This window comes from Rhinolophus hipposideros (genome assembly GCF_964194185.1).
Source record: "Rhinolophus hipposideros genome assembly, chromosome: 16".
NCBI lineage: Eukaryota > Metazoa > Chordata > Mammalia > Chiroptera > Rhinolophidae > Rhinolophus > Rhinolophus hipposideros.
In genome coordinates this window covers 60,362,175-60,495,394 of record NC_138062.1, presented here as the reverse complement: position 1 = coordinate 60,495,394, position 133,220 = coordinate 60,362,175, and the positions used below count along the sequence as shown (strand labels likewise).

General features: G+C 55.8%; 5 protein-coding genes across 27 annotated transcripts; 1 reads left to right on the top strand and 4 right to left on the bottom strand.

Annotated features, from left to right (window-relative positions):
• The first annotated feature begins 6,498 nt into the window (after positions 1 to 6,498).
• PLK5 (polo like kinase 5 (inactive)) lies at positions 6,499 to 14,644 on the top strand. Of its 5 annotated transcripts, none has more exons than XM_081076451.1 (13): positions 6,499 to 6,718; positions 7,332 to 7,445; positions 7,570 to 7,704; positions 8,067 to 8,196; positions 8,307 to 8,394; positions 8,495 to 8,590; positions 9,228 to 9,426; positions 9,570 to 9,696; positions 9,888 to 9,961; positions 10,160 to 10,244; positions 10,498 to 10,575; positions 12,921 to 13,031; positions 13,424 to 14,644. In XM_081076451.1, the coding sequence occupies exons 1-12, from the start codon at positions 6,611 to 6,613 to the stop codon at positions 13,016 to 13,018; spliced, it is 1,332 nt and encodes a 443-aa protein (XP_080932577.1). In that variant the 5' UTR covers positions 6,499 to 6,610; the 3' UTR covers positions 13,019 to 13,031; positions 13,424 to 14,644. The 5 variants fall into 5 exon arrangements, with proteins under 5 accessions (XP_080932577.1, XP_080932581.1, XP_080932578.1 ...); XM_081076455.1 differs by having other exon boundaries at positions 6,538 to 6,785; positions 7,588 to 7,704; XM_081076452.1 differs by having other exon boundaries at positions 6,541 to 6,718; positions 7,588 to 7,704.
• Positions 14,645 to 26,332: 11,688 nt separating this feature from the next.
• Positions 26,333 to 34,766, bottom strand: MEX3D (mex-3 RNA binding family member D; the record flags this gene model as incomplete). The annotated part of the gene is made up of 2 exons (XM_081077251.1): positions 26,333 to 28,536; positions 34,250 to 34,766. The coding sequence occupies 2 exons, from the start codon at positions 34,764 to 34,766 to the stop codon at positions 27,185 to 27,187; spliced, it is 1,869 nt and encodes a 622-aa protein (XP_080933377.1). The 3' UTR covers positions 26,333 to 27,184.
• A 4,014-nt stretch (positions 34,767 to 38,780) lies between these two features.
• On the bottom strand, positions 38,781 to 48,216 carry MBD3 (methyl-CpG binding domain protein 3). 2 transcript variants are annotated; one of them, XM_081077116.1, is made up of 6 exons: positions 48,037 to 48,216; positions 43,003 to 43,162; positions 42,412 to 42,549; positions 41,614 to 41,704; positions 41,075 to 41,252; positions 38,781 to 39,658 (listed from the first exon to the last, which is right to left on the bottom strand). In XM_081077116.1, the coding sequence occupies exons 1-6, from the start codon at positions 48,048 to 48,050 to the stop codon at positions 39,463 to 39,465; spliced, it is 777 nt and encodes a 258-aa protein (XP_080933242.1). In that variant the 5' UTR covers positions 48,051 to 48,216; the 3' UTR covers positions 38,781 to 39,462. The 2 variants fall into 2 exon arrangements, with proteins under 2 accessions (XP_080933242.1, XP_080933241.1); XM_081077115.1 differs by having other exon boundaries at positions 47,941 to 48,195.
• A 1,904-nt stretch (positions 48,217 to 50,120) lies between these two features.
• UQCR11 (ubiquinol-cytochrome c reductase, complex III subunit XI) lies at positions 50,121 to 52,105 on the bottom strand. The gene is made up of 3 exons (XM_081077119.1): positions 51,980 to 52,105; positions 50,608 to 50,749; positions 50,121 to 50,272 (listed from the first exon to the last, which is right to left on the bottom strand). Exons 1-2 carry the CDS (start codon positions 52,027 to 52,029, stop codon positions 50,632 to 50,634), a joined length of 168 nt encoding a protein of 55 aa, XP_080933245.1. The 5' UTR covers positions 52,030 to 52,105; the 3' UTR covers positions 50,121 to 50,272; positions 50,608 to 50,631.
• A 54-nt stretch (positions 52,106 to 52,159) lies between these two features.
• Positions 52,160 to 103,772, bottom strand: TCF3 (transcription factor 3). 18 transcript variants are annotated; one of them, XR_013995158.1, is made up of 20 exons: positions 91,056 to 91,719; positions 87,138 to 87,210; positions 74,342 to 74,415; positions 74,021 to 74,099; positions 71,385 to 71,452; positions 70,097 to 70,226; positions 69,116 to 69,165; positions 67,803 to 67,905; positions 67,561 to 67,727; positions 67,325 to 67,454; positions 66,880 to 66,938; positions 66,692 to 66,770; positions 65,770 to 65,843; positions 65,232 to 65,393; positions 65,035 to 65,158; positions 61,445 to 61,580; positions 61,064 to 61,299; positions 58,896 to 59,122; positions 58,490 to 58,635; positions 54,581 to 58,243 (listed from the first exon to the last, which is right to left on the bottom strand). XR_013995158.1 is itself a non-coding variant. In XM_081077104.1 (20 exons), exons 2-19 carry the CDS (start codon positions 91,125 to 91,127, stop codon positions 58,493 to 58,495), a joined length of 1,959 nt encoding a protein of 652 aa, XP_080933230.1. In that variant the 5' UTR covers positions 91,128 to 91,172; positions 103,670 to 103,772; the 3' UTR covers positions 54,581 to 58,243; positions 58,490 to 58,492. The 18 variants fall into 18 exon arrangements, 12 of the variants coding, with proteins under 12 accessions (XP_080933231.1, XP_080933230.1, XP_080933228.1 ...); XR_013995159.1 differs by having other exon boundaries at positions 58,903 to 59,122; XM_081077104.1 differs by lacking the exon at positions 58,896 to 59,122 and adding an exon at positions 103,670 to 103,772 and having other exon boundaries at positions 91,056 to 91,172.
• Between the last annotated feature and the right edge of the window lie 29,448 nt (positions 103,773 to 133,220).

Genomic DNA, 133,220 nt, shown 5'->3' with positions numbered 1-133,220 from the left:
CACTCAATGCTGTTCATTCAGTCAACATTTACTGCGCACCTAATATGTGCCAATGTAGTGGTGAACCACCCAGCCAGTCAGGCAGTGAGACTGCCCCTGGGAAGGTATCATCTCACCCTGTGATCCGGGCACTGAGAGGAAACAGCCCAGGCCCACTGAAGATGGGGAAGGGGGTGTGGTCAGGAAAGCCCTCACTGAATAGGTGACTGCCACAGGAGGTGGGGGGAAGGGCAGCCCAGAAAGAGGAAACAGCATGTGCAAAGGTCCTGAAGCTGGAATGAGAGAATAAGGGAGTCAGCAAGTGGGGTGGGTGGAGCAAATGGCCCGAGAGGGGGCGGGGATGAGGTCAGAGCTGGGAATGGAGCCATGGGAGGTGGGAGAGTGTGCTCTAGCTTTGGAAAAGCTGCCCCTGGCTGCTGTGGGGGCCAGGAGAGTCATGAGAGGCAGCAGCAGGTGTTCTGGGCAGGACTGAGCCGGGGTATGGGTGGAGGTGAGAGCAGTGGGTGGCTCCCAGCGGTTTGGGAGCAGAGTCTGCAGGAGTTGCTAACAGAGCCCATAGGGGAGGAGACGAGGAGACGCTTGGCCTGAGGGACTGGTGAAGGGAGGTGCCCTATTTACTGAGGGGGCCAGGCTGGGGTGGGTGGGAGTGGGAGCGTGAGTCCATCAGTCACCTCTGGGCGGGTCTAGGGTGAGAAGTCTGTGGGTCACCAACAAGAGGCTGGGAGTCCAGGGCTCATGTCTGGCTGGAAACGGGCACGTGAGCAGCCCCTGCACACGGGGGTGTTCAGCTTCGTGGGTGACCTACGGGGTGTGCGTGTGGACAGAGTGGTGTGGTGGAGGAGAATGGGTGGCTGTGGGGTCTCAGAGGCCACAAGGCCTGTGTGGGCAAGATGAGGACATGGACCAGTGGATTGGCACTGATGGAGGCAGTCGTGACCTTGACGAGGTTAAGCCTGTTGGACTGGGCAGGAGAGCAGCAGGCAACCTCTGCGGAGCACTGACTGTGTACCAAGCTATGATCGGGCCTGGGAGGCCGTCAGAAATATATCAGGCCTGGCTCAGGGACTACACAATTGCCACCCCCGCAATTGCGTTGCTCCTGGAGCCACAGCCCACGGTACTATGCAGGGTGTGCATACAGTAGGCATTGTGTCCGGCATGAAGCATACATAGAAGGTGTTAGGCTCTGTAGGGAATGTAGGCAGCAGGTACTACATCCTATAGAGATGCATACAGCAGACACTTTGCCCTGCATGGAGTGTATACAGTAGGTAATGCATCCTGCAGGGAGAGTAGATAGTAGCACTGAACCTTCCAAGAAGTGCATACAGCAGTACAGGCACTGGACTCTGCAGCCAGTATATGCAGCAAGCACAGTCCTGTAGAAAGTGCATACAGCAGGCACTGCACACTGCACTGGGGTCCTAGGGCTTGTGGAGTCACCAAGTGGGGAGGGGGTGAAGGAGTGGAGTCCCCCCCAGTTCTTGTCTCCCCTGGGTCTCCGGCCACCACCTCTGTCCTTCGGACATAACAACTGGACCCAGCAGATTCCCGGAGGATGAAGCCTGGAGTTCAGCTCAGAACACCTGGTACAGGTGGAGGGGTGTTTGTGAGGTTCAGAGGCCCCAGGTCCAGTGGTGTCTCAGCCCCTCACCCCATGCACTGGCCTAGACCCCGGCCCACGGGCAGATGGATCCCTCCACTCTGAGCTCCATCCTGGACCCCCTCCCTGAGGCAGGGCAGGATGGGATCGGGCGAGTACAGTGGGTCCAGCGGAGGTGGGTCAGCCGGGCTCCTCCTCCTCCTGGGGTCTCAGGGCCTTGGGGCTTAGAAAATGTCTGCGAGCAGATCCTGTGGCCTCCCCGTGTCCCCTCCCCCAACTCCCTGTGCCCCTCATGATCCCTGGTGCCTGGGCTGATGGTCCCAGGACACTTCAGCCTCCTGAGTTGACTGGGTGGGAGGGTTCCTAGATCTGTGCAGATGTCCCTGGGCATGAGCATAGGTACAGCAGGAACTGGGACTCACTACAGCCAAGATCACCCGTGAGAACTGGGATTACCTCCCAGAAAGAGCTGCCCCAGGGACATAAGAGGCAGGAAAGAGAAAGGGCCAGATTTCTGAGACTGTTGTTTGCGTCTCTGGATCGAGCCATACCTGAAGCCATCCATCCAGTAGTTTTCACTTTAGTAACTTCGGGTTTCTGAGACTTATAATGCAAAGGTCTTCACTAATTGCGAGCAGTGTCCTTTGCATCAGCCTTGCTCCAGACAGGTCATAGTTCTCATGCCACTGACCCAGTGACTGAGCACGTCACCTACTGCAAAGTTGCCCCTGCCTTGGGGGTTCCCATATCTGATGTGACACTCCCAACTGCTTCTCGCAAGAGTAATCCTCACCCCCACTCTACGGGTTGGGACACTGAGGTGCAGATGGGCGAAATCACACGCAGTGGGACTCAGAGGATCTGGGACGACTCCCCAGCCACATCTGCATGGGTGCCCTGAGCTCCTTTAGGGGCAGGGGTGTGGGAGTGCTTATCAGGCTGGACCTGGAGGATGAGGGAACTGAACGGAAAACAGTATGAGGGAGAGGGGGTTTCCAGCAGAGGGTACAGCACGTGCAACGGCCAGGTGGCCAGAGGATCCGGGTGAAGCCCAGGCCAGAGTACAGGGAGCAAGGGGGCCGGCTTCCAGGCCAGAGAGGGGCGGGGGCCACACAGGGCGCAAGGGCTGGGGAGCATGGGACAGTGACTCAGAAATGACAAGTCGTCTAAGGTGTGCTCTTACATGATAAAATCAGAAAAATCAAGCCCGATATGATGGCCGTTCACATAAAAGTACACGTTCCTGTAGACTCAGACAGGAAATCAAGATGAAGCCCTGGTGCTGCTCACAGTGATCTTGGGGTGAGGGTGCAGGTGACTTTATGTTACTACCTTCCAGGTCTGGCTTGCATTTCTTGTCATGACCTCCTAATTCTCGTGTTTATTTTTAAAATGAAATTTTAATTTTGAAATCATTTTAGATTTACAGAAAGTTTCAAAGATACTAGAGTTTCTCTCTACCCTTTGTCGTCAGAAGTATACTGTCCTCTCCCCAAAGGGACCTGCGTACATGTCACCTCACGTGGCATAGGAGACTTTGCAGATGGATTAAGTCAAAGACCCTGAGATGGAGATGACCCTGGAGGATCAGAGAGAACACTGATGCTAGAAGGATCCGATGACAACAGACGCTGGGAGACTGGGAGAGGCAAAGACAAGATTTGGCCCTGGACAAGTGGAAGCCAAGTCCCCCGCCCCCAACGCTGGACCAGTCTCAAGGCAGCACCCTGCCGCAGTCATGGGGTTTCTGGAGCACAGTGGCAGGGTCCCCTCCCACTGCTCTGCTCACGAGGCTCTGTCCCCAAGGGCTGAGCTCACGAGTAGAGACATGAGGGAGTCCACACAGTTCAAAGGCCAGGAGACCAGAGAGGTGCCTGGAGTTGGGGCAAGTCACATCTGTCCACGTGCTCCTACCCTGTCACCTTCTGGGAGAAGGTGACTGTGCCAAGGCTGACCCCATGCCCAGCCTGCAAGCCTCCCACGGGTGGCCTCCAGGAGTCTGCTATCTCAGCAGCTGCCCCCTCACCTGAAGCAGGTATTTTGAGCGAAGCTTCCCGCACTTCTCCCGGGAAATCTGCTGACTCTGGGGAGTTATCTCAGGTCAGTCAGAGCACAGAGTGGAGGGAAAGCGATGCTATGGCCTGGGTATGGGGGATCAGGTGGTAGGTGGCCAGGCTAGGTTCCAGCCCAAGACTACCCAGGCTTCTGAAACCCTGGGCAGGGGTCAGCATGGGAGGCCGCCTCGTGAGCCCTGCCCCTTTGCAAAACTGATCCTGGGATTGGCACCCAAACTACACGTCAGTTTGCTCATTTGTAAAATGGAGGTTTTAGTAAGCCTCCTCAGGCTGTGGATTTTTTTTAGGGGATGGGGTGGGCTGGGGAATCTAATCTGTTTTTCCTTTTTTTATTTTGGCAAAATACACATAACAAACTTTACCATCTTAACCACTTTAAGCTCATGGCTCAGTAGCATTAAGCACATTCACACTGCTGTGCAGCCATCCCCACCATCCATCTCCAGAACTTTCTCATCTCCCCTAACTGAAACTCTGTCCCCATTAAACACTCCCTTCCCCTTCCCCAACCCCTGGCCCCAACCATCTACTTCCTGTCTGTGAATATGACTTCTCTGGGGGGCCTCACGGTGTTTGTCCTTCTGTGTCTGGCTTATTTCATTCAGCATAATGTCCTCAGGGTCCATCCAAGTTGTAGCAGGTGTCGGAATGTCCAACCTTTTTAAGGCTGAGTAACAGTCCAGTGTGTGGATGGACCATATTTGATCCATTTATCTGTCAATGGACATTCAGGTTGTTTCCTCTTGTTGTGAATCATGCTGTTATGAACAGCTGTTTTCTGTTTTAGTCTAGTTTTTTCATTCTAGAGGGCTGGGGGAGAGGGTCCCTGCTCAAGGGGGTGCAGGCTGGGAACTGGAGATCTCTTCGGCCCTGTTGTGGAAGCTTAGCCAGGAAAACCCAGTGGGCGGCCAGGAAGGAGGCAGACTGGTGTCTGTGCAGAGGGTGTCAGCTGACAGGCAGGCTGTGTGGCGCCCGCCAGGAACTTCTGATTTATTCCCACCAGGAGGCTTCTGGGTGTTCAGTGGGCTCAGCCACCCACCTCAGCGTGAGGGCTCTGCCTGCCCTCCTGTGGGGCTGGAGGGACACTTTGGGGCAGCAAGGGCTCTGGCCCCACTTACTTACCCTTTTGATGGGGCTCGGCCACAGCCCAGTGCTCTGGGCCTGCATATCACTTCCTGAGCTTCAGTTTCCTCATCTGTGACATAGGGCTAAGAACAACACCTACCTCTGGCACAAGCCACTGCCCAGAAGGCTTACGCATGCATACCTCTGGGACCTACCCCAGCTTCCTGACTCCCCTAAGTCTGGACGATCTCCTGGTAATCTTTGTATGAGGGCTGGGCAGGTCTGTCTTGAGCATGCAGATCCCAGCACAGGTTCCCCACGTGGGTCAGTGCTTATCAAATACCTGAATTAGCACGCAGATGGAGGTGTGCTATTGAGAAGGGACCAGCTGTCTGCCCTCGTGGATTTCCAGGTGACAGTGACGTGACAGCTCAGATCCACAGGCCCCTCCGGGGCCCATCTTCTGTTGCACTATGCCGGGTTCTAATTAGCAGGTGACTTGGGCTCCCAGGTCACAGCCAAGCTGTCCTCTTGCATTGGCCTGGAACACTTGGCTCTGGTGCCGAGGCTTCCCCACCAAAGGTTCCTGAGTCTTGCTCCATCAAATGTACTGGGGCCCCCATTTGACATGCCAAGTGACCATATGACAACTCAGAAGGTGTTTCCTGTCCCCGGTGGCATGGCTGGGTTGGATTCTGAAATCCGGTCTCTGGAAAATTCCGAGGCCTGATTCCAGCCACACGGAGCCCTGCTAACCCCTCCCCATTCATTGTGTTATGTAACATTTTGGGATTAATACGGAGGCAGCCAGAGGCAGCTGCTGGGATTCAAACCCAGTGCTGTCCCTTCCTTGCTAGGTAAGTGACTTAACCTCCCTGGGCCTCAGTGTGCTCACCTGTAAAATGGGGACAGGTCAGTTTCCATGTCATCAAAAGGAGAGAATGCAAGGAAAGCATCTAGACCTGAGTCTGGGCTACAGCTCAGAAATGCCCCCATAATGTCAAGAGGGACCTAAGCCCGCCCATTTGTCCTCCCATTCAACTGTCTCTCCTTGGCTGCCCCTGCTGGGAGTCACACCCCCATGTCCACCTATTAGTCCCCTAATTCTGTTCCTTCTCACTGTTGGGCATCCCTCATGTGACACCTCCCAACCTGGAGCGGTGCCCCCTCCTGGGTCTCTGCCTCAGGTCTCACTCCCCTCCCAGCCAGTCCCAGTCCCAGAAATACTGGGTTTCTCTCTCCTCTGGATTCTGCTGTGCCCCCGCACCCCCTACCCTCACCTCTCCCGCGCCCCCCCCCCAACCCTCCCAACGCTAACGCTGTGCTCAGGTGATCAAGTCCCAAAGTACCATGTGGGCCCCAGAAACCCATCTGCAGGGAGGACCCACACATTCAGAACTAGAATTCACATCTCAAGTGCACTTTGGGGTAAGGCCGCCAAGCCCCCAACCCCACACGCCTTTCCCTGGGAGGCCTACGAGAGAATGAGACAATCCCTCTGGGCCTCAGTTTTCCACTCAGTAAAATGGGCGTGTTGACAGTTCTCAGTTGGCAGGAGGCGCAGGATTGAAAGAGCCAGAGGGCTGAGCGCACCAGATTGGCGCTGCGTTGGCGCGCCCTGAGAGAGCGCCGCTCTAGTCACTGGAACTCCCGCCAGCCGGACGTCCCCGCACGCCCGCGCGCCCCCCACGCACCTGCCCCCTCCCGCAGCCCGCCAGCCCCTGAGCGTCTGGGCTCCGCCCTCTTCCCTCCCCCGAGCCAATAAGATGAGCCCCCGGCGGCGCGGTCCCCAGTGCAGCGGCGCGGCGCGGTGGTCCCAGCCGGAGGCCAGTGCCCGCGCCCTGCACCCGCCAGGCTCCGGCGCGGGATGGAGCCCGGGCTGCGGAGGCGGCGCAGTTGCCGCCCGCCTGTCTCCACTTTCCTGCGTGACCCGAGCTCGGGGCGCGTCTACAAGCGCGGGAAGCTGATCGGCAAGGTGGGGACCCCGGCATCCGGAGTCCGCAGCCAGGGGGCCGGGCCAGGCGGGGGTCCCAGATGGGCAGGTGGGCTGTGCGTACGCGATCGTGAGGGCAGAAGAGCCGGCGTGCGTCCGGCCTGTTTACCGGCTGCACCCCGGGCTTTGTCTCTGCGTGTGTCGCGTGCGCGAGTTTGGGGTCTGGCGTCGGGCTGGGAGCCTGGTCTGTAGTTGCTCCTCTGTATGGCGTGCATTGTGTGGCGGGAACCAGTGCTTGACTCGCTGTGCAGTGTGGGGTTGTGGGTCCAGGGGTGTGAGTGTGTGCCTGCGCGTGTAATCAGACTCGGTGCCTTTGTTTAGACTCTGTTGTGTTGTCTCCAGGTGTGTGTCTAAACGTGTTACACATTTCTCTGCTTTCTGTGCCTTCTGAGTAGATGTGTCCCTGTGCTTTTGTGTGAGCCCGGGTGTTACACTGTGTGTCCAAGTATGAGGGTGTGTGTGTGTGTGTGTGTGTGAGAGAGAGAGAGAGAGAGAGAGAGAGAGAGAGAGAGAGAGAGAGAGAGACTAGGGCTGGCCACCTGGCCACCTACATGTGTGCACCTGAACACTGAGCTCACGAATCCGCTCCCTGAAGGGCGCCTTCAGCCGTTGCTACAAGCTGACCGACATGTCCACCAGTGCCGTGTTCGCACTCAAGGTGGTGCCACATGGCAGGGCAGGAGCTGGGCGTCTGCACCCCTGTGGGAAGGTATGACCCCCGCCCATCAGTGCCCAGGGTCCCCACGCCCACAGTGGGTCCCCGGAGAGGTCCCTGCCCTTGACGGTAGGCTGCATGCCCATGGAGGGGAATACCACATGCCGAATGTGTGCAGGTGGGGCTGTGCCCGCAGGTAGCGCGAGAGGTCGCCCTGCACAGCCGCCTGCGACACCGCAACATCGTGGCCTTCCATGGACACTTCGCTGACCGTGACCACGTGTACATGCTGTTGGAATACTGCAGCCGCCAGGTGCCTCACCCTCCGTGTCTGCTATGCTCATCTTCACCCACCCGTGTCCATCTGTACTGACCTGTTTCTACCTGTGCCCACACCAGGCCCATCTGTGCTCATCCTAGGCTCGCCTGTGTGCACCTGTGCCTAATTTATTCCGTGGTCACCAGGCTCGTCTCATACTCACCTCTGTTTACCTGGGTCCTCCCGAGCACAGCTGTGCTCACCTGTGTCCCTCCTGTGTCCGCCATGCCTCATGACCCCAGTTGAATTTAGTTGTGATTTCATAGACTCCTTGACTTCACTTTGCCCACTTAAGTCCCCCTGAGCTCACCTATGTCTCCTCGGTGTTGGCGCTGTGGCCTGCGGGTCACCTACAGTCCTTGGCCCATGTGCTGGAAGCACGGCAGACACTGACAGAGCCTGAGGTACGCTACTACATGCGGGGCCTGGTCAGTGGCCTTCGCTACCTGCACCAGCTGCGTATTGTGCACCGGGACCTGAAGCTCAGTGAGTGTGGGCTGGGAAACCCTGGGGACGGCGCAGCTGAGGTGAGGCTATCCCCACGCCCGTGCCTCTCTCCCTCACGCCCTACCTGTGCCTCTCCCCCCACCTGACAGGTAACTTCTTCTTGAACAAGAACATGGAGGTGAAGATCGGGGACCTGGGACTGGCTGCCAGGGTGGGGCCTGGGGGCCGCTGCCACAGGTGAGAGGGAGGCTCTGGGCAGTCTCTCTGGGTGAACATAGGTGAACCCGGTTTGGCATAGGGGCCCCAGCCTTCCTGAGCCCCCCATTACTTCTTCCAGAGTGCTCTGTGGGACCCCAAACTTCCTGGCCCCTGAAGTCGTCTCCAGAAATGGGCACTCCTGCCAGTCGGACATCTGGGCCCTGGGCTGCATAATGTGAGTGGGGCCCTGGGAATCCAGGCCCGGGGAGCGGGCAGGAGTGGCCAGCTGGTGCCAGGTGTGGGGCGGTGGGAGCATGCAAAGAGGTAAGGACAGGCATAAACATGTACAGGGGAAGTGGAGTGGGAGTACAGGCAGGTGTGAGCACATACACCACAGATGTGGACAGGTATGTGCAGGTGTGGGGCGGTGGGAGCATGCACCTGCCATCATTTGAGCACGCAGGCATGAGGAGGGCATATGGAGGCGTGTATATGCAAGGGAGGACATGTTTGAGCATGCGCAGAGGGGTAGACACATGTGCACGTGCTAGGTGCAGAGGCGATCAGGGCATCTGTGCAGGTATGAGGTACGTGCAGGCTGGAGCAGGTGTGAGCATGCATAAAATAGAATTGAACAGGTGCATGGAGGTGTGTACAGGTGTAAGTCAGGTGCATGCAGGTGTACCAACAGATGCTGGTGTCTACTGAGCAGACAGGAATGGCCAGGTGTGAGGAGATGTGCGGCAGGTATGGGAATGTGGATGGATAGGCAGCATGTCCAGAGCAGGGGAGTGTGGGCAGGTATGGCCGGGTGTGGCCAGCGCAGGGCAGATACCAGCAGGCACCCAGGTTCCTGCCTGACCCCCGCCCAGGTACATGGTGCTGACTGGTGCCCCTCCCTTCGTGGCGGCTCCCCTGTCAGAGATGTATCAGAACATCCGTGATAGCCGTTACCCTGAGCCTGCCCACTTGTCACCCAACGCCCGCCGCCTCATCGCCCGCCTTCTGGCACCCAACCCAGCTGAGCGGCCCAGCCTGGACCGCCTGCTGCAGGACGACTTCTTCACGCAGGTGTGTAAGTGTCTAGGAGGTGGTGAATGCCCGGGCCTTCTCTAGGCCATGTCAGCCAAGGCCCAGGGAGGGTCCGGACCCCCAGGTGCTCAGGAGCCCAGCAGCCTGAGCAGAGTGCTAACCCCCAATGCCCCATTCCGAAGGGTTTCACTCCAGACCGGCTGCCACCCCACTCCTGCCACAGCCCGCCCATCTTCGCCATCTCCCAGCCTCTGGGCAGGCTTTTCCAGAAGGTGGGCCAGCTGCTGCTGAACCAGTGCCTGCCACCCTGTGAGTACCTGCCCTGCCCTCTCCTCACCTGCTCCTACCTGTCTGACACCTGTCTTGTACTTCACACAACTGTCATGCTTCTCACCTGCTCTGTGACTTCACATCTGTGGCAGAGCTGGATGAGGATGGCAGATGCCCCCCCTGTATGGGGCCAGATTCTGCACCCCCAAAATTCTTTGTGTCTTCCTCAGGCCCCTTCACTCCTGATGAGCCATCAGGTCCAGGAGAAGATGGTTCGGACCCTGACACCATGGGGTGCAGTGAGGTCAGGGCTCAGGGCTCAGGGCTCAGGGCTCAGGGCTGGGGACATGGTGAGGAAACAACGCGGGTTCCCTCACAGCAGGGCTGGGCAGAGGGGAAAGTTGGAGGTTTTCAGAGTGGGGAGGCCAGAGCCCTTCACTCATCTCAGGTCTCTCCCCCAGGGGCTGGGGTTGCCCCTCATCCCTGCTACTCCCCTCCCCAGACCTGCCTGTTGGAGAGAGACGCTCCCGATCCCGAGGTCCCCATCAACCTGCTCACCCAAGAGACCCTCCAGAGTGACCCAGCTGGTGAGCAGCCTCTGTCCTAGGTGGGGGCTTCGGGTGGGGAGTGACGGTCTACAGGTGGAGGGCAAAGACCCTACTTTGCTAGGATCAGGGCCCTCTCACAGCCTCAACTGTGGGTGATGTCTGGAACCTCTCTGGATTTAAAATAAGATTTTCCTGAATGTGAGAGTTTGGAGTGGCACTGGTTGGAGGGGCCCCTTGTGGTGGGGGCCCCTCTCCCCTTTTCTCCCTGACCCACACAGATTTGTCTCCCCAGGACCGGAGGGGAGCCCGAGGCAGGAGGTAGAGGTGGCCATCAGAAAGCTACAGCTCTGCCTGAACCCTGGGCCCCCAGGTAGGAGCCCAGCCCAGCCCACAGGACCCACCCAGTCTCTTAATCTCTGAGGAAAAGTGCCCTGTCCCAATCCAGACTCCCCCTGGGTATTTCTGGGACTCCCAGCAGGACACAGGGCTGAAGGAGGCTTCAGGACGCAGTGACTTCAGGCAAGTCACTTAACCCTCTGTGCCTCAGTTGCCTTCCCTGTGAAAGGAGGTTGATTATAGAATGATACAGGCTGTCCTTGTGTGAGAATTCTAGAACTTTCTGAGACCTGTTTTCGATGACTTTATTTTGAGTGAAGTGTTGGGGAGGGTTCTGGGGGGGGCATCCTCTTTTCGGAGTCTGGGCTTTTGCAATTTGAAATGCAGTCCTGTTTGAGAACCGGAGAGGAGACTGAGAAAAGTGAAGGCAGGAAATGAGACATCAGAACTTCAACCCCGAGCCCGTGACCTTGGTCACACCCAAGATGGGACCCTGTCCCATGTCCCAGAGTCCTGGAGCCCCAACTTCTCTTTCTCTCCCGCCCCTCGACCTCTATCATCTGTCGTGTCCTGCCCCACCTGGAGAGGGAGCCCCACTCCTTGTCTTTCCTGGGAGATCCATTTCGCTTCTCTTTTGTTCAGCCTCCCCTATTGTGTAGCACAAGAAGGACCCCAGACTTGAAGCTTGTCTTGAATCAACTGGAGCCAACTTTTATTTCAACATTTGAAATAAACAGTAAAAAATAACTTGAGATCAACTTTCTGAGAAGCTGTGAAGACAGCAGTTTGTCTGCCCCTGACCAGTGGATTTCCCATTTTCCCACCGATGCCTTTTCTCTCTCCCGGGGTCCAAGGCAGGAGCCCACATGGCACTGAGAGACTTTTTATTTCTAAGACAAAAACAATTAATGAAATAAAGCAGAGCCTTACGGCGTTTGGGGCGTTGCAAGCATTTCAGAATTGCTCATCCCCACAGGGAGCCCATGATCCTCATGTCCTCCCCTTCAGGCGAGAGTTGCTTTTCTCTTCCTTGGACTTTTCTCGAAATCTGTGCCCACGCAGTCCCTTCACCCAGGCCTCACAGGAACCACCTACTCAGTTCACCTCATCTTTGTGCCCAGCTGCACAGGAGCCCCGGGGAGAGCAGCAGCCCATCCTCTCAGCCCCCAAGTGGGTGGAATATTCCAGCAAGTACTGCTTTGGCTACCAGCTGCGGGCGGGGGCAGTGGTGTCCTGCTTCGGGACAGCACCCACATGGCCCTGCACCCCCCAGGGGGGTAGGTCACGGGGCTCCTGTCCCCTCAGGAGCCAGGCTCTCCCCTTGCCTTTCTTCATTCCTCAAGCATTAATTAAGTACCTACTGGGCACACCTATAAGCACTCACTGCCCAGTGGGGGAGAACAATGGTAAACAAATGACTAAGTTAATTTCAGGTGGCATTTTTCTAAAGGAAATGATCTGGGTCAGGTGACAGATTGTGGGGTGGAGGTGGCTTTCAACAGTGTGGTTGTGGAGGGGCTTTCTGAAGAAGTGATGTTCGGGCAAGACATGAATGACGAGATGTAGCCTGTGGGGAACAGCATTTTAGGCACAGGGAATAGCATACCATGTGCAAAGCTCCCAAGATGGGACTGAGGATGGTAGGTTTGAGAAATAGTGGGAACTCCAGAGTGAGTGAAGGGGAGACAGGATGTGAAGGCAGTGGCCTTGAAGGCCTCTGTTGGGGTTGGGGCACGAAGGAGGGGTCTGACTCACTTTTAACAATCTCTCTGGCAGGAGTGATGCGGGGGACCAGCAGGGAGGTGGCTGCACTAGTGAGCTGGGCAATGGTGGTGACTTGAACTGGGATGGTGGCCAAGGAGAGATGCAAGGGGCCTGGAATCTGGACTGAGTTTGCAGGCGAGAAGGATGGAGCAGCCACAGGGCGGAATGGGAAGATGGCAGAAAGGGGGGTTTGGGGGCTGATCTAGGTCTCAATGGACAGGCTGAGTCCACCGTTCCAGGGTCTGAGTTCAGGAGAGGGGCCAGGGCTGGATGCACAGAGAGGGGTAGTCAGTGTAGAGCTGGTCTTCAAAGCCACCATCTAAGAGGGTGTGGCTAGTTGGGAAGGTGTCCTGGTGTGAGGTGCCTAGGACAGAGGCCATGACAGTTGGCACCGCCCTGTGCCCCTGCCCACAGCCAAGTCTGCTACATGCCCGACCGGGGGAAGGTACAAACATTCACCCTGAGGGACGTGCCCAGCCCCCTGGGTGCCAAGCTGGCCTTCCTGCGACTCTTCGCGGGCTACATGCAGCAGCGGCTGCAAGAGGTGAGGGCTGGTGGGGCCAGCAGGTGGGGACGTCACAGCCCTGAGGCCCTTGTGGCTATGTCTCTCCACAGGAGGGGGCCCTGAGCATGCCCACCCCGCTTGCCAGCCCCAGCCTACGCCTGTTGCGTTGCCTTGTGTCCAGGTGAGCCTTGCTGCTGCTCTTCAGTGACTGGACAGTGCAGGTGAGCATGCGCCCTCAGGCTCAGGGCCTCCGGGGCTCGGCAGGTGGGGAGCAACCCTGCCCCCTAGACCACACTAGCTGTTCCAGGGCACACTGTTGCGGGGGTGGGGGCGCAGAAAACAGTTGGCTCCTGTGGGGGGGAACAAAGTATTGACTCCCAAACACAAACACTGCAAAATTGAAAATAAAATGTGTTGAAATGACAGCAAAATGTAATTCGGGGTCATCTTCGTGTGTGCATTTAGCAGCTTTCAAAATGTCATTTCCTTGAATCATTTTGAAGTTGAGGTTTTCCTGAGCAGCCCCGGCAATTTCTGAGCAATCAGAGCCCGTCCTAAAACATTTCCAAAGCAGTACCATATGATATTTTATTATTTAAAACAATTATTACAGGTGTCTGCCCGGTGGCTCAGGCGGTTAGAGCTCCATGCCCCTAACTCCGAAGGCTCCCGGTTCGATTCCCACATGGGCCAGTGAGCTCTCACCACAAGGTTGCCGGTTCAACTCCTCGAGTCCTGCAAGGGATGGTGGGCTGCGTCCCCTGCAACTAACGTTGAACACGGCTGCCGCTGAGCTCCCAGATGGCTCAGTTGGTTGGAGCGCGGGCTCTCAACCACAAGGTTGGCAGTTCGACTGCCGCAGGGGATGGTGGGCCGCGCCCCGTGCAACTAGCCACGGCAACTGGACCTGGGGCTGAGCTGCGCCCTCCACAACTAAGACTGAAAGGACAACTTGAAGCTGAACAGCACCCTCCACAACTAAGACTGAAAGGACAACAACTTGACTTGGAAAAAAGTCCTGGAAGTGCACACTGTTCCCCAGTGAAGTCCTGTTCCCCTTCCCCAATGAAATCTTTAAAAAAATAATTTAAAAAGTTATTACATAAAAATTTTTGTACTAGGATAAACAGCCTTCCCTGTTTAGGTGACGTTGCACTGAGGAAACTGGTACGTGGTGTGGGGCTGGAATTCCCCAGGTCCCAGGATTAAGAGTGGGATGACCATGGGCAGGGGAGTCCCGCCTGAGCCTCAGTTTCCCCTTCTGTAGTGGAACCCTGGGCTCCCGACTCTGGGAGAACCCCGGGCAGCTGCTGAGACCCAGGTCAGGGGGCTTTAAATCTCCTGTCCACACTTGTCCTTCTCCCTGGAGGTCTAAGGCTGGGGGCAGGCCCAGAGGACCCTTCTCCTCTTGACCTTGGCTCCTTGCCTTGGCAGGTCAGCTGCAGTGGAGATGAGGCTCAGCTGGTGCTGAGTGGGGGTGGTGAGGAGTTGCTCTTCACAGTCTGGGAACGAGGACAGCCTGGCATCTCCTACCCGCTGGGTGTCCTTCGGAGCCATGGCTGTCCCCCAGCTGCCCACCAGCACTTGCTCCATGCTCTCTGCATGCTGCAGAGCATCTAGCGCCCCCAAGAGGCAGAGTGGACCTCTGCATGTTGTTGCCAGGGACCCAGGCTCCATTTCTGCTGCTATTGTTCCCTAGGAGGAGCTGTCCTTGGGGGCAGGTGGGAAGCGTGCTGGGGACATGGGAGGTGGGGGTCCTTGCCTGTGGCATGACTGTTCAACCCAGACTTTTGTTCAGCTTTGTTCTCTTTTCATTAAAGAAAACTTGACTCTGACCTGCTGACTTCTTGGGGGAGCTTCCGCAAGGCAGTATGCAAGTCCAGTGCAATCTTAGCCCACTGCTCTTTGTGGCAGAGGCAGATGGGCCAGATTTTCACCAACACAGAAGTTAGGACCAGAGTGGAGTTCTGTCATGACTGAAAATCCAAAACACAGGCTATTTGCCTAATGGATGGGCAAAGGGAAAACAGATGTTGGAGGCTGGACATGGTTTTTTTCTATCCGTTTACATGTACCATGTTCCTGTAGAAAAGAATTAAACCATCAGGGTGTCCTGGCTTTCCCCCACAACCAAGTACCTGGTGTATGTATTTCTGTATTTGTTTTGTGAGATCCACCTTGTTGCTTTTCATGGAAGGAGGGAATGAAGAAAAGCTGGTGCTGAGGGACTGGGGAGGGAACGGAGAAAGCTGGCGAGATGGATCTGGAGAGCTCACATGCCTTGGTGTGGCCAGACATGGGGAGAGAAATTGTTCTGCCTAAAAGAGGGGGGAGAACTGGAAAATTCCCTGGAGAATCTGGGTGGAATAGGGTGTGGGTGGGAGAGGAACCAGGCCGGAGAGGTGAGGCCGGGTGGGGCATCATGGTCTTTTTCTCTTTGTTTATATTATTATTAATGTGAAAATCACAGAATATGCAATTAACTTTTAAAGTGTACAACTTGGGGAGAATGAGTGTATTCACAATGCTGTACAACCACCACCTCTATCTAATTCCAAAACTTCTGTTTTATCACCCCATAACATCCATTCCCACCCCCAGCCCCTGACAACCACTAACCCACTTCCTGTCTGTGGACGCGCCTGTTCTGGACGTTTCCCATAAGTGGCATCACACACTGTGTGGCCTTGTGTGTCCGGCTTCTCTCATGAGCCCCGTGTGTTCAGGGTCCATCCCGTTGTGGCGAGTGTCAGCGCCTCCCTCCTTTTCACAGCTGAATAATATTCCACTATGTGGATGGACCATGTTTTATTTGTCCGTTCATCTGTTGATGGCATCATGTTACAAATGATAGACACCTCCTTCCTAATTGTTATGAGCAACAGAAAGGATTGGCTTCTGCAGGCCAGGCTGGATCAGAGGCTCAGACGAAGAATAATGCCTTCCCCCCAACCTGCCTCTCTCTTCCTTTCTTTCACTCTTTCTCTATTTCTTGCTCTACCATCCTTTGTTTGGGCGCTTGTGGCATAGTGACAAAGATGATGCCTGGCTCTCAAGCAAACCTAGAGGAAAAGCAGCAGCCACACTTTCCTGTTAGTGCCAGCAGAAGTCCCAGGTTGAAGCTCATTGGCCAGGCCTGGGTTGCATGACCTCCCCCATGTCTCCTGGACCCAGATTGGGAAGTAGCAGGTTCAGAAGAAGGGGGAATGGATGCTGACATCCCATCATCCTTGCTTTGCTGTGGTGGGTTTCTGATCAACAGATGGTCTTTTGTGTAAAAACACCATGGAGGGCAGCCTCCACAATGGCCCCATCTCTTGGTATTTACCCCCTTGTGTAGTCCCCTCCACACTGTATAGGGCTGGTCTGTGGAACCAATAGGATATCAGCAGTGACAATCTGTGACTTCTGAGCCTAGGTCATATAAGAGGTGAGGTGAGGTTTCCTCTTCACTCTTTCTGGGACCACTCGTCCTGGAGGGAGGGCAGCCGCCATGTTATAAGGACACTCAGGCAGTGCCATGGAGCGACCCCCCCCTCCATGGGGGAGCAGAGGCCTCCCGCCAGCAGCCATTAGGGGGAGCCATCCTGGAAGGGGGTCCTCCAGACTCAGATGAGGCAGTCCCTGCCAGCACATGCTCTGAAACCTCCTGAAGGACCCTGAGCCAAGACCACCCATCCAAATCATTTCTGAATCCCTAACCCACAGAAACTATGAAAAAATTGTGTTTATTGCTGCTTCAAGTCATTCCATTTTGGGTTGACTTGTTACCCAGCAATAGCATACTAACACACTTGTCAAAACACTTAGAGGACCCAGTCCCATTTCTGCCTAGAACATTGGTTTCTGGGGAGAAAAAGACAGATATCCTCAGCCCATTTAACTGTCTATCTTGCAGAATGACCTGCTTAGAGTGTTTATTCTCATCCGTTTGTGGGTGTAAGAGCAGCAACAATCTGTGAGAATAGCCCACGGTGGTGATTTATTAAAAATAAACCAACCACAAAATATATTAATTTTGTAACCTCCCAGGCTGATTCTTATTTCTAGGTATGAGAACGTCAAGAGATGGCAAAGTGCCCACACCGCCCTCACACTGACTGTTTCTGATATCATCTTCAGAAAGTATAACTGTGTGTCTCAAAATAAAGTTATTACCCTAAGTTTTTTGGGTGCTTACAAAGGTTGGAGCTTCAAGAAATGGCAATGAATCCACTTCTGGTCTGACCAGAACCGTTCTCCCCCCTGTTTTCCACCCCCCCACACTCCGGTTCAAGCCGCTGTTTCTCAGTCTACGTGTGTAGGACACAGCTCCCTGGCCCAGCTGCTTACAGCAGCTCACGGAAGCTCTTGCCGGCTGCTGGCCACTCACGCCGGCCACCAGCCGCTCATGGCGGCACATGGTCGTCCCTGGCAGCACACAGCAGGCCTTGGCAGCTCACGCCGACCTCCAGCTGCTCACTGCAGCCCAGCTCCAGGGAGAGCCGCTGTTCGCAGTCTTAGCTGTAGAGGGTGAAGCTCGTTGGCCCAGAGGGAATCGAAGCGGCAAGCTAGGCGTTAGGAGCACAACGCTCCAACCACCTGAGCCACCGGGCCCGTCCCCATTGTTTCTGTGTTAAAGGAAACCACTGAGGGTATTTTTAACTCTGATGAATTAGGAAAGACTTGCTTTAATTCAGTTCTACCTTTTTACCCCCATCTGAAGCTTTCTCTGAACCCTGTCTCTGGACCACTTCCTCAATGGTCCCCACCAGCATGTGACATAGATGCCTCCTCCAATAACCAGCGAGCAAGGCGGAGCCAATGCCTCAGCATCCCTGGTGGGCTGGTTGGCTACTGCCATGGCAATCAGGTGTGACGTCACAAAGCCTGTCAGTGTCCAGCTCCTTGCTTACATCTGATTCCCTATATGCGCTAAGTGTGGGAGCTTGCCTGGGAGCTAGGGGCTTTCCCCTCCCCAAGTAACAGATGAGGAAACTGAGGCAGGTGGATTGCCTCAATATATAAACTGCTAGGAGAAAAAGGAGGTGGCTGTAGGTAGGTCAAGCTGGCCACCTCTGTCCCAAGGAGTTTTTAAAATCCAGATGACTCCAGGAGTTATGCTACAAGGAAAAAGGCTAATGCCAAAGGTTACATACTGTAAGATTCTGTTCATATAACATTTTTGAAATGATAACAGATGAGTGGGGTTAGAGATGGGAGGGGGTGCAGGGAGGGGGCTGTGGTTATAACAGGGCAGCTACAGGAATCCTTGTGGTGGTAGATACACCAACCTACTCAGCAGATACAATTGTAGCCAATAAACACACAAGAGCAAGTAAAACTGGGGGATCTGAAATCTGGATAAGATAGGTGATGAGATCCATGTCAATATTTTGGTTGAGATACTGACAATTGTTTTACAAAATATGACCACTGGAGGAGACTGGATGAAGTGTACAATAGAATTTCTGTGTTATTTCTCACAACTTCAGGGGATTCCACAATGATCTCAATAAAAATTTCATGAAAAAATTCTGTTTGCTCATTCTACCATAAGCTGAACATAGAATTACCATATGACCCAGCAATTCCACTCCTAGGTATATACCCAGGTGTGGGGACAGCCAGGAGTGCAGTTTCCAGGCTCTCAGCCTCACGTGGAAAGGTGCTGGCTCAGGTAGTAAATGGCCATCAACTGTGATTGGATGGCCATCAGCTGTGGCTAGTTGGCCGTCAGCTGTAACCAGTGAGCCATTGGCCACTAATATAACTGCTGTGGCTACGCTAACAGAGAAAATGGGCCCTAGCAAGAAGATGGTGGCTGAGCTAGCAAGCAGTGCAATGGGGGTTGCGGATAGTGTGGCTCCTGCTTCCTGTGTCTTCAACCCAGCCGCCAGCGAGAATATAGTGGTGTGATTTCCCTACCTATGGCTCCGTGGGTGTTCCTGTTTGGGATACGTGTATGCATGTATGTAGGTATTATGTGTGCATTATGTGTATGTGTGTAATATATATGTGTGTATATATGTGTGTGTGTGTATATACATAACATACATATATATATATGAAGGGTTTAGGGATTTAGCTTCCTTTTGTTTTTTATTCCCACATAGATACACAAGAAGATGTAAACAGTGGTCACAACTGTCGTGCAGGGCGGCCTGCGGGGTCTCTGCTCCTGCTCCCCACATAAGAACGCAGGACATGGTGGGGCCAAACGGGAACACCCACGGAGCCACAAGTAGGGGAGTCATATCACTATATTCTCGCCGGCGGCATCCGCCTCTCTGCAATCCGCTCTTGCTAGCTCAGCCACCATCTTCTTGCTGGCCCCCATTTTCTGCTAGCGTAGCCACGGCAGTTATATTAGTGGCCAGTGGCTCACTGGTTACAGCTGATGGCCAACTAGCCATAGCTGACGGCCATCTACTAGCTGAGCCAGCACCTTTCCACATGAGGCCGAGAGCCTGGAAACTGCTCTCTGGGGCTCTGTCCCCACACTCCACCCCTACAGGTTCTCGCCTCATAATCTACACAACAAGCGTCTTCCGCGAGGGTCCCTGTGCCATATTAGCCTATTGACACCTATGGACGAAAAGAAACGGTAGTCTTAGGAACCAACAATGGCAAATCCCTTCCATCTGGGAGGATACACGCTGGCTTTTTGTCCTGGGAAAGGAGGGTCGCTGCCACTGGCACCTTTCCCGGTTTGTAGTACCAAACCTTTATGGCAGTGCTTGGGGTCCCTTGCATAGTTTCAACATGTAACAGAACAGGGGACCCCATAATAGGCCATAGTGAGAGCACATAGGTTCCCAGCAAAATCATCCCGGTATCGGGACCTCCGTATACTACAGTCACTTGCGGTGGCCACTCGGCCACCACCCCTGGCGTCACTTGCAAATCATGAGTCAAACCGGCCCCCATGGGGCTATCAGGCTCAACCATCGACAGTGGGGGCTTTTGACCTGCCAGGGCCAAGTCCATTGCTGCCGTTCCCCTGCTTTCAAGCATGTGGGTGCTGACAGTAAAATGTTTCCCTTTCTGCCTTAGCCTGGCTTTAACAGAGTCTCACTGGTGGTAACTTGTAATTGAATGGGAGTGGCCGTTCGATGTAGCAGAGCTTCTACTGGTGCGGGCCCTCCCTTCCGTGGTCTCTCATTCAGGACTCTCAGGACGTCCCATAGACGCGAGGCCCTGTCACGCATCGTGGGAGGGTGTTTTGACACCTGGTGTGGGGACAGAGCCCCAGAAAGCAGTTTCCAGGCTCTCGGCCTCACATAGAAAGGTGCTGGCTCGGGTAGTAAATGGCCATCAACTGTGATCAGATGGCCATCAGCTGTAACCCGTAAGCCATTGGCCACTAATATAACTGCTGTGGTTACGCTAGCAGAAAAGGGGGGCTAGCAAGAGCGGATTGCAGAGAGGCGGATGCCGCTGGTGAGAATATAGTGATATGACTCCCCTACTTATGACTCCGTGGGTGTTCCTTTTTGGCCTCACCATGTCCTGTGTTCTTATGTGGGGAGCGGGATCAGAGACCCCGCAGGCCGCCCTGCATGACACCAGGAGAATTTAAAATAGGAGTTTAAAAACAATTGTTTGCATGAATGTTCAGCGTAGCCCTGTTCAAATAGACCAAAGTGGAAACAACCCAAATGTCCAACAATGGATGAATGCATAAACAAAATGTGGTCCATTTATGCAATGGATTATTCAGTCATGAAAAGGAGGGAGGTGCTGACACTCCCCACAACGTGGATGGACCTTAAACACACGGTGCTCATGTGAGAAGCCAGACACAAAAGGCCACAGAGTGTGTGATTCCATGTATGGGAAACGTCCAGAACAGGCACATCCACAGACAGGACATGGATAAATGATTGTCATGGGCTGGGGAGGGGAAATGGGGGGGTGACTGCTAATGGGGACGGGGCTTCTTTTTGGGGTGATGGAATGGTCTGGATTAGATAGAGGTGACGTTTGCACAACATTGTGAATATACTGAATGCCACTGAATGACATTTTAAAATGATTAAAATGGTAAATTTTACGTTATGTGTATTTTATCACAATTAAAAATAAATCTTGCTACCCACATTGCACCCCAGACCAACTGTAGCAGAATCAGGGGCTCCAGCTTCAGGTGTTTCTTAAAAGCCCCTCATCCAGTCTGAAGAGCAGCCAAGATTGGGCACCACTGGGTCTGAACACACAGGCAGGACCCAGGAACCAAATGCCAAGCGGGCATGTGTTGTAGATGGAGATGGAAACCAGCCAGCTGTAAGTAATAATACGATACAAGGAGGCCATGCAAAGGCCGACCCGATCATTGCTTTAGGCAGTTAATGTTGTTGTAAGTCATTACGCTGCACCCCTTAAACTTAAGCAGGGCTGTGCCTTGATTATATGTCGACAAAACTGGCAAAGAAAATTCGTGTGTTTTAAGTCTGATCACGACGCTGTGGCTTTGTTTTACTAAGCGCCCTTATTTTGTAGAGAAATGGAGTTGCTACAGTGCAATGATTTGGGGAGGGGGAGAGACGGAGGTGAACAGCTGAGAATTGTTAGTTTGTCTCCACTTGACGGCGGAAGCCCCAGCTGTTGTTCATGGTTCCGGGGCTGTTGCGGGCAGGGTGTCATGTGCAGCTCTGGCCACACAGTGGCGACAGAGTACAGGCTATTCTGGCTGTCCATCCAGGCTGTGTGTGCAGTCGATTTGGGAATGGTGCAGGGGGTATATAGGAGTAAACGTGCTTGGGGATTTTGGCTTCATCCTGGCTCCTGCCAGAGCAAACCCACTACTGTTTGTGGCAACGACCCGGGCGTTCAATCCATATCGAATATTTATGGAATTATTCTGCTCCTTGTTAACCAGCTCCTCCCCTTAATGTCTTGTTAGGTTTGCCTAACTTTACCGGCCAGGGCAGAATTTAGGAACCAGAGGTGGAGCCCTAAGGCTTATAATTCTCCCTGAAAATTAGTGGATTACTCTCTCTCCCTACTGCACTGTTCAGAGTTACCAGATTTAGCAAAAATACAGGACACCTGTACAATCTGAATTTCAGATAAGTAATGAATCGCCATTAGGTAGGAAGTCCCATGCAATATTTGAGACAAACTTGCACTAAAAAAATGACTTGTTGTTTAGTTGAAATTCAAATTAACTGGGTGTCTCGTGTCTTCTAGGATGAATTGCTCTATCTCTGCTGCTGCGAGCTCTCTCAGTTGGTGGCTCCTGGGCCCCTGGGACATGCCCCCATCTTTGTGGGGTTTTTTGAGCATGTCCTTATGTTCTGACACCACAAGATGTCCAGGCTTATTTTGTGTTTGCCCCAAGCAGGCCATAGAATCAGCCATTCCTGGGCCGGCCCGGTGGCTCAGACGTTTAGAGCTCCGTGCTTCTAACTCTGAAGGCTGCCGGTTCGATTCCCACATGGGCCAGTGGGCTCTCACCCACAAGGTTGCCGGTTCAATTCCTCGAGTCCCGCAAGGGATGGTGGGCAGCGCCCCCTGCAAATAGAAACGGCAACTGGACCTGGAGCTGAGCTGCACCCTCCACAACTAAGATTGAAAGGACAACAACTTGAAGCTTAATGGCACCCTCCACTAGATTGAAAGTACAATTTGACTTGGAAAAAAAGTCCTGGAAGTACACACTGTGTACCCACTGTTCCCCAATAAAGTCGTGTTCCCCTTCCCCAATAAAATCTAAAAAAAAAAAAAAAAAAAAGAACCAGACATTCCTCCAAGGAGTTGGGGCAACTTTTAACACAGCTGTGTGTTTCCTGATTACTGTCACAAATTACCCCAATGGGGTGGCTTAAAACCACACGTGGATTCTCTGACAGTTCTGGAGGTCAGAAGTCTTAAAACCCAGGTGAGGGCAGGGCCAGCCCTTCCAGAGGCCCTAGAAGAAACGTCCCGGCCTTTTCCAGCTTCTAGAGGCACCGCGTCCCTGGCTCATGGCCCCTCCTCCATCGTCACAGCCAGCAGTGCAGCGTGTTCCATCTCTGACTCTGAGCCTCCTGCCTCCCTCTTATGAGGACCCGATGATGGGCCCCCTGGAATCCAGGGTCATCCCCATCTCAGGGGCCTCGACTTAATCCCACCTGCAGAGTCCCTCGGCCACGAGAGGTGACACATTCACAGGTCACGGGCACTGGGATGGGGACTTGTTTGTGACTGTTATTCTGTAGACCATAGCAGCCTACGAGTGGTGGCTCTGTGGTCTTTGTTGCTTTGGGGCCACTCTGATCAGGGCCTCCACCCACTCACACTCTCTTACAATCTCAGGGCACAGTAGCCTTCCTGCTTCCCTGGCTTTAAACATATTTCAAAGTCTGTATAGCTTTCCTAGCTACTTTTGCCTTTTTTGTTTATGGCTATTTAAATTAAAGATTGTGGGGACAAAGCCCCAAAAAGCAGTCTCCAGGCTCTCGGCCTCACATAGAAAGGTGCTGGCTCAGGTAGTAAATGGCCATCAACTGTGATTGGATGGCCATCAGCTGTCGCTAGTTGGCCGTCAGCTGTAACCAGTGAGCCATTGGCCACTAATATAACTGCCGTGGCTACGCTAGCAGAAAGAATTGGGGGCTAGCAAGAAGATGGTGGCTGAGCGAGCAAGCGCGGATTGCAGTTAGGATGGCGGGTTGCGGACAGTGGGGATCCAGCCGCCAGCTGGACTCCCCTATCTGTGGCTCCGTGGGTGTTCCTTTTTGGCCTTACCGTGTCCTGCATTCTTATGTGGGGAGCGGGAGCAGAGACCCTGCATGACAGTGCAAATCTAGAAGTTTCTCATCACTGCACAAAGTTCTACTGGACCATGCTGGACTGGAACATTCTAGAGAGTTGCTGTCCAATACAGGAGCCACCAGCCACAAGTGACTATTGACATTTAAATTCTGTTGGGAAGCCCAGCATGAACCAGTGTGGCTTTCTCCTAGTAAAGGGGAGGGTCCGGGGTGACGTAGGCTGTGCCGAGCCTGCGAATCAACAAAGAGAAGTGACAAAGTGACAGCTTGCGTCCAGGACACTGGTCACGCTTCAGACTTTGGCTTCTCTGAGTGTGCAGAGACGTGGAAAAGCTACCTGCACAGGGCAGGCGGTTTTGCTGTGAAAAAACCCACTTTGAAGCTCCCTGGCTGGGGACGCAGACGCGGCAGGTGGCTACGAGCGTGAGTTGCTCCAACTCCCTGTGGCTTTGACAAAGGAGGAGGCTTTGGGCAGTCATCCCTAAGGGGCTTGGCTGGATCCAGGGCCTCAAATGGCAACCTCCAGAACCCACCTGTGGCCACCTCGCCCTGAGGGCCACAGCAGTCTGGCCTCCGTCTTATCAGTTTCACAAGCCCCCAGAGGGAGGTGGAGCGGGTGAGAGCACAACCCCCAAATCGTTCTGGAAAGTCCTCCGCAGCAAGTTCTCTGAACAGCGTGGGGCACAGACCTGCCCCTGGTTTGGGGCCCCACCCCCGTTTAGTATTGCATCTCTCAGAAACCCCTTGAGAGAGCTCTGGCCACATTGGATTTGGGCCCAAGCACCAGGCGTGACCCTCACCGGTCATCCAGGCACCTCATTCCCGTCCCCTCTGCTGAACTCTCCAGCACCCAGGGCACTTGTGAGATGCCTCTTCTCTCTTCAGATTACTGCAGCAAAATGACAAGCTTTCTCACACGTGGCTGTCCAGAGGCAAAGCCACCCAAAAATACCCTTTAACTCCTTGCAGACCCCAGACACCCCCCCGCACCCCCCACCCATGCCACAGTGCCCACTCCCTTCGGGACCCTTGCTCAGACTCCAGCCCCCACCTCCTTCCCAAGAACTCACTCCCACCCCTCTTGACCCCTAGGCCGCTAGGGACTGCTCTTTCTCTTTCTTTCTGTGGCCCCCACAGCCTGGCCTCCCTGCAGCCTCCGCTGCCTCCGGCAGTCTGGCTGTAGCCTGTGGAACTCCACCTATTCACTGTGGGCCAGGCCGGGGGTTAAGCATTGCGCACCCACCCATGTGGCTCTCCCATGACTGCTGGAGCCAATCGCCACTAAGTGGGTAGCTTAAAACAATAGGAGTTTGTTCTCTTACTGCGCTAGAGAGCAGAAATCCAAACCCAAGGTGTGGCAAGGCTGGGCTTCCTCCGGAGGCTCCAGGAGAGGGTCCTTCCTGCCTCTCCCAGCGCAGGGTGCTCCAGGCTTCCCTTGGGCTGTGGCCTCATCTGCCTCCTCCTCACCATCGTTATACAGCCGTCTATATGTTTGAGTCGGAAATCGCCCTCTGCGAGTCTGTCTCTCCTCTTCTCTCACAAGGACACTCATCATCGGACTTACGGCCACTCCAATCCAGGATGACTTCATCTCAAGATCCTTAATTATATCTGCAAAGAATCCCTTTTCCAAATAAGGTCCCAATCACAGGTTCCAGGGGACCTATCTTTTGGGGCAACGATTAAACACACTGTACCACCCCTGAGCTTCACCAGAGTTAAGGAGTGTGGATATGGGAGCACCCCGATTTACAGATGGATAAATTCCAGGCAGGGCTAGGGTAGAACACCCAGTGTGTTTGGTTCTTCAAGACCTACATTGTGCTCTGTGGCCTGGGACCGGGTTTGGCCTTCCGTGTCCTTCCACTCAGCCATAGGGCCTGAGGTGACTGCCACTCACTGGTTTCACTGTCCTGAGGTTCCTTGTCCATCTGTGGCTGCTCTCCTGTCCCTTCCTGTTGCCCCACCTGACGTCTTGTGCCAAGCCCCTTGCCTCCTCCTGGAAGCCCTCCAGACTGCCTCTGCTATGCCTCCTAGCTTGCTTAGTGGGCTCTGTACCCCAGATCCTTCCTCATTACTCTTTCCTCAGGCCAGCAGCGTATGGGGACCCTGGCGTCTGGGCACTTCTTTGTCATTATACCCCACACCGCACCCGCCCTACATTCCAGGGCTCTCTTATACCCTTCAGAACTTTGGTGCCCACCGACCACTGACAGTCGAACCTCTGGTACCGCAGTCCTCGCCTCAGAGCCAACCTGAGCCCTGAAGAACCGTCCGGGCCAGGTCATCTGCTCCCAACTAGACCAAAGGTGAGTGGGGGCCGATACCTGTGGATCATCATTCAGGTATCCTTTGGGGACTGGGAATCATTACGACCCATTGCAGGAGGCAGATTCCCAGCCTGTTTCCCCATGTGTACGGCAAGTGGACCCGGTCCGTTGGGGGGTGGGAGCCCGCCCCAGCACAGAGTTGGGCCAGGTCTGTGGCAGGTGCCCTGGAAGACCGCCTGGCACTGCCAACTCCACAGTGGCCATGGCTGGCCTCACACTTGGCCATCTCCAGGGATGTGTAGGACCTGAGCCTCAGGAAAGAGGGACCTGGCTGGACCACCGCCCCCTACAGGCTGGATGCCCTCATCCGGAACAGGGCACAGCGCGGGGCCTACAGAAGAGCCTGGAATGGGTGTATGCTGGGCCCTCCCTAATTTATCTGGAAGGTGGGGGTGCCCAGGAGCTGGGTCTGAGAGCCCCTCCCCCATGCCGACGGCCCCACACCACACCAAGGGCTCACATGTAGTAAAAAGACTTTATTAAGAAGGCTTTGGAGTCAAAAAATAAAACTCTTGATACAATTTTCTGAACCCTTAAGTCAGCTCAGCAAATATATAATCAGTAATTTAGCTGTGTAAGATTAAAGGTCCGTTACTTTAAAATAAAATATATTTTAGTTTTTAAAATTTATTCCATAAAGTACATATTTCCCTATAAATTCGCTACATATACACAAGAGGTAAAAAGTAAAAGTTTAAAAAAAACAATTTAAAAAAATGTAAAAACTGACAACATAAACCACAGCAGAAGGGGATTAATAATTAAAAAAAACTTAGAAACCTCCGGTTGGGATGCGCCTCACCCCGCCCCGCCCCCTCTGACCTGGTCGGGGACTGACATACAAAAGGGTGACAGGTTAGCCCCAAAAAGGGAATAAAAATGTCGCCATCCTCCTGGTGGAACTTTCTGCAGAGGCTGAGACCGCCTGAAAACAACACTGTCAGATCATAAATCCACGCCATAGAAAAGGACAACCGATTGTAAAAATCGTGGTGTTTTTTTCTTAAAAAGATCACCCTGGGGGACGGGGGTGTCTCAAATAAAAAGTGCAACAGACCTTTTCTCTCTGGTTTATTTTAACCTGTCGACTCAATACTGTTATTTAAGAACTGAGGTGCCACTGGGCCACCGGGTCGTTGTCTCCACGCCTGGGACCGGAGTTAAAGCTTGTCTGTAAACACTGGCCACGCTGCCCACCCCTCCGCCCCGCCCCCCCTCTATTCCCCCACCCAGGCCCAGAGAGTGCGTGAGTCCACACCCTGCACCCACGGACAACCCTGGCAGCCGCGGGCGCGGTGAGGTGACCCGCTAGGAAAAGATATGAATGGCCTGGGTGGCGGGCGTGCGGCAGGCGGGGCACTCAGGCTCGCTCTTGCCGCAGATGCGCACGGCGCAGTCCATGCAAAAGAGATTGTGGCCGCAAGGTACGAGCGCTGCCATCACCTCGCCCTCGGCGCATACCACGCACTCCCGCGCCAGGGCTGGGGCGGAGGCCGGGGCCGCAGACCCGGGGCACGCTGTGGCTGAGGGCTTGCGGCTTTCGGAGGTGCTGGAGTCCAGGGAGGGGCAGGAGGAGGCCGCGGAGAAGCTGCCACTACTGGAGAAAGATGAGAGGGAGCCCTGCGGGGGCCTCCAGGGCAGAACGCCCACCGGGTCAGGTGCGGGGCGGCGGGTCAGCGGAAGCTCCAGGCCCAGGCCGCCGGGCTCGGGCAGCGTGGGCGAGTGTCGCGGGGTGCCAGCCCCACTGCTGCGCCGGACACCTGGGGTGGGCGGCGCGGGGGCCCCGTTGACGGCTGAGCAGCTGCTGAAGGCCGGCAGGGGTGCAGTGCGCTCGAAAGGGGCCCAGATGGTGGCTGCGGCAGGCACAGTCAGGTCCAGTGCCAGGAAGTCGAAGCCAAAGTCACAGTCCTCAGGAGCAGGGGGTCCCGTGGGGGCCCCCGGGCCGTCGCCGCCAAAGGTGAAACCCCCGTTACCTGAACCACCGTAGGGACTGGTGGGGCCCGTGTCTGGCACGGGTGGACCCCCACGGCTGCCCGGGTAGAAGGCCTCGGCTGCCCCCGGGGCACCCAGGGCACTGTCCCCACGGAGGCTGGCTGTGGGTACGGGGGGCCGCCGCCCTGGGTTGGGGGTCTTGGACCAGAGGCCCGCAGCCGCCCCGAGCAAGTCCAAGCAGACATCGGTGCCATTAGCGTGGAAGTCGCTGTCGGGGCCTGCGTCAGTGAAGGCACCGGTGCGCAGCGTGATGTGTGCCTCGATCTCCTCGCGTGCCCGGTCCACGTTCTCAGGCATGCCCGTCACGGCGAACACTGGCTCCTTGTCACGCCCTGGCGTCACGATGTATGTGTGCGTCCGCTGCTGGATGCGCTTGATGGTGGCGCCCTTGGGCCCCACCACCAGCCCCACCACGCGGTAGGGCACGCGCACCTGGATGGTGGTCTGTCCCGGGAGGTTGGGCGGGCCCTGGGCTGCGCCGGGCAGCCCGCCCGCCTTGCTGCGAGTGGCGCGGATGACGGAGAAGTGCTCGGCGGCCGACAGGATCTCACGCTTGGCCATCTCCACGTCCTCCTTCCGGCCAGTCACGATGAAGACAGGCTCCTCCCCGCGCACTGGCGTCTTGATGTATGTGTTTGTCTTGGCGCGCAGAGCCTTGATCTTGCACCCTAGAGGGGAGGGGGAACACAGTGAGGACAGGGACCTCTGACCTGGAAAGCCCTGCCAGGGCAGCGGCTGCAGGGGCCAGCCAGCCAGGAGCCCCCACACGTGGGTTGTAACCTCTGCAGGCTTTAATCTCAGCCACACATCCTGTCCCCCCTCCCCCGTGCCTCAGTTTCACCTCTGGTCCTGGGTACCCCAGAGTTGGCAAAAAAGCAAGAAGGCAAGGAAGACTCCATTGTGAGTTGAAGAGCGTCTCCCAAAACTGATGTCCACCCAGACCCTCAGAATGGAATCTTATTTGGAAATAAGGTCTCCACAGATGTAATTAGATAAAGCCACGGTGGGGTGGGGCTGAATCCCCTGACTGGTGTCCTTAGAGGAGGAGGGACCCAGACACGCAGAAGACAGCCATGTGACAAGGGAGGCAGGGGTTGGAGTGACGTAGCTACCAGCCAAGGGCCGTAGCACGCCTGGCAGTCTCACCAGCAGCTGGGAGAGCATGGGACAGACTGTCCCCTAAACCCTCTGGAGGGAGCATGGCCCTGCCAACACCTTGATTTCAGATTTCCACCTTCCAGAACTGTTTGAGAATAAATTTCTATTGTTTCAAGTCATCCAGTTTATGTCAGTCCTAGGACATGAACACAGACCCTCTGGCACCAACTCCCCACCTGATGGGCAGGGAAACAGGTTCAGATTGTGGTAGCCACCTGTGATTTCCTTCTGACCAAGTGACCCTCCTATCCCAAGGGGAGCCAAGGTCCCAGCCAGACTCCTGGGCCTGAACTCAGGACATTTCCAAAGGTCTGGGTGGTCCTGGCCTCTGAGCGATGCTTGGGAACACGCAGTGACATGGCATTGTGGCTCATCCTCACTGTCTGGGCTAGGATGTGGGGTCCCAACCTGTGGAGGGGTGCAGGAATGTCTGAGGGAGATGGGGGTCAATCATGCAGGGTCTCTGATGGCGGCACCTGCCCAGGTTCCCTGATAACCAGCCCCCCCAGCCACAAGGCCTTCTAATAGTCTGGGAGACCCCCAGGCTCTGTGGAGGCTAGAGGGACACAGGGATATTGTGTTCATACAAGACAGTGGCATTGAGAGAAATAACTGTTGCTAACTTCATCATAGAAGATACAAAGTTAGTTGGACTAGGGGTTTGCCCAGGAAGGAATCAAGGAGGTGGGGCCTGGGCTAGGGGGGCTGCTCAGCACGGAGTGTCCCTGGGAGGCCTCACCCCAGCCAAGGAAGACAGCAGCCCCCCACCCACGACTTTGAGCAAAAGCAAGACAGTTGAATAGGGGTCAGAAATCTCCCAGAGTGGCTGCCTTCCTTCATCTCCAGGCCCCCCCCACCTCCTGGGTCCTGGGCCACTCATCCCCCATAGCTGCGTTGCCTCAACGGCACCCGACAACCCACTCCGCCCTGCTGGCTCCACTCCTGTCCAGATGGTCCCCTCCCTACTTGGAAGCTGGGGTGAGGGGGCTTTCAAATCACACACGAGTCCTGCCTCTCTCCTGTAGCTGCTCCCTGCCCTGGCCATGCTGTCCCCACACGACCTTCTCCCACCCCCATTCCTCTACGTTCTCTGCACCAAACTGAAACCTGGTGCCCTTTCCTCCTCTAAGAAGCCCATCCTGACTGGGCCAGACCTCAGCTCGATTCCAGTTTCTGCTTACACTATGTCTGACTTTCTGAATGCCCCGAGGCTGGGGGACTGTGTTCTAAGGGCTGGGTACTTGGGGTTACTCTGGGCCCTTGAGGGAAACTTCCTGAGCCTCAGCTTCCTCAAGGAGGGCTGAAATGCCCAGCTTCATAGACGCGGGGCCTGGCCCCAGGCAGACACCCAGCCCTTGTGGGTCTCAAGGGTGTCTATTACACCTTCACCTGAGATGTTCGCTTCTAGCAAAGCCACACTGAGGGGAGGGGAGCAAGGCCCAGAGAAGGGGCAGGGGATCCGGGCCCTCCACTGGCTCTTTGCACAGATGGAAAAGCGGGCCTCGTTCCCAAGCGCATAGAGCTGGACGAGGCTGGAGCCGGCCAGGCTGTGAAACGCGGTGTCGATGTGTTTGGTCTCTTGGGTGGGTAAGGGCAGGAGAGGGACCATGCAGCTTCCCCTTGGGTGGAGTCCTCAGGGCCTGAGAGGACCCCAATTCACTGACTGCACTTCAGCTGTGACACCCGTTGGCCCCCAAACCCCACCCACACCAAGGCCCTGGGAGGGGGCAGAGCTTGAAGGGGTGGGACTGCCCCGTCCAGGAAACTGGGATCCATGAGTGGCGCCGGCCACAGCTCTCCCTCTCCCCAGTGGGGATGACGCAGTGTGGCAAGAATGGGTTGTGACGGGGCTGAGCCCTGCCATCCATCAGTGGGCACAGGCTGAAATGTAGATTCCTGAGCACTGCCCCCCGGATTCCAACTCAGTGCAGGGTGTACCTGGGAATGTGGTGACCACCTCCATGGCTAGCTCTGTCCTGCCCCAGGTCCCAGCAAACCCCACTCCACTGCAGCTGGACCCTCCCCTCAAAGTGGGAGGCTGAGAACCCCCAGGAGAGCCTAGATGGGGACAATCTTTTGCCTCCCATCACTCATATGACCCTGTTCTGGGGTCCTGGTCACACTCGTGTGCTGGGCACCAAGAGAACCAGGCCCCACGGGTGACCACAAGCTACAGTAATCAAGGAAACGTCAAGGCGGTGGGAACGGGGCAGAGGGGGCCGCCCTGGGAAGGAGGACGGGCCGGGGGAGCGCTCCAGCTGTGTGACAGTGGGGAGTGTTCCGGAAGCAGGGCAGGGCTGGGACAAGTTCCCACAATTAAGCGGGGCCAAAGTGGGCTGCAGTCCTGGTTGGGCCGCGTCACAGCATGGTGGTCTGCGGGGAAGCTAGCTTGTCTGTGACACAGGGACATAGAACGCTCCTACACAGGCAGGGCAGGTCTACACTTGCCAATACCAGGAGGTCCGGGCACCCCTCTGTATGCCCCACAGCGGACAGACAGGAACACCAAGGCCTGGACCCTAACCCCCTGCAGTGTCCCTGGCCACCAGAAAGAGTACCTGATGCCCCTGGGGATGGGGCTCCTGGGGGAGTGGAGGGGTCCAGCCAAGCAGGAACAGCCCCAGGCCGTGGTCCTCAGCCTGACAACGGTGGAGGGGACCCAGGGCTGTGGGCCCCACCTCTGCCTTTAGCATTACTCATTCCCTCCTTCCAGAAGGTACAGCAGGCACTGCTGTGTGGTGCTGAAGGCCCAGTGACCAAGCCCAGGGTCCAGGACATGGATGGCAAGCAGGGAGGGGCGGGCCCAACATCACCCATGGCCAGTGTGCGACAGCCTCCCAGATGGCCTTGCTGACCGGCTGGAGGGAGAGGCCCACCCCACATCCTCTCGGAGTCCCCACTATTCCTTCCTGTAGAATGGTGCTGGCTCCTGCCACCACCAACCCTGGAGCTTTGGAAGGTGGCAGTTCTGTCCTGGGCCACCCCTGCTCCCTGCAGGGAGAGAATAGTCAAGGAGACCAGGGTTCAAATCCCAGCCCTGCCCCGCCTCCAGCTGCCTCCTCCTTCAGTGCCCTCTGGGGGAGGGGTAGCCCTGGACTTTGAGTTTGACAGAAATGCGAGTCAGGGCAGGCTATGCTCCCTACACTGGGGAGAGCCTGAGCAGTAAGACAGGGCAGTGTTGGTGTCCAGGAATCCACAGGGGGGAGCGAGGGGTGCGTGACTGGAGGAGGGGAGCGGGTGGTGCTGGGACAGTCTCCCAGGGTGTACGTGAGCACCAGGCGGGGAGGATGGGGGCCACAGATGGTACTGGAGCTGGGGCGATGCGTCCCATCCGGCACCCACGCCCCCTCCCTGGTACCCAGCACCCCTCTGGCAGGGTGGCTACTGGGTGGCAGCCCAGGATTAGAACCAGCCTCCTGCTTAAGAATCCACACAAAAACCCCGAGGGAGGTGCTGTCTCCCCACCACAGAGAGGGGGTTCTCATTTGCTCAGGGTCACCCCATTCTACAGGGTGAACTGTCAGGGCCCACTCTACTCCCAGAGCCTGCCTTGCTGTGTGCCACTGCAAGGCTGGCACCCAACAACTGGGTCCCAAATGCACACCGAGGAGGTGAGGGTGGAGCTCGAGACCCCAGGTTTGCTCCTCCACCTCCCAGACACCACTCTGCTCAGCCCAAGGCCAGGGGTCCAATGTCCTCTGCCCGACTCCCACCGCCACCCACGTAGTGAGGCCTCTCTGAAAGGAGCCTTGGGTGCCAAGACACGCATATTCACACGAAACATTCCCTCCCGCTCCAGTGCTTCGCAGTTCAGCCTAGTGACGTTGGGCAAATGACCCCCAGGCCTCACTTTCCATGCCTGCCCGTTTGCAGATTTCCGGGCACTCAGTACATGGCAACTGTCTTATTACACGTTCTGGGGCATTTATGGGGAATAGGGTCAGGGACATGGAGGGCCTAAACAGGAAGGCAGTAAGAGTATCAGAGTGGAACTGTCTGGTCTAGGTCTAGCTGTGCCTGTCCAGAGTGACGCGTCCCCTTTCCTCACTCTCACTCCTGACGGCACTATGCTTTGCCTTCCTTTGTCCACACATGGAAAGGACAAATGAATGACTGGAGGGCTTGCTGGCCGAGCCACCCCACCCACCCGGAAGTATGAGAGGGCCGTGTCCAGACCATCCCTGTGGTCCCCTCCCTGTGGAGGCAGTGAGGGGGACAGGTCACTTTGTAATTCAAGCCACCCCCACCCTTCTCTGGCTCCTGTTCCCGAGGGTGCAGAGGCCAGGACCCCCAACCCAGGAGAGTCCTGCAAGCCCCACCTTAAGCCCCGCCCAGGCCCCACCCCAAGTTCTAGAACCTGGCTGACCACAGGCAGCCAGTAGGGAACAAGAGATGTGGGCAGAAAGGCAGGAGAAAGTTGAGGCCGGTGGGCAGGCCGGCTAACAGGGTGGGTGGGTGTGTGCTGGGCCCGGCACTGCCCACCACCCTCCGCCCGCCCCTTAGCTCCAGGGCCAATGAGCGGCGGCCGGCCTGATGTCACCCTGCAAATCTCAGCCTGGCTCTCTAACAAAGAGAACAATGGGGCGGCCACAGGGGCGCTCGGGCAATACTGCTACCCAGACCTTCACATCCAGGGCCCGCTGCCCGCCGGCCTGCCAGGCCAGGGCCATGGGGTTGTACCCCAGGAACCGCTTTTATAGCTGTTCCTTCTACACACCCTAAATTCCTGACTCGCCCTGAGAGGAGGGTGGGACCCTCTCTCATCCTGTGCTGTGCCCCACCCCCAGCAGGATCCCCGGGCTGGCAAGTCAGGGTGTACCCTCTTTGTGCAGCCAAACTTATCTTCTGACCCTGCCTGAGCGCCCCCCCCACCCCGAGTGGGCACTCCCCATGCCTGTCTGGGGTGTGAAACGACCCCCACCCGACCGGCCCTGGTCCCCGGATGGCATAGCCCAGGGCCTAGGCAGCGGCGCCGCACACGGGGGCCCTTCGGGGATGGAGGTGCCGGGACAAAGGCAGCGACGGGGCCGAATCGCGCAGGGGAAGAGCGCAGGCTGCGCTGAACTTTCTCCCGCGGCCGGCGGCAAGACAAAGGCGCACAGGCGGCCACTGAGGCCCGAGCCCACGCGGGGCGTGGCCGCGAGCTGGGCTGGGGCGGCCCTGTCCCCGGAGCAGCGGCGCGGGGACCCCCCCGGGGCGGCGTCCCCCAAGGCGGCCACTCACCCTGGCGCCCCACGATCTCGGCGACATGCTCGGAGCTGGGCACCGGCACGCACTCGGTCATGTTCACGCTCTTCTTACGGCTGCCAATCACGCTCATCTGCTCTGCCAGCAGTGTCGCGGGGCCCAGGGCTGCGGGGTGGGGCGCAAAGCCCGCGAACACGTCGGGCGGCGACGGCCGGGGCGGCGGGGGGCTCACGTCGGGTTCCGGCAGCGGGCCCGGGGCCACGGCCACTTCGGACCTGTCCGGGGGTGCAGGCTCGGCCGCGGCCCCGCCGTCCCCGCCGTCCGCGGCCGCCCCCTCCTCGTCGCGGCCACCAGCGCCGCCCAGCCCCAGCACCGAGAGCTGGTCCAGCGCCAGGCGCAGCGCAGCGGCCGCGTCGTCGGGCTCGGGCGGCGGCCGGGGCGCGGGCGCGGCCTCCTCCGCGCCTTCGGGCGCGGACGGCGCCGGGGGGCACGGGCTGGGGTCGCCGCAGGCCGCGCCCCCGCCGCCGTCGGGCTGGCCGACGGAGCCGGGCATGGCGCTAGCGCTCGGGCCCGCGCCCTCGCCTCTCGGCCGCCGGCCGCCCGCGCCGCCGCCGCCGCCGCCCGCGCCGCCGCCCTCCGCCTCTGAGAGCTGGGCCGCCGGCCGCCGGCATCCAGCGGCGGGGCGCGGCGGCGCGGGGCTGCTCCGGGCCGCGGGCGGCGCGGCGGCGGCGCGACTCTTCTTGCTCCTAGGCGGCGGCGGCGGCGGGGCTCGCGGCGGCGGCGGCGGCGGCGGCGCGGACGCTCCTTCCCTCCCGCCGCCCTCCCTCGGGCCGCCCGCCCCGCCCCGGCCCCGCCCCCGTGACGCGCGCGCGCGGCCAACAATGGGGCGCCTGGCAGGGCGCACGCGCGGGGCGGGGTTGGGGCGCGGTCACGTGCGCGCCGGCCACCCCGGCCTCGGGCACTCGGGCGGGTCTGGAAGGCTCGCACGTGCGGGCGCGGCAGCAGGTAAGTCCACCCGGCGCCGCGAAGCGGTAGAGCGACTGCCCTCCCGGTGCTAGGGGCCCCTCTCTGCCCGCCCCGGCGCCGGGTCCCGCCCCACAAGACCTCTCGCGACCCGGCCGACCTTCGCACTCGGGGCTCCTGCCTCTGCCGGTCCCCGCACGCACCTGGTCCCCGTGGGAGGTCACTGGCACCACATCCCCCAGCACAGAGTGTGCCAGAGCCCGAGGATTCTTCACGTGGGCTGCGCTTTCGGGCTTTGGCTGGTTTCCACTGGTCAGAGTCCTGGGTGGCGAAGACCGTCTGGGGTGCCTGGCGCCTGGTCCTGCAGGCTCCTGGAATAGCCCAACGTGCTCAGCTCTGAAGCTACCTGGCCCCTTGGCCCCTTTCAGCAGCGTACTTTTTCTGGAGCGAAGGATCCATCCGGTGTCTCCATGGAATTTCTCCTGACAAATGGGCTGTGAGCTGGACGGACTCAGTGCGGTGGCCCGCCTGAGTCTGCAAGGGGACCCCGCCCAGGTCCCTGGCTGGCAGTGGATCCTCAGGACAAGAGCCTGGGCCGTCCAGGAGGGACAGGGGGCCACCTGCTCCTGTTGTCCTGCACTAGCCCCTCCCGGCGCCAGTCTCACATGCCCCAGGTCTCTTTCCACTCCCCATGTGGTCCCTTAGCCATAGCTGTTCGTGGCTGGTCTGCCCTTCGCCTCCAGTCATTTCTCTCCACCTACACTGTCTTCCTTCCCCTAGTTAAAAGCCCTCACTCCCCTGCCTTGGACGGTGAGACTGACCCTTCTTCCCCACCCTAAAATGTCTTTCCTGACCACCAGGCCACATTCAGCCCAAGTTCCTTAGGGTTCCAGATTTCTCTGTGCACTGTAACACTCAGAATTATTAATTACTTCACAATAACTTATGGCTAGTTCCTTCCCTTGAGACTGATCTCCAGAAGGGTAGGCACCAGACCTGAACCAGTTCTGCTAAAGGTCTGGTACACAGCGGGTGCTCAATAAATGCTTATTGGGTAAATGGAGGAAGTTTGAGATCATCTAATCTCGGGCTCAAACTGTTTCCCCTAGCTACAAATGATGGCCCGTCTCCAAGGTGGACCAGGGATGAGGGAGGTTGAGTGGTGGGGGTGTTTTCTGTGGTGGGCTGAATAGTGGCCCCCAAAAGACATTCACCCCTAATCCATGGGACCTGTAGACATGTTGCCTCACGTGGCCGAAGCACTCTGCAGATGGGATTAAGTCGAGGCCCCTGAGATGGGGATGACCCTGGATTACAGGGGGCCCAGTGTCATCACTGGGTCCTCATAAGAGGGAGGCAGGAGGCTCAGAGTCAGAGATGGAACACGCTGCCCTGCTGGCTGTGACGATGGAGGAGGGGCCACGGGCCAGGGACGCGGTGCCTCTAGAAGCTGGAAAAGGCGGGGAACAGTTCTCCCGGGGCCTCTGGAAGGACCAGCCCTCCCCTCACCTGGGTTTAGCCCCGAGACCCCAGATTCCTGACCCCAGAACTGTGAAGAGAATAAACGTGTGTGGTTTAAACCACAAAGTTTATGGTGATTTGTGCCAGCGGCCACATGAGGCTTACACAGGTGAGGCGGTGTCCCAGATGAGTTGAGTGACGGGTGCATGTGCTTCAGAAAGCTCTCCCCGCTTTGGGCTGGGGGCAGCTGGGCACCAGGTCTCATGAGGGTGGCTCAGTGTCCATGGTGAGGATGTCCCTAAGCTGATGGCCCAGAAACCCTGTTGCCGTTGCCCCTGAGGGTTTCACTGTGGAGAGGAAAAGAACTCAGGAAGGACCCTGGAGCTTGGAAAGGTGGCTGGCTCAGTGTCAGGATGGGCTGTGGTGTGGTAGGCCCTGTGGCAGGGCTGGAGTATTCCATCCTCATGCGGAACCAGAGGTCCGTGTCACCTGAGGTCCCCGAGGCCAGAGGCTGGGTACAGTCAGCTGCATGGGCACTGGAGTTGGGGAGACCCAAGCTCTCAGGCTCAACCCCATTCTATCGTGTTTCCCCAAAACTAAGACCTAGCTGGACCATCAGCATCTTCTGGAGCAAAAATTAATACGACGGACCGGGTCTTATGTTAATATTTTTGCTCCAGTTGATGTGTTAGAGCTGATGGTCTGGCTATGTCTTAGTTTCGGGGAAACATGGTAGCTGGTTCCCCTGGGCAAGTTGCTAACCTGAGCCTCAGTTTCCCCTCTGGAAGATGTGGCCATGGCTGGGTGTGGGCCGGGCTGACTGTAGAGAATGTATGTGGAAGGGCCACTCAGTGTGTGGGTGCGTGGGTGAGGGAGTCAGAGATGGACAGACTCCATGCAGTGGGGGTCAGGAGGGATGGGGACAGAAGACCTAGGAGGCTGGGCAGGCAAAGGGCCAGGGTCCTCCCAAAGGCACTAGCCTTTAGGTTGGGAGGCTAGCATTGGCCACTTGACCTGTTAGTGCTGGTCCAGAGGCTGCAGGGCAGTTCAGGTCCTTGAAGACCCCCCAAGCCTGCACTGGGGGCGCCAAGTGTCTGTCTGTTGGAAACCTGCACGCCAGCTTCACAATCACTAACAATGCTGGGAACGGTCAGAAGGTCTGCCTCGGGGTCCTTCTTGGGGCCAGAGGGAAATCTGCCCCGATTCTGTCATCACCCAGCCTAGGATGGATGGTAAACATGGGACACAGGCCCCAGGGCTCCAGGGTGAGGCCCCCATCCCAGACACAAACACTGTCTTCAGATTGAAGCCAGGCTCCAACCATGCTTGCCTGAGCTGGCTTTATTCAGTCATTGCCTACAGCAGTCCCCCGCAGCCCTCCTGCTGGCAGGGGCCAGTCCCCCACCTGGGGCTTCCCCTCCAGGTGTGAGGCTCCAGGGTCTGGGGAGGGAGCTTCCTGGGGGCCTGTGGTGGCCTGGGCCAGGCACTAGGACCCACAGGGCAGCGCAGGGATTGCCAGGTGCGCTCAGGAAGCCTTCCTGGTTCTCAGGAGTTGTGCTTTAACTTAACTTTGAAGGGTGTGGGCAGTTCAATGGCTCGTGCCAATGTCCTTTGGGTAGCGAGCTGGCAGCGGCCCCCAGAGCTCCAAGGGGCTTCCACGTCACCGCCCACCTGCCTGGACATCCACCTGCAGCCTGATTGCCGAAAGTATCTGGAGTCACAGGCTGCTAGTTAGGACAGAGCAGAGAAGGGTGGTACCCCTTGCCCAAGGCACTGGGACTGCAGGGACAGGAAGTAATAGGATTCTGATAACCTTTGTCCCCAGTCCTCCCGGGAGGTGGCTGCTCTGAGCGCGGACCATAAAAGCACCTTGGCATGAGGGACGCAGAGGAGCCTGGGCCCCAGGGCCAGCTCTGGCCCGGCTGCGGGAGCCTGGGCATCACTGTCTGTTATACAGGGGTAGACTAAGGCACAGAGGTTGGCCCTGCTATGCTCCCGGCTGTGAGCGGTCCTGTCCTCCGTCACCGGTGGCTGACGCTCAAGCAGAGCCTGCCAGGCTGCTGACAGGTTTCCAGATGTGAAGGCCACAGTTCATGTCCACGTGCAGCAAACCCAAAAGGTGAAGCAGGGACGGGACGTCCAGCCTTGTTTGTACCACTGGTTTATTGAAGGGAAATGTCTGGTTCGTGCCGCTTGGTTTTGGGCACGCTCCGAGCGTCACGGCTCCGCCTGGCTGGCTGGCACGAGGGGCGCCGCCCTGTACCTCCTTCCGGCAGGAATGACAGCCGGCTCAGAGGACTGCCCCTCACACGCAGACGGAGGCAGCACTGCTGCAGAACGTGCCCCCAGCCCTGTGGGGAACTGGAGAGGCTGCCTGTGAGCAGCTCAGGGCCGTGACGAGCACAGGGGTGCGGTTGGCCCAGCCCAGGAGTGCCCGGCACCTCTAGACGCTGGACCCTTCTAGATGCTCTGGGGTTGGTTGGGGAGGGGGCCGTCCTCCAGCCATGCCCCCGAGGTGCCCCTGTGCCTGGAGGAGGGGACAGGCCTAGGAAGGGAGGGGGGCCACCTTCCTGCCCAGCCTGGTCCCAACACTGCTAGGGCAGTCTGCAGGCACCCTCCACAGGGCCTCTGGAGAGACAGGGAGGGGCCCTGAGGGCCCCCATGAGGGCCAGGCCCCCCTGAGCTGCTTCCCCAGGGAGCCTGGAGCTCCCGCAGCACAGCCTCCACCTGGAGCGGGCCAGGTCCCAAGGCCTCGGGGCCAGCCCGCCCCGTGTCACTGCCCGAGTGCACCCTGCGGCCGGGCTCCGCCCGCTGGCTGCACCGCTCTAGACGTGCTCCACATCCTGGTCCTGGTCCGGCTCTTCCTCTTCTTCCTCCTCCTCCTCCTCCTCCTCGTCAGCACCTGGCTTGTCCAGTGGCACCTCGCCATCCCGGGCCAGCTCCTCCACATGGGCCAGCATATCGGCCATCAGCGCTTCCTCCAGCCGCTTGCGGACCTGCTGCACCAGCTCCTCCTGCTTCCTGGGGACACACGGACGTGCTGGCAGGGCATGTCCCTGACTCCAGGAGGACCAGCGCACGAGTCCAGGAAGGAGGGACGTGCAGACATATGTGGACTGGTCACTTTGGGGGCCCGAGGCTCCTCCAGCCCTGGCCTACAGCCCACGCTGCTTTCTCAAGCAAGTGGCCCTGACTCGGCCTTCTGGATGGTACACGCCACTGTGCCAGGCCTGTGGGCCCCGCGTGCTTAGCCACGCTCGACCCCCGCTCCACTGGCCACGCCCTCTCCTCAGGCACTGCCCCAGCCAGCGCTGGTCTTCTGGCCACTTGCCCCCTCCCAGCACAGGCAGTCGCCTGTCTGCCTGTCCCTTGTGGTCTATCATATACAAGAGCTCTTTTGCTATCACTTGAGTGGGTTTGCAAATGGAGAAAAGACCATGAGTGTCCAGTCCACTGTCTCCATCCAGAGTGTCGCTCATCTGTGCACGACCAGCTTTGCAGGTAGAATTCTAGGTGGGGAATGGCTTTCTGTCTCTAGGCTTCCGTTACTGTAGCCAAGAAAATGGCTGTTGCCTTGTTTGCTCGCGCGTCTGCCACCCCTTATCCCCAGTTCTGCAGTTTCACTGCAATGTGAACCCAATATTTCTGTCTATCACCAGCTCTGGCAAGTGCTGGCCAGGCCCTCGTCCTGTGGGAGTCCCTTCCCTCCATCCTTCTCAGCCCGCTCTGCACCGCCAGCCGCTCATCTCCTCTCCAGATAGGACCAAATCCGCTGCCTAACCCGTGACCCGAGTATTGTCATTTTAGTGAGCTTTAAAAATCCATCTAGTCTTTTTGGATAATCGTGTTCTTATCCTTTCAGTGTTCTCTCTTGCCCTTTCCCTTGGGAGGAGCTCAAGGTGGGCATGGTGTCAGTTCCACGTGTTTGCCTCGCAGGGGGCACAGGGCTCTCTCGTCCCCATGAAGCTTTTGAGCCCTGGCTTCTGAGACCGGAAGCCCCCCCATGCCTCCACCCCATGCACCACTCAGACTGTGGCTGCTCTGGTTTCCAGTCCCCTCTTTGTGTGGGGTCCACAGAGAGCTGACTTCTTTTGCCCTCAGGTGTGCACTGGCATTGTGAGGTCTCAGTGTGCTTGCCTGTTTCCTGTCTGGGGCCAGTTCGTACCAGTGCTTTGCCAGGATGCCCCCCAGGGGGAGTCTACCTACACTGGGCACCAGCAACTCAGGCCCTAGGCCATATCTAGCTTCATCTCTTACCCCAGTACTTCCTGTTCCTGTCATGTGCCACACTCCCTGCCATTCTCTGGAGCCCCCTCCTCTGTGGCCACCCACAGCCAGCACCCCACCCCCCCAGTAGGCACATGAAGGCCTCACCCCTCCTGGGAGCTTGGAGGTCCACCGGCCCCAAGCCAGACGGCGGGGAGGCAGGGCGCCTACCTGATGTCCTCGTCGGTCACCATGAAGGCCTTGCAGAGGGGCTGGGCCGTGTTGAGCCACACTCCGGGGTTCTTCTCCACAGCGGCCGAAAGCTGCCCAGTAATGGGCATGGTGCTTGTGTGCAGGGCGCTGGCAATGGCCGAGAGCAGGGTCTCATCTGTGCAGCCGGGACCCACACCTGCAAGGGTGCAGGAGGGGCGGTTACCACCAAGCACTGACCTTTGCCCCTCAGCCCCGGATTTTGTTTCCCAACTCCCCCTTACAGTCAGGCAGCTGCTCTCACGACATAAAAGGAAGACACTGTGTCTCAGGGGGAGCAAAATGCACCCCGAATCTTTTTGGGACCCCTAGGACAGACACATACTGTTGGTCCAGCCCTCACCTCGCCCCCAGCTGTGCTGTGCTGGGGCTGAGAGGCCATCTACAGGCCCAGGAGCGCAGGCTGGGAAGCTGATGCTGACGAGGAACCAGGCGGCTGCCCCGCTGGTCCAAGGCTGAAGGGGGAGGGTACCCCCATCCACCCTGGGGGCCAGGGTTACCTTGTAGACCCTTTGGGAGGTCCATGGTCTTCACGAGCTCCTCTGCAATGTCAAAGGCATTCAGGCCGCTCAGCTTCTTCTCCCAGAAGAGCTGCCACCAGACAGACAGACAGACATGAACCCACGGGATGACCACCCACACCCACATGCAGGTGATCCAGGGCAGTTGGGGCAGTTGGGAAGATGGCCTTTGACTCCCAGCACTGGCTGGGGCTGCTGGCGCCCCCACGTGGGAAATGGGAGCATCACAGCCTGAGGGGCGCCATCCTGCAGGAGACCCAGGGGGCTGAGCGCCCAGGCCTGTCCTCCCAGGGCAGAGAACCGCCAACCCCAACCTCGGGCAGGACAAAGACCTAGGATGTCAGGCGCACCATCCACACTGACGATTTATGGTTCCCAAAAGATGACTGTCGCATACTCCACTAGCCAGTGGGCATTTGTAAATACGCACGAAAACACGGACAGTTCTTGGTTTTTGAAAAGCAAGTTATAAAGCTGTATATGCACGACCTTACTTAAAACAACCCTCACAAAACTCAGCCACCTATTCAACAACAGCGGCCTGCAGAGGCCCGAAGTGCCCCTGCAGCTGTCCGTGTGGTGGACGGGGCCAGGGAAAGGCTCTGCTCCCCGTGGAACTTGGTTCTGGGGTGATCGCTCCTGACTGCAGCACTTGGGCTGAGGGACCCACAGACGCCGGCTCTGAAGAGGGGACTGAGCTTGGGAGGAGAGCAAGGGTTCAGAGAGCCGGCCGTGGCCTGGCACAGGTGTGTGCGTGCATGCGGGGTGCGTGCCCACCTGCCGGGGCTGCTCCACAGCCTTCTGGGGGTCGCTCTTCACCTTGTTGCTGGGATGGTTGGTGATCTTGGTCACCGGCTGCTTGAAGATGGAAGCCGTCTGCCTGACGGGGAGGGCCGTATTCAGGTCAGGCTTGCCCTGCGGAGACATGCAAGCTGGCGCCCAGGCCCCCAGAGCCTGGCTCCTGTGTCCCCCAGTTACTAGCACACCCCATGGCACCCATGGACCCGGAGGCAATGCCAAGTCCAGGCCCTGCCTACTCGCTGCCCTCAGTGAGGCTCTCGCTGCACACCTGCCCTGTTCTCGCCTCCTGTGCCAGTTCCGTCCTGCTGCTGGGGCAGGGACAAGGAACATACGTCCATCAGAGACTGGGGGACACAGTTGGGGACTGTGCCGGGCCAGCTCTAGGGACAGAATGGCAGACAGTGTCTCATCTTCTTTCTGCTTTTCTGTGGCCTCCACACCTCCCTCAGGGAGTCCTTATGACTTCAACACTAGGGCAAGTGAACTCGATTATGGAATCAGCTCTCTCCCACCCATAGTGGGTGCAACGTGGTGACTCCCACCCCAGCGTGGCACCGGGTGGCTCACCTTGACCTGGTTGGACGAGTCGTAGCGCACCCGCTGCCGGCTCTTGTTCATCTTGCTCATCAGCATCTTGCCCGTCCGGAAGTCGAAGGAGCTCAGGTCCATGGAGCCGCCCAGGTACCGTGCCAGCTGGGGCTTGCTCCGGAACTTCTTCCCGCTCGGGCTGTGGACAGAGAGGGGTCAGCAGCTGTAGGAGGTACTGGGCAACGCCCCTCAACATTGGGCCAACCGCAGACGCTGAGGCCCAGAGTTGGGATGAACGTGCCCACACCTACAGAAGGATGGGGCCCAGCTCTGGAAGCCTGGCTGACATTTCCAGAACATTCCAGAAACAGAAGTATGCCTGGTTCTTGAGAAAATACCCAAAGGTAGCAAGTATTTGAGGAACGAGCCCTAACAGCAGTCTCCTCGTAGTTACAGGGCCTCCTGGGGGGCTGGGTGGTAAAGTCTTATGTTAAGATTTGGGGCCAGGACCCCAGACAGCCACCTAGGCATGTTGGGAAAGCTGGAAAGCAGGCGCCGTCAGGACCTGGCTGCTCGGCTCTGCACCTTGCTCGGCTCTCTAGCACACGACGAGGTACGCCCACAGGGCCACTGCACAGCGCAGTCAACGCCCAGCTTGCAGCAACACTACAGCCGTCTCAACTTGGGCAGCCACTGTGCAAACAGCCCGGCAGTGCTTCAAACGCTCAAATAGCACTTCTACACCGAGGCATTTCCCTGAGAAATGAAAATACGCCCATGCAAAACACACCTCAATGTTCACGGCATTCGATTCACAATGGCCACAAGGTAGACAAGCCCAAAGGTCCTGCAGCTGATGGCAAACACAGTGTGGTCCATCCATACTCTGGAATATTACTCGGCCGTGAAAAGGAGGCGCTGACACTCACCACAACGTGGATGGACCCTGAACACTCGGTGCTCATGAGAGAAGCCAGACACACAGGCCACACAGGGTGTGATTCCACTTATGGGAAATGTCCAGAAGAGGCACATCCACAGACAGGAAGTGGGTTCACGGTTGTCAGGGGCTGGGAAGGCAGTGGGAGGTGACAGATAAGGGGCATGGTGTGTCTTTCTGAAAACCTCCAGGACAAGCCCCTAATTCAGGCAACTGCCTGGCTGCCCCCTCCAGGCCTGCTCCAGAGGGCCCAGCACAGGGCAGATGAGGGACAACACAGGGCAGTGTGGGACCTGTTACAGCCAGAAGGAGACCAGGATGTGTGCCCCCCTTCCCCCGGGATGAGGGAACCAGGAAGCTGTGCTAGTTCCCTGGGCCTGGCCATATCCACTAGGACAGGGTGCCCCGAACAGAGCCCTCATGGCCCCGGGTTCTGAGGCCATCGAGGACTCTTCTGCCAGATCCACTTTTCTGTTCTGCTCTGTGCGGGCTGATGTGAACACCCAGCCCACGTGCCCAGGGCAACAGAAAGGAACCCAAGTCCCTGACTCGGGTTTCAGACACAGCCACAAACAGGGAAGAAGGGACCCTGTGAAACACTCGCCACCGTTTCTTTGCCTGCAGTGACCCACCACTGCTGGTCGGCCTTTAGAAATGCAGACAACAGGGAGTAAGACAGGTGGTTGCTTAGGGCTGGGGGTGGGGGCAGACAGTTAAAGGGCCTGCAGTTCTTTCTGGAGTGATGGCTGTGTCTATGAATACGCCAAACCCACTCAATTGTACCCCATAAGGGGGTGATGTGTGGTGCATGCACCCTAGCTCAATAAAGCTGTTTAAAAAGAACGAGTGCCAGGGGCTCCAGGAGGGGACGAGGCGCCACGCTAATGGGCACAAGGATTCGTTTTGGGGTGATGGGAATGTTCTGGAACTAGAGTGGTGATGGGTGCACGTATTGTGAAATGTGCTACAAACTGCTGAGTCGTACACTTTGAAAGGGTAAGTTGTACGGCACGTGAATTACACCTCAATTTTCAAAAAAGGTTTTGCAGATGTGTACTGACACAGGAAGACATCCCTGATATTCACACACTGGGGTGGAGTGCAGCTGACCGTGGGGATGGGGGCCAGTACCCAGCGTGGAACTCAGGGCCTGAGGAGATGCAGGACAGAAACTTGGCTTCGGTCCCCCTGCCTCCCCTTTACCTCTGCTTCTCATCTATTGAAGGGGCTGCTGCGAGGATCGCCAGGTCCAGTGAGTGGGCGTCCACAGCACACCCAGAAGGAAGCTTGTGACCTGCACCGTCCAGTGAGCCCAAGTATCAAGGTGCAGCTAGTTATGGCCAACCTCAGCGTGCTGCCCAGGGAAGTGGCGGATATGCTAAGCCCTTTCTGCTCTTCATAAGTATATTTCTACTTTTAAAATGAGATCTTCTGGAAAAGTCCTCTCTATTCTGCACGTCTCAAAGAATTAATTATCCCTTAGGTTAGGGTACTCACTTCTCCCAAGTCCTCAATTTCCTGCCTGGATAGAAAATGTCAAGTGGTGAGACTTTTCACAAAGAAAACACCCACTTGCTACCAGATGCCCCACCCTGCCACCCTACCCTCGTGGCACACCCTGGGATCAAAGCTAGGCCCAGGTCATCAAGGTGGAAGGGTAGGTGGGTGAGTCCCTCAGTGACGGTCTGTGGGGTCACTCCACCTCTCCATGGCAATCCTGCAAAGAACACACTTGCTCCCTTCTATTCTCTGGACCAGGAAACCAAGGCCTGCATGTTCCCAGAGGCAGGGCTAGGAGCAGGGGACAGGTCTGCCTGACTCAGCAGCCTCCTCTCTGCATTAAGAGAACCAGGAAAATCTGTGCTCCTGCCCAGTCGCCTGGTTCAGCAGGGGGTTCCAGGAGGCCAGGAATCTACATTCCAGAAAACCCTGCAGTTCCATGTCACACCACGCCCCCCAATCTCCCATCACTGGAACAGGGGGACACCTGGCGGGTCACTCGGCCATAGACCTGGGAGTGGTGCTGGCTCCCAAGCCCCCTCCTCTCCCATTTCAATCTGACTCTCAATGGAGCTGTGTGAAACCTGAACTCATGTCTGTCCAGTCCTGAGGTGGAGCTTCTCCCCACCTCCAGAAACCGATGCTCAGGGCTGGGGCTTCAGAGTGGGGACAAGGTGGGGTGATGATGGTCTCAGGGCACTCCAGCCACGCTGGCCTGGGGTTAGCTGGAGCTGCAGTCAGCTCTGCGCTTCCCCAGACCTCTGCACAGGCCGTTCCTGCTGCCTGGCTGACTCCACTGTTAGGGGTCAGCTGTGTCATCTCCTCAGAGAGGCCCTCCCTGATCTGACCTAGCCTCAGTTAGATCTCTGCACTTCTCAGTGTCTGTCACCACAGGTAACTACAGGAGTAATAAGATGAAGACTGGTGCCTCAGCTGTCACCCAGGAGGGGAGGGTGGGGTCTCACTCCCTGCTGAATGGCCAGGATCCAGCTGTGCCTTACACCCAGAAGGTGCCACAGAGGGATTTGTTAAATTAACAAAGGACTAGAAGCAAAGACTGGATCAGCCTCTGGATCCTAAAACAAAGAAGCCAGCACACAAGCAAGCTTGGCATCAACTGAGGCAAATGGCTTCTAGCTAGCCTGAGGCCAGTCTACTGACCCAGGAAGACATAACTACAGGGATTTAGATTTTCTCAAGAGCCAGCAAGGGAGTGATGTCACAGTAGGTGGCAGCGGAGGAGAATGCACCCTTGTCCCTAAGAAGCAGCTGCTTACAGTGCCACTGTCAATGCTTAAGTTAGAGTCCAGCTGATTGCAGTACACATCTGGGGCCTAGTTTTGCTCCCAATCGTTGCCCTGCACTTTCCGGAACCAGATCCTCAGCTTGTCCCGGGTGAGTTACCATCCTTTCCCTGCTCACTTCCTCATTCTCTCAAAACGGACCAGCAAAGGGCCACGGTGGCCCCCAGTACTAGAGGATGGACTGGGGGTTCTGCCTCTCTCCTCAGCCTCACCGAGCAAATTACTGGGCCCACAACCGGCTGTAAAACCCCCCCGTCCCGCCCCCGCTGGTGTTTAACACGTGGCAGGTATCCAGCTCGCTCTTTCACCAGGGACCTAAAGCAAAGCGGAGGGAGCCGTTCAACCTGGCTCAGAAACAAAAACATCTACTGCCAGGAAAAAAGAAGGGGAGGGAGGCCAACAGCAGGTGGCCAACCGTCTGGGGTTGGGCTGCGAGCCTCCCACTAATTCTTTGTTCCACGGAGGGGGTTCCGGCCACTTCTTCTAAGACGAAGGCAGCTCCTCCCTCCCATTTGGGGTAAAACTCTGAAAGCCCCAGACCAATAACGTGCGTGCAGGGCTCAGTCTCGCGTTCCCGCAGATTGCGAACGGAGGGACCACCACAAGCGGGGGGTGGCGGGGGAAGGCGCCCTCGGAACACGTTTCAAAACGGGGAGGGGCGGCCCTTTAAAAACACGCAGCTCCGGAGCCCGGTCACACTGGGGAGGACCAGGAATCTACATTCCTAGCACGTCCTCCCGGGCCACTAGAGGAAACTGCGCCCCGAAACCCCTGATCGCCCACCACATCGGGCTGCGCACAGCTCCAAGAGCGCGCGACGCGAATCAGAGGGACAACCCAGCCCCCACCCCTGCCTCCCAGCGGCGTCCGGCCCGCGCCGAGCGCCCCTCGTCCCGCTGGCAGGTTGGTCGCCGCCGCACAACAAAGGCCGCTACGGGATCGCCCGGGGCCAGTCCGCACGCCATGCGGCCGCGCTGTGGGGCGCACGCGCACTGGGCCGGGGGAGGGGGGAGCGCCGCCACGCACGCACGCGCACTGGGCCGGGGGGAGGGCCGCCCCGCGCGGGCACGCACGCGCAGTAGCCCGGGCTCCCGCCGCGCGACTGTACGCACGCACGCACGCACGACGCACGCGCGGGGCCCAGGCCGCGGCCCGGGTCGGGGCGCCCAGGCCGCCGCACAGGCCGCTGGGAGGCGCCCGTTGGGGCCCTGCCCGGCCGGCACGCTCATTCACCTATAGTAAAAGATATCCCTGTGGCCGGCCGACAGCCCTGACCTTCTGGGCACTTCTTCCCTCTCCCAGCCCTGCGGGAGCGCCGGGCACTCCCACCTCTTCCGCTCCATCGCGCCCGGCTCCTCGGCCCGCCGCCGCCGCTGCCCGGACCCCCGGTCTCCGCCGCCGCCTCAGCTGCCTCCGCCGCCGCCACCGCCACTTGCCGTGGCTGTTCCGGCCCGCAGGCCCCCTCCACCCCCAGCTGGGCGCGCGCCGGCTTTGCCGCCCTCTCAGCCCCCTCCCCGCTCTCGCCAGCCCCCGCTCGGGGGGCCCGCTCCGCCCACCCGCCCTCGCGCGGGGCCGCGTGTTGCGCAGGCGCCGCGTAGGCTCCGCCCCGCGGCAGCGGCGCCAATCAGCATGCGGACAGGGCGGGGCCTGCGTCGGCACGCGGCATCCGACCCGCGGCACCGCCAGCGAGCGGCCTGCTGCGGGCGCCATCCGGCGGCTTGTGTCCCCTGGTCCTCGCGTGGCTTCCAGGATGCTCATTTAATGCCGGACCTTTGTCTCGCCCCTCCCCTGGCCTCCCAATGTCCAGTCTCTTTCACTGGTGGCCATTGTCGGTGACCACCCCAAGTCCCAGCCAACGCTTTTCTGACGCCTCAGAATCCGGGAATACACACCCCCTCTCCTCACCTCCACCTTGGTTCATCTACCATCTGTCGTCTGGAGGTCCAGCACCTTCCTATGGAACCTCGTTCCCCCCTTGTTCCCTCTCCCCAAAACCTCTTCCCCTCCTTAGCCAGGGGATACAGGTGGCGCTCCCCCCTCAGTCTCTTCCTTGGCTGCAGTGCTCCAACGTGGCAGAGCCTGGCCGGCCCAGGGCAGGTGCTTAAGATTGCTCAATGAGTGGACAGCTGTGGCCGGCGCCAGGCTAGGGCGGGATCTGCTGACGGCCCTCGGGGTGATGTGGGGAGGATGCGGGTGGGAAGGCCGCGGGCTCCACCTAGGAGGCAGAGGGATGGTCTGCACACCTGGTTCTCCGGCACAGGTGTCTTCCCAGCCCAGCCGGTAATTCTTGCTCAGGTTGGAGGCAGGTCCTGGGCGGGAAACCCAACTCTACAGCAGGCAAGTGTCACTTTATTTTAAAGTCTTCAGGAGAGTGCTACTTCTCACGATTCCTCATGCCCCTTATCCTCCTGGGTTCCCCAAGGGGCAGCTGGCTGACAGCTGCTGCCTCTGGTGAGAAGGCTGCTCCCTCACAGACTGAAGGGCTAAGTGGCCAGGCAGGCGCCTTGTCACCAGGTTACAAAGCTGGTTTGATGCCTTAGATTCCTATCTGCAGAGCTCAGTACCGAACCCAGGACTCCGGGATCCCGGCCTTCCGAGGAGGGCACTGCTCTTAATTGCTAGGTGTGTTTTCCAGCATACATGACTTTCTTGTTTTAAAAATTGTAATTACAAAGATAAACACGTTCAGATATGCTTATCTCTGTATAAAGGTTCTAGAATTTTCAAGAACTTGACAAGAGTTGGCGAGAACTGCGCAGTGGCACCGGGGACGGGACAGGCCACACTGTACCCTTTATGTGATGGTTGCACAAGTCTATAAGTTCGGAAGTTCCTCCTTTCAAAACAGCCTGATTCTCCCTCCCCTTGAGTGTGGGCCAGATTCAGGGATGTGGTCCTAGAAAATGGAATGTGCAGTGACAACAGAATCCAGAGACTGCCCAGGGGAGTTTGCAAAAGACATGTGGCTCCTGTCTGCTCTCTCTCTGGGATCACTTGCTGGGGGGAGAGGGCAGCAATCAGTAGCGGGACCCGTGGGGGAGCTGAGGCCTCCCGCCAGCAGCCATGTGGGGGAGCCATCCTGGAAGGGGCCACTCCAGCCCTGGTTGAGCCTTCAGATGAGGCGGTCCACACTGGCAGCTTAACTGCAGCCTCATGAGGGGCCCTGAGGCAGGACCACCCAGATAATCACTCCCTAATTCTTACCCACAGATACTGAAAATGTTTTTCACAGGATAGTTTCTTAAGGTAGTGATAGATACACTTTGCAGGTGTTATCCATTAAACACATCTTAACTAATCAGTTTCTGCCAGCGACTGGGAAACAAGTCGATCTGTACAATTTTAGAGGTGAGAGGACTGCGGGTCACTCGAGCCACTAGGACCGCAGTCAGGGTAACCAAGTCCAGGCGGCGCAGGTTTCAAGGTGAAGTTTAATGCTGTGTGCACTCACATCAAAGTTATTTTCCAAAACTATAGAAAGTCCTAAGTCACGCTGTGGACCTCCTTGAGGTCTGTGCTGAGGGCTCACGTTGTTCTAGACGCAGCAGACATCACCACCAGCCACCTGCACGGGGACAAGGGAGAGTGAGCAGAGGGCTCTTGGCTCCTGTTCTTACAGAAGAGGCATTGAGCAGTGAGGGGGACACAGACACTGCAGCCAGGCTCCAAAACCAGAGCTAGCCATGCCACCTAGGAGATGTGTGACCGGCCTCTGTGCTGACAGGCTGGAGGTGCCTGGAGAGCCCACCCAAGAGCTCCACCGGCGGGCAGGATTCTCCAGGATGAATAGTCCAGGTGAGCCTTCCTGCCCTGACAGCACAGGGAACCCGCCTTGTGGAAGCTCACCCCTCTGCCATGCGGGAATCATGGGCTTCACCGCCAACAGCTGCTGAGACTTACCAGAGAGGTCCAAGAAGGGTAGGTTTAGTTGTCCTTAAACTTGCCGTTGATGTAGGGCACCCAGTCCAGAATCAGCCGCCAGTCGGTGGCCCACACTAGCCCTATGGTACCCACGGTGCCCCACATGCCCACTGTGGGGATCCTGCAAAGGACAGCGGAGGTAAGGCTCTGCTGGGAACTCAACCTCCTGGCAGCACATGTGAGCCCCTCCCCATTCTGAGCCCCTGCCAGCCCGTGGACACATCCTGCGGGGTGGGTACACACAGAAGACCCCGAAGTGACCACTCCCATCTGCCTTCATGTTGGGATCTGCCTACGGTTTTATTTGAGGAATCGGCTGCTAAAAAAACCAAAACACCCCATGCTTATTACCACCATAACAAAAGCTAATGTTTGTGTGCAGGCACGTGTTTACAATTTATAGTGGTTTGCCGATCCCTGCAACAGCCTACGACTGAAGGAGGCAGGTGTATCAGGGTCTGTTTCACTGATGAGATGAAGGCACAGAGAGGGTGAATCAGTCCCCTGAAGACACACAGTCTCATACCACAGATCTCATTTGTTTACTTTCTCTGGTCCACTGACTAGAACGTCGTCAGCCACAAACGTTCTGTTTATCGTTAATGTCTCTGGCACCCAACAGTGCTAGATGCTAGCACATAGTGGGTGTTCAGTAAGTGCTCCCTGACTGAATGAAAGCCTGGATGAGTGTGTCGCTGCTGTGACCAAGCCCAGATGAGACTGGACCAGCTGAGCTAGGGGAAGACCAGGCCAACAGCCTGAGAGACTGCATGGGCTCTGGTGGTTCTCACCTAACACCAGCGATGGCCTTCACCTTCCCAGCCAGGTCGCCCCAGCTGTCATTCACCACCAAGTGTCTGCCTGAAGGCCAGAGCCACTATCCAGAAGCATCTCCCACCCCTTTCCCTGCCAGAGCTCGAGGACACGACTGTCAAGTGTAGGCCCCTCGTAGCGCCTCACGTTATGGACACTAGGCAACCCCCCGCAGAGGTCACCCCATCCGTGCTGCCACGGGGGGGGGTCACCCCAATAAAATCACAAAGTCAAAAGCAAAGCCAGGAACATACAGAACCAGTTTTCAGGCCCAAAGTGCTGAGCCGAAGGTGCTGGGCGGGGACAGGGTGGGCGTCTCGTACGAGGCAGAGAAACAGGTTCAGAGCGGCTCGGCCACGGGGTCAAGAGCCCGCCACGTACGTGTGCCGGGACAGACCGCTCCGCCTCTCTGCGCCTGTTCTTTCGTTTGTTGCCCGGCACGATTCAGGCCCCGGCCCACGAGCAGTGGTGCGCACCCTGATGGGGGCCGTGCGGCGGCGGCGGCGCGGACCGGGAAGGGCGGGGGCTGCGTCCTCACCAGTTCTTGGCCAATTCGCGGTAGCGCGGGCCCAGGAACCTGCTCAGCATCGCGGCACCGTCTGTGGCTCAGGGTGACCCTGGTTCCGCCCAGCCCGGACGCACTGCGCAGGCGCGCGGAGGCCCCGCCCCACGCCTGGGCCCGCGGCCGCTGCGTGCGGAAGACGCTGCAGTCACTTCCGGGGAGGTTCAGACGAGGTTAGACGAGGGCCGGGGGGAGCCGAGTGCTCCCGTTCTACGTGTCTCCGCCCCCGTGGTTAGCGTGGCGCCCCCGGTACGCGCGGCCTCTGGCAATAAAGTACGACCCATGAAATTTGGCTGGTGACTTCGTGTACTTACTACGTGCCAGAACTTTTACAATTAACGAAACAAGCCAAACGGAGAAGGGACGTGCCAGCGTCGCACAGAGGCGCAGACTGCGATCTGAACCCACTTCTGGAGCATTGGAGCTGTCATTGACCCGCTGTCAGCGAGGCTGTGGCCAAAACACAGTTCCTCCCCGAACCTGTTTGCTCCTCGCGAATTGTCTGTTCCCGGAAATTTTCGGCACGTTTTCATTTGAGAGCGCGGTGATTCCTCCTCCCGGCTGCGGAAGGAGGCCGACTCGGTGCCGAGAGCACCCCGGTCTCCCGTTAGCTGGTGCGCCGTCCGCACAGGCCCAGGCTCGCTCCGGCCCAGCTCGGATGCAGCAGGCCAGGAGGTAAGCTCCCGACGCCGTGGGCTTATAGTAAAATAAGACCGGGCCTTCTGTTAATTTTTGCTCCAAAAGATGGATTAGAGCTGATTGTCTGGCTAGGTCTTATTTTCGGGGAAACACCGTAGTGACCGTGATCTGGTTTCTTGGTCTTTCCAATTTCTGGGAGTTTTTGAGCTTAGTCTCAGAGAGGTCCTGAAAAAGCCTGACTCTGACGGAAACTTAAAAAGGGGGGCGTAGTGGCTGTTACGAAGATTATGAGAGAAGAGGAGAAAGAAGGAAGTTTCCTGAAAAGAAGAGCAGGGGTGGGCATGGAGGCCTGGCGCTGCAGGTCCTGGATCCAGCAGTTCCTGAAGCCCTGCCTCCACCACTCCTTTCTGTATAATGTACTTTATCTCACAGGGCAGAGTGCTCTTCGTTTCAAGTGATTAAAAAAAACAGCACCACAAAGAAACGGCATAAGTGAAAAAAAGGACGTTTTATGGCCTGTTGGATAGCTTCAGGCATGGCTGGATCCAGGAGTCTAGCAGTATCATTACAAATCTTTCCATCAGTTAGCTCTTCTTTCTTCTGTGTCACCCTCCCTCGCTGGTCAGCATCACCTGGAAACTGCGTTGACTTTCCACCAGTCCTTACAGGAAGATGGTACCTCTTTCCCAGTAATCACAGAACATGTCCCAAGGCTGGTCCTTGTTAGCCTGCTGTGGAAACGGCAGAGTCAGCCCCTCTCATATGAGGACAACGGCTGAAACTGGTGGAGGAGGGGATTCCCAAAAAGGAATAACTAGGATTCTATGACCAGAGAAGAAGGTGGACAGCAAGCCATTTAAAAATGTACAGTGCAGTGGCATTGAGTGCATTTGCAAGGAGCTCAGTGTAGTTCCAGAACATTCTCATTTCTCCTAAAAGAAGCCCTGTCCCCATCAGCAGTCACTCCCACACCCGCCCCTGCCCCAGGCAACCACGAACCCCCACTTCCTGTCTGTGGACGCGCCTGTTCTGGACATTTCCCATAAGTGGAATCACACCCTGTGTGGCCTTGTGTGTCCGGCTTCTCTCATGAGCATCATGTGTTCAAGGTCCATCCATGTTGTGGGGAGTGTCAGTGCCTCCCTCCTTTTCACGGCCGAGTAACACTCCATGTGTGGATAGGCCACACTCTGTGTTGTCAGTCACCTGTCCATGAATGCTTTTTAAATTTCTACAACTTCAGTGAGGTATATTTGACATACAAAAATACATGTATTTAAAACATACAACTTGGCATTCGGACATGTGCATGCCCGTGAAACCACTACCAGCACTGAGATGATGGCACACTTCCTCCATCCCTCCCAGCCCTAACCACCACTCATCTGCTCTATGCTATTGTCAGTCTGTGTTTTCTAGACTTTTCTGTAAAGGGAACCTTTGGTGTCTGGCTTCTTCCCAGAACGTAACTATCCTGGGAGTCACCCAGCCGTTGTGTGTCAGTGGTTTGTTCCTTCTGCTGCAGTCGCATTCCATGTAGTGTGTGGACCTGTGTGTTTAGTCATGTGTCGGAGGACATTCCGGTTGCTTCCAGGTTTTTTCTATTACAAATGGAGCCGCGATGAGCCATCGTGACCAGGTCGTTGTGTGGACTTGTGTCTTCGTTTTTCTTGGGTGGGTGCCGGGATTTGGAGGGCCAGCTCATAGGGAGGCATCTGTTTAACTGTTGGAGAAACCGCCAAACTTTCTCTTAATTGCGGTATAACTGATGTAGGACGTTACACTAACTTCACGGGTACCGCCACACTTTTGTAAAGCATTGCATCTGCTCACATTCCCACCAGCCACGTGTGCGAGTCCTGTTGCATTTGGATGTTTTAAAAGGGCACATGCTATTCATTTCGCAGAGGTGCTGGCCAGCTTAAAACAACAGAAATCAATTCTCTCCCAGTTCTGGGGACAGATGTCTGAGATCCCCTGTGGCAGGGTGGCGCTCCCTCCCGAGGCCCCGGGGAGAATCCTCCCTGCCTCTCCCAGCTGCTGGGGGCTCCAGTGTTCCTGGGCTTGTGGCCACAGCACCCGTGTCTGCCTCCCCCTTCACGTGGCCTCCCCCCTGTGTCTGTGTCTCTACAAAGGACACTTGTCATTGCTATGGGGCCCACCTGGACAATGTAGGATGACCTCATCTCAGAGCCTTCCCTTGATTACATCTGAAAAGACCTAGTTCCAGATGCAGGCAGACCTCACTTTACTGGCTTTCACAGATGATGCAGTTTTTACAAGTTGCAGGTCAGACCCTCACCAGCAAAAAGTCATGGTTTGCTTTACTGCGGGGGTCTGGGACCCAGCCTGCAGTGTCTGCAGTTGGCCTGTAAGGCCCCATCCACGGGTCCCAGGGGCGGACGCGGCATCTCTCTTGGGGCCATCACCACCCACCGCAGCATAGCATGGGCTGAGAATGCCCACCACGGAGGTAAGGGGTGTGCCCACCTTAGTCTGGCATGTCCCTTCCCTTCTTGGCTCATGGGTGACAGGACTGCTCTGGGAGGCCAGGCTCCAAGGATTCTCATCAGTCTCTGGCTGTGTGGCCTCCAGAAAGCCCAGAGGGCTGCCCTGGGCCCGGTCGAAGGCCTGCGACAGGCACCCAGTGAACCGTACACGTTATCACCATGCCCTGTCCCCTGCCCACCACATTTCTGAGCTGAGCCAAGCAGTCTCTCCTAGAAATTTCCAAGGAGCCAACTGTTGCTGGGAGAGGTGTGACGCCTCACTTGGTGAGGATTTTGGCACCTTTACACCCCTTTGAGCTATAAATCACCTACCGTGCCATTCACCCATTTAATGTGCACAACTTAGTGGGTTTTTCCTTTTAAAAATCAACAGACAGCATCTTGGGAAACGGCTTTTCTGCATGCTCCACTCCGGGTCCCAACTCACCAGGAACCCAATACAAGTGCAGGATCCCGCCTCATGCACGTCTTTGGTTCTAGAAGGATTCACTGTGGGTTCCTTTCCTGGTCAGACTCCTGTTGCGGCTGATTTGTGTGCCCCAAAAAAGACATGTTGAAATCCTGACCACTGGTGCCTGTGAATGGGATCTTATTTTGAAAGAGGGTCTTTGCAGACGGCAGTAAGACGAGGTCATACTAGAGTAGGGTGGCCCTGAGGCAGTGACAGGTGTGTCTATATAGAGGGGGCTATTAGGACAGACACATGGTGAGAGAGAAGCCACGTGAAGACAGAGGCAGAGATGGGGTGCTGCGGCCACAAGCCCAGGGACACAGGAGCCCCCAGCAGCTGGGGGAGGCAGGAAGGACGCTCTGCTCCTTAGGGGGGAGCGGGGCCTGTGACACCATGATCTTGGACTTCTGAGCTGCAGAATATGTGAGAAATCTATCCCTGTGGGTTTATGCCTCCCTCATAAGTACCCCATAAGCCACCCCAGGGTACTCACAGCCCCAAGAAGCCCTGCATCCCCAGTGCCACTTTCCCAGGATGCGCTCAGGCCACTCAACAAGCTGCCCCCATGTGCATGAGTTCAGGCCCCCTTCCCCTTCAGAAGCACACAGCCACCGAGAGATCCGGGGCACAACTGAACATTGGCGTAAAATGTCACATTTATTGCTACAGTGCTGTTAAGTACAGAACAGGTCTCCAACCTACTTTTGAAAGGGCATTGTTTAAAAATTCCAGACTCCAGCCAGCCGTGTGGACACTTGTATAAAATTATTTTTCTTAAAAAAAAACTTTTGAAAACCAATTATCTTGAGGCACTCAGCACAAACCCCCCCACCCCCCAAATAACTCTGGTTCTTCCCCTCCTCCCCAGTGCTATTTCTTATGTGCTGGGTTAATCTTTCTTTTATATATCTGTAATTTAAATTCAGTATATAACACACAGTTCCAAAGTCTGCGGGCCTTGTGGGGGGGTGCCTCAGATCCTTGGACCCTGCCCATCTGGACCTACGGGCAAAACCAGAAGCAGAGTAAGGGAAACTGAGGCAAGTTCCCCGAAAGAGACACGAGACCCAACAGACCAAGGGAGTCACCAGGTAGTCCCTGTAAGCCGATGGCTTCTTGCCATCTTGATGAGTCTCAGAGCCTGGTGTCCCACCTGGTGCCAGCTCTGGGGCACCCCGCTCCCAACCTTGGAGAATTCCAGTCATGTGGGATCAGGAGGTCCCTGGGTGCTCTGGGAACAGGGTTGAGGGGGGTCTTTGGAGGGGATGCCTGAGCTGGTGGGGGGGGGGCTGCTGGTGAACACAGCCAGCCTGGGGATCCTTAAGGCGTATGTGAGGGACACGGGGGGTGATAGGGAAGAAACCAAGACCCCAGCATGCATGATGACCCTGCACCTGGGTGACATGTAGGGTGACCACGGACATGGACATTCAATATAAACCTGGGACATTCACATGTATCCAGGGACCAACTGGTCCCCCTGCTGACACGTGTGACCAGAGAGGGGACTTGGGGAGGCCTGGACATGGGGTCCACTCCTGGTTTTGCAGCTGGGTGGTCATTTGGGAAGGTGCACAGCCTGGGGCCTTTTCTGGGCACAGGGATCCTGCATCTTCTCCCAGTTCTGTCCACACCCACCTCTGACCCGTCCACAGCAAGATGGCCACTTGGTGGAGGGGGGGGGCAGTTTTCTGTGCAGGCCTCAATCTGCAACCCCCTCTGCCAGGGTTCCCAGGTCAGAGGAGACACCTTGAGACCGGACTCTAATACTGCGGTCCTCGTGCCTGGGAACGTTAAGTCCCAACAAACCCCCCCGTCTTGGAGAGATCTGTGAGCTCCAGGGTGAGCAGCTTGAGGGGTCCCTGGGAGGGCTGTGGGGACCAGCAGGCCATGGGAAGGTGCCTCGGGGACCAGGCTGCTTCTGGAGGACCCTTGGCATTTCACCTGGAAGGGTGGCACCTCCCTGCAGACGCGCTGCCCTGAGAAACCGGGGTGTCCTCCATCTGGAGGCAGGGAGGATGGGGTGGGGAAAGGCCCACCCACCACTTTACGCCAAACCAGATGCACCATCCCTGTTCAGCAGCTGGGCTACCAAGAGGCACCTCGGCTTTACATTGGGCCTCATTAATACAACTTTTAATAATCTGGTTGCTCATGAAATGCAACGGTCACTTCTAGAAACAGCAGCAGAAATAGCAAGAGACATGAAACTTTTATACAAAAACATTTGTTGCTTACAAAACATATGCAAAAAAGCTAAAAAAAAAAAACACCAAAGGCATTTTTCCTTGCTAATTTTCTTCTACGTTAAAAAAAAAAATCTCATAACTAGCATTCTTTTTATTTTCCTTAAAAAAAATATTAGGCATAGGCACATGTTGCTGGTGGCTTCTGAACAAGCCAGTTTTGCACAGCGTCTCTCTCCAGCAGGTGATATGTTTCGATTCCTCCACGTTTTATACTTAAGGCATTTTTTTTTTCTGACAGTGTAACGTTTCTTGCTTTCTGATTTTTACAAAAAAACAAACAAACAAACAAAAGAACAAAACCAAAAAAACTTCGGGCCAGGTCTTGAGTGGCAAGGCTAAGATGCAGTTTCAGGATCCATCAGGTGTCACAGAGCATGGGGGCAGCTGAGACCTGGGGGGGGGGGGGTGAGGGCGTGAGGCTGGTGAGGGGACAGCAGGGTCCCTAAGATGCTCCCGTACCCAGTGTCACCTCCAGGGCCCCCATCACAGAGCCTCCTTAGGTCAGTGTTGGCTCAACACTGGACACAGCCGTCTGTGAGGTGGACACCATCAGGCCCACACTGAAGCTGGACCCAGCACCTGTTATGACCATCCCAGGTGAGACTAAGGTCAGGTCACTTGTCCCACAGCAGCGTACCTTTCACATGTGGCCAGCAGGGTTGTGGGCATCGCTCAGGCCCTGGTGGGCAGCTGAAAGTACCATCTGGGGGTCTCCGACCACGCCTGACACCTTCTCCTCTTCACGTCGTTTCAAGCAGGCCGCTTTGGGGTTCAGGTTACGCTCTGTGAGGAGGGGGAGAGCACTGTGGGAGAGGGTCCCCTGGAGAATGAGAACATGAGGTGGCAGGGCTGGGAGCACGGCAAAGACCGCCAGGAGAGGCAAGGGCCCCCAAGCGAGTGGCCACCTCCACTTCTCGACTTGACCCCTTCCCTGATTAGACTGTGCAGGGCCGGGGGTCATAAAGAACAGGCTGAGCGCTCCGGGCACGTGTCCTGCGAAGCGGCGCGCGCGCGGGGTGGGGGCGGGGCGGCCGGGCGCCTACCTCGCACCTGCTGCTCCAGGCCCAGGATGACCTGCACGGCCTGCTGCAGGATGAGCAGCTTGGTCTGCGCCTTGTCCGACTTGAGGTGCAGCTGGCACATGCGCCCCAGCTCCCGGAAGGCCTCGTTAATGTCCCGCACGCGCACCCGCTCCCGCGCGTTATTGGCCATCCGCCTCTCCCGGTCCCTCAGGTCTTTCTCCTCCAGGGACAGCACCTCCTCCGTACTGCTGGGTCACAGCACCGGGGCCCCCGTTAGTTAGGTGCGGGGATGTCACGGTGGCGGGCGGGCGGGGCCGGGGTGTAGAGGGAGCCTGTTGGCTGTGCGGGGCAGGCACCACCGTGAAGGTGCGTGTGCCTGGGGCGTGCTCACGCCCCGAACGTGCTCCTGGAGCAGAGACCGGACGCCGTGTGCCTGTATGTGACTGGTTCCAGGTGAGGCGGTGTGTAGTCCTATCTGAGGGACACGACCAAGGCTGGACTGTCCCCAAGATGACTGCTTTTATCTGTCCTTTGTGCCTTGCCCATCCCATGCGCCCTAAGGCTGGCCAGGAAGGGAGGAGAGGCCTGGCGCCCCTCTGGGGATGACGACCTTTCCCGTGTAGAGCAGCCGCCTGCTGGCTGGCAGAGGACTAGGTTGCCTGGCTTGCACAGCTAGGCTGGAAGGGCGGAGGAGACTGGTTCAGCAGGCCGGCAGAGGCCTGGCGAGAGCCCTTGTACTGAGCAGTGGCCCAGGACGCCCTGTCCCCCAGGCAGCCAGCCAGCCAGCTCACACCCTCCAAGGGCTGCCCTGACATCTGGGCCTGGACTGGCCATCATGAGCTCTGCCCACAGGCCTCGACTCTGGGCTGGGGGCTTCCTATCTACGGACTTGGGGCTCCAGTGGTGGCTCCAATTTATGGAGTACCCATGTGTACTGGCCAGAGCGGTGAGCCCCTCGCCCAGACACCTGCCCGCCTGCCCCATACCCAGCCCAGGCCCTAATAGCTGCATGGCCGTGTGGTTCTAGAAATGACCTCACTCTGTGCCTGTTTCTTTATTGGTAGGATGGGGGTTATTGGCAGTCAGGACGCCTGGCACATTTGGCTGTGGTGATAAACACGGGTGAAGGCCTGGCACATGACGTGTGCCCGAGATGCAAGAACCCAGACGCCCAGCGCCCTGTCCTGCTCCTGTGCTGTGGCGGCTGCTGCCCTTGCCCTGCCTGCCGGCCCCGGAGCCCAGGACAAGCGCGCAGACCAAACTGACAGCCAGGCCCAGAGGCTGGTGCTCCTCGGTCCCCTTTCTTCCCTCAAGTCCCCACCGGGAGCTTTGGGAGAGGAAAGGCCTGAGGTCGCTGCCTGCCATCTGGTGCTTGGGCAGCAAGTGCGAGGTGAGGAGGGGCTGCCGGTGGAAGCGGGGACAGATAGGCCAGGTGGGGTGAGAGCGCGAGAGGCAGAGAGCAGAGAGGCGGACGCAGGGGCACGGCGTGACGCCCACACCGAGTACAGATGCAGAAACCTCAGAGCTGAGGGGACAGCGCAGGGTGGGCAAGAGCCCCAGCTCCAATACAAGCAACAGCGCTGCAGGAGAGAGAGGGTTACCGGGCGCACAGTAGGGGAGGCGGTAAGGAAGCAGCTAGGGGGTCACATGGGGGACTTTCTGGATCCTCACCAACCCTGGGAAATGGGGGTGAACCCCACCAGCAGTGGGGGCTGACAGGGTCCCACAAGGTGTTCGCTCAGAGTGACAGTGACAATCTCTGGGACCCGGGAAACACTGGCCCCTGCTGGCCGGGCTCTGGACTTCCTGAGAAGGAAGGGCCGGGGTGAGCAGGGGTCGTTGGGGTCTGGGACACAGTTCTGAGCCAAAGTGCCCAGGTCTGCAGGACTAGGGACCCAGAGTTCCATCCTCCCATTCCAGAGGGGACACTGGGGCAGGCCAGGCAGAGAGAGCTGCTGGCTCAGGGGGGACGGTCACTGGGAATCACTGTGAGGGGCAGGTCACTGCAGGGAGAGGCAGTCATTGTGAGTGAGGGCTGTCATTATGGGGAGGCGGTGACGGGGAGAATAGGGCAGTACAGGGGGACGGTCACTGCAGGGGGACAGTCACTGCAGGGGGACAGTCACTGCAGGGAAGGCGGGCTCCAGGAGGGGAAGGAGAGAGCGCGGGCAGCGGCGGCCCCCACTGACCTCGCACCTGCTGCTCCAGGTTCAGGATGACCGACACGGCCTGGTGCAGGATGAGCAGTTTGGTCTGGGGCTTCTCACTGTTGAGGTGCAGCTGGCACATGCGCCCCAGCTCCTTAAAAGCCTCATTGATGTCTCGGACCCGCAGCCGCTCCCGTGCGTTATTGGCCACCCGGCGCTCCTTCTCCCGCTCAGCCTTCTGCTCTGGGGGGAGAAGGTCGTCCTCGTCCTCGTCCGGGCTACGGGGCCGGGGGCCAGAGGGAGACAGTGAGGCGGGGGACGGGCGCGGGGCCCGCCGGGTGCCTCGCGTGGTGGGCGCCCTGTGCATGTGCATGTGCGTGCGTGCGTCCTGACGGGGGGGCGGGACCGAGGAGGGGCTGGCACCTGGTCCGGGTCCGGGGGGGCTTCAGCTCCTTCTTTTCCTCCTCCGAGTGATCGGCCACCGACGCGTTCTCCTCGTCCTCCTTCTCCTCCCGCTTGATCTCGCTGGTGCCTGAGGACGCGCTGGAGCGCCCGAGCCCTGCAACAGGCGAGGCAGTTAGGCTTCGGCCACCCCCAGGACCACTGGACACATCTGAGGGGCGGTGAGCTCTCCTGGGACAGCCAGGTCTCCGTTTGCTAAGGGGGACAAAGCACCCACCACACAGCACACAGGCATCAATTCCAGAAAGGCAAAACCTTCAAGAGCGAGTGCGTGGGTCTTCAGTGAGGCCTAGGGGCAGGGAATGATTTCGTAAAACACTAACACGGCTATTCCCAAAAGGAAAAACGGCAACCGATAAACCTGACTATATCCTAATTGTGAATTGCTGATCCCCAGAATACTACCAAGAAAACAGGAAGAAGACAGGGCACCAGACAGAAGTTAGCCATCACGTGTAAACCAGCAGAGGCTAGGTCGCCACAATTTGTCAAGAACTCCAACAATCAACTAGAAAAGGACAGATGGTTCAACGGGAACAGAGGCAGCACGGAGCGGGCATTTCAGACGCGGACACGGATGTGGCCATATGGAAACCTGCATCATCACATCAAGAAGTGCAAATAAGGACCAATAAGCTACACGCCACAGCCACTGAGTTGGCTGAATCGAGAAGTCTGACAGTCTTCAGTGTTGCGTGGGGCACAGCAGGTCTCTACAACTACTTAGGGAAACAACTGGGCATTATCTGGAAAGGACACGTGCGCACCCAGAAATTCCACAACTTGGAACCATCCCTGAGAAACTCTCGCGTATGTACCCCAGGAGACATGTTTCAGAATGTTCTGGAAAGCATCCAACAAAAGCAGAGAGGGAAGTGACCTAAAGCCCCAGGTTGGACCTGGGACCATCCCCAGCCACTGGAAGCACAGCAGACGTCACACCCAACGTGAGCAAGCGAACAGGTGAAGAGGAACACGGGATCCCAAGCCCATGGGGAAGAAACAAGACTTCAGGGGTCGCAGCTCCACTCAACTACACAGGAGATGCAGTCGACCAAGTGCTGCCCTGGAAACAGCCCAGGTTCATCGACAGGTGAACTGCAGGGAAAGGAGGGGGAAGGAAGAACCTGTGGGTAAGAGCTCAGGGTCCCGCAGCAGCACCACTGACGGAGGGGCCGGGTCACTCCGTGGGGGGCCGTCCTGAGCACTGGGGGGGGGGGGCTGAGCAGCATCCCCAGCCTCACCCCTTCAATGCCAGGGGCACCCTCAGTGTGACAACCACAGATGTCCCTCAGGTAAGATTCTGGGTGTGGAGTAATACAAGGAAGAAAAATGAAAGTGTTGACTTTTTCCTAAGTCTGGCTGGCTTTTGGGGTACGTGTGGGGCAGGACAGGGAGGGTCCCCAGGCAGGCATGAGAGCACCTGCTCGAATTTGGGTTGCATGGTAGGTTCCCAGGGGACTCGGCAGTTATGCAGTCTCCTCACATATCAACACCACATTACTGCGATGTGTGCAGTGTATTTTTCACAAGGTGGAAGGTTCGGGGTGGACGCCAGACTCGGCCACAGCCTGGTGGGGAGCCCGCTCTGGGCCTCGATCCCTCCTGCTGTAGCAGGGTCGGCGTTAACTGACTGGGACTGGCCATGAGGAGACCTAGGACCCCAATCCTGTGTAGGTGCCTGTGAGCCCTATCATGAGCCCTGCCACATTCCTGCCTCCCGCTCTGTGAAGGTCTCCACCAGGCGGACAGATGTCCTGCTCACTAAGGGCCTCCCCTTGCTGGCCCCAGCACCTTCAAACGTGCTGTCACCTCCTCAGTCCTGAAATAAACGCTCTAGACTTCACCCACTCTGCTTCTGCTCCTGGGACGATAATGCCCCAGTACGGTACCGACGCCACTCCTGCCCCGGTCGCTCTGACCCCACCTCAGTCTAGCCTGGGTTCTCACACCTGCATTGGACACAGTCCACCCTCCCCACTTCCCTCGCCGCGCACCCGTTTCTGGCCTGAAGCGTAGGCCTCAGCTCTGCTCTGCCTATACCACCTATCACCCGTCCAGGTGCCCAGCTCTGAACTCTACCACCTGCAGTGACACCTGAGTCTGTCAGCCTGAACTCCGGATCCGAATCCCATCACCTCCTCCACGACTGCAACTTCTGTGGGCTCTGCCTTCAGAATAGCTGGCACCCACCCACCATGCCACCGCTGGAGCAGTACCCTGTGCAAGGGCCCTGGCTGCCGCCCTTGTTCTCCCCCAGTCTGTCCTTCCCACAGCAGCCACCAGAGGGCTTCTGTGAGCACCCGAGTCAAGTTACTGCATCTCCCTGAATGTGAGGCCGATCTGGCTGCAACATCTGTCACCCCAACGACAGCCGGGTTGATTTGGTTGACCTGGCTGGTGTCCCCTTCCTCCCTCACTGCTTTGTATGCGTCCCTCCCGAAGCTGCACGCTTAGTCGAAGAGAACCTTCCCTGATAGAGGAGAGGGGAGTGTTTTAGTCAAGGGTATATGAGTAGCAGAGCTCCCCTGCTAGAACCCTGCGTCTCCCTTCGAAGCCTGTGCTCCCTGCAGCAGCCACCAGAAGGCGCCTGTGAGCACGAGTCAATTTGGTCCTTACCCTGCACAGCTTGTCCTCCCCAAAGCCAGCAGGGGCGCCTGTGAACAGCCCAGTCAGGTTCTGTCCCTCCTCTGCCCACAGCGCTACAGGACTCCCATCTCTCTCTGGGTAAAAGTCCAAGTCCTCCCCGTGGCCCACAAGGCCCTGCCCGACCTGCACCTTCCCCTCCCTGCCCTTACCTCCTCCCTCTCTGCCCTTTGCTCTCTGCACTAGCCACACCAGGCACAGACCTGCCTCAGGGCCTTTGCAGGGGCTCCCCCTTCCTCACACCTGGCTCTGCTTACGTCATAAGCTTGCCACCCCCACTATCTTTGAAACTACAACACCCCACAGCCCTTCCCCTCCCCACCTTCTCCTTCGCATCTGTCCATCCCTTTCCCCCAGGGTGGCCATTCTCTGTTGGATTCCATTTTATTCCCCAGAGCCTAGAGAAGCCCCAGGTACACACTGGGCATGCGCCCAATTCACTCGAGTGTTGGATGAGTGAATATAAAGGCAGGGCACTGAAGGCGACAGCATCACCTGCCCCAATGAGCAGCCAGAGACCGCTGGGTCCTGTCTCCCTTCTGGAAGGAGCTGACCAATGACTCGCCAGCCTCTCTGGGACTCCAGGTGCCTGCCAGTGACCACAGCTGCCCAGCTCACCCCTGCTGGAATCCTGTGCACCTGCCTGGTAGGGCTTCCCCAGTTCCTGCTGTACCTGTGCCTACTTCCTCACCTGGAAATGGAAGTGACACAGTCACAAGCTCCAGTCCAGCAGAGAGCAAACGCTCGGCTCAGCGTGGCCATTCTCAGTCCGTCACAAGCCCTCTTGTCATCCCCGTTTTCCAGAGGGGGAGTGACACCCAGTAACTGGGCTCCACAGAGGGAAGCAGGGCACAGGTGACGCTGAGGTGCCAGCCGCCTTGCCCAGGCACGACACTGGGACTTACCACTGTAGGAGTCAGGCGGCCGAGAGAGGTCGGGGAGGGCACTGGGCTGGCCAGGGAGGGCCACGTGGTTGTGCAGGAGGCTGCCACTGCCTGCCAGGCCATCTTCTGAGTGGCTGCCTCCAACCTATGGACGGGGAGTGGGCTTGTCAGGGCCGGCCGGTTCCTACCACGCTCCCAGCCCCTCACCCAGCACTCACCAGGCCGGCATGCCGCCCTCCCAGTGGCATGATGGGGCCGGCGAAGCCCGAGGCCAATGTCCCGTGGCCAGGCAGCAGCCCGTGCACATCACCCGCAGTGCCCACAGCGTGGCTGCGGAGCACGTGGATGGCCTCATCCAGGTGGTCCTCCATCTTGTTCTGCTGCGGGGTGGGGGGACAGGGTGAGGGGCCTGGCTCGAAACATGTGCCTGCACTGGCCACAGAGCCACGGAATAGTGCTGGATCTTACTCCTGGCAAATTAACTACAAAGTTCATTCTTGTCAATGGGGCATCTGTCCTATTGCAAGTTCTGCTGGTCACAGGAGACCTAATGACTCTTATGCAGCTCAGTTTCAAAGTCACGTGAAACATGGCCATAGCAGACATGCCGAGTCGTCCCATGGCTGCCTCCGCTGCCCCAGGAACGGGCAACCCTGTGCCTGCCCATACGCTCCGTGTCTGTCACACAAGCCTCCACCCCCCACCCCAGGGTGCTCGCACCAGGGTGCAGCCTCCCCAGCCACACAGGAAGCTCACCAGGCTGTGGAGACCCCCATCATAGCTGGGCGATAAGGCACCAGGGGCTCCTGCTCGGGGCCACTGCGACGTCCCTGGAAAGGGTAGGAGACACATGAATGGGGGGACTTGGTGCAGTCTGACCTGGAGAGGAAGGAATTTGCAAGGCCAGGGTGGGAAGATGCAGAGAGGCCTGTGATATCCGGGCTGGCCACACGGGGGCACCCACATCCGCAGAACTGTTCTACCCGAGCCTGGCCAGGTATGGGTAGGTTCACATCTCCCAGCCTCAGTTTCCCCATCTGCAGAATCCACAGCCCCTCCTCTACCACAGGGAAGGTGGCTGGCTTAGAGGCACACAGTACATGCCCTAGAGGCTGGCCCCTCCCAGTCCTGCCACACTGATGGCTGGAGCACAGTTGGAAGTGGTTATCAGTCTTGGGGGCGCCACAGAGGCCTTCCAGAAACCTCTGCTCTCATTCCTGCTCGCTCTTGGCTGATCCCCAGGTGCCTTCTTGCAGGGGACAAGAGGAACTGGACCCCTTGGGAGAGCTGGCACGAGGCATACAGCTGGTGCCTGTTATCTGTGGGGTGTTCAAACACAAACACCTGCATGTTTTGGAGTCTGGGCAGGAGTCTCAGGCCCACTGCTCTGGCTCTGGGTGCCCCTGCTCTGGCTCTGTTGGGTCCCACCTGCCCCTCATGCTCACACAGTGCGAACAGCTAGGTTCTGCCTCTGGCTTTTGCCCGTGCTGTGACCTAAAAATCCTGGCTTAGACTCCACCTCCTCCAGGAAGCCTTCCTGCATGCCCACAGAAACACGGACTCCAAGGTGGGTAGTCTGTCAAGCTCCACAACCCATGATGCAGCCTGACCCCTCCGTACCCAGCCCAGCCTGGAGGCACCAGACACAGCCCCCTCCCCCCTAGCACCTTACACAGACCTGCCAGGCCCTGAGGGGAACCCACGGGGGTCGAGGGGCTGGATGAGAAGTTATTGCTTGAATGATCCGGTGAGTAGATCTGCAATGGAAATGAGGATATAGGGCCACCAGGCAGCCACTCAGGTGCTTGCCTCTCTTGGTCACTGGCCCAGCTGTCCCTGCCACCCCCCTGGGGCCCCGAGCCTCACCGAGGCCAGTGCCTTCCCGAGGGCGTCCCCAGAGCTGCCAGCCGTGGTCCCTCGGGAGCCTGTGGATGGAGAGTGGTGAGACCCAACCTCGGGAATGCAGTGCCCCCAGCACCTGGGCTCGACTTGGATGCCCGGACTGACGGGGAGGTCCCTTCTATGCCCAGCTGCCTTGCACGGATGCCCCAGCCCAGCACTGGGCAGCCCGATTTTGGTCTGGTTTCTGCCTGACATCTCACCACCTGCCTCCACAGAGGCCACGGGACCAGGAGCAAGCCATTCCCTCTTAGCCTCACTTTCCCCAGATGTAAAGTGGGGAAGCCTACACCTCAAAGAGCCATTTTCACATCCATGATGAAGCGGAGGGTCTGAGCTGATGTGGATGGTGGGCCCCAGGGAGGGAGGGTGCTAGTAACAAGGGCTGCATCCGGGGTGTCTGGGGCCATACCCATGAGGTTGTCGGCCCCGCTCACAGGAGGCGTGTGGCTGGCAACACTGCCATAGGCGCCTGTGGGGGCTGAGAAGGTGGACACGGCCGGGAGCCCACCATTCACTTCTGAGCTGTGCAGTGGGTAGCCCTGTGGTGGGACAGGGTCAGAGAGCAAATGGGGGTCAGATGGAGTCAGAGGGGATCACACCAGGGCTACCCACAGGCACGTCCCCACACCACCCTGAGGGGCCTACCATGCGCTCGTGCTGGTGAAGGCCACCAAAGCCACCACTGCCGCTGCCCACAGTGCTACCGCTGCCTGGCGGGAGGGGCAGGGGGGACGAGCCCCCACCTAGCATGGGCCCAAAGCCCGCCTGCCCCGGGGGACTCCAGAGTTCTGCTGAGGGGTGCAGGCTGCCATCTGCAGAGAGGGGCACAGTGAGGTGAGAGGACAGAGGGATTGCCAGCCATCCCAGGCAAGCCCCCATATACCTACCCGCCATGTAGAAGGTGGACGGGTAGGCGCTGATGGGGGTCTTGGCAGATGGATAGGGAGTGGTGTCCCTGCTGTAATCATCACTTGAGCTGGGTGGGTACACCTGTGGGCAGGTAGGTGGATGTGGTCGAGGAGGAACAGGACTAACATATCCCCCATCCCCAGTACTGCCCTCCACTGGATAGCAGCTTACCCCTCCACCACTTCCCTCCTGCCCAGAATTCCTTTTCCCTCCTTAACCCTGCAAACTCCTGTTGATCCATGACAAAGCAAAGCCCAGCTGCAATGGCCCCAGCCCTGCCTTCTTCCTTGTTCCCCTAGCACTGGAACCTCCCTTGGCCCCAGCCCCGATCACATAAGACCCAGGGGCCTCAGAGGCAGGGCCCTGGACTGACATCCCACCCAGACTGCCCCAGAGCAGAGAGAGGAAAGGGCTTCCAGGATCAGTGCTAACTCTGATCGGCTGGCACTGCCTGGAACTGAGGCAGAACACAGGAGAAAAATGCTGCATCAACTAGTAGTGTCTGCCCCAGCACTGGAACCGGTGCTGGTGGGGCTGGTGGGACCAGGTGGGCCTAGGGAGCTCTTGGCTCCAGGGAAGTGCGGTGGGGTGTCTGGTGAGGAAAATGGGAAGACAATGACTGCAAGAGTCAAGTCTTAAGACAGCCCGAGCCTGACTGCACCTCCTGGCTGCAGAATGTCAATCTCCGTTGCTAACCGGGAGTTTGGGTCAGGTCCTGGAGTGGTCTGGGTCAGCTAGCAGGGGAATCTGCCTGAGCCGTGGGCCCAGGGACTGCTGGGGGCTGCACAGCACCAAGTGGAGGCAACAGGCAACTTGCCTTTCCCCCATGATTAAAGTGCAGACGGCCCGGCACCATCTGCTGGGGTAGGGACAGAGGGTGGCTCGAACCCGGGTGGACCGGGTGATGGTAGGGACCCTCTAAACTAGCCCCAGGGTGCCCGTCTGCTCCCACTCTCAGGACCCCTACTCATACCCTTCCTAAGGTGCCCCAGGACACAACCTGCTCTTAGCACAGAGGGACGATCAAGGCTAGACCCCAGAAGAACCTCCTCGGCTCCCTCAGAGGGGGGCAGAGTGAAGCCTCGAGCAGGACTCCGGCTAACTGGCCAGTCCAGCGCCCACACTTAGGAAGCCACGTGGACCCATGTGTTCCCAGCGGCAGCAGCACATGTAGCCCAGTGCCCCCACTGACGTGCTGTGTGGCCTCCAGCGGGGAGGGGAATGAACCCTGAGCTTGCAGAGCACGAGGGACATGAGGTCTATGGGGTCCCCACTTGATATCGTGACTCACCGACGATGGGAGACCTGGCGGCACCTTCCGGACCTTCTTGGGCTGCGTGTCTGTTAGGAGCAAGAGGAGTGAGCCACCCCACAAAGCAAGGGACCCCCGGGGGCCCTTCAGGGCCCAGGGACATGCCTGCCCTACACCTTGGAGATGAGGCCCTTGAGCTTCCCTTTTAATAAAATTACTTAAACAAGGGCTCAGGTCTGTGTGCAAGGGTCTGACAAAGTGCCAGAATCATGGGGGGATCTGCAGTGGAGTCTGGAAGTGGGCAATCAGCGGATACTTGAGCTGGGTCCCTGCTCCAAAGCACCCCCTGCTGCCCCCACCCCAACTCCCACAGTCCATCCCCTTAATCACAGGTCCCTGACTTGCAAATCTGCTGAAAACTGGTCCCCTCAAATCATACTTGCAGTGCAGAGTGGAACCCTGAGAGTCTGCACACGTGTACACTGAGGAGGAACAGGTTCCAACTCCGCTACAGACCAGGGTCCTTTTGTCAGTCTATCAAGAGCCCTGGTTTTCGTGCTTCTTGTGGGCGGCTTTGCTGTTTAAAACGGCCCCCACACATGGTGCCGTAGTGCTGGCTCGTGGCCCTGAGTACAAATACTGTGATTTGATGTGCCAGACCAACTATGTTCAGGCCCCAGTTATAGCTCCACTGGTGAGTTCCGTGTCAATGAATCAACGTATATGTGAAATAAGGTTCCAGACAGGAACACACCTGACACGAGGTTATGGTTGGTCGGTCATGACCAGAGGCTGGCAAGAACCTACAAACCTACCCGTGTGCTTCCCCAGAAGCAGGGACTGAGTGTTTGCAGATTGGAAAGGACAGAACCTCTATGAATGACCCGAGTCGACTGCTTCTCTCCTGGCTCACCACCCATCCCCCCACTGCCTGAGCTCCCAGTCCAGCCAGGACCTGGGGGGCACACAGTGGGGCCCTCCCTCTCCCCACCCTTGGGCCCTGCAGGCTGCCCCACTCACCCAGGCTGCTGTCTGCGGCTCTCCGCCGAGCATGGCCGGGGTAGGAGTAATACTGGGACCCGCCCTTGACGCCAGAGGGTGACAGTGGCCCAGGGCTGCTGAGCGCCAAATCACCGGGCAGGAACCCAGCCTGGGGACGGGAAGGGAGGTCATCACCAGGGGCTGGCCTGATGCCCAGTCCCAGCACAGCTAAGGGGTGACAGTGACCCCTGCTCAGGATGTTTCTCTCTCGACACGTCACCCATGAACCATACACAGCAGTGTTACTGTCATGAGAAAAACCGTTGCCAGCAAGCCTAAAGGGAGGCGGAACGTACAAACGTGCATCTGGGAGGCACTGAAATCTCACTGTTTCGGTTTGTGGGTGTCTGTTTTGTTAAAGCAGATGGTTTAGTTTTGCAAAATTAGTTTGAAAGGGGCTTTCTTCCTTAAGCAGCATAAGTGACGGGGGTTCAAGGCCTCATGGGAGTGGCCGCTCTACACCTGACCCTTCCATCAGTAAAACAGGTATGTTGGCTCGGGGTGTGGTGGAGACTGACAGAGGCCAGGTGAGCTCTGCCTCGGCACAGGGCCTGGTACCCAGTTGGTACTCAATAGGCTTCATATGCAGAGGTGACACCACCTGAGACAAGGTCTAGCTGCACCTGAGAATCGGCAGATGGTAGTAGGGACAGGAATAAAACCCTCGGGCGTGGCTGGGGGTGGGTGCCCAAGGGGTGCGCAGGACAGGAGGCCACAGGGGACCAGGACGGGAGCAGGACGGGACCACTGTGGCGGGTCAGTTTCCCTGTGGGCCTCACAGCTGGAGCAGGCATGGGTGAGTTTCACCTGGGCTAGGGGCACGTGGGGCGGGGCTGGCCGCAGTTTTTCTCTGCACTCGGGTGTGCAGATGTCTCTCTGAGCCCCTCCACCTGTGCAAATTGGCCCCAATGTTGGGGGGCCATGGGGCCGTGGCTTCCCCTGCTTCCCCCCCACCCAGTCCACTCCTGGTCACCCCAGCCTGGCCTGGTCCTAGTTTAGCTGCTGCTGAAAGTGACCACCACTCAGTTCAGCCAGGGACCCTTCCACAGATGAGGAGGAAATTGGGACCAATTTGTTTAAAATTTTAAAAGGTGGATGGGAAAGGGGGAATGGCAGAGATGACTGCAGCCCCAAGCCCAGGCCAGTCCCTACTACGATACCCCTAGAGTCTGGAAATGGGGGTCCCACCCACCCCATTCTCTGGGTTCTGCAGACTGCTGGGTGCCAATGGGCCCTGGCCGCCCGCACCCCAAAGACATGGCCTCACCTGAGTCAAGCCGCCAACACCTGCATCTCTGCCAAAGGTGGTGTATGCACTCCGCTCACTGCCCTTGCCTGGTGAGGAGGAAAGAGGGTCACTCAGAGCTGACCCCAGGAAGGACATGTCCCAAGGAGGTGACCCCGCGCTGGCACATGCCTACATACAGCAGGTGTTCCCTAAGTGCATAACATGGAGAGGACCACAGTGGGATACTGATCTCCCCATTGGCCTGGCGGACAAGCGGGGGTCTGGCCGGACACCTTCCCAGTGACCCACAGGGGCTTCTGCAAATCCACCAGGGCCCCACCATATCCCATCCCTGAGCTGGGCCAGCACCAAGTTCAGTACCCCAGCCCTTCCTGAGTCTCCTTTCCTCCATTCAAGGTAGTGAGGTACTGACTCCCCAGGGTGCTGGGCTCCCAGGGGACAGCCTGGAGTGGGTGGTGGTCCCTGGGGTCTGTGAGGTTCGGTGCTCAGGCCCCAACCAGGGTTTAGCTCATAAACTACCATGTGGTGTCCCTGCGGACTTGGTGAAAAGGGGCCCTTCCCCTCTGTAGGCAGGTGACGCCTAAGTTGTGGGGACACAGCCTGTCTAAGCCACCAGTGTGAATGACTCCTGCCACTGCACAGACGCCTGGACCCAGCCTTGCCTGAAGCAGGTGGCCTGGATCAGTCAGTAACTGAGCCATTTATGTCTGTCTCTGGCTTAGACTGGCACCAACCTCTACATGAGTAAGGAATCCTAACACTCTGTCCACTAACTTGAATTACTCACCAACTCAGGAGAGAGAAAAAATTTATTTTCTTTATATTAAAAGTACAACAATTTCAACTAGACTCCTGGAGCTAGGTGACAGGGACAGGGACAGGCACCCCACAGGGCAGGTGATGCTGGGCCCTTTTAGGGATGAGTAAACCGAGGCCTGGAGACTAGAGGGGCCTTGTCTTCTGTCCACTGAGTTAACAGAGGGTGCGGCGAACGCTTTCCCCTGGGGCGGGGGGGTGTGTGGGAGAAAAGCTGGCTGGCCCAGCCAGGGCTCTGGGCTCCACCTGGGCAAGCAGCTTCACCTCCCAGACTCCTGGCCTTCCGTGCAAGACGGGGCTGCCCTGAATACAGCAGGCAGCAAACACGGGCCTGCCAAGGGGCAGGGTGAGGAGGGCGAGGAAAGGATGTTGAGGCTCTGGGAGGGGAGCCCCGTGGGTACATCAGGTGCCTAATCCATGTGCTGGCCCCTCACACCAGGGCATGGGGACAAACAGCAGAGAAGAAAACCACCAGGGCCTTATAGGGAGCCAGAACGGGCTGGAGACCTCATAGCATAGACTGGCTTCACCCGCCAGCGAGCAGTGCCCTCACCACCCACCACCAGCCCTGTCCAGCCTGGTCCACGGGTGAGAAACAGGCGCAGTGAGGCTGAGGGTGCACCCATCTCCCCACCCGGCTTGGCCTGAGCTCCCTGGCCACAGGGGGTGTGGCTGGTGTGGGACACAGCTGGCTTTGGGCCCTGCTGACCAGGCCCAGTGTGGGAACTGCCCGTGCCAGGAAGAGGCGAGAGGAAGAACAGCAGAGGGGAACAGCTGCAGGTGCAGAAGCCACCCCGGGCTACGGAGGCCAGGCCTCCCCTCCTGCTTTGGGAAATGGAGGCAGACTTCCGCCACACAGTGGGTGCATGGGCACTGCCCACCTCACGCTACTCCTCTCGGGCCATACTCACCTGTCCAGCTCTACTGTGTGCCCAGTCCTGGGTCCAGCAAGTGACATATGACCTGTAGGGTCTGGCAGGCGCTGTCCCCTCAGGGTTCAGCACAAAGGTCTCCAGACTCAGTTTCCCCACCGGTTAGTCATACCAAGGGTCCCACAGTTCACACATCTGCTCCCCCGGCAGCCACCTTAGCCTATAAACTACTAATGATGGCACTTCAATGACCCGATTCTGCCCAGCTTTCATGTGGAAGGGTGTCCTGTCTCAGGGGTCAGGGGTCCTCCTCCCACCCCCGACTCCGAGACGCCAGCTTTCCAATCGCTTCGAGGCTCCCTCAAAACTGTGGGGGGGAGACAGGGCTCGTTGCCTTTGTCCCTCCTTCTCCTGGAGAGAGGATAGCACACAGGACATCAGTCCAGCCCCTGAGGACAGAGCCGCTGGGCGGGCCCTGACCAGACCCACATCCCTGACACGTCCCTTTCTGCTGAGCCTGTTTGACCCTCTACAAGGTGGGGATGCAGGGCCTGGAACATTGGGGAAGGCCTCACCACCCACTACATGCAAGTTTCTGTGAGCATCCCTGTCTCATGGGTGGGGAAACCGAGGCTCTAGGCGGGCCAGCCTTGCCAGTGGCCCAGTGGGATAGCCTGGAGCTCAGGCTGGCTAAGTCCTGATCCTCATGGTCATGGAAAGCAGGCCAGCCCTGGAAGGGCCAGCGGGCTCAAAATGCCTCCGAGTCACCAGAACGGCCACATCCACTTCCTGGTGAGGACATGGCCAGCCACTAATGACCTGGGGAGGGGGTTCCAGGCTGTGTCTGCCTGAACCCTCTGTTCTGGGCAAACGTCCTGGAAGTGTTGGTACTCTGAGTGCGCTGACCATGCCCTGGGCACCCCCATGAGGGTTTGGGGAGAAGGGCCATGCCCTGCGGACACTTACCCACAAGTCCAGGTCCCAGGAATGTGGATGAAGAGAGGCTGCTGTGGGACTCAGTGAAGTGGCTGCCTTCGCCGTAGGTCTGCAGAGATGGGTGGGGGTGAGAGGTTAAAACAGGGCACCCTGTTTTAAAGCTGGGGAAACAGGCTTAGGAGGCAGGCATGCTCGTAAGGACCCGACGCAGGACTCAAACCCACATCTCTGAGTCCAAAGTCCCTGCAGACCAGGCTGGCGTCTGACCTCCCCCCTGAGCCTGTTTCCTCGTATGTCCCCCTCCCCCGGAAAAGGGAAACTCAGGGTCTCAGGCCCCACAGGGCTCCTCACCCGGCTGGGGTCGAAGGAGGAGCTATTCTGGTCGCCAGTGCCCCAGGAGCCTGAGCTGGGCCGCTCCTCCAGACCTGCGGGCAGAAGAGAGAGGGTGACCTCACCCTACCCAGCTCCACATCACCGCGCATTGCGACTTCAGGTGGTCCTGCCTCCACCTAGCAGGCTTTCTGGGCCCTTCCTCGTCCAACCTGGCCCTGGAGCCTCTCGGGCCTCACCCAACTCCAGCTCTGTCCACAGACACATTGTCAATGGCAAGTGCCCCAGACACGTGGCACTTAGCACAATTCCAGGTTGGTGGCTCAAAAAATTCCCTGAGCTATCGCTGCTGGCAAACTCCTGCCTATCCATCAAAGCCCTACCCACCAGGGCCGCCATAGGCAGAGCCCTCATGCACACCAAGTCTCCTTCCCTCAGCCCCAGGCCCCATCCTCAGGCCTTGCCCTGACCATATGGCGATGGGACCTCTGTGCCCCATCCCTCCTGACCCCGTGAGAAAGACTCATGAGGACATCAGCAAATAGGATGAGTAAGCAGCTCTGATCTCAGGAAAGTGGGAGTCTCCCCCTGCCTATCTAGCCCTGCCAACACGAGAGGCGAGACTGTCCCATTGTTGAAATAACAGAGGCAGCTGCCACTGACTACCCACCAGGCACAGGCTGGCGGCTCCTCCAGGGTGGAACCCAATCCCAGTGAGGAGCAAACTGGGGCTCCTACCACTTGCCCTCTGGGCTGGGAGACCAGCTTGGGGAGAGGACCTTCGTCTCAGGGGTCGGTCAGGGTGGGGCCCTTATCTCCCCAGACACTCTCCCAGGCACCAGGCACCCACCCAGGACTCAATCTCCCCCCCCCCCCGAGGGGAGGCAGCCAGTGCCTGCATCCTTCCTAGGTAGGGGCTCCAACCCCATCCATCAGGAGTCAGAGAGCGCACGACCTAGACAAGCAGAAAGGGAGCAGTCTCAGGCCCTTCCCTCTTGGTGTCTCCGTTTCCCTCCTCTGTAAATGGGGTTAACAGAGACTATTTGGCAGAACTGGAGGTGTCCACAGCCCACTGTGAGTCCAAAGACTCCCTAAGCCAGGCTGGAGGGGGATATGGAGCAGAGGGGGCCACATGTACCAGCACAACCCTGCTCCCACCCACCCTTGAACACCACACTCTGGCCATCCCATGCACCCCAGCCCAAATCCTAACCCCTGCCTCCTGCCCTCCCCTGCTCGTGTGCACCAGAAACTTCCTTCAAATTGCATCCTTCTATTTTGGTGCCTTTGTGTTAATTATTACCCCAGAGAACTGGTGTTTAATTGTTGTCTAATTTGCATAATTATGCATATTAATCTCTCAGCCTGATGAATATTCATACATCTCATTTAGATTTTGTTTTCTAATCAAAAATTTCCAATGTGATTACAGCAGGAAGCTGGAGGGCTGCCTCAGCAGGTGGGGGACCTGGCAGGGGGCTCCCATGGTCTCCAGGAATCCATCTGGCATTTGCTGCCGAATTTGGGATGTCTATCTATACCCCAAGGTCCTGGACTCCCACTTGGGCTCCTAGGAAGACCGCAGCCAGTGAGGTTGGGGTGACCTTGGGCAAAGCGCCAGCACCCCCAGAGCATCAGTTTCCCTCTATGTGCACTTATCTGTTGCCTTCTCACCCATGGAGCAGCCCCCAGCCCATGAAGGCCTGGCAGTAGTGAAGGGGGCTCGTGGGGCTCAGGGACTCCCCACACATGGGTTCCATGAGTATCTGGAAGAGGCAACTGGGTGCTGCTCTGTTGTTTCTGGGGAAAAAACCCTCAGCCAGCCCCCATCCTCCCTTCTACAATGACAAAAATAGGGACAGCCCCACTCCCACTAATACAGTTATTAACGCCCCCACCGATTAATTATGCATTTTAATAACCTGGCCATGAATATTCATAACATAACATTCCTTGTTCATGTTCTAATTAAAATGTATGAATAGAATAAGACATTGCTGTCGGAGTGTCATTTTTTTTTTTTATGATTTCTTTTTTTAAAATGCTAGAAGTGACATGCTGGTGGGGGGGCGCCTGGGAAAAACTGCTCAGATTCAGCCTGCCTGCCTTGCAAAGAGGGAGACTTGGAGGAACAGAGGGCACGGGAAATGGGGAGAAGGCCAGGGGTGCTGCCCACCCCCCCAGGTTGCTGCGAGGATGACACGGACCACCGCAGAGCAGGTGGCACAGTTGGCACCCCAAGCTGAGTCACCTCGCCATGACTGAGGGCTGGCCCTTGCCTGATAAACTGGGGGAGTGGGCTCTGAGAACTGCTCAGTGGACACTGGCTGAGACCAGGTGGCCCATATCCTGTGCTGGATTCCTCTGGAGCAGGATCAGCAAACCAGGGCCCTCAGACCAAGTCTGGCCCCACCTGCCTTTATAAATAAAGTTTTATTGGCACACAGCCATGCCCATTTGTCCTGTACTGTCTACAGCAGCTTTTGCTGTAGCAGCAGAGTAGAGGCCGCCTGGCCCTTCATGGAGAAGGTCAGCTGACCTTGATGTGGTAAAGATTCCAGGAGCCGGTTCCTCTGTGTAAAGAAGCCCAACTATCAGAATCTAGTACCAGGAGCAGGGTTATCGTGTGGGACAGGTAAAGCCCAGGCTGTCACAGGGCCCCAGGCACAGCTCTGTCCACCTTCCCCACCCCAAAACTCTGCCAGTACAACCAGGTGGTCGTTAGCCCAGCCTGGGGTCTTCATCCTTCAGCCCAGCTCTGTAATTAAGCGCCCCCTCACTCAAGCGTCAACCCCCCCCCCCTTTTTCCCTCACAGCCCACCCCACCTGGCCTCTGCTCACAGACCGGCTGACTTCATCCCTGCAGCAGGGTCCTCGCCCATACTCCACCCCAGGCAGCCCTACAGAGCTTTCAGAAACAAAACCTGGCTCTCCTTCCTCCCTCTAACTCCTTCCATGGCTCACAGTTACCCTTAGAGCAGAGACTAGGCTCCTCCCTTACCTCCTTTCTGCCCCTCCTTCTGCCCAGCTTCCCTGGTGGTCCCCACACCTGCTGGTTCGTCACCCCCCTTCAGGGAAGTCACGTGTCCCCTCCTAGCCCGGAGCCTTCTCTGCAACCTGTGTCGCCTGAACAGACATGGCCTCCCCAAATGGCCTCCATTGTTTTCTATGTCTTCATCACACCAACAAGTAACTTAACCTGCCTCTAACCATCACAGTGTGTCCAATAAGGTAGCCATATGGCTGCAAAAGAACTTCCCATTCTACGTGATTTTAATCAATGCAAATTTAGATTGCCCTGTGCAGGTAGTAGCTGCTTGTACTGGATAGCACAGCCCCAAAAGATAAAGATGAAAATAGTGACAACAATAATAAAAGTACAGTCACCACGGATGACGATCACATCTGAGAAATTAACAACAAAGCCTTAAGCAACTATTCGGCCAGTGCTCCTGCAAATGTTTTCTCCTTGCGTTTTATCAGGTGGCTAATGCGACTCCAAGCCTGTCAGCTCTCCCTCCAGCTTTTCCCTTAAAATGAAAATCTCCAAGAAACTGAATGGTGACCATTTAGCCGCCCTGCCTGGGTCTGGCACTATGGCACCCGGAGTCTCACAAGGGTTGCGGGGCTGAGTGAGATAAATGCTGGTTGGAATTTGGGGGTCAGCCCTTCCTCGGGTGGGGCTGAGGGCTCCCACCACTGCTGGGGTCTCTTCTTGTGATCTCTTTGGGCAAGTTTTTAATTTTCATATCATTTCAGATTTGAGAGAAAGCTGCCAGGAGTGCCAGGATGTGTCTGAAACCCAGATGCACTCATCATTTGTATTTCAACCATTTTATCATCAGCCGTTTATAACATCGTCTGTGCCCCTGAAAGTGGGGGATGGGAAGGCAGGGCCGCAAGCTGCCTGACAAGCAGACCCGAGGCTGCAGAGAAAGTGAGAGGAGGCCATGCCCCACCCTTTCTAAGAGCAGGGGGTCCCAACTGGGGCTCTGTTCCAATTTAACCTCTCCTGAACCCCTAGGGTGGCAACCCCCAACCCAGGGCTTTCCTGGTAGGCAGAGCTGGCCCTCAGATTGGGGGAGGGGTCCCCACAAATACAGAGTAATTCACAGAGAAACGGGGTCCCTCAGCTGCAGAAGTTGCCCCACCCTTCTTCCTGGAAATTTCAGATGGATGACCAAAGTGATAACAGAAAGACCCCCTTCTGCTCCAGTCTCCAGAGGGACACAGGTGGTATCCAAGTGTGGGGACAGGAGAATCTGTACCCCCACCCCCAAATATGAGCTCAAAGGCCAACCTGTGACCTCCATGCAAGAAGCAGACACGAGAGGGAAACAAACACAGAACACAAGAGATGGATCAAGCTAATGGATTCAGGATTTATCCCAGGAAACAGAAGCATGTCTAAGACAAGCAACCACCATGCACCTGCAAGGAAATTACAGAGCATGTGGATTCTTTGGAAAAAAGATGCGATTTCAGAGAGACAAAGGGAGGAAGCGGGAAAACTAAGAAAAGAAGTTCATGCAACAAATTCAGATTTTTATCACCAATTTTAAAAGCAGCACCAGAGGCAGCAAACACAGAATAGTGCATAAAAGATTATCAATGAGGAGGGAAAGTTCTGGAAATGCCCCCAAACACAGAGAAGGAAGGGATTCTGAGACGATCGACGTGAGACCCAACATCAGAAAGCCAGCACCTCTGCAGAGAACAGAAAAAGAAAATCCCAGACTAGAGTGGAAGACATAGCTGACCAAGTATTTCTGAGCTGCAGACGACAAGGGCTCAACAGCAACCCCCAAAACGAATGAAAAAGCACAGAAAGTTAAAATAAACGTATGCCCATTTACTGAATATCATGTGGACAGCGGCATAAGACTGGGCACGGGTGGAGGTAGGAAAGGGGATGGCTCAGGGATTCTACACCCAAGCGTCACATGCGAGAACAGCACCCTGCCCCCTTGCTGGAAATCATCCCCTGAAGAAACACTCCAGTCTGGGAGGGATCAAACATGGACACGTGACCCTCCTTTAGCCCTGAAGTGAAGACACCACTGCACCAAGAATGGGACTAGAACCTGCAGGTGCCATGTTCTCAGCACTTTTCATGGTTTCTCCACTGAATCCTTGCAATGGCTGCGAATATCCCCATTTGACAGATGAGGCCCCGAGGCTCAATGAAGCTTAGTCATTTGCTCAAGGCCTCCTTATGACGGGCAGGATACAACACTGACACAGATTTCCCGACTGTTTCTGTGTCTGCTCCATTTCCCCGACTGTTTCCGGCAGAATGCAAATATATACAACTGCCAACAAAGACAATGTTGTTAAAAGTGGCCCTTTATTTATACCAAATATCAGGGCAGGAGAAGAAATGCAGAGGTTCATTTCTCTGCTTGCCTGCAAGAGGGAGATGTGACTTCGCTTGTGGGGTAGGAAGAGCCAGAAATGGTTTAAACACGTTCTTTAAAGCCATGAAAATAACCTCCAGTGAGCTGCCAACCAGCACAGACCTTCCAAAGACAATTTCAGAAAACACAGGCCAGACACACACGAGTACAAATGTGAAGACAGAAAAACCGGACACAAGCGTATGGAGTGAGGCTGAAATGTAAGCCTTACAGTTAATTTCTCGAAAACAATGGCACCAACAGGAGACATTCTGGAACTCAGGAAGACGAGAAAGAATCGAAGGCACAAAAACAAACCATGAAATGAAACACAAAAGAGGGAATGTAACATTCATATAAAAGTCTCAATTCAAGAGGCAAGTGCTCGACCCAAAGAAAGCCCCAGCAACCAGTTTCATGTACCAATAACCCAGCATGCAATAAGCAGAAGCCAGGAACACTCGGAGACCCACAAACATGAGGGGGCAAACAGGCTGCTTGGTCCTTGATATTCAACAGACTGAAGACCCAAACGTGGCCAGGCGGGAACGCAGACCTAACAGCTCCATGTCCAAATGTCCCTCAAGTGTCCATGAAGAACAACAAAGTGAGAGCAGGCACGCGCTGTATGGCCTGGGCAGGAGCAGCCGCCCACGCTGCATCGATTCTGCAACGGCGACCTAGAAATGGGCCAGGCCAGAGATAAACTGTCCAATTCCAACCAGGAAATCAGGAATCTCCAAAATAATGATTCAAAGAGGAAAAAAAAATGTTTTTAATGATCAAGTATCCCTAAAACTATAAGGAAAATACACATTGTTGAAACCAACGGGGTGCGGCTGAAGTGGTCTTCATTGGGGAATGGGTAACCCTGGACACAGGTCACTAAACAAGAGAGAAGGTAGAAAACAAACAAACAAAAAATGAAAACTTTAAAAAGAGAATTAAGATGGAAGAGAGAAAAGAAGAGCAGTTGACTGATAAGTATCAACTCAGCAATGAACAAAGATCAAAACCAGATAAGGCACAAAGCAGCTGAATCAAGAACAAAAGAGCAAAAAGAAAAACCACGTAGATTTAGGAGAGAGACACGGATGCCATTTCCTGACATAAGGGCAAGTGACTGTATCCGTTATGAAAGAATGCAATGTTAGCCATTGTTAAGTGTGCCTGAAGTGGATGGATTTTTTTTCCTAAAGAAATGCTAAAACCGACAAGAGGAGTGGATGAAATCTTGACAGGCCAATCGTATGAGAAAATGCGGAAACTCCAGGAAGTATCAGGTGCACACGGGGCGGGGCTGGGCCTCCACACACCAACGTACAGGGTCCCACTTATTGGAGACTGTTCCAGAGAAACTGATTCAGAAACACAGTGGTGCCTAAGGAAGCCACAGCCCGACACTACATAGGAACACAGGCAAAACGCAAAGTGGGTCTAGCTAATATACCGTGTTCCCCCGAAAATAAGATAGGGTCTTATACTGTACTTCCCCGACAATAAGACCGGGTCTTACCTGAATTTTTGCTCCAAAAGATGCGTTAGGGCGTATTTTCAGGGGATGTCTTATTTTTTCATGTACAACTGTCTACATTTATTCAAGTACAGTCATGTCATCTTCTTCTGGAACATTGTCATAACGTACTAAATGCGTCCGGCTGGCTGAGATCTTAACTGGGGCTTATTTTCAGGGAAACACAGTAATAAAGGACACAGACCATATTTGAAATTCAAGGAGCATTTGGGGTGATAAAAATCATTAATGGACAAAATCCCAACACGGTGAAGGAGAAAAACCAGGGGCCATTCTGAGACATTTGTTGTGGATGGTCATATAGGACTGGAAGGAAACACCCTTAACATAAACGGACAGATCTATCTTGAATTGACAGCCAGTGTCAGGCTTGGTCCTGCTGACAAGAAACACAGCATGGGCCGTGTGGTTCTACAAACATGAGTCAATGAGGAAACACACATGGCAGCTGTGGTGGAATGGGGGCGGCTAGGTGTCTGAGGATAGTTGACCTGGAAAAGCGAACCCAGAGGAAAATGCAAACAATTAAGGGATGGCAGGAGGCAACCAGGTGAAGAACATGATGAAAATGATCTGGAATCACAGTACAGAAAATCCTAAAATACTTAGAAATAACCCTCAACAGAAAAGTACATGATCAAATTTTTTAAAAAACTACAAAATTACCTAAGTGCCTTATACTTCAATTTTCAAAGTTTATCTTAAAAACTACTAAGAGTCAAAAAAAGAAAACTTAAATGGAAAGGATACCAGGTTCTCATAGTGGGAAAATGCAGTATTTTAAAGACAAATGGGGCCCCTCTTGAGCTTTGCCTTTGCTTGGGGCCAGCTCCAAACTATTTGGAGTGTACTTTTTCTTCTAATAAACTGTTCTTTCACTACTTTAAGAAAAAAAAAGGTTCTTCCCAAACTTACATATGAATTTAACATACTATCAAAATCCCAACAGGTTTTTTTTTTTGTGGGGGTACGGTGGGGGTGGGGAATGAGAAGAGACATGACCTAATTATTCTAAAGATCATGGAAAAGACTTAGCATCTCTAAAAAACACAGGGAAAAAAACCTGAAAAATAACTGAGACAGGACTACAAAAACACTGTAATGCCACAGTAATTAACACTGGGTAGTTAACAAATAGCAAGGTAAAAAGATGAGGAAAAAAACTGTGGGTAATTGTAATTTAGAAAATGCTATTAAGACGTTTCAAATCATTAAGGAAGGTTTCCTTGAATTTATTGTTCTAGAACTTCCTAACTTAAATGCTTAAATCATTTATTTTCATTCTCTGTTCTAATGAGAAGAAAATTAAAGGCTATGATTCTTCCCTAAGTACAGCTCTGGCTGTACCTCATAATTTCAATGTGTTTTACATTTCTGCTGTTATTCTGTGTCTTGGCTGTTTTAATTTCCTCTTTAACTCAAGTGGTGGGTAAAAAGAAATTTTGATATTTCCAAGTGGTCAGGCTTTTTATTTCTTTATATTTTTTTGGTCTTTCATTTCTAGATTTACTGCATTGTTCTTAAACATGGGTTTATACTTTGTTTTTCGCTTTATTTTTTTTTTAATTTTAGAGGCTTTCATTGTGCCGAGTATGTGGTCAATTATTATTATAAAAGGAGTGTGGTCCCTATTTACTTACAGGCCTTTCAAGAATAAGTACTTCTAACTGGAAGTTCCCTCAGAACCACCTGGAACCAGCTCTTACAGGCCCCATCCCAGCCTTTTCATCAGTGGCTCTGGGGCCAGGGCGCAGGGGTGTGTGTTCTGAGCAGCTCCACAGGTGAGCAGGACGTGTGTGCTTGGATGGAGATGGCTATGTTAGCTCAGCCTCGATCACCATTAAGGTTCCTCCCTCCCACTTATTTTTCATGTCTTTGCTTGACCAAGGACAGCGAAAGCATACTTTCCTGCCCTCCAGCACCCTTTCCCGTATATTCCTCAACCTGATGTAACGAGGAGCAGGCACATTCATGACTGTCACATCTGCACTGCAGAACAGACTCCGTCATCCAGTTCGTAAGGATTTTTCAGAAATGGCACCATAAATGAAAAAGTCTTGACAACATAAAAACTAAACCCATAAACCACCAACAGAAATGGAAAAAAATCTCCATCACTGACAACAGTTGAAAAGTTAGGAGAAAAGCTGCCAACAGAGATCACAAAAGATGAGCATGCTTTCTATATAAAGAGCTCTTGCAAATCAATGAGCGCAACATGGGTCATAGGTATGGGACACTACAGGGAAGCAGTTTTGGGTAGTTAGCTAAGGGATGGTTACTAAACTCTCTTGAGTTTCAGCTTCTCCATAAGTAAAATGGGGATGGTAACAGCACCTACTTCACTGATCTGTGAGGAAGACTTACAATGTATGATCCAGGCTGGATGCCTGTCGTAGAGTGCTTAAGAAGTGGTGACGTAAGTCATTGTGGTAAGTGTTATGATTCCTGTTGCTAAAAAGTTCAGGCAGCAAAAAAAGAAAGCAACCACTGAAACAGCCAACAACTTGGATGGATCTCCAGGAGAGTATGCTAAGTGGAAAAAAAACAATCTTAGAAAGTGAGATGCTGTGTGGTCCTGTGTATATAACATTCTCGACGTGACAAATTGTGGACATAGAGAACAGTAAATCAGTGGTCACTGGGTGCAGGGTGGTGGGTAGAGGTGATTATGAAGGGACAGCAGGGGGATATCGTGGGGTGATGGAACAGCTCTGTATCTCGATTGTGGTTGTGGCTTAATAGCGCTATACATGGGACAAAATTGCATAGAACTACACGCAAGCATGCGCACGTGCACCTGCACATACACTGGGAAACCCAAATGAACTCTGGGCACTGTACCAAGGTCATCTTCCCAGTTATATATTATGTTACAGACACACAGGACATCCCTGCAGGGGGAGGTTGAGAGGTGGGCCACAGGACCTCCCTATACGTTTCTTCGCAACTTACTGTGTATCTATGATGACTTCTAAGTAAGTTAGCCAACACTAAAAAGTTGATCAACTCCAAAAAACGGGGGTGGGGGAAGTCATCAAAAACTCATGGGCCTATCAGCTTTTAAAAATATAATCACCCATTATTAATCAAATAAATGTCCACTGAAATAACACGTTCTCTTTCACCTGTTAAACAGAGATTAAAAAAGACCTGGGGCTGGCTAAGAGGTGGGGACACCTGGGGGGCATTTTCATGGTGCACACACCTCCCACGCCAGCAGTTTTCCATCTGGTGACTTCTCTAGAGGACAGTGCACACGCCTCTGCTAGTCCAGAGTCTTCACAAAGATGAAATGTGGAAGCGACTCTACTAAGTGTTAGATTTTTACCCCAGCATGCACATTTAATACAAACCAAGCAAGCTGCTGGGGAATTAAAAATAGGAGAGATGCTTCCTTTGGTGGCACAAGCACTCCCCGCTGTCTTGTGTGGCCTCAACCCTGCAGTGTTTGGCAGAGATCTTTGCCTAGGGGTTTCCCAATGGGGAGGGACTAGAAAAATTCTTGTTTTAAATGTCTTCCCATCCAGAGAACAACCAGAAAGCCTCTGCCTGGCACTGATGGGTCTTCAATGCCTCGCTGACACCAGTTTTTAAAAACATACCGTTTCACCAAAAATAAGACCTAGCCAGACAATCAGCTCTAATGTGTCTTTTGGAGCAAAAATTAATATAAGACCCAGTCTTATGTATTACATTACATAAGACTGAATCTTACATTATAGTAAAGTAAGACCGGGTCTTATATTAATTTTTGCTCCAAAAGACGCATAAGAGCTGATTGTCCAGTTAGGTCTTGTTTTCATGGAAACACAGTAGATGGCCCAGGCAGCCCTTCGGCAAGCATGCCAATAGACTCCAACACTCCACTCAGCTACTTTCAATTATTTTCAGAGACGTCTCCCATTTTTGGCCAGGCTGCTGATTTTCTGATAGAAAGTGCCCTTTTGGAATGAATTTAAGAGAAGTTGACTACAGTAACACTAGGAAAATGTCACACCAGGACATACAAAGAGGGGTGAGGGGGAGAACGTGGCTAGGGGACCGACTAGCACCCGGAAACTCTTGACAAATGGTGGTGTCCCCCTTAAACTGACACGGCCCGTCTGGAAAGGGGGGTGAACCACTTATGACAAAAGTGGGGAGGAGCAGCCAAGACCCTCCCCATCCAAAGTGGTCAGGGCAAGGCCAAAGGGAGGGCCGGGGCTGCAGAAACCATAGATAGTAAATCTGCAAATATTCACAGGGTCGGACTCAGGCTGTGCCAGGTGTTCAGTGTGCTGGGAGGTCAGGCCAGGCATGGCATGTCCTGGAAGGGACCCTTCCCTTGGGCCATGGCTTTGGCTACTTAGGGGTACTGACCTTTTGAATAGACACTGGACTAGGAAAGACAGCCCAAAGCAGAGGCCGGGGGAAGGGTGGGGGGAGATGAGGGCACATCTGTGCCACCTCCTCCGGGAAGACCCCAGAGACTGACCCTCTGCCCAAGGCAGGGAAGTGGCAGTACCCTCCTGGGGGCTGTTTCTGGGGGGTGGGGGTGGGGATTTCCACACCTCAGTTAGGATTCCGGCCAGCCCTGTGGCTACTTCCTCAGGCAGAGAGGAAGGCCAGTGCAGGGCAATGGGGGCGGCAACAATGCTCCTCCCTTTCTGGGGTGCATGAGCACAAACCACCCCCTCAAAACCCTATCTGCCTCCAGCCAGAGCTCACTGGATTCCTCAATGGAATTTGTAGACAACTCTAAGAACCTTCTGTCCTGGATCCCAGAGACAAGGATACGGCCCCAATTTTGAGACCCCGGCAAGGCCACAGTCCATGCAGATGTGCTGGAGCCAGCTTCCCCAGGGGACCCCCCAAACCCCGCTGCCTGACAGCCAGAGTGGATTCCCTAACATGACATCTCCCTGGGGGTGAAAGCCCAAGTCCTCTCCACAGCCCACAAGGCCCTGCCCTCACCTCTTCCCTCTCCCCCTTCCTCACTCGCTCACTCTGCTCCAGCCACACCAGGCACCCACCTGCCCCAGCGCCTCAGCACGTGCTGTGCCCCTGCCTAGAATGCTCCTTCCACCAGGTCTCTCCTCCAACATTTCCTTGGAGACCATCCTTGACCGGCCTGGCTTTGTGGCAGTGCTCTCCCCGGTCCCTTCAGGCAGTACTATCTGTCATCCTGCGGCCACATCATCAGCACCAGTGCCCGGTAGGGTGACTGGCCCGTCCAGGTTGGCGTGAACACACCCCGTTTGAATGCTTCGTGTCTCAGATACCAGGAAGCCCCTGGGTGCTGAGCAGACCAGGACGGTCAGTCAGCCCACTGCTGGGTCCTGTCTCCAACAAGTGCCTCACATGTTTGCATGTAAACAGTGGGGAGCTGGGCCTCTCACAGAGCTTACAGGAAGGAAGGGCACGATTTGTCAAGGGCTGGATTGCCATGTCACGCCCTCCTAGGCCTCAGTTTCCTTCTTGGGGATAGACTAGAGATTCAGGACCCCATGGGGCCAAGAGGACCTTGGAGGCTCAAGTCCTGGCCTCACTAGGGCCCCCACCCCTAAGCCAGGGGCCCAGGCTCCAGGCGCAGGACAGCCAGGGGACACTACGCTGACCTACAGGCTCCCTGTTACACTCAATGCCAACACAGGTCACATGACCATGACAGTAACTGGTTCTCCGGCTTCTCTCAGGCTGCCCGCCCCCACCCCCATGCTCTCGTGTGCACCACAGGCCCCCATCCTCCACTCCAGCGGCTGGGCCTTGGTGCTGACCCCCAGTGCCGAGAGCCTGCGTGCAGCCCCACCCAGTGCTGCCTCCTGCCAGGCTCTGCCCCAGGCCACGCTCTATACATGCTCATCTTTCCGTGCAAACGTGCAGCCCCAAGGCAGTGGGATCCTACCTGAGCCTCCGAACTGGGTGCCGGCCAGTGAGCTGGGCCGGCCCTTCCCGTTGGCCACTGGCAGGGGGAACATCTGCGAAGAGAAGAAGAGGTGAATGGGGTGGGAGGACACACCTGGGAACGCAGCTGTGCCGAGGGGTCCTGTCCCATCAGGCAGCCCAGGCACCCCATGGGCCCTGATGGCAGAAAAAGGCAGCCAGGGGTCCCCCCCTGCCCTCCCCTGCCTGGAGAAAGGTTCTATGGGACAAAGACAGCACCCACTGACAGCACCATCCACACTGGCAACAGTATCCAGTATGTTAAAAGGCAGCTATTTACAAGGGGGTTGCATTTATAGGGGTAGGCAAGTAGCGTGTTTCCCCGAAAATAAGACCTAGCCGGACAATCAGCTCTAATGCATCTTTTGGAGCAAAAATTCACATAAAACCCGGTACTTTGTATTTATTACATTGTATGTTATTATATTACACATTTATTATGTCACGTCATATTACGTCGTACCATCTCAGTAAGACACAATCTCATATTATAGTAAGATAAGACCGGGTCTTATATAAATTTTTGCTCCAAAAGACGCATTAGAGCTAATTGTCCGGCTAGGTCTTATTTTCGGGAAAACACGGTATTAGGTTGGTGCAAAAATAATTGCGTTTTCCCCCCCATTTTTAACCACAATTACTTTTGTACCAACCTAATATTTAGACCTTGATACAATTTTTCTGCTCTCAGAGGTGATACAAAGTTTTCTTTGCGTTTCAGCTTCAAGTGAGATAGTTTACACCCAATAGGTAGACCAGTCACGATCTGTCCCCCAGCCGCCCCAGTCTTGCCCACCACCCTGCTGCGGACCTTTTCCGACAAGACCCGACTCACTTCCTGTGTGCTTCTGAGCCCAAGTGGCACAGATGTGGGGAGGACAGCCAGCCTCCGCCAGAGAGAGACAGAGAGAGTGACCGGGTCGAGTGTCCCCATGTGCCAGGCTCTGTGCTCAGTGGCTGCCTGGGTGGCCTTCACTGTACTCTCGCCATTGATGCCTGCCCATCATTAGGGGAAACTGAGGCTCAGAGAGGCAGTAAGTTGGAGAGACCAGAGAAAGGCTATACACCCTCATGGATGATTGGGCGGCTCTCCCAGGTGCCACCCACCCCACCCAAACCAAGGATTTAAGTCCCAAAGATTAAACAGCTCAGCAGTACAAATAGGAAAACCCAACATCAACAAACCCAATGCCACAGAAAAAAATAAAACACATCCCTGCCCTGCCTCAAGGGTCTGGGTTTTACAGATTCCATTTTGGGTCTGAGTGATTAAAAGTAGCCAGAATCAAAGGCAGAGCTTGTTAGAAAGTAGTTGACGGACCCCCAAACCTTCCCCAGCCAGCCAAGAGGTGACAGCACAGCTCTTACCTAAGGGTGTGATTCTCATGTGGGCACCATGAGCTTTGGGAGGGGCCCAGGAAGTGGGGTCCTATCCCCCACACAGCATCCTACAGGAGGGGAAACTGAGGCTACATGTTCACTTGGCTCCAGGAGTTAGAGCAGAGGCTCATGGGAGGGGTGCAGTGGGTTCTCACAGGTCTATGCCCTGAGGGGGCATGACTGTGCTCACTCAACGGGGCCAACCTCCCCAGGGCCCTATTTCTCTAAGATGGGCCCCTCTCCCACTGGAGGGACTGAGGACTGTATTGAGGAGGGGCTGGCCTGAGCCAAGACCAGAACCAACTGGCCCCCAAGCCTGGAGGTCAGCAGCCAAGCACGTGGGGCTTATCTTTATTTCATACCCTAAAGTGCCAGGGTCTCTGACATGGCACTTGCCACAGGGGCACTGGGCCGTGGCCTGTGGGCACCCGTAGGCTGTCTCATCACCAGCCCAGAGAGGCCCCTGTATCCCCAAAGCCTCAGTATTCTCTTCTGTGAAAGGGATGCAGGGCTCTGACCACGTGGGTGTCTTGCGCATGTGAGGTGTCTTGCACACACCTAGCTCAGAGGGGCGCCCAGCTGGGTCACCGGGCCAGCGTCACTGACCCCCTGGTCCTCCAAGTCCCTCCTGAGGCTGAGGGGCCATGTCAGGCCCACTCAGGGAACAGCCAAGTGCCCTCAACACCTGCTGTACTTTTCTAACCAAGGAAGCTCAGGGCCAGGCATTTAACAGTTCCGTTTGTTTCTTTGTATTAATATTAATTGTTGCCTCTCCTACTTTTGAAAATCTGGCCCAAGGAAGCAGTTTCCTTTTAAGTTCTTTTGTTTCAGTCTAAAAACAAGGTGTTTCAAAGAAACAAATTAATTTTCTCTGGAGCAGGTGAGAGGGGCTGTTATGGAGGGAGGCAAGGAGGGATGTGAGCTTCAATGGGGGGCTACCTCTGCTCCGTGACTTGGCCTCCCTCCTGTAACAGGGAGAGAGGATAAAAATCCAGTTCTGGGTTTCAAGGGGAGACACGAGGCACCCGACCCTTCAGGCTTAGTTTCTTCATCGTTGAAAAGGGTTTCTGATTGAACTGGGGCAGAGACATTCAGATCCTTGACAGAAGGGGGAGGCTGATAAGTGGTTCAGGGGCTCTAGGATGGTGGAGGTGAAGGGGCCGGGTCTAAACCTGTGCCCTCCCACCCTCAAGCTGGTCTGTTCCAGCCCAGTAGACTGTGACTTGTCAGTTTAACAAAAAAAAAACAACTGAGCTGCACTCCTGGTTACTCAGCCGGAGAGGCGAAAATAAAACGGGGCTTAAAAATACAGGCATGGTCTTTCCGGAGCTGCGGCCCACTGCGTTTTTCCACAGGCTGTGTTTTTCCGCAGAGTAGCTGACATTGTTTCGGTTTGGGGACTTGGTTGCAACAGACCTCAGTGACCTGGGCCTTGTACTGGTAGAGTTATATTCAGAACAGAGAGTTATATTCAGACCGAAAGCTTCTTCCCCCAACTTATTTCAAACCAAAATGGTACCTACGGGGGAGCGAGGGACTTAGGAAATTGTCCACACTGGGTTCCTACATTTGCAAGGAAACCCTGATTACCCGCTCTGACACCCGTGACAAATGGCCCACTGTGGACAGGATGAGACCCCTGGTCCAAGGTGCACTCTAGCTCTCAGCACCCAAGAGAGTTCTGCTCTGATTTCTGACCTCACTGGGCCTGTCTGGGATGTGTGACCTCTAGACGCCAGCACCCCCTCTGAACTTCCACCTGCCTGACCAGGAAACAGGCCATTCTGGGGTGGATCAAACAGAGCCTGGGAAGTGTAAGGATCCCTCACATACCCCCACAGGCCCGCCTCTCCCCAACAATAACAATGGCAGTAACAGTGGTGATGGCTGAATATTGACCATAGATGCCCACACTCCTTATGGGGTCTCCTCCTATAACCAGACTGCGCTAACCACTGTGTAGCTAAATGGAGGAATCAGACTGTCACCATCTGAGCCCTCTGATTTCTGACCCACTCACTGAGGGTCAGCCAGGTGCTGGGCCCTCCTCATGTATTTTTTCATCCAGGATATACAAAATAACCCTGATCACATCCATTTTACAGATCTTAGAAGGCCAGGGCCACTGTGTGCCAACAGCCAAGCAAGGGCCACAGGACCAAGAGTCCTCTTGGAGGCATCGGAGGCTCTGGGCAGCCCCTCCTGGTCTCTGGGCCTCGGTTTCCCCATCCATAAAGTGGTGGACTGGTCCCATTCTGTGCCTGAGCAAACACCTGGGCGACAGGTGTCTTTGGAAGCCAACAAGGGCCCCAATACTGTACAATGCCATGGGGTTGTCAGCATGCTCGTCAGAGGGTACCTCAATCCCCCAGCCCCACCTGGGGGCCCTTCCATCCAAACAAGTGTGAGGCCTAACTGTTGGGGGTGTTTTGGCAGATGCTTCTCCCCAGGAGCCTGGAGACACAGGAAGTGCTGCCAAGGTGGGCAGGGCCCGGCTTACCATGCTGAAGTCCAGGAGGTCGCTGAGCTCCTTGTCTGTGCCCACAGGCGCCATCCTCTGCGGCTGGTTCATTCTCCAGCTGCAACGGTGGGCCTACAGATGGCCTCGTGTGGTGGCCTGCAGGGGTGGATGCAGGGAGGGGCAGGGACACACAGGGAGAAACCGGGATGGGAGATAAGAGGTTTGACAGTGGCCAAGGTGGACAGATGGGGAGTGGGGAAACTGTGTAAAAAGCCCTTCTAACTGCCCTGAAGATGTAGGTCCCCCTAGACTGAGATCCTTCCTGACCCAGGGGGTGGGGGCAGGGCAGCCAGGATTCCAGGATTCGGGTTCCTGGAGAGACCCCTCCCCAGAGCCCTCGAGGAGTCTGAACAACGAAGGGGAGGATGTGCGCAAATACAGATTTCCTAATTCCCTCTGCGACCACCAGGGACTCAAGTTGCAAATTTTAAACTGGAAGCAGAGCGGGAGCAGTCCCTTCCCGGCTCGCTGGGCCAGAACCCGCCCCTCTCCCCGCTACATCTCCCATTTCTAAGCACCCAGGCTTCCCCTGGCCCCGCCCCCGGGAAGGGGGAGGGGCGACCCAGACCCCGCCCCGAGGAAATTTGGTGACCCCCCCCCAGCAGCTGTCACACCACGCTTAAGTCTCAGTCACCCCAATTCAAAGCGAAAGAAATCCTCAAGAAGACCAAATCCCCTGCCCACTTCACGACTGACTGGGCGACCGCCCCACGAAGACCTACCCTCAAAGCTCCCCTGGATTCTTCTTCATCTCCTCCCCCCACAAAAAACAACCCAAGAAAAAAACAAGCCTACGTTTATTGTCACGATGTATCCGGTAATTATTTTTAAGCAACTCTGAAAACATCCCCTGCCTCCCGCCCCTGGGGGAGGGGAACCTGGACCAAGGTCCCCCGCATAGTCCCAGGGGGCTCCATTCTAGAACGGGGTGGGGTATCCACCTGCCAGACCCCTTCCCACCCCCAGAAAGGGGCACACATCAGGTCTCCATCGTCCCATATACGGACAGCGAAGCCCCTCTGGCTTCCTCCCCGGGTCCCCAGGCGGGGGCGGCTGCGGGGACACCACGGAGACTGCAGGGAGAGGAGGTGCCGAGGGAGACCCAACTTCAGAGAAGGAGAAACCCCCGCTTTGTTTGCCAACTAGAGACGGGGTGTGAAACGGCTGTCCCTGCGCACCCCTCCCCCGCTAACTTTTTTCCTTTTTGGAGGCCGTGTGAAACTGACTTTTTTCAGTACGAAACCGCACTTTTTTGTGGGGTAGTTGAAACCGATTTTAAAACAGACTAGAACGGGGAGCTGAAACAGGCTTTTATAGGGGAGTTGAAAGTCTTATGGGGTGTCACAAGGACTACCGGGAAGTCGAAAGGTGTTCGGAACCACTTTGAGAATATGGGGGCACAGGGCGTCTTCCTTCGGGAGGGGTGGGAGGAGGCCCGGGAAACCAACCCCCCACCTCCAATTCCCGCGGCCCGGGAAGGCGGCGCGGCCCGGGAGCCCTTTGAAGCTGGGGTGCCACCGCCGCTCTGTTCGCGACCCCAAGCCGCCGCTGCCGGCTCTCCCCGCATTAACGCGGAGCAGATGTTCCCTCCCCAGCTCCCCCCAGCCCTCAACCTGAGCCGCAGTTCGCGCGGCCGCACCTTCCCCGCGCAGACAAAAGGACTCTCCCTCCCTCCCGCGCTCCCCCTCCAAACTCTAGCGCCCGGCTGGGCCCCTCCCGGGGGAGGGGGCGCCCCGTTAACCCCGCTCCGGGGCCGCGACGCCCCCCCACAAAGTTGGGTGCCCCTCGGACGCCCCCCGCACCCCGGCCCGGGGCTCCGCAAAGTTTCGTTAAGTGGCCCGCCCGACCGGGGACGGTGCGCGCGCGGGCCTCGCATGCGCCGACCCCTCCACGTCGCCCGCCCCCCCCCCCCCCCGGCGCGCAAAGTTGGAGAACAATGACTCCGGCCGCCGCTGCCCCGCGCCTGGCCCGCATGGGGCAAGGGGCGCACTCCCGAGAGCCATCCTCGTCCGAACTTCCCGGCCTCCGCGGCGTGGGGAGGCCCGGGGCAACTTTGCACAAAGACACTGGGCCCCCGACGCCTCGCGGCCCGCCGGGTCTCGACGCGGTTACCTGCTCGGTGCGGCCCGGCCCGCAGCGCGCGGGGGGCGGCGCATGAACGGCCCCCCCCGGACAAAGGGGCGTCCTCGGGCCCCGAGGGTCGCGCGTGGGCGGCGCGGCGCGTGGCCCGGGCCCCTCCCTGAGTGCCCGCCCCGCGGAGCCCGTGCGCTGCCGGGACGCTGGCTGAGGCGGCGTGCGCGGAGACCGCAGTGCCCGCCGCCGAGTCCGGTGGGCTCGGTCCGGCCCGCTACGCCCGCGGCCGCCGCCGCTGCCTCATCTTCCTGCGGCGGGAGACATGTTCCGCCCCCCGCCCGCGCGCCGGCCACGCCCACTCCAGGGCACGCCCACGCTCCGCCCCACGCCCCTCCCGATGCCACCGTGGATCCCTCCGCCGCGGCCGTCCGCGGGGCCCGCTCCAGGCTCGCGGCTCGCCCTCCAGTGCGTCCGCAGGAGGTGGCTGCGGCGTCGTGGAAGAGCCCGGAGCCTGAAAGAGAGGGCGTCCTGCGAGTCCGTCAGCAAACGGCCCCGGACACCAGCAAGGACTATCTTCCAGCGCGGAGGCGCACGTGGATTGGGAGTGCACATCTTGCATGACGCAAGAGGGAAAGGACCGTGAGATGGAAGATAAGGCAGAGTGACGATATCCAATCGGAGGGCGCGAAAGCCTGATTGGCGGGACCTCAAGCCATTCGTGATTAGGCCACGCCCCCTTCACGCCCCTCTGTGCGGCCCAGCGAAGAAAGAGGCGGGACTCTCCGAGCAGGAGGCCGCGAGAAGCGGCGGGGGTGGGCTTTGGAGTTTTATTCTCAGGTTTGCGTGGCCGCCCGCGCGGCATCTTGGGCTTGGTCGTGTCTGCGTTCCTAGGGCTGGCTCCGGTGTTCAGTGTTGCAAGCGAACATCCAGGCCCAGAGCGAACGAATCAGACCCATTTCACTGTCGGGGAAACCGAGGCCTGCTCTGTTTCAGGGTTAGAGAGTCCCGTGTGTAACCCGCACTGTGCCTCTGACTCGCTGGGTCTCACTTTCCCCTTCTGTAACATGGCGTTTGGACCTGAGTTTGGACAGGACTAAGACCAAATGAGGCCTTCTGATTCCCAGTGATCTGTCTCCACTTAGGTCCAAAGCTCCCACATCAAAGGGCTCCTCAGTTTTTTAAAGACCACAGACTCAACAGAATGGGAATAATTATTATAAATTAAATAACACACTTTTCGTGGCTCCCTGTGTCCCCAGAGAGAAAGCTACACTACTTCCAGGCTTGGGAAGAGGTGTCACCATCCCCCTAGCCCGCGGGGCTCAGGAGCTCAGGCCAAAAAAGGGCCACCTCCCAGTTCTGGAACCTGCCAGGCTCATTCCCACATGTTGTGTCCCCTGCCTGCATTGCTCTTCTACCCCCACCTAGAGCTCTTGAATCACCAGTTTAGGACCGCTCCAGAGAGCTGAGCTGAAAGGAAGATAGAAAGGGGGGGTTCTGGGGTAAGGAGTGGAGAAGACCCCAGGGAGACGGAGGGACTCTTAATAAAGTCACAAGCCCCTCCTGCTACACTGGAACTGGGGTGATCCTCACCCTGATCCCGTCTGGTCCACAGAATTCCCATATGCTCCAGGCCTGGGAAAGGAGTATGGATCGTGGGCTGTGAGTTTGAGTCCCTCTTCTCTCCCCATCTCACTGTGACCTTGGGCAAATTCTGGCTGCACTCTAGGCCTCAGTTTCCCTATCAGGAAAATTGAAGGACACAGAGAAGGTGCCCACAGCTCCTGCCTGCATCCATCAGTGGATCTGGGACTCTAGAAAGAGGGCCCTCTCAGCCCCAGTGCTTACCAGTGACCCAGCCCTGACCCCACAGGTCTGTGGCCTACTCTGGCTTCCCTCCAGCTTGGGAGGTTTCTGGAGGAATAGGCTGGAGCCAGGTTTCTTGGGGTCCCCAGCCTTAGTCAGGGTGGGCCAGCCTTCCCCCCCCAATGCTGAGTGTAAACCATTGGGTTGGGCCAGTGTTCCTGGGGTGGCCCTGGGTACAACCAGTGAAGAGGGGAAGGGTCCATTCATGGACCATGAAATTATTGAACACCGACTGTGCGCCAAATTTTATGCTGGGCATGGGGTACAGCGGTACTTGGGACGGGTTCAGGCAAGCTGGGCCACCTAAAGAGTCCCAAAGGTAGCACTTTCCATCCACACTTTTGGCTGTCAGGTTCTCACAGCTGAGTGATTAAACCCATTGTCCAGATGAGGAATCTGAGGCTTAGCGAGCTCCTCCTTGGGCCCCAGTTCACCCTGGGGCTCACACCTGCCTGGAGGCCCTCCTGGATCCACAAGCCACCATTGTCCTCCTGGGGAGGCCTGGTGTGGGGCTGAGTCACCGGGTGGAGCAGCTCATGGGGCCCCCATTAAGTTGCCACCTCTGCCCAGCCCAGAGGCCCAGGTGTGCCCTACAGGGCCCTGGCACAGGGACAGGCAGCCAGTGGCTGGTGCCAGGGGCCCTTGAGGGCAGCCCACAGCCTGCCCGCCCCCACCTGCCTGACTGCGGCCTTTGTTCTCTGGATGCCCCAGGCCGAGGAGGCAGGAGCCAGAGACCTGCCTCCCTCACCTGCTGCCTCCTCCTTCCACCTGAGCCACACCTACTGTGCAAACCCCAGGCTGGGGACCCCACAATGAGGGAGGTAACCCCATTTCTGGTTGGAAAAACTAATGCCAAGGACAGATTCCTACCAGTGAGTCGGGGTGGAGATGGGGGTGGGAGGTGGCAGGGGATAGAAATTGGCATGGTGGTGGAAGCTTCCAGAAGACAGACAATAGGTATGTGGGCCTCAGTTGTCCACAGAGAGAATCTATTTGGAACTGGGACTTCAGGGCCACCCTCCCAACATCCCTTTTCATTTGTCTCCAAAAAAGGTACCTTCTCCTGGGGTGTGATCAGACTCCCCCCCCCCACTCTCCCACCCCACCCAGCTCCTCCCTGCATTTCAGAAGCTGCAGCAGGAGGGAGGAGTGCTTATCACTCAAGCCAGACCCACTCACACTCACACACACACACACACACACACACACACACACACAGCATTTCATCATCCCAGCATGCGCTCCTGCAGGGGTGTGGAGCTGGGGGCTTCTTGGTCCATTTGACCCTCATGGAGGGGCCTGACCCCAACATGGCCATGCTCACCAGTGACCTGGATCGGGGCTTATTCATTCATTAATTGCTTCTCCCTGGGAGTGAGGTTTCTCCAAGGCCTGCTGGTTGTGCCTGGGGTTGGGGGGTCTCCCTGGAGATGGAATGGGGGAGGTATTACTCTCCCGAGAAGAGGAAGGAAATGCCAGCCATGGTGGGTGTTCAGTAGCTGGTGAAGCAGCAGGTCCACCAGTGGCTCCCAGGACTGACTTCTCTGGCGCTCAGACCATGAATACAAGGAGGGGAGGGGACCCTGCCCCTCCACCTGGCACTGGACCTGGGGAGCAGTTGGGCCATGAGAGCTGGGCAGGGGCTCTGAAGGTGACCGGAGGCTTAGCCTCGCACCTCCCATTGTTGGAGTGTCAGATAAAGATCCAGGAGGTTTCCTAAACATGTCCCACAGGACCTCGACCTCCCTCGGGTGGGTCCCCTGGCCAAAGACACTTGAGTGTGACCAGAAGGAAGAGTGAAGTTGATGGGCAGAGCAGGGAGCATCCTAGACAGGAATTGCAGGGGCAAAGGCTGGGAGGTGGGACTGCGCAGGGTGTATTTAAGGAAGCTGCAAGGCTGGAGCCCCAAGAAATGGAGGAAAGAGGAGCCAAGGGCGGAGGGCGGAGCCTCAGACTCCACAGGGAGGGGTCAGGTCTTAATGGTGAGGGTATGAGAGAGCCATGGTGGAGAGAGGGACTTGATCTCTGAGGCTGTGTGTGGAGAAGGGTTCAGGGGGGAGAAGGTGGGATGGTCACGGAGGGAGAAAAGAGTGGGCCGTGGGGCTGTGGCTTTGGGATAGGTCTGTGGGGGTACTGAAGGCTCGCCCATGGGTTGGGGATGGGAAGACAGTCACCCATCAGTATTGAGTGTGGGGCTGGGAATCTGTGTGCATTAATAGTGGTACCCTTCACCGAGCGCGAGGGGCGTCTGAGGGCCAGTGAAGGAATGAACAGGGCGGGCCGGGAGAGGCTGTGTGCCAGTTGGAGGTACGTGGATGAATGAGCCCTGACCTGGACTGCACCCAAACCCAGCATGGGACCAGCCCTGGGCTGAGCCCCAAGCCTAGGCTGGACCCCTTCACCTGGACTGAGCCCCACCACCACACTGAGCTCTTCGCACCTGACCCCCACCGGCATGCTCACCATTCACCACCAGGGCAAGTGCCGCCTGCTGAGGGCGGCCTTTCCTCCTCCTGGCCTGGTGCCCACAGCTCCTGACTCAGGGGCCCCCAGGGCCTGTCCCACCACATTCCGGGGCAGCCTGTACAAACATGGGGCACTTCCCCACCTGCCCCCCATGGGCACTGTCTGGCTCAGTTCCCTGGGAGGGTGGGAGGGGTAGGCAACAGGGAGCCGGGCTGGATTCCCACTGCCCACGTACCCACCCACAGGGCAGCCTCACTGACCTCTGCTCATGGCAGCATGAGGGATACCCCTATCTACCCGGAGCATGCTGAGGGTGACCCTTTTCTCCTGAGGCTTCTCCAGATCCCCCACGCTTCAAGCAGGAGGAAGTAGGAATCACCCCATTGTTCAGATGGGGAAACTGAGGGTCAGGCCCCTGCCTGAAGGTGGCTAGACTCCCACACTGGGTTCAGCTGCCCTCCCAAGCTCCTTCACCTGATCCTTGGTGCCTTCCAGAAATGGGGGAAGGGCATTCCGGGTCACCAGCACCTTGTCAGGCTAAGGAGTGTGGGTCTCACTCAAGGGCTCCGGGGAAAAGCCAGCACAATGTGGTTGATCTCACTAGGGGCACGGGAGTTGAGCCTGAAATGCTGAGGTGTTCGCAGGCTGGCAAGGGTGATCTGGAAGAGGGCACAGCTGGGGCAAGGCCGAGAGGTGGCTTTGAAACCCATCCCCTGGGTGTGCTGAGGGCCATGGGGAGCCGTTGGCAGTTGGTGGCACTGAGCCCACCCTGGCCTCCTCCCCTACCCCAGTTCTGCCCGCTCCCCACCTTGCAGCCTCACCAACCCTCCAGGTCCCCTCTTTGCCGCTCCTCAAACACCTGTGAGTTTTCAGGCCTCTGCCCTGCCTGGGCCTCCTCCTGGGCCTCCCTTCCCCTAGTTGTACCTCACTCTCCCCTCCTCATCCTTCGGCCTTCAGCTTGAGTACTGCCTCCTCCAGGAAGCCTCCTGGTTCCTAGTGACTTGAGAAGTGGGTACCCAGGGTAGGAAACAGAGTATGAGTCCTGTTCCCAGCCTCTTGGCCTGGCTCACCAACAGATGCAGGTTCAAATCCCAGTTCTACGCTGTCTTGCCTATACGAGCCCAGGCAGGGGCTGCCCTTCTGGGGCCTCAGTTTCCCCTTCTGAAAATCAGGGGCTAGACCCCAAGAGCTGCCTGTATGGTGCTTTCCCTGAGTGTATCATCTCACTGAATCTCACCCCAGCCCTATTAGGTAGTGACCATTATAACACCCGTTTTATAGAGGGGAAAACTGAGGCACAAATGGATGTAGCCACTTAACCAAAATCACACGACTGAGCAGTGAACCCAGGCAGGGTTCTGTGCCCAGGACTACCTGAGGGCAGGGTCCCAGGGTGTGTGTGTACACCTGTTTTACAGAAGGGACAGGTTGATGGGGTCACCTGGGCGCTGGCTTTGTGCCTGGCATTGTGACACATTTTTATGACAGTTTTTATGAATATCTGTGATCTTCCCACCAGCCCAGCAAGTGTGTGTGTGGGGGGGGTGGGGGGGAGGGCTGTGGTTGGCCCTATTTCGCAGAGGAGGAAACTGAGGCCCAAAGGGGCTCAACCAACTCCATGTGCTCCCTCCTGACTGGGGCTCAATGTGACCTAGCTGCATGTTTGCAGAGAAAATAAATCAGTTGCACAAATAGGTCAAGAGGCCTGGGGAGGGAGGGAGATGTACCTGGGTCCTTAGGAGTCTGGGCTCAGGCCTGGCCTTTACTTGTTCCTGTGTGGACGACGGTTGACAGTTTTCAAATGGCTGGTGGGGTGTGTGTGTGAGGCAAGTTCTGAGGGAGGGAGACGCCTGGAAGTGGCTGAGCTCCCTGAACTCCTGGGACAGGAGGAGACTCAGAAAAGGCTGGCCTTGTCCACCCTCTCCCCCCACCCCCACCTGCTTGCCCTCCTCAGGGCTGAAAAAGAGACAAAGCCCAGAGCTGTAAAAAGGATGAAAATCTTCAAATTGGACTACATAAAAACAAAACATTTCTGAATTATAACAGACCCACAGATGAGGTCAGATGAGGTGTGACTAGTGGGGAGAAAATATTTGCAACATCGTAACAGAAGAAGGATTTGTATCCTTCCTATACAAAGAGTTCCTACAAATTAGTAAGAAAAACAACCAAACAGAAATGAACAATTACTTCACACAAGAAGAAATACAAATGGCCACTGGAGAGGCAGAGAATACAAGCTTAAAGTCACTCACGAGGAAATAAATGCAAACAAATACACAAACAAGAAACCACCTTGTGTCCTTATAGTTGGCAAAACAGTAAAAGATTGGTCACATCCTGCGATGGTGAAGGTGGGTGTGGGGACCACTGGGGAGTGCTTCTTACAATTCAGAAACACTGCATGGCTTTGAACTCTGCCTCCAATTCCAGGGCTAACAATCATACATCTGATCAAAGTCATGGCACAAACGGGGGTGCTGCTTACAGCAGACACTTGAGAACCACCGGTGTCCAGCAAAACGGGATGTGTAAGCAGCATGGCCATGCACGGAACACTGTCCTCGCCTTACAGCAGAGGGGTCTGCACTCGTGTTCTGAGTAAGGACCACATCTGAGGCAGGCTGTGCAAGTAAAATACAAGCTGGAGACCCATGGTGCCATTTGGGGTAGCGTTTTTGTAAAGGAAGAAAGCGTGTATTGAAAATGTGCAGGAGGAAATGCCCAGGGTTTCAGTGGTTACTCTGGTGGGGGGTACTTTCAGTTCTTACTTTATATTTATATTTAAGAGGTGGGATTAGCAGAGGGTGGGCTGTATGTCCTGTGTGTGTGGAGGGGGAGGGGGGTGGGTTTTTTTTCTTAAATTAAAAAAAGTTTAGCTTTTCAACTCTATGCTGAAGCTGTGTGACCCTGCAGAGCCATGAGATGGAGGGGTGGGTTTCCACTGGGCAGGAGGCAACTGTTTCCATGACAATGCTCACTGGGCGTTCCCTGGACAAGGCAGGTTTCCAGCTACCTTAGGCCGGGTCTTCTGGGGGAAACCCCTGGTGCCTAGGGAGGCCCCCCAGGGCAATCCTGAGAATGAGCAGGGTGTAAGGAGCACTGCAGAGTCCAGTGGGGTCACACCCCCACTGGTCAAAGGGGATTAGTGACAACACCCATCAGGGTCAGGCAGGTGCTGGGGGAGCAAGCAGGGGCGGCCCCTCCCAGAGGGCAGGGAAAGCCCCAAGCACCACCGAGAGGAACTGGGTTACAGAGCCTCTCCTCTGAAGGTTGCTGGCCTCAGTTTTCCCATTTGTGTTGAGGCCCTGCCTCCAACCCCTATATGTCCCCCAGCTGTGGTTTCCTGGGCCTGGCCTTCCCATCACCCCACTGCCTGGGTGAGGGGTCTGGCCCCCTTACTGATTCTTGGTTTCCTCCCACCCCTAGTTGGCCCCAGAGCAGGGTAGAAAAATATGTCCCAGGCCAGCCGGTGACCTCTCTGTGCTTCACTTATAAGGATGCAGAACAGACACAGAGAAGAACAAGAAATTCGCCCACCAGCTCCTAATTCCCTCCCCTCTTGTGGCTTGGCTGTGTTGGTAATGATGGGGCTGAGAGCTAGCTAGACACCCCCATCGAGGGATGGGGTCTGGGCAGGCCAAGAGAGAAAGGAATAATGCGAGGACAGGAGAAAACTGGGGGGCACAAAGCACCTACCATGTGGTCTCCAGCTCGGCCTCCCTCCAGCCGCCTCCCTCCCTCCCTCCAGCCATACTGGCTCCTCTTCTGACATCAAGTCTCATTCCAACCTCAGGACCTTTGCACGGCTGGTCCTGCCTCCCTCATTCTCCAATCTGTCAGGCTGGTTCGTTACCTTTCCTCCTTGTACCTATCAACATGCACACCCATCTGATTTGGTTGTTCAAGTCCCCCCCCCCCACCTCCAGTTCCGCGAGGACAGCCCCTGGGTCCAGCCTGGGCCTGGCATACAGGTGAGGCTCAGGGGCGGAGGCCTGTGCTCCAGCTTACTGTTGCCTGGAAGCCCCGACCTAGGCGAAGGCATTTCTTCCAGCCAAGGGGGTTGTGTGGGTCCCCGGCAGCTGGCAGGGCCACCAAACAAGTCTGTAGGTCTGTGTGTGTGGCAGCGGCAGCTGGGGCTCCTCAGGGCCCAGCCTCCACCCTGAGTACAGTGGGGTGAGGGAGGGAGGCAGCAGCTGGCGGCTGGCCCTGCGCCAGCTTGAAGCCTCTGCTGGGAGGGGCAACGCTAGGGCTGGCTCTCAGTCTCTATCTCTGACTCTGTCTCTGTCTGTCCCCGTCTCCTCTCTCTCTCTCCCCCTCCCTCCCTCCCTGTCTCCTGTCTATCTCCCTGTCCCAGCGCTTTGCCTTTTCTGGGGCTGGGGACGGGGCCCACGCTGTGACATCAGAATCCCACTCGCCTCCACCTGCCCATCAGGACCAGCCCTGCCTCTGTTCCACCGTCTTTATCCCTTCCCATATGGGGGGTCTGGGAGATGCCGCCAATGGGCTGTGGGGTCCCAAGTAAGTCCCCACCACCTCATGAGCCTGTTTCCCTTCTATAGAGTATTGTGGGCCCCCTCTCTGGCATAGGCACCTGGTGGGACCCTCGCAGGGGTGGGGGAGGTCATTGCAACCAGCCAGGAAGGAAATAATCCTGAAGGAGCCACTGGAAGCGTCTGAAGCTGTCATGGGGCCAGAGCTGGGCAGCCAGAGGGTCCCCAGGAGGGGGTATGGATGCCAGGAGTCATCCTGGTTGGGACAGGGCTAGTGCAAAGTCCCTGAGGACTCTCTCCTCTGTCTCTGTCTGTCTCCACCCCCCCACACTGGGCTTCCTCTGCAACACTAGGGTCCTCAGCCAAGTTCCTGGTCCTCACCCACAGGTCACAGCAAGCTGGCTTGGCTGACCCTGCCCTCTGCTTCCCCATTCAGGCCACTGAGGCGAGGCCCTGGGGAAGGTGGACAGAAGGGGTTTTTGAGCAGCAAGGAGGGCATGGGGTCAGGGGGAGGAGCTGGGTTCCCCCCAGGACCCTCATTTCCCAGATGCACCCCCGCCCCCATCAACACATCAATCTGCCAAAGCTCTGCTGACTGTAGAATCCATCACTGCAGAAACACCCTCCAGGGCTGCAGCTTAATCACCCCTGATTTGCATTTTTGCATATTAATGTAGGCAGAACTGCTAATTTTGCCGCATTATTTTAAAGTCACAGAAACTCTGGGGGTGAGGATGGGGCCTTCCTCACCAGGTCTGTGGGTACAGGATCCCTGCCCCTCTTTGTCACCCCTGTCCCTCAGGTCACAGGGACCCCTACCAGGGAACAGGGTGTCTTTACTTTTGAAATTGAGGCATCATCAACTTTGGCATCAGCCAGAAGGTCTGGGATTCTGGAATTTTTTGCAGGTGGTTCCATTCTGAGTATCCCATATTGGTGAAGTTGAGAATTTGGGATCAGAATATATCTTAAAACCTTTGGATTTGTCATAGACCCTGAATGGTGCTAACAAATCAATCTCCTGTGTTCAGGGCAGAACCCGAGGGCCCTTCTGCAGCCTCAGCAGCGGGCTCCCCCTCCAAACCTCTCGATCCCACATCTGGCCCCCAGGCCGCTCAGCCCAGCCTCAGGATGCCTTTCAGCTCCGACTTGCTCCAACGGCCCACCTCTGGGCCTTTGCACATGCTGTCCCCCTGCCTGTGTGTTCGTCCTTTTCCTACAAGGTCACCTCTTACCAGAAGCCCTCGGTGCTACTCTGCACCATGCAGGTGTACGGTCACCTCCATGAACCGATGGCGAAGCTGGGAGACAGGCACAGAACGGCGCCGCCGGGTGCTGGCTGGGTGGGTGGGTGGGGGTCACACAGGCTCCTTCCAGAGCCCTTCTCTCCCAGCGGCCTGAGGTACGCACCTGGGCGCATGCCGCCACCTGGTGGCGCCCCGAGGAGTCCCCGCCCCATGGAGCCCACCCTGCTCTGGGGAACACCCAAGAAGCCCCCAGGTGCGGAGATAGCGAACCGGCCAGACTCCCCTGGACCTGGGCGCTCGGGCGCCAACAGGCGGGATGTAAGGGCTTGAATGGTGCGGAAGGACATGGGGGCCCCACCCGGCTGCCCCGTCCTGAGCCCTGGGGACCTTCCTGTCCCATTCTCACACTAATGTGATCACTGACGCCCACATTGACCCTCGGCCTGACCTTGTTGGAGAGGGGGCCGCCCCGACCGGGACCCTCCATTGCGCGGGCAGGGACGAATGCGCAGCGGAGCCCGTACCACGACCGACGTCCACCAGAGGGCGCTCGGCGCCCAGAAATGCGGGGGCGCCCCTGAGCGTGGCTGCAATCTGCGCACGCGTGTGCCGGATCTCCGCGTGAGTTCCTGATCGCGCGCGTGCTCTGGCCGGCTCAGGCGTGTGCGTGGCGCACCTGAGCTCGGGCACGTGTAAACGCAAGTTCATGCGGCCCATGATGCGTTCGTGCATGTACGCAGCTCAGCTGTGTTCACCGGTGCTCACACGTGCTCAACGTGCTCAGTCTTGTTGACACGCACACGAACTCACGTGCGTGGTGGCAGACTAGTGAACGCTCTATACGCTCGTGTATACTCTGGCATGTTCATGTGTGTTTACATTTACACGTGTGTTCTGGCAAGTTTTGGGGATGCACACACATGCTGTGAGAGTTCCCTTGGGTGCGGCGTGCTTAGGTGTGTTCACACGTGTACATGTGCCCTGGCTTGTCCATACACATTTGCGTGTTTGAACATGTAAGGCATGTTATGTTTGTTCACACATGTGCACACATGCTGGGGACACCCTCATGTCCACGTCTCCTTGGGCTTTGATCTGGTCACCTGCCCTCCTTCAGGCAGTCACGCAGGCACGTTCTTGTGTGGCCCCGCATATTTGCACATGCATATGTCCTGGCAAACATGGTCCACATGCTCTGGCATGTTCATGAATGTTCACACATGTACACGGGCAGACTCAGTGTCACCTCTGGTTAGTGCCGGCCCCCGTTTGATCCCCTCCCCCAACCCATGTCTTTGTTACCCTGACCTGGGTCTGGGCTGCTGTCCCCTACCATGAGGATCGGTGCTCTGTGAAGGCACCCCCATGTCTGGCACTCAGTGGGCACCCAGTACACAGCTCAGTATCCCAACTAGCTGAAGGACAAGCCCAGTGGCCCCTGTGATTACAGGTATCCATACCTAGCTATGACAAGGCAGCCACAGCGAGTCAGCCTCAGAGGTTCAAGCATTACAGCTGGCCAGCAAAGTAGGGACCTTTCCCTATCCCACCCACCCACCCCTTCCTCTCCACTCCCAGGAGGGTATGAAGGGCTCCCTCCCTCCTTCTTACTGTTCCTTCCCACTCCCCCTACCGCGCAAGCTCCTATTCATCCTACAGGGCCCTGCACTATCAGCGCCTCTTCTAGGGCACCTTCCCTGGGCTTCCGGGCATGAATAGATGAGTGGCCACCATGGAGAGCAGGCAGGGCTCCTGGGCTCCCAGTTGGATGACTTGGTGGTCCAAGCCATATCTGCAGGCAGGGAGTCTGCAGGACTCTGTCATCGGTGGTTCCTCAGAGATGGGTGAAAACTGGTTCCTGGGCCCCACCCATGGTTGTTAACATAGCTGACAAGTTCCCCAGGAGGCTCTAATGTGATGACTGTGCTCATTTTCTGTGGCTCCTCCTTCTGTCCCTCTGTCCTTTCCTCTGTCCCTCTCTCCCCTCTCTCTATCTCTCTCCTCCTTCTCTCAGTTCATCCCCCTGGCCCTGGCCACTTCCCCTACACACCCCCCTCATGGGCCATCTCCTTGGCAACGGTGGCCATGAGGTCAGCTGCTCAATCAATCTTCTCTCACCCCTGTAGCCCTGACCCCTGGACCCGGAAGGTGACAAGGAAGTGGGGTCAAGCTTGGGTGTCCAGGGTTGGGGGAATGCTGTGGGGTTAGGACAGAGGTCCCTCAGCCAGAGCAAGGGCAACTAGACTCAGAGAGGGAGGGTGGGTCCCTGGGGCGTAGGGTGAGCAGGGTCAGAGGTCAAGCGACCCTTGGCATACATGGGCAGTATGGCCCTCCTGAGCCTCAGTTTCTTCCAAGACACATCCAGATTTCAAGTCCAGTCCAAGCGAATTCTTTGGAGCACTCACCAGTTGTGAGCACAGTTCCTAGCCCTTTGGGAGGAAGGCTCAGTCCTCATCCCAATTTATAGCTGATGACAAAGCCACGTGGCTGCAGACTTGGCTGGGACCACCAAAGGTCACCCAAGCACTGGTCTGGGAAACTGGCACTGGACACCAGGGCTCTGTGCACAGTACACCGGACACCAAGTCCACATTCCAGCTCCTGAGCCGGCTGCATCCCTGCTTCTGGAAGAGTCCACTATTACTGCTTCTAGAAGATGTCACCGTTACTGCTTCTTGACTATTCCTCCATCCCTGCTTCTGGAAGAGTCCACTGGTCTACCTCTGAGCAGTGCACCATTCCAGTTTCCCAGGGAAGCAGTCAGGGGCCTTTAGGTTTTTCCCTTGTAGGACCAGGCAGGAGAAGGTCCCCAAACACCCTGGGAGGAGGAGGCTTTCTCTCTTGTTGGCAGCCTAGTGGGGCAGCTCAGCAGGGCCCCATGCGGGGTGAGGGCCACAGCCCCATTCCCGCCTTCCCGCAGGTCGATGAGCTGGGCCCTGCAAGGACATTGATCTCTAAGTGCATTTGTATAGGTCCTGGGACAGGTAGCCTGGGTCCACCGTGATGGGACTCAGAGGGACCTTGGGGGCTGAGTGGGGACTCAAGGGTGAAAGGGTGGGTACAGCAGAGTACAGAAGATACCTCGGCTGCCCTCTCCCCTTTCTGAGCCTCAGTTTCCCCATCCTGGCAATGAGGGCAGATGGAGATATGGAGGAGTTTGCAGTGGGCCTCCTGGGGCCCCTTTTTTAGCCGTGGCACCAGCAGCCCAGAGAGGTCAGGCTGCTGGCCCAGGGCCACACAGCCTGAGGGTGGGGGATACCATGGCTGTGCTGATGGGGGTAGCACTGAGCTGGGGTCCGGGCTTGACTATGGGGCTACCCCTCCCCGCCAGTCGGGGCTGGGCTGCTGGCCCTTTAAGAGCCTCGTTTTGGCGCCGCCTGGGGGTTATCGATTGCAGCCTTGGAAACGCGATTAGATTACCCCGGCTGGGAACGGCCGCCTGGCGGGGGCCGCAGGGGGCTGCGGGGGTGGGGGGGAAGCACGGCTTCTTGTAAATGGTTCCCCAAGGGTGCGGGGACCTGGGGCATGGGGGACTCGTTCCTGGGGCCCCCCTGGGGCCGCCTGCCCAGTGTTCCTTGGAAGAGGGGGTGCATCATCGGGGCTCCCATTGTGTGGGTTTGGAAACGGAGACACAGAGAGAGGTGACATAACCAGGAAGATCCATTTATCCGGCTGCATTTATAGAGCGACTCATGTGTGCCGGCGTGTGTGGGGCTCATTAATCCAATAGTCACTGTATAGAAAAATATAATCATATTATTATTGTCATTATTATAAATAACAACTGTGGCTCATGATTGGCCCCGCTGTCCTGCGAAGACTTTAGGCGGCTGAAATATATGGGGTGGGGGAGTCTATGATCCCATTATACAGGTGGGGAAACTGACGCTCCAGCTTTTGCCAGCCAGAGGAGCTGAGCCAGAAAATGCAGGCACCACTGGCTCATTCCTGGGGATCTTCCCTGGTGGAGCCACTTGGAGAGGGAATGGAAGGAACTGATCTGGGGGCCCCAGCCCTTCCACTGACCCTACCCCTTTCTACATCAGCAAAGGCCCCTGGGAGGTATTTGACTTTGGGAGCCAGGGCTGAAGGCAGATCTAACCTCGAGTGGGCTGAGGACATGGTGAGTGGGGTGGGCAGAGGGAGGAGGTAGGATGTGCCCCCAGATGGGTGGGGGGCTGAGGGCGCCCCCTCTGCCCCCAATTTCTGAAGCATGGAGAAAGCTCCACTTACCGAAGCCTGCTCCCTGCACGTGGATGGGAGTGTGGTGCAGGATAAGCTCCCCTCCCTCTCTGCACACACATGGCCACCACACAGGCGCAGACATTCATTTGAGCACCTGGGTGCATAGCCCCAGACCTCGCACACATGGGAACACACAGTAGGAGCTGATTCAGATGGCCACTCACATTCACCCCAAATGCATCCTCAGAGACCTGGTTCCAAGTGCTCTCATAGCGAGTGTTTGTGGATTGACTAAACAATAGTACTTAGCAATAATGGTGGTAGTAGTAAATTAAATTGTAACCACTCAGATTGGACTTCTGCTTTTGATAGTCCTCCCAGCCTCATCGTCCAGCAAATCTCCATCAATCATTCAGTCCTAACATTTATGGAGTGCCAACTGTATGCCTCAGCTACCCACTTCATTCCCTCAACAGCCCTCTGAGGCAGGAAATATGATGGACATGTCTACAAAAGGGGAAACTGAGGCTCCAGGAGGTGGGGGACTCAGCCTGGAAGATGAGATTCTAAACCCAGATCTGTCTGTGTCCTCACCCTAGGGTTGCCACTGAGGAAAGGGGCTTGATCGTGTATTTCTGAGGCCCTAAATGTAGGGAAACTGAGGCACAGAGCCAGGGAGGGGCCTGGAGATCTCCCAGAGCTTCCAGGAGGAGCCAGGAGGTGGTACTGGCAGGTGGTCCTAGCACAAGCCCTGGCGTCCCACAGGTGATCCCAGAGCAGCCAGCCAGAAGGGCCCTCCACACAGCAGGAGCTTAATAGATGCACAATAAGAGCTCAACAATGACAATGGCAGGGACTCCCTGGGGTCCAGCCCAGGGCTCTGGGCCTTTGAACGGGGCCAGAGGAGAGCTGGGGAACAGGGGAGTCTTCCCTGCACCTCCCCTGGCTTGGGGGTCCCCGCAGGGACCCCATCAGCCTGCCCCCTCATAGCTCTCGTCCCTCTCTCTCCCTCTCTGTCTCTCTCCCTCTCTGTCTCTCTCTGCCCCTCTCTCTCCATCTCTAGATAGAGATATTAGCTGTGGTCTCTCCAGGTGCCCCCTGCCCCCAAGCCGTGAAGAGCCTCGTGGAGGGGAGGTGCCACCAACAGTGCATCTGATGCAGAGGCTGCCTCATGCTCAGGGCCACAAAGACTGCAGCAGCTCCATGGACACCCCCCTCCGCCCCTCCCAGAGCAGGAGCCACAGCCACGGGGCTGTGTGGCCTTGGCTGGGCCCCTGCCCTTTCTAGATAATATTACCCCACTGTAGACAATCAGCCTGGGGTGGGGGCTGGAGACCCCCAAAGGGTTGGGTCATCAGGCAGCTGAGAGGGGACACGCAGGACCCCTCCCTCTGGCCCAGCCCTGACCTGCACCCAGGCTTTGTCCTCCAAGCCTGGGGCTCCCTTAGGGCCAGGTGCCTGTGGTGGGTGGGCACCGTGTGTGGGGAGAGGAGAGAATAATGAACAAACCACCTATCCCTTCAGGTCTCACCTTCCTTCTGCCAAATCCCCATAGTTAGGATTAACATAGTTAGGAGAGCCCTGCCATCTTGCTAGGGAAACTGAGGCACAGACAGGGCAGGGGTGCAAGAGGAGGGCCAAAGACTCCCAGGGCCTGGGTGTTCCCCTTGCTGCTTCTGGGGATGGTAGAGACCAAGGCCAGGGGATTGGGCTTGGACCAGCCCCACCCAGTAGGTTCCCCCAGGCGCCCCCCCCCACTGTTATGTACCCTCCAAGGTTCCCCATAGTTTCCCTCCCAGGTTCTCTTCACAAGTTGCCCTCACAGGTTTCCCCCCAGAGCTGCTGCAGGCTGAGGTAAGCAGGAAGGAACACCTGGGCCCAGAGGGGAGAAGGCCTTCCTGGCAGAGGGAGTAGCAGCAGCAAAGGCTCTGAGACAGGAAGCAGGATGTGCCGCAGAGGGAGGGGGTTCTGCCCCTGGCGGGTGGGCCTCATAGAGCCTCGTGAGTCATACGAGAACCAGGCCTTCTTCTGGAGTGCACTGGGGAGCCACAAGAGGCTTTAGAGTAAGGGAAGGACGAGGAAGGAGTCAGGTTTTCCCCAGGCCCTTGGGTTGCTGGAAGAGGAAGGATGTGGGTGGGGGGCAGACAGGGAGGCTGAGCTGAGACCACAGGGCCCAAGCTAGGTCATAGCTGGAGAGATGGGGAGAGACAGGCCAGGTGGCCTTTCTGCCCAGCCCCTGAGACCTGGGGCAACCAGGAAGGTGTCCAGGCCTGAGAAGGGGTGTGGGGCAGTGGCCATGGCCCTGCTGGCCCCTCGGAAGCAGTAATTAAGGGTTCCGGCGTCCCCGCGGCGTGATGTATGTGCGCCTTAACTAATCATTTATTAGGGCACTGATGGTTCGTCAATATTAATTCATTTATTTAAACAACTCCACTCTGTAATGAAGATGTTGGCTGAGCTGGGAGGCCGGTGGGGGGAGGGGCCAGGATTCAGGAAGTGGGCTCAGACCCAGGTCTGGGGGTGTCCAGGGTTGGGGTGAAATGTTCCCCCCGCAGGGTTAAGCCAACACCCTGCTGGGCCGACAGGGAGACTGAGGCTAGAGCAGGAGGTGACTTTCCTGGAGGCCCCATAGCCAGCACTGTTCGTTGGACCCCTTCCTACTGCCCTGATCCTGGAGAGCAAACGCCAACCATGAGGGCTGCACCTGAAAGGCTAAAAGGTTGGCTTTCTCTTTCTCTGTGCTGTGCCCTCTGCCTGGTACAGCTGTCCCAGTGTCCTGCCATCCTGGTGGATTTGCCCAGGGTGACATTTAAGACAAAATGTCTGACTAAACATCTGACAAAAATCAGATCCCATCCCGCCTCTGCTCAAAAGCTACTCATGGCTCCCAGGGCCCTGCAAGAAAAGCTAAGCTCGTGTCTCCACTGACCTCCCTGACTCCCCAATCCAAGGGCCCCCATCACCTCTCCATCACCCTCTCTAACACCCGTGACCCTGTTGGTTCCCCACCAGCCTCACCTGGGTGAGGAAAGGGAGCCCGCCTGTCCTAGAGCGCAGGTGACACTCAACAAACCCCTTCCCCTTCCCGCAGGAGACACTCTGGGGTCAGGGTCTCAGGTCTTTGGCCCCTGTCATTTCGGCACCGCTGCACTGCCCATCCAGGGGAGCCCAGGTACCTCCTCTGAGTCTCTGCTTCTGGGGTCCCTGGAGGTGAGGAGCTAATGTCCCTCTGTGACCTGATGGATAAATGCTCATCCTTTGCTCATCTGAGGCAGGCACCACTCTGAGGTGTGTCCCTCTCCATCTCTGGGAATTCCTGACAGAGGGACCGGTATGTGCAAAAGCTCACAGGTATGGAAGGGCGATCTCAGACATCCAGTCTGGCTGTGGTGAGAACAAGAGAGGCTCAGGGCCTTCTAAGGACTCTGTGCTCTTGTGAGAGGATGATGGGGAGCCATAGAGTGTCTCAGGCAGGGGAGGGGCATGCCCTGATTTGTCCTCTAGATTTATAACTCCACTCTGGGTGCGAGTGGAAGCAAGATCTGCACTGGGAATCTGTGACGTGGCAAGCACGAACTGAGAACCTACTGTGTACCGGGCTTTGTCCTCTCTCTCAGAGGTGACATCACGCTGAGGCTGGAACTGGCACTCAGTCTGCTAGCTGTCCTCCTCCTACATGAGGTCTGCACACAGCAGGTGGCCTCCCAGGCCAGACCAGGCTTCTCCTGTGGCAAAGGGGGGCCTCCTGTGCCTTCCTGCACAATTGTATGCTATTGAAGCTTGCAGGAACCCGGACTTGGTGGCTGGGTGGTGTGTGGCTGGCTTGACCCAACATGGCTGGTCTCCAAGGGAAGCACCCACATGTTTGGGGTCTCCCCTAAGTCCGCGGCACCTTCTGGCCGCTCTGACTGTAGGAGGCAGGCAGCCAGGGCATTAAAGTTAACTTCCTCTTAAACAGACTTAATTAGTGTTCTCTAGTCCCACATAAATTAATCGTGGCTGGCCATGGAGGCTGGGGTGCCCGATCGATGGGCAGCTGGACGATAGCGAGGAATTGTCCGGCTCATCCGTCACGTCACTCCAACTGATAACAGCTCACAGCTTTATCTTCTCCAACCAGGACCAGATGGCCGGAGGGCCGTGGGAGGGCAGCAGCCCCACTCTGAGCCTCAGTTTCCACATCTGTGAAATGGGATGCTCAGATGTGGTGAGGTTGGCCATGAGGCTGGAGAGGAAGAAGGACCAGCCCGGTGCTAAGTATCACCTCATTTAATCCTTGTGAGGGGCCTGCAAAGCATCTATGAGGTCCTTCGTCCTTCTCTGGATATGTCAGCTGAGGATGGAAGAGGCCAAGAGAACCCAGGTATCGAGCCCCAGAACTTAGTTTAACCACATCCTGAGGCACCTCTGGCTCCAAGGGCTGGGACTTTGTGTGTGGTCACCTGGCATTGGATTGCGTACCTGTTGTATTGGGGAAGGGGTCAGGAAGGACCAAGAATCCCCCAGAAGGCACTGTACTCTGAACTCTGCTGAGGGAAGAGGGCACCCCAAGTCTTCAGAATTCAGTGGGCTTGAACAGGGTGGGGGGATCCCAGGAGGAGAAAGGTGAATGTAGCTCCAGGCCACCCCTCTGGACTTGCCCAGCTTGGCACACCCTTGCCTCCCAAGGCCAGGGGACCAGGCAGGGGTCTCCAGGAACTCCACATTCATGCATGTCTACACAATGGTCCTGTGACTACCTCCTGAGCACCTACCCTTGGACTGGGAGCTGGGGCCTTAGTGGTGACCACATGGGGAGTGGACTCTGCATGGTAAAGACAAATGAACGGCTAATTAGAAAACTGTGCAGGGAGGGCGCCCTGGAGGTGGGGACACTGGGCTGAGACCTGGAGGGGGAAGGGCTGAGGGGGAGTGGTGGCCACGGGCACACTGATGCAACCACAAAAGGGTGAGGAGTGGAGGAGGTAGGAAGGGCTCCAGAAAGCCCCTCAGACCTGGAACCATTCCGGACTCTGGGGAAAGGTACTGGGCTGAGACCTCTGGTGAAGGCGAAGCCTGGTAAGGGTGTGGCCATGGGTAGGCGTGGCTTGTAGGAGCATTGTCAACACTTGGAATTCACCACGTGCAGTGGGACATAGTCTATATGGGGCCTGGCATTCCCTGAGGGGTGTGGCTTGGGCCAAGATGGGGAGCAGGTAGTGTCTCCCCTCTTTGAGGACCAGAGTGCAGGTAGCAAATACCCCACCACCCAAGGAGTATTTGGACAAAATTGAGACCCATGAGACCGCTATCTCAAGGTTCCCCCGAGGCTAGTGGCAGATAGAACCGGACATGATTGCCTCAAGGCCTGGGGAGCAGAGTGGGTCCCAAGGGAAAGACCCAGGGCTGGAGGAGGAGCCTGAAGGCATGTTGGAGGGTCTGTCTGGGGGTTAGGGAGGGATCCCCAAGGAGGAGCCCTTGGAGAAGGAGGGAGAGCTGGCTAGGTAAGAGAACACAGAGGGACTTGCATGTGTAAAGGCCCTGAGGCAGGAACAGCAATGAGGTTTGTTTGGTGGGGGCTGGGGAGAAGGAGAAAACCACGTCGGGGTGGTCGATTAGTTCAGTTGGTTAGAGTGTGGTGCTAATAATACCAAGGTTGCTCACTGTGAGCTGTGCCCTCCTTAAAAATAAACAAACAAACAAATAAATAAATGGCATGTTTAAAAAAATAAGTGAATTAAGAAGGCAGTTAATTTAAAAACAAAACAAAACAAACAAATGAAAAAAAAACAGGTGGAAAAGTTTTGATTTTACTGAGAACCAAGGGGTCCATGGGGGTTTCCTGCATGTGGATGGGGAACCATAATGCAATTTTCATTTGGAAAAGTTCCTTCTGGCTCCACATGGGGGACAGGAGGGAAGGAAGGAGGAGGTGGGAGACCAAGGTCCAGGTAGGAACCAGGGGCATCCTGGGCTGTGAAGGGTGCAGAGGGTGGGAGAGTGGCCAAATTAGGAATCAATTTTAAAGGGGATGGGAAGAATCCGGGGAGCCCCTGCTGGGTGTGGGTGGTCTGTCCCCCGCCCTAAACTTCCCACCCCCTTGACAACCTGAGCCTGCCAGGCCTCTTTGATGTGCCTGGAATTCTCATTCATAAAATATATTTCAGCCCCAGTCATGTATTTGAGCCTGGATCCCAGCCCTGCACTCTGCCTGCCATGTCTGGTGGCCATGGGAGCTCAGCCAGGCTTAGAAGCAAACTGGTCCCAGCTCAGCATCAAACAGCCCAGACTGGGTGGCTTCCCCAATAGCTGGCCTCGGTGTATCTATCTGTGCAGTGGGCTCCACAAAGACCATGCCAAGAAAAGGGTTTCTGGTGGGGGCTCTGCAGGTGGCTGGGTGAACCCACCCTTGGGGACACTCAGGCTGGGGCGGCATGACTGCACACAGACTCTCAGCCTGAGGGGTCAGGGCAAGGAACCAGGGAAGCACTGCTGAGAGGGGAGCACAGGGGTCTCCCTTGCGGGGCCCGTTTCCCCACGTGGGTCTGGCTGACTGTCAGGCACACAATAACAATAATAATAATACCTGTCCATGGTGGTCGAGAGGGGCCTCCCAGATGCCCCTGTTACTTGGGCCAACTGACCTTTCTCTCTGAGCCTGGTAGACAGGAGGCTGGTGGTTTGAGAAAAATGTTGTCTCAGTTTGGGAAATGATGCTCAGGGCACGGCTAAGCAGGGTCCTCCGCAGGGTCCTCCGCAGGGTCCTGCATCCACATCCCATCTCCACAGACCCTTTGCCAAGTCCCTGGGCCTCAGTTTCCCCATCTGTGAAATGGGGGTGGTTTGTGACATGAGGTACAGTTCTGAAGTGTCTAGCCCTGGACTGGGTGCCAGGAAGGAGACTTTTTTGAGTGAAGTGAGTTACTGCCTGCTGTCCCCTTAGAACCTCATGTCCTGAAGGGGAGACTCTCCCCAACCCCCGTGTCCTTGCTATATCTCCAGAGAACCGGAGGCCTCTCTAAATCCATGTGAATGGTCTGCAGTGTGTCTCCCTGTCTCTGAACCTCAGTTCCCCAACTTTGAAATGGCCACAGCTGACTGGCATGTTCCTCCTGGAGCTGAGGACAGACCCTCACCCATTTCGAGGAGTCTTCATTCCTAGCCCGGCCCACTCTCTGTGCTTCCTTGCAACCCCCGCGGGTTGGGGAGCTCACCCCCTTCCCAGGGCCTGCAGGTAGAGGTTTGATGTGTGTCAGGCTGGGGCCTGGGGATGGGTCTGGGGGAGGCAGTTCTAAGAAGAGGTGGAGACAGTTCTCAGAAACCCCGAGACCCTGAGGGACGCCTTTCCTTTCTCAGAAATGCTCCCCCCACCAACTCAGGAAGACGCCAGAGCAAGAAATGTGGGCAGCTCTGGGCAGGGGGCTCAGACGGGCCGCAGATGCCCGGCCCCAGGCTGCCCTGAGTCTTCCCCTCTCCAGCATAGCCTCCCCACCCCAGGCCATGTCTCCCACCTCCTGCCAGTCCCCGATGGCCCCCATCCTTCCCTCCAATGCCTGGGGCGCATCCCACCCCCTTTGCTATGTCCCTCTTTGTTCTGAGCTAAGAGCTCTTCCAAGCTCCCCCTGTCCCTCATCATCTCATCCCTCACTGGGTAACCCCCCCACCCCGCTTTGGGCTAACAACCCGTGAATCCAGGATTCACACCCACTCAGCACTAAGTTAGGGTCTGCTTTGCCTGTGCCCCACCTATTGTCTGGGCGTGGTCCCCTCCCACACTGGACAGGGAATGACAGTAGGACCCGAACCTTCTCCCTAACCGCTCCCAGCTGCTCAGGCCCAAGGGTAATGCTGGACACAGCAGCCCCTCCCAAGTGGGACATCTCTGGTCTCCTCCCCCATGAAACAGACTCAGCCCAAAGCACAGCCCCTAGGGCCACCTTGATGTCCGGGCTGGGAATGACCACATCGTGCTCCAGCTGGGGTCTCACCCAGGGTCCCCCATGAGGCGAGATAATTATCTTTGTCCTGATGTTGACTCACCTGAGTCCTTACCTACCACAGGTCACCTTGGTATCCACAGAAGCAAGGTGGCTCTGTGGACACCTAGTGGGCAATAATGGGGGCCTGAGATGCAGGGGTGTCCCTGCCTCGGTATGGGGGTGCAGGTGCTGATGAGAAAAGAAGGAACACCACTCTGCTGCTCCCAGAGCAGACTCCCCTCCTGCCCCAAAATCCGGGACAGTCCTTCCAGAAGGGCCCACACCTGGGTTTGCAGTGGGGTTGGGTGGGAGAATTAGACTCAGGTTCACAGCCTAGCCCCCAGGTGCCCCTGTGCTTCACTCGTGGGGTCTCCCATGGGGGACACCACTCCATGAAAGCTCTGACCCCGTTGCCTTTTGCCCTCTAGGCCCCTCCATAGGCACCTCCCTAACTCCCAGGCACACCAGCCCTCCTCGGACATCGCTAGTAGGTCACCTATCGGACTTTGCAAAACTTCTTAGCCTCCAATTTCTGCCGTAATTATCAGGTTTCACACCCATTAGAATGACTTTTAAAAATGGACAGTCATAACAACGGGAAATAACAAGTGTTGGCGAGAAAGTGAAGAAACTGGAACCTGGTGCATTGCCGGAGCAGCTGCCGTGGAAATGCCTGGCGTCACCTTGGAAAGTTACACGGAGTCACACGTGACCCAGCAGTATGGGTAGTTGTAACCGAATTTTTTAAAAATTGAGGTAAAATTGATGTAACATAAAGCTAACCATTTTAAAGTAAACAATTCAGTGTTTTTTAGTATATTCACAGAATTGTGCAACCAGCACCTCTATCTAGTGCCAGAACATTCCATCAGCTCAAAATAAACCTTGTCCCCATCAGCAGTCACCCTCACCTGACTCCTCCAGCCCCTGACAAGCACTAACCTCCCTCCTATCTATGGACGCGCCTGTTCTGGACGTTTCCCGTAAGTGGAATCACACCCTGTGTGGCCTGTGTGTCCGGTTTCTCTCATGAGCACCGTGTGTTCAAGGTCCATCCACGTTTTAGCGAGTGTCAGCGCCTCCCTTTTCACGGCCGGGTGACACCCCAGTGTGTGGATGGGCCACGTTGTGTGTCCATCTCCTGCTGATGGACACTTAGGCTGTGTCCACCTTGTGACCATTGTGAATAATGCTGCTGTGGACATTGGTGTACAAATACCTGTTTAAGCCCACTTTCAGTTTTTGGGGGCATAGACCTGGGAGTCTGGTCATGTGGTTATTCCATATTTATCTTTTTAAGGAATCGCCAGACTGTTTTTTACAGTGGCTGCCTCATTATAGCCCTGAATTCACCTTCATTTTCTGGGGACAAATACCGGTCTGAGAAAATGGGTGTGAAACCAAGCGACTTGGTTTCTTGTCTCAGCTATCAGATCATCACTCAGACCTTCACCAAGCCCCGCGCCCTCTTTTGCCTCAGTTTCCCCATCTGACAAATGGGCGAATGGGGTCAGACCGGGATTTCAAATCTTTGCGTGTACTGACAGAACCCTTTGTTCAAAGGACCAGTTTGCAGAGGGGCAGTGAAGTAGATGATGAAACAGGGGTTCTCTCTTCTAGGTGACGTGCAGGTTGGGGGGGCATTTGGCTTTCCTATTGTGGCCGTAACAAATAGGAAGCCCCACAAATCAGGGCTTAAACCACACATGTGTATTCACTGACAGTCCTGGGGTCAGGAGTCCCACATGGGCCTCTCGGGGTCCGTGAGGGCAGGGCCAGTCCTTCCAGAGGCCCCAGGAGAACCATTTCCAGCCTTTTCCAGCTTCTAAAGGCACCGCGTCCCTGGCTCGTGGCCCCTCCTTCATCGTCACAGCCAGCAGGGCAGCGTGTTCCATCTCTGACTCTGAGCCTCCCGCCTCCCTCTTATGAGGACCCGGTGATGACACTGGGCCCCCTGGAATCCAGGGTCATCCCCATCTCAGGGGCCTTGACTTACTCCACCCGCAGAGTGCCTCTGCCACGTGAGGTGACATGTCCGCAGGTCCTGTGGATTAGGGGGAATGTCTTATGAGGGCCACTATTCGGCCCACCACAGAGGACACCCCTCCACTCAACCTCCCTCAGAGGTTGGAGCCGGGACACCAGGTGAGGGAACAGGTGAGCCCCTGGGATTAGCTGATCTCCAGTTGCTCACTTACTCAATGAGCGTTTATCAAGTGCCGGCCGGGTACCAGGTCTCTGTACCAGGCAGCTGTATGTCAGGACTGGCTTTGTGGCCGTGCCACCTGTGCAGACGTCCACGCTGTACGCCTGCTGCAGTGCTCTGCTGGCACCGGTCTGAAATTCTGGCTCATTTGATCTCTTAAGTTGTGTTTCCAAGGTGGAGTCTGATGGACAACGGAGCAGAACAGGACGCACAAGACATGTGTCTCCAGTCCTGGTGGCTGTGCTCGTACCTGCCAGCTTCCGGGGTGCTAGAGGAATGTTCGCAAGTCCAGAACTGAAAGGAAAACAGTTAGCTGCTGTGGGGCCGTATTTCGATGGTTCTGGTGAGAAGAAGACACATACATGTAGGGGGCGGCCCGTTAGCTCAGTTGGTTAGAGCGCGGTGCTAATAACACCAAGGTCACCGGTTCGATTCCCGCATGGGCCACTCTGAGCTGTGCCTTCCTTAAAGGAAAAAAAAACCACACATACGTGTACAACCTACAAAACATAGGCAGTGTGATTTCGGTGATTCTGCCTTCTGTGCTTTAATATTTATTTGTTTTAAAATTGGTATTGCAACAGAACAGTCACATTCCTGCAGCTCATTCAACTTTTTAATTTGTGTTATATAGAATGACACGGAAATGCAAAAAAAAAAAAAAGGGGGCAGGTGGAGAGAGAGGCACTGTGCACGGAAGGAAAAAGCTTTATATCTTAGCACCTTGAATGACAACTTTTTTCTTGCTTTGGAACTAGCGGCCCTGCATTCTTATTTTGCAGTGAATCCTGCAAATTCCATAGCCAGTCCTGTATGTATACTGAGTGCTGGAGACAGTGTGAACAGACAAAAATCTCTACTTTCACAGCCCAGACATTCCAGTGGGCGGATAGACAAGAAATAAGTGAATATCCCCCATGCAAGGTAACAAGAGCAGTACAGAAAAATTAAGAGGCAGGGAGATTGGGAGGCTGAGGGAGTTGTGGTTATTTATTTGTTACATGTATCAAATGCCGGCTTTGTACTGGTGCTGATGGTAACTGCACCGATGTTACCAGTTACGATGATAACTCGTTTTCAAATTGTTTTAGTATAAGAGGGGATTGAAAAATCTCAGGGAAGGACTTTGGCCAGTGTGGGTCATGTGCCTATCCTGGACCAATCACCACAGCCAGGGGAGAAGATACTACACAATTGGCTGGCTTGGTTAAGGTACCCACTCTCATGATTAACACATAGTTCAGAAGGATTCCTCAGAGTGGGAGGAAACAGGGCTGTACACACATATTTCTAGGCCCAGGCAGTTAGGGCTGGGGTGAAGCGTGGGGTGCAGTTAAGATCAAAGGTTATCCTTGGGAATGAGATGAGGATTCACAGAGGAGGGGACATTGGAGTTGGGGCTTGAGGAATGAGTAGGAGTTTGCCTGGTGATGAAGATGGAGGACAGAGGACATAGCACCAGTGAGAGAGAGAGAGAGAGAGATAGAGAGAGAGAGAGAGAGAAGAATGGCTGTCAAAGGGGGTAGTGATGGAGACAGGCAAGGCCATATCAGGAGAGTGGGAACTTGACCCCAGACAAAGAAAAGCGGGGGAGGTATGTAACCCATCTGCAAGGGAGAAAGTGTCTGTTGCAGTCAGTGTAGTGGGTAGTCTAGACAAAGAGTCAGCAAACTATGGGCTGAAAGCCAAATGTGGCACTTCGCCTGGTTTTATAAATAAAGTTTTATTGGCACACAGCCACATCCATTCATTTATGTATCTTGTACGGTGCTTTCACTATAAGAGCAGAGATGGTACTCCCGACAGAGACTGTCTGGCCCACAAACCTGAAACTATTTCTGCTCTGGCCCTTTATAGACTGGTCTAGAGGAGTGAGAACAAAGGGGGAGACCCAAGAGGAGGTGAGGCCATGGGCACACTGAAGAGGGAGCCTGTTCCAGGGAGACTCAGGAGGCAAGAAGGAGGATGCTGGAAGGATTGAATGTGGGGCCAGGGGAGGGAGATGGGTGGATGGCCGGGCCATCACTGATGGGGATGCAGGAAGACCCTGAGGCCAGTTAAACTGGCTGACTCAGGGACCCGGGACGGTGGAGAGGGGCTCTCTGAAGAGGGGTGGACATGCAGGAATGGAATCTTCCCGGAGGCCAGGTGGGCCGGGGCTAAGGCTTCCATGGGCCTAGAGGTCCTGCTGGCTATCTTCAGAATGGTCCCCATCATGCCAGAGCTCACCAGGCGACTTACGCGTACAACCTAGAAGGCCCCCGAACTGGAAATGCCAAGAGTCCCACGCTGCCTAGGAGCCACACACCAGGTACGGGAACCCAGCTGGTCCAGGGGGCTCCAGAGTCAAGAGGGCCTGAGTTGTCAAAGGCTGTTCTGTACTAAGAACTGCGCAAGCCATTACCTGTGATGGAGTCAGAGTACGTGCTGTCACTGTAAGTGACCAGGCTGAGGTGTCCACACCATGGGAACAAGCCTGGCACGAGGCTCGAGTCCAGTTTGGGTAGAACTTCACGTGACTGCCAGAGGCACAGGGGCTTCATCCACGCAGGACAGGAACTCGAGCCTGTACCAAATGCCCATTCAGCCTCCATTGTGCCCTGTAAATGCCCCAGGTCAGGCAGCTAGACTTATCCCAATGGCATCTGCTGACCCAGTAGCCCAGTACCACTCCTGGGCCCCGCCTGGCACAGACCTGGTGTCCAAGGATGCCCGGAAGGATGGGCCTTGGGGAGGGCCCAGGAATCAATAGCTCCGCTAGTTGCCGGGGCGGCCGCCTGCTGTCCCCCACCCCACCCTCCAGGAAGGCGGATAAGACTCGGGGACCCTCTTGAGCGAAGCCGGGCACCCCTATCTGCCACGGGAGGACCCAGTTCCTGAATTGCTCCGACGGGCTGCGCCGCAGGCCTCTGCCCGGGCCTTTAATAGCCGGGGCCTAAGGTTTTATTGTTGGTTTAAAAGTGTAATTAGTTCAAGTGTAAACAGAAAAAACCTGCTTAATTAAGAATTTTTAAACGGGCATAAAGCTCCAGCGGAAACATTGGCGAACCCCTAGAGCTGCTTTCATAAAATCGATCAGAAGAGGCTCTGAGTGAAGGGCCGGGCAGGGTGGGGGGCTGTGGGGGCCTTCCGGTGGAGGCCACTCGCCGGCCAGGGCGGGGGCCCCAGGGACCTGCTGGTTTACGACCGGGGTCTCGGGACCAGTGCCTAATCATTTTTACGCATTAATGGAGATGACAGTTGGCCAAGACAGGCTGTTTAAGAAGCCTTTATGGGCGGCTTGGAGCCGAGTCACGTGGCCCCAGGGCTGGCTGGGTGGTGAGAACCCCACCCCTGGCCAGGGAAGCCCTGATGCTGCCCATCTTTTTGGGGCCAGTTGGCCGAGCGCCCTCTTGGTGTGGACCACACACACACAGGCATTGGTGGACAGAGGCTCTGTGGTCACCAGGCCACCTCCCGCCAATCAGTCCTGTCCCCTGCATGTGTCAACACCTTCCCTCCCTCAGTGTTGAGGGCTTAAACTTCCCACTCAATTCAGGCGACTCCTGCCTTCCACCAGGGACGGGGCGATGTCCACAGTGGCACTGGAGGCCTTGGTACAAACCAGGGCCTATGGCAAGATCGGCTGGACCCAGCTGGTGGGGAGGGGTGGGTGGAACGGTCCCCCATCCACAGAAGAAGGTCAGGGAGACCCAGGTTGGGCTCAACCACTCACTGAGTCCCAGAATTTGGCAGCTCCAAATGTCAGGAGCTAGATAAGCAGGGGAAAATTTACAAAGAGCCCAGTGGTTGATTGCACTCCACACCGTGCAGCCTGAAACCTGGGGGTTCCGGGGACAATCTGGGGGGCTGGGGACAAGCCAGGCAGGGCATGGAGCGAGGGCTCTTGCCCAGCATCATCTCCCTCTTCAGTGAAGGGGTCTGTCTATTCCTTACCCTTCCCCCACCCTCCGCTGTGACTCTCTGAGGATGAAAACATGCGGTATTTTGAAAGCAGTTGGCAGGTTGAGACTGGTGGCTGGAGTCCCACTTCCAGACATGGAGCCTCTCAGATGGAAAGGAGGTGGTAGTGTCCTTCACCCAGTCCCCTGGGAGCCCCCTCAGGTCCATCCAGCCCTGCTCCTCCCAAGTGGAGACAGGGGATAAGTGCTGGCCTGGACTGTGCTCTTTGTACTCCAGGAGCTGCACGAATTCCGGTGTTACTGTCCCTGCATCCCACGTAGCCCGCACGCAGCCCACTGGACAGGTGTGGACACCTGGGCTTGTCCTGTCCCCATAGTGACCTAGGTGTCATATCCAGTGATGCCCAGTTCCAAGGCCTGAGCTTGGAATGGCTAAGCCATCTAGAGAACACAGGGAGGGTCCAGGGTGGAGGCCCAGAAGAAGACCCTTCACTTCCAGAACAAAGAGGCCACCTGCAGGGGGGGTCCTGGCATCCCAGTCCCTGGAATCTGGGCAAGAAGGGGATCCATGAATACCTTTTGGGTGATCAAGAGGCTGAGATGGCTGCCCAAGGCAGCCCAGCAGGTTGGGGCAGGGGTACCCTGGATCTTGGCGTCTACTGCCCCCATCTCTCTTCCTAAGAAACAGAAATGAGGTGGGTCCCCAGTGACCTCCTGCCTGCCTGCTCTGATGTTGGGGGTCTCTGGGCTGCCCCCAAGGTGGTAGGTGCTCCCTACAAATCATAAAATACATGAAGGGAGGTTTGCGGCCAGCACTGAGGCTGCTGCCCAGAGCCCCACCTGCTCCCAGCCGTAGCCACGAAGGCAAATCAATAGCTGGCGAGGCAGCCGGATAGGGGATTTCTCTCCTCTGATTGGGAGGTGAACGCTGCTGCAGGGAGAAGAGGGCGGGACATGCTGGGAGCCGGGCCCAGGCCAGATGAGCGAATGCACAGGCACATCTGCTGGCCAGCGGTCAGGACTCCGCCTAGCTCTGCAGTTCTCCTGTGTGTGGTTCACTCTGTCTCCATCTCTCCATGTCTCTGTGTTTCTCTCTTTGTCTTTCTGTGTCTTTGTATCTCTTTGTCTTTCCTTTCTTGCTGGTCTCTGTTTCTCAGTCTCTCCCTCTGTCCCTGTCCCTCCCTATTTGTCTCTCCCTCTCAGAATCCAAACTAAGACCTGAGATCTCCTCCAGACAATGTCCCCCCTGGAGACCACATGCCCAGCCCTGAAGTCCAGGATGGGCCAAGGCAGTGTCACCTCTCGTGGTCCCCCAGACTCCCACCCTAGCTCTGGTTGAGTCTCCTCTGTCTCAGAATGTTCATTCAAGTTTGAATAAGTTCCCATCACGTAAAAGCCATGACACTTCCATGGGAAATCTGATTTTGGCCACTGGGCTGCTGCGGCCATTCTGATGTGCGTTCCTGGTGGAGCCCCAGCACCCCTGCCCCGCTGGCCACAGGCCTGGCTTCCTGTTCATGGACTATTTAGACCCTCACGATCCGAGAGGCGGGCTTTGTGCTACAGATGAGCAGACCCAGAAGCTCCCCCTCCTCTTGCCACCCTGAGTTCAAATCTTCTGCTAAGTGGGACCCTGGCTGAGTTCTCAACCCCTTGGACCTTGGAGCTCTCATCTGCAAACTGGGGGCAAGTTTCAGGAAATGACTTCAGTCTGAAACGGGCAGGGCCACCTTAGCAAACCAGATGGTCGTGAGTGTGAGAAACAGGAAACTGGACTCAAATGGCACCAACAATGGAACCATAGTGTGGACATATGGGCCAAAGTTCAAAGACAGGCAGCTACAGGTAAGGCTTGATCCAGCAGCACAGCCTGGTCACCAGCAACCCAAGAGAATGACCAGCAGCCTCTTCCCTTCCTCAAGCCCAGCAAGAGAGAGAGAGAGAGAGAGAGCAGAGACAGAGAGACATAGAGAGAGAGACAGAGACAGAGAGAAAGACTCTCATTTCCCTCTAAGTAGCTCAAGGATGAGGTTCGCTCTGATTGGATCAGTTGAGGTCAGATGACCATCTCTAACCCATTCCCTGAAGCCTGTGGATGGGTAGCTCTGACTGGCTCTGCCTTGGGCATGTGATTTTCTTGGGGTCCCTTCTTCCTAGGGGAGGGGGTGGGGAAGTGGAAGGAAGGGCAGCAATGCCTATGCACCTGGGACTGATCAAGCCTACAGACCCCACCTACCCATGGTCAGCCCCAAAGTCTTTCCACCCCTGAGTTCCTATACCCCCTCCTCCAGGCAGCCTTCCTTGACTCCTACTCCCTGAATTTCCTCATCCCTCTAGCCTGGCCCTGGCCATGTGAGGCTGGATGTGTCCAGCTCTGACCCTACACCTCCAAGCTGGAGGGTCTCTAGGCTTTCCACATTCTGTTCAAACAAGTCCAGCCTCTCTCTGGCCCCTTAGCCACAGTTTCCCCATCTGCAAGAGTATGTGGAGGACTTCACTGATCAGGGGAGTGGGACAGAAGTGTTCTCAGCCAACATCTCCACCAGAGAAAGAAACACAAAAGGCCCAGTGAAATCTAAATTTCAGAGAGGCAGCGAGTACGTCTCATACTTAGTGTGTGTCTGGGAAATCTACACTGGAGGGGTGACACTCTCAGATGGCTGCAGGTGACCAGCTAGGGCTTTGGCCCCTCGTTGGTCTCCATCAGAGAGGAGCTCGGAATGGGGGGCTGAGCCTCCACTGGGGCCATCACCCCGGATCGTGCTGCGCCTGGGTCCATGGACCCTCTTAGACAAAATATTCAATTCCCATGGAACTGCGCCTCCTAATTTCGTCTGGCAACAGAGGTTGCAGGGCCGGCTCTTCCCCTGGCCACTTTTGGGTGTTTCTCTCACTACCCAGGACCTGGCTGACTTGCAATAGACCTTCCTCCTCCTATGAGTATTTATTAGACACCTACTGTGGAACCGGCACACCTTCAGAGGTGGGGAAGGAGCCAGGGGACACCTGGATTTGAGGGGGCACGATGCTGGGGCAGCCCAGAAAGGCCAGGAACTTAGCTGGGGTCACTTAGCAGGTCTGGCTGCTGGTCACAGAGGGGGCACCTTGGGGAGGGTGTGGCCAGGGCCCCAGGAGGCACAGATCCAATCAATGGCTCTGCCGTGTGCAGAAGCCGTGCAGCCTGCATGGAACTGTGCGGGGGTGGGGGTTGGACAACATGAGTGAGCACATGTGTGGGCACGAGTGCATGAGTGTGTGTGTATGCATGTGTGCACACACGTGTACCTGTGTGGACTTTGTGTGTGTCTATGTATGCGCCTGTGCACACCTCCCAGTGTGTGCGTGTGTGTGTGAGTGATGTCTGTCAATACCTCTCTGTCTGTCTGCGTGTGTGCTGCCTGCGGAGGCACCTGGCCCGTGTGTGCCCAATGTGGACGTCTGTGTGGCTGTGTGTGGACATCTGGGCGTGTGTCAGGTATCAGGGTGCTCCACCCGCTGGGCCCCGTGGCTTTATCTTTTGTACCTGACGGCCTGACTGTGATGGAGAGTTGGCCCTAGGCCACTGGTGGCAGCCACCAGGACAGCAGGGATCCTCAGGGTCAAAGGTCCAGGGCGAAGGGCAGCTGGTCTCCCAGAGCTCTGCACTGTGCACATGTGGGCACCAGGCTGGTGGGCCCCGGGTGCCCGTCCCCCATTCCCAACTGGATAGGACAGGGCAGGACCACCCAGGCCTCCATCCCTCTGAAGCCATTTAATAATTACCTAATGGGGCTTGAGGGGCTGGGGGCTCCGGATGCAGAGAGACAGAGACAGAGATGGACAGATGGACAGAGACCCAGAGAGGGAGAAGGAGGGACAGACAGAGACACGGAGAGAGAGATGGAGGTTTGGAGGACAGAAGAACACGGAGACACTCACAATAGCATCTTTCTTTGTCTCTGTTTCTCTCTGTTTTTGTCTGTCTCTCAGTCTCTGTCAGCTTTGACTCCACCAGGCCAGCCAGATAAGAGATCTGTATATAGAAACAGAAATAAATAGAGAAGGTACACAAGCCAGCAATTCCACTTCTAAGTATCTCTCCAGAAGAATTAAAAAGAAGTGTGGAAACAAGTACGTGTGAACGCACCTTCCCAGCAGTATGATTCACATTGGCCAACTGATGGGAACAACTCAGTGTCCATCCGTGGAGGAACGAAACACAGTGTGGTGTCCATACAGTGGAGTGTCATTCAGCCTTAAAGAGGATGGACATCCTGACACCTGCTGCAGTGGGATGGACCCTGAGGACATTGTGTTCAGTGAAATGAGCCAGCTACAGAAGGACAAACACTGTGTGATGGCACTCACAGGAGGTCCCCGAGGAGTCAGATTCACAGACAGGAAGTAGGTGGTGGGGCCAGGGGCTGGGGGAGGGGCGGGGAGTGAGTGTTTAATTAATGGGGACAGAGTGTCAGTTTGGGAAGATGGAAAGTTCTGGAGATGATGGTGGGCACAGCTACACAACAGTGCGAATGTGCTTAATGCCACTGAGCTGTGCTCTTAAAACGGTTAAGATGGTGAATTTTATGTTATGTGGGTTTTTAACACAATACAAAAAATTGTTTTACAAGTGAATAAAAGACAAGGTAAAATTTACGCAAGACAAAGAAAGTTATAACAAATCTGTCACTTGTTATGTAAAATGAATTCTGCCCCATTGGCTTTGGTTCTAACTCGGAAGTTCAGTTTTTCATGTTTTTATGTGTTTCTTCTGGTGGGAATTTCTTCACTGTGGTTCTTGCAACAAAGTATGTACTCATGAGGAAACAGAAGTCACCTGAATGCCCCTCAAAAGGAGGCTGCTACAGTAGGGTCTGACTCCTGGTGGAACATGTGGGGGCCTGAAAGTGCTCAGGGAGACGGAGTGCTGATGTGCTCACCCAGTGACAGTTTCAAGGGCAGAGAATGTCGATAGAGAGACACATGAACAAAAGCACATGCTCGAAGGAAGTCAGTCTGTTTCTGGAAGGAAATCCAAGACCCTGGTGATGCCATCACTGGGGAGGGGGACTGAGACGAGGTGTGGTTTTTTTGCTGTGTTCTGTGTGGTATGGCTGAAAATATTTGTACCATTGCATATAATAAAATAAACAAGCTTGCAATTAAAATTTCCTGCTAGAGCCATTGTCCCCAAAGAGCAGAGGCCCCTCCCCAGGCCAGCACTGAAGAACTCTTTTCTGGTTGAAATTTCCACTTTGTCTCTCCCTGCCCCACTCCAGCCCCTCAGGTCCCATCTCCACGCCTTTGAGGCTCACCCCTCCCCCCTGGCAGAGGACTGAGTGTCCCTTCCCAGCAATGACTCACCACCCCTGCATAGAGGGGACCAGATAAGTGTTGACTGAAAGATGACATGCAGACAGGGACATACCATGTTTCCCCCAAAATAAGACCTAGCCAAACAATCATCTCTAATGCATCTTTTGGAGCAAAAATTAACATAAGACCCAGTATTATATTGTATTGTATTATATTATATTTATTATATTATATTATATTATATTATATTATATTATATTATATTATATTATATTATATTATACCTGGTCTTATACTATAGTGAAATAAGACCGGGTCTTATATTAATTTTTGCTGCAAAAGACACATTAGAGCTGATTGTCTGGCTAGGTCTTATTTTCGGGGAAACACGGTAGGTGGATGGACAGCCCAAAGGATGGACGGGTGGGTAGAGAGTGAATGAGAGGAAACACATGAAGTGTTTAGAGAAGGAGCTGGAATGTAGTAAGCAATCAATTAACTGTTAGCTTGTGGTGGGGTGGGGGGGGAGGGAGGTGGGAGATAGACAGTGGAATGAATGAATGTTTAGGTGGTTCAAGGATGGATGAATGAATGAATGAAGTCATGATGGACAAATGAATACATAGGCAGACTAGATATGTAAATAAATACCGACATCAATATGCAAATAAATGTTTGAGTGGATGGGTGAATGGACAGATGGATGGATGAATATATGAGTCTGCAGATGGATGATGGGTGATATATGAATTAATGGATGGACAGATGGGTAGATAGAAGGATATATTATGGATGATGGATTATGGAAGTAGGGATGGACAGATAGATGGATTAATAAATGCATGAAGGTATAAATAAAAGGGTGTATTATGGATGATAGATATATGGATGGCCAGATGGGTGACAGGTGGGTGGATGAATGAATCGATGGATGGATGATAGATAGATGGGTGGATGATGGGTGGATGGATGGATGAATGGATGGCCATACACATGGATATGTGCATATGAGGTCTGACAATTAAGTTTGTGAACTCATCCTAGAAAACGTGCTCCATCCCTCATTGCTGAATATCACTCCGGCCACCTTCCAAGTCCTCCCCTTGGGAAGCTATGCACGGATGCCAGCGCGTAGTCCACCCTTCAGAGCAATTTTGAAGCTCTTTTTCTGGAATGGCCATCAGAGCTGTCATCATATTACCCTTGATGTCCTGAATGTCATCCAAATGTCTTCCTTTCAATATTTTCTTTATCTTCAGGTAAAGAAAGAAGTCACTGGGGACCAGATCAGGTGAGTAGGGAGGGTGTTCCAATACAGTTATTTGTTTCCTGGCTAAAAACTCCCTCACAGACAGTGCCGTGGGAGCTGGTGCATTGTCGTGATGCAAGAGCCATGAATTGTTGGCGAAAAGTTCAGGTGGTCTAGCTTTTCACACAGCCTTTTCAGCACTTCCAAATAGTAAACTTGGTGAACTGTTTATCCAGTTGGTACAAATTCATAATGAATAATCCCTCTGATATCAAAAAAGGTTAGCAACATTGTTCTGACTCTTGATTTGGACTGATGGTACTTTTTTTTTTAATATTGGGGAAGGGGAACAGGACTTTATTGGGGAACAGTGTGTACTTACAGGACTTTTGTTTCCAAGTCAAGTCGTTGTCCTTTCAATCTTAGTTGTGGAGGGTGCCGTTCAGCTTCAAGTTGTTGTCCTTTCAGCCTTAGTTGTGGAGGGCGCAGCTCAGCTCCAGGTCCAGTTGCCTTTGCAGGGGCGCGACCCACCATCCCTTGTGGGAGTCGAACCAGCAACCTTGTGGTTGAGAGGATGCACTGCAACCAACTGAGCCATCCGGGAGCTCAGCGGCAGCTCAGCTCAAGGTGCCGTGTTCAATTTTAGTTGCAGGGGGCAGATCCCACCATCCCTTGCAGGAGTCGAGGAATTGAACTGGCAACCTTGTGGTTGAGAGCCCACTGGCCCATGTGGGAATCGAACCGGCAGTCTTCAGAGTTAGGAGCATGGAGCTCTAACCGCCTGAGCCACCGGGCCGGCCTGATGGAACTTTTTTGATCATGGAGAATTGGCTGACTTCCATTGTGCACTTTGACGCTTTGTTTCAGAATCGTATTGGTACACCCATGTTTCATCACCAGTGATAACACAGCCCAAAACATCGTCTTGCCTCTCCTAAAGGTCTTGGCAAACTTCTACTCTCCTTTGCTTTTGTTCATCGGTGAGCTCCTTCGGGACCATTTTTGCACACCGTTCTCATGCCTAGATTTTCAGTGAAGATTTCCCTAACTGTTTCTCTATCGATGTTTACTTGGTCTGCTGTGCTTCTCAGTCAGCTGACGATTTTGATGCACAATTCGACGAATTTTTGCAATGTTTTCATCAGTTCGGCTTGTTACTGGCCACCCTGGCCTCTCTTCATCAGTGACGCGTTCTCTCCCCTCAGAAAAACATTTAATCCATTTGTACACTGCCGTTTTCTTCATGGCATTATCCCCATAAATTTGGACTGACATGTCCCTGCTTTTACTTCTACTCTTGCCAAGTTTGAAAAGAAATTTAATGTTTGTTTGTTGTTCTAATTCAAGCTCAGACACTTGCGACAGCACAGAAAAACACGCAACAACAGTAATGAACGCCACTCAGCAAGACACCGCCACACATCGGCACGAACACAGCTCTGAGACACTGATATACCAAGGTTATGAGACCTTCCTGAGCTGTTCGTACAGTGCTGCCAGTGTAAGTGCACGGTGGCAAGTTCTTGGACGTAATTGTCAAACCTCTGTAGACAGATAGGCGGATGGACAATTGTCCTTGTGGGTCCCACATCCAATGGGGCTGCATGCCATCACTTCTGAGGTGTATTGGCCCTTCCAGGATTGGCTGTGGCCCTCTGTTGGCCTCTGGGTCTCAGTCTTCCCCCATAGGCTCATCCTGAGGGAGGACATGCGGGGTCCCAGAGTCCTCTATGCTACCCCTCACCCTGCACCCTGCAGGAGCAAGAAATGGGGTGGCAGACACAAAAAGGTAATTAATCTATGGGGGGGGGTGTTAATACCTTGAAGACATAGGGGACACACTGTCAGCTCCTACCAATTAGTGGCCTAAGCTGTGTGGGTGCTCTCCGTGGTGTGGCCGAGCTGATTACTCTAATTAATTTTGCATCGACCGCATGGATCTGCTGGAAGAGCACTGATCAGCCAGGGAGACGAATGCTGCCAGCCTGCCACCAGTCCCCATGGCCCCAGCCTCCCCCACCAGCCACTGGGCCCCTCCCTCACTGCTCAGGCTGCAAGGTCAAACACCTCCTCACCTGGCCTTCAAGGCCCTAGGAAGGGGAGACCCTCCTCTCCAGAGTACAGCCAACTGCCCAGGACACACACCTCCTCTCTTGCTTCTTTACAGAGCAGAGAAGTGGCACCGCTGGGAACCCACATTCTCTCTGGCTCTATTCCTTGTAACAATGGCAGGGAGGAGCTAGAAACATGTCCCAGGATAGGGGAGAGTGCTCAGCTGGCCTTGACACCACTCATGGTTCTTGGAGGCTGCCCCATGAGAGAAAATGTGTGTGCGGGGGCACCATAAGTCAAATGCTTGCAGCTAATGAAGCTTTCCCCACCATGACTTCTGGTGACAGCCAGGCTCACCCTCTGCCATGCATGGGGGACTTCCTAAGTCAGAGGGGATATGGGTTTTCTATTCCTGCTGTAACAGAACTACAAACTCAGTGCTGTAGGACAATACAGACTTGCTCTCTGACAACTCTGGAAATCAGAAGTTCTAAAACCCAGGTGCGGGCAGGGCTGGTCCTTCCGGAGGCCCCAGGAGAACCGTTTCCGGCCTTTTCCAGCTTCTAGAGGCACCACGTCCCTGGCTCGTGGCCCCTCCTCCATCGTCACAGCCAGCAGGGCAGCGTGTTCCATCTCTGACTCTGAGCCTCCTGCCTCCCCCTTATGAGGACCCGGTGATGACACTGGGCCCCTGGGGAATTCAGAGTCGTCTCTGTCTCAGGATTAAGATGACTTACTGCATCTGCAAAGTTCCTGTGCTGCGACATGTGAGGTGACATGTTTTCTACAGGCCCCGGGACCAGGACTTGGGTGTCTTCGGGGCTATTACTCTGCCGACTAAAGACGTCCATATTGAGACAAGGCAATCCCCCAGCGCTGATCAGAAGTTGGATACACCATGCCTGAATGGACTGCTTAATTTGTTGGGGTGAACGGAGAACCAAAGACAGGAGCTAACTAACAAACACATCCAGAGAAAACAGCATGGGACCAGCACCTGCCTCCAGTCTCCGCCCTGTTTCTCCATCAAAGGGCTAAATGGTATGACATCCAGTGTTCACCAGAGAGGATTTTGTTTTTTATAGCTGGGTGAATATTTACATATAGATACACCTAGGTAATCTACATCCCAGTGAAGACCAACGTTTCCTTCACCCCGGAAGGCTCCCCACCAGTTTGTAGCCCCTGGATGTAATCACTACCCTGACCTTCATCACCAAAAATCAGTTTCACATATTCTTGAAATTCATGTAACTGGAACGTGTGTGTGTTCTTTTGCTTAACGACCTATCTAGGAGATGCATTCTGAAGTTGGATATATTGATAGCTTATGCTTTTTTATTGTCCTGTAGTATTCCATTGTGTACCCTTTATGTATCTGTTTTACCATGGGTATTTGCGTTGGGTGGATATTTGGGTTATGTCCAGGTTGGGGTGCCCACGAGCAAATCTGCTGTGAACCAGCTTGTATAAGTCTTTTTTGTGGACATAAGCCCTCACTGCTCTGGGGCGTTTTCTCAGGAGCAGAATTGCTGGGACCCAGGTGGTTGGACCACCTGAAACCCCCCTTCACAGCAGATGACAGTTTTCGCTCCTCCACTCCAGAAGGAATGACCAGCAATCAGGAGACAAGAATCCATTCACACCATTTTCTAGGAAATCGTAGTCATTGCAGACCTAAGAATAAAGAATGTGAGAACTAAGAAAGGGCCCAGACCTTCAAGGAGATTAGTAGGAGCACACGTAGCCAAGAGAGCTGCCCCAAGAAACAGAAGACAAATGTTCCGTGCTCTCCGAAGAAAACGATAGAAGACACAGATCTCATAGAAAAAAGACAAAACATTAACTGCTAAGTAAGAGGCCAAGACAAACACTTAGTCTGGCAGGGCTAAGGAACAATGGAAAGGAATAAATAATGACAAAACAAAATTTCAAATATCATTAGATGTGGTATAGATCACAATCCACATTACAGAAAATCAAATCCATGTGGATCACCAGTTTGATAGATTATTCCAGAAGGCAGAGAGAAAAAAAAATAGACAAAACAGAGCATTGGTGTTCCCAGATAGAGCTGTACTCCACAGTCTAGCAAAGAACACTTTCTGCAGATGTAGTCTGAATCTCTAGTCCAAAAAGGACTTCCATATTTGAGGCAAAATTACAGTAAAACAATCAACATCTACATTTCGACTGGGGGAATTCATACATTTCAAGACTAAGGGGAAAATATACAAAAATGCAGATTAAAACATAGAAGATCTGAGAAACTCACAGCCTAGGGAGCCTAAGAGACACGAGGACTAACGGTCATGTGGGATTCTGGGGCAGAGAAAAAACACTTAGCGGAAACTAAGGAAGTCTGAATATAGGATGAACTTTAGTTATTAGTTATGGGTCAATATTCGTCCATCAGTTGTGACAAATATACAATACTAATGTGAGATGCTGATAATTGGGGAAACTGAGTGTTTATGGGAACTCTGTGTACTATCTTAAAATTTTTTCTGTAAATCAAAATCTGTTCTAAAAAATTAAGTTTATTAAAATAAACAACCTACAAAAGGAAAAAATCAGGCAGGCTAGGTTCAGATTTCTCCTCTACAACCTCATATTTTAAAGGCAATAAAGCATTTTTACAAAAAAGGAAAAAGAGAGAGAAAGAGACAAATATGTGAGGATATGAATAGTTAACTAACCAGTAGTAAGAATCCTTTCGCACAATGTATGCGTATATGAAATCACCACTATGTACACGTGAAATATCTTACAATTTTATTTGTCAATTATACCTCAGTAAAGCTGGGGGGAAAAAGAAGAAGCAATTAAACATTACACTGGGTATGTATAGAGATTAAAGTGTGATTATGAGACAAATAGTAAATATACGTTTTGAGAGATGACGTATAATTTACAAACATTAAAATTTAACAGCAAAAGACTGGACAAAATCCTTGGTCATATCAACAAAAATCGACAGTTTTAGGGATTCATCAAAAGATCATTAATGGTTGTAGAGTCCATATATACTCTTCTTTTAATAAAATTGCTTATTTGAAAAATACATGGTCCCTGTTGTTTTAACCTAAAAGTGACTGATGATAGGACAACAACAAAATGCTATATTTCTCCCCAGTTACTGAAGAAAAAAC

Bases quoted from the DNA above. Each gene is read 5' to 3' on its own strand.
- UQCR11 (XM_081077119.1), bottom strand. From the start codon at position 52,029: ATGCTGAGCAGGTTCCTGGGCCCGCGCTACCGCGAATTGGCCAAGAAC. The intron at 50,750-51,979 runs GTGAGGACGCAG...TGTCCTTTGCAG, and splicing joins CGCGAATTGGCCAAGAACTG to GATCCCCACAGTGGGCATGT.
- PLK5 (XM_081076451.1), top strand. From the start codon at position 6,611: ATGGAGCCCGGGCTGCGGAGGCGGCGCAGTTGCCGCCCGCCTGTCTCC. The intron at 7,705-8,066 runs GTGCCTCACCCT...GGTCACCTACAG, and splicing joins TGGAATACTGCAGCCGCCAG to TCCTTGGCCCATGTGCTGGA. The intron at 8,395-8,494 runs GTGAGAGGGAGG...TACTTCTTCCAG, and splicing joins CCTGGGGGCCGCTGCCACAG to AGTGCTCTGTGGGACCCCAA.
- MBD3 (XM_081077115.1), bottom strand. From the start codon at position 48,050: ATGGAGCGGAAGAGGTGGGAGTGCCCGGCGCTCCCGCAGGGCTGGGAG. The intron at 42,550-43,002 runs GTGAGCCACCCG...ATGTCTCCGCAG, and splicing joins ACTCGTCCAACCAGGTCAAG to GGCAAGCCTGACCTGAATAC. The intron at 41,705-42,411 runs GTGGGCACGCAC...GTCTGGTGGCAG, and splicing joins CTGTGGAGCAGCCCCGGCAG to CTCTTCTGGGAGAAGAAGCT.
- TCF3 (XM_081077104.1), bottom strand. From the start codon at position 91,127: ATGAACCAGCCGCAGAGGATGGCGCCTGTGGGCACAGACAAGGAGCTC. The intron at 67,906-69,115 runs GTGAGTCACGAT...ACCTGCCCACAG, and splicing joins CGCCAGGTCTCCCATCGTCG to GTGTACCCACCCAGCTCAAG. The intron at 67,728-67,802 runs GTAGGTATATGG...CCCTCTCTGCAG, and splicing joins GTCCACCTTCTACATGGCGG to ATGGCAGCCTGCACCCCTCA.